The sequence below is a fragment of the Pseudophryne corroboree genome, chromosome 10, assembly GCF_028390025.1.
Source record: "Pseudophryne corroboree isolate aPseCor3 chromosome 10, aPseCor3.hap2, whole genome shotgun sequence".
Lineage (NCBI taxonomy): Eukaryota > Metazoa > Chordata > Amphibia > Anura > Myobatrachidae > Pseudophryne > Pseudophryne corroboree.
The window spans coordinates 313,436,041-313,557,936 of record NC_086453.1 but is presented as its reverse complement, the minus strand read 5'-3'; the positions used below and the strand labels follow the sequence as shown (position 1 = coordinate 313,557,936).

At 48.5% G+C, this 121,896-nt stretch overlaps 2 protein-coding genes across 7 annotated transcripts; one reads left to right on the top strand and one right to left on the bottom strand.

Moving 5' to 3' along the window:
- The first annotated feature begins 3,224 nt into the window (after positions 1-3,224).
- Positions 3,225-65,114, top strand: BCL9L (BCL9 like). 6 transcript variants are annotated; one of them, XM_063943489.1, is made up of 9 exons: positions 3,225-3,807; positions 35,729-35,845; positions 46,309-46,615; positions 47,779-47,901; positions 48,465-48,669; positions 54,858-54,942; positions 57,371-59,522; positions 60,455-60,619; positions 62,723-65,114. In XM_063943489.1, the coding sequence occupies exons 3-9, from the start codon at positions 46,357-46,359 to the stop codon at positions 63,628-63,630; spliced, it is 3,897 nt and encodes a 1,298-aa protein (XP_063799559.1). In that variant the 5' UTR covers positions 3,225-3,807; positions 35,729-35,845; positions 46,309-46,356; the 3' UTR covers positions 63,631-65,114. The 6 variants fall into 6 exon arrangements, with proteins under 6 accessions (XP_063799559.1, XP_063799562.1, XP_063799561.1 ...); XM_063943492.1 differs by lacking the exon at positions 35,729-35,845 and having other exon boundaries at positions 48,510-48,669; XM_063943491.1 differs by lacking the exon at positions 35,729-35,845 and having other exon boundaries at positions 60,455-60,607.
- Positions 65,115-68,040: 2,926 nt separating this feature from the next.
- On the bottom strand, positions 68,041-96,505 carry CXCR5 (C-X-C motif chemokine receptor 5). The gene is made up of 2 exons (XM_063943487.1): positions 96,367-96,505; positions 68,041-70,915 (listed from the first exon to the last, which is right to left on the bottom strand). Exons 1-2 carry the CDS (start codon positions 96,409-96,411, stop codon positions 69,866-69,868), a joined length of 1,095 nt encoding a protein of 364 aa, XP_063799557.1. The 5' UTR covers positions 96,412-96,505; the 3' UTR covers positions 68,041-69,865.
- Between the last annotated feature and the right edge of the window lie 25,391 nt (positions 96,506-121,896).

Genomic DNA, 121,896 nt, shown 5'->3' with positions numbered 1-121,896 from the left:
ACTGGTACAGCATAGAATGGTTCTTAATTACCTCACAGCAGTGACAGGCGGATATTGTGTCACACTGGCAACACAATACGGCGTGAAATGTTGCACATATATTACGAATAGCACCGAGGATCCGGTCGAGGTCATAGACCAAAAGATGGACGATATTCTCCAACTGAAGTGGGAATTTCGCAGGAGACACAATCTCACTCTTGCTGCTGTAGGTAATGAGCTGACTGGTTGGGTGTCATGGTTGAACCCGCGAAATTGGTTCTCTGGTTTAGGAGACTGGGCTCAAGGAGTCATAATGGATGTTGGGAAGTTTCTCCTATGTATCTTAGGTGTTATCATAACGATCGGTTTGATATTTAGATGCGGTCAGGCTTTAATGAGGTGCAATCATCGTACTAGGGTAATGAGTTTAAGGAGTGAGGAAACTGTAATTCCAATGGACTTGATTTATGACCCAAATGTAGAAACAATGATGTGATGAAAATGCGATTTCTACGGTCCGTTTCTTTCACCTGTTTTTCCGTTTCCTCCAAGGTAAAAAGACCCACTTGGACGAGGAATTTGATGAGCCGATATACAGACAACAGAGGGATTAAAGAAGAAGTTTTGACAACCTGATACACAGATTTTTGATGAACTATGCCATGGATCCCCAGTTTCCCTAGAAATTTTAAAATTACGCTAGCCCAACACTTTTGTAAATCTATGGACATTGACAGCTTTTGCTCGCACCTTATGGGCAAAAGCACAAAGAAGACTGCATTCAACAGACACCAAACAAGACCTCAATCGACGAATGTACATTTACCTGACATAGAATACCACCGCATTTACCGTAATTATGTCTTTTCTTCATTTCTACAACCCTCAGGTAATGACACACATAGTCGATAGGGAATACAGGCACAGATATCAGCAATCACATATCTCCCCCATTCATGTATCATCAACTAAAATGTGCTCCCCCATTTTGTTACAACCAAAGCCGAAAAGAGCTCGGTAAAGTTTGACAGCCCATCCACAGACCCGTACCACGGGATAAGAAGGAATTCAAATGTATACTTCGCAATACCTCGAAGCTTGATTTAAAACACGTACGGCACAATGATACATGACCCCCAAGCACGGATTCATACACACATGCTTCTGCTATCTCACTAGGTCATACCCTTTTCCTACCATCTCCTCTCCTCCCCTACCCAACCATGTAAATGTATTAACCCCTGACATATATTTTTCTCTTTTTGAAATGTTTTAGAAGGTGGCAGTTATTGTTGACTGCCAAAGGGTGGACTGTCAAAGTCAGAAAAATATCTCTATGCACACTACCATATTTGCACCTCACACAGGTCCGTGCTGCGCATGCGTACGCTCTCCCGTACGTGCGCATACTCACAGTCGCGGGCACCCGCAGGCGCACGGTATGCGTATTTACGGTAGAGTTTATGTGATCGTAGCGTGCGACTCAATCATTACATATTTTCACTATATAATGTATTTTGTAGATCATGGTCCCTTTGATAGATTCTGAAAGTTTAGTTAACATAGCATGTTCCTGAACAGAGAGATCCCTCTTTGTATTGTATGAAGGGTCTAACAGGGGTCATACAGTGGTGTTTGGTACCCATCGGAAGAGTATTTAAATAACAATATTCCGGTGTTGGTTTGGAGCGGATTAATCGCTCGTGCGAATAGTTATGGACATAAGAAGTTTATGTCCATTTACTATTATTTGTTCTTATTTAGTCATGCGGCGGGAAACCCAGTATCCCACCCACCTGAACAGTTGGAAGCAGTCACAGCCCACCTGTATGAATCAACCTATGACCTTTTGTTATAATGCGAAGCCGAATTCCTGTGTCCAATGAACAATGAGATTGTAGGGACCATTGAATTGTATTGTGTGTGGGGCATAAATAGGCAGGCCGACCATATCCAGTTCACTCTCTTCAACGGTTCTCATTGCTGATAATCGGGAGCTGGATATCGAGGCGCATGCGATCGTTTCCCCTTGTGCGTAAGTGTTTCTCCGCAACTATATTGATCTTCTTGTTATTGTGGGCCAATTTCTCTCTCTCTCTCTCTCTTCTCCTCTTTCTCTCTTATTTTCCCTTAAATAGTAATTGTATTGTATTTCCTGTGTAGTTATCTGGTTAGGTAGTCTATGTTATATTGTAGTGTATGATTTGTATTTGTATTAATTCTTTTGCAAGTATATCATTCATAATATATATATTAGGCGTTGGACCCTGAGCACGGTATCTGTGTATTTCTTATAGTGTTAAGTATTCTCAGAGCGTCGGTGACGCTAGAACAGCTTTTAAGGTAATAAGGTTATACTGTGTTGCATTTACACTCTATCATTACACTAAGGTTTTACTGCACAATACACTGTTTATGGTTTAGATACAAAGGTTTAACATTGTGAGCGTCAGCGCCGCTGGTGATCTCCTCGTGGTCCCGAGCGTCCGCTACGCTATAGCGAATCATTACGTTAGTCAGCAGCCAATAGCGTGCCTGCCTGTGATCTCTTGGCCGTGAGCGAACGTGACGCTTGAGCGTCTCGACTACGGCTAAGCGATTGTTACGCAACGTGCGTACCCTTACGGTACTTCATACGTAGATAGCGTACAGTGTTCTTAGACCTCATAAAGGGTATTATATAAGATAAATATTTAGCTTTATCACCTGACACCAATACCCAGTTGAAATAAAGTCTGCTAACACTGTCTTCCCCACCAGGCCCATTGTCTCAATACAAGTCTCAGCTGACTGCGGGTATGCGGCGCAGCGTGCAAAGTGCCTCTAACCATTGGTGCCCAAGGGTGCAGGTAACAGCACATTGCAAAAAAAAAAAAAAAAAAAAAAAGATGGGCCCCCTAGTTCCGGTGGGCCCCTAGGCTTCAGCCTAGTCAGCCTTTTGGATAATACGGCCCTAACAAAATGAGAATGTACAGAACTGCACCACACTGACTGCCATCACCTCTGTACACCATGATGGGGTTAAACCCCCCCAAAACCCTTAAATAACCTGAGACCGTCCTGCCCAATAGTGATAGGGTAACTATGGCTGTTTCCTCCTAGCTGCCAGGGGATGCCAGTCACATGGTGTGCCCACACTAGCTGTAATGCAGACCTATAGACGTGTGCCATAACCAGGCACCTCATATAACATGGTGGCAGTCCCCAAGTGAACTCTGTTCCTGCCCGCCCCTGTAACGTGCAATGCTGCAATGCCAGCAGTCCATGCCGGCTGCTGCCACCCACTCTGCCCGCCGCCTCCCACCAGCCTGCTCTTGCCCCCTCTCTCCCAGGTGTGTGCGGGGAGGCTGGGCAGGACTGTGCACAGGAGAGACGGACGGAGGGAGAGGGAGGGGGAGCAGGAAGCAGTTACAGCCTGGGAGAGGCTCTTATTTTGGCAGCGGGCAGCAGCAGCCGGAGCGGCTGGAGGATCCTGTGTCTTTCTCCCAGACCCCGGAGAACAAGCCCCGGGACCCTGTACATCGGAGCGGCGTCACACGGCGGGAGACAGTGCATCCACCCCGCCGCCACCTCGGTTGCTGAGCCGGTGCATGCACGGAGCGCTGTGAGCGGAGGAGACCGGTTACATGCCCGCTGTGCCCGGAGGAGGGGGCAGGATGAGAGGGGGCACCCTGCTCGCCTCGGCTGCGGCTCTCTCTCCCCCTCAGCCCCCGAGCTGCGGCGGCGGCTGCTGCTGCTGAGAGGGGGGGGGAAGCCCAGGAGCCGACACAGGAGGCCGGAGAGAGAAACATGGGAGGCCGCAGGGGAGACTCCTGAGCGTGAGAGGTAAGGGAACCCCCAATGTCACCCAGTAATGTCACCCACGAATGCCACCCCATCAGCCATGTCACCCCCTGCCCAGGTGTACTGCCCTGGGTGCCCATCTGGCTCTGCATGCCATCTGTCTCCCTGCCAGCTGGGACTGTTGTCAGATGCATGGCAGCAGAGAGGGCAATGCCTGGAGTCTTGCAGGAGGGCATACTGTCAGGCTGGCACCTACATGTGTTCCAGGCTGCCACCAACACCGTCCCACCATGTGAATTGCTGGCAGAGCCCAGGTGCCCCAGTGGCACAGTGTCAACGGTGGGGGTCTTGTGCCAGCCTCCTGTAACTATTGTTGTGTCTGAGACCATTGCAGTGATTGCTCAGGCTGGCAGGCCTGGTGAGGTGTGCATTGGCCTGTTCTGGGCATTATTAAGCTGGCTACTCATTTTATTACAATATAATTGAACAGAAGTCCTTATAATCTGTCATCATGATGATACTGGAAGTGCGGGCATCTGCTGTTCTGTAGCTGTACAGTGTAACAGCTGTGTGTTACTACTACCAGGCTTGTGGAGCTGACATTATGCACTTTACCATAACACTGCCTCCTTAATTGTACGATGATTAATCAATGTGTGGTTCCTAAATAGTGATAAAGGAGGAGATGTACTAAGCATTGCAGACTGCTTTAGGCTGGGCACACATCAGAGCGATTTGTTCCCGGCTGATATGTTGGCTGAAATACCGTGCCACCCGTGCATACCGCACAAAGCATGATCTAACATGCCAGCATGACATCGTTAACAGTATCTTCTGGTTGGCCATGCAGCATGGCCAACCAAAAGATAACCTTAACTACCTGCGGAAGCGCGCAATCGTGGATACACACTAGACGATTTGTCGTTCCGATACAGCGAATCATCCCGACATCGTCCCAGTGTGTACCCGGCCTCTCTGTTGTCTGTCCATAATAAGTGCCATTTATGACCCTAAAAATGTTTCCTTTTTTATTGTTAGGCTAGCACCACACTATGGGGGAATTCAACTGTGTGCAATGGGGGAGAATTGCCTTGGCCATGGTGTATGAACGGCAGCCCGATTCACACTCTTCGAATACATTTTGCTTTAAAGTGCTTACTACCCTATGGGGTAGCTGACACTTTTGAGTGAGATCCCGCCATCATTAAGTGCGACGGGGGTCCTGGGAATTCGGCTGGGCGAACAAGTCGCTGGCAATTGAATTCCCCTCGGCATCCAAATGTATGCATTTTATTAGTGTGTTTTTTATTTTTAATTTGTGACATATATGCTTATTTGGTTTGCATTTTTTTTTTGACAAAAACACTTTCTTGGTACCCCTTTTTGAGTTGTTGTATAGCTTTCAAAGATGTAAAAAAAACAAAACCGGTTTTCATATAATTTACTCCCAGAAAGTTTTGCTATTATGGAATTCTAAAACTGTAGCAGGACATGCTTGGATGTGTAGTTCCTCAGTAGCTGGAGTGGCACAGGTTATATATCGTAGTTATAGCAGTGGCGGATCTAGCAGGGGGCGATCAGGGCGATCGCCCCCCATAACACACAGCCACAGGGTCAAACTTGTCTGAGGGCTGAGGTTGCAGCTACAAGCAGTTGGGAGAGCAGCGCAGCACTGCGGCCACATACAGATTGAACTACAGGAGCTGTAACAGGGTCTGGTTGGCGACACCGCCCATCACAGCTCCTCTTCGCCTGCGCGTTCCTCCAGAAAGCTCCCCCAGCACAGGGCCGCTCCCTCAGAAGCCGCGCTGCTTGCCCTGCGATAGCGCCTGTGAGACAGCTCCTATCTGCCACAGCGAGGAGCCGGCACAGTCACCAGAGTGGAGCCAAGACCACTACCTGACAAATCTGCTGATCCGTGCTGTGCATCCCGCTGCTTGGGTGCAGTACGCGCTGGCTATGTTGACCTCCTCTCACCCAGCAGCGGCACAGTGAAGTCCGCAAGCATCAGAATGGAGTAAAGTGCAGTATGCTTCGGCTCAGCTCCTCTGCTGTACCGCTGCTATAGTGCTGCTGTGTGTGCAGCCAAGCCCCAGGTAGACCTAGCTCAGCGGTCACTTCCATCTGCTGTGGTTTCAGGTCCGGTGATTCCTGCTGCAGTCACCTTCAAGATTCTGCTAGTGCAGAAGGGTCCCCAAGTGCTATTGCCGAATGAGTGACCAGTTACTAGGAGAAATCTACATGGGAGGTACAGAATGACAATCAGCATACTTTACTTATCAATATATAAAGAACTTGTGTATTGTCTGTGTACCTTGTCTAATGTAACTGGGCGGGATGTACTAAGCGGAAAATGCGGTAAACTCCCTGTTTACCGCATTTTCCTGATGTACTAACCCCCGGCCGGCAGGACAGCGCGTCCATAGAAGCCTATGGGCTTCTCTCCGCGGCGCTGTGTGAGGGATCCGATCGGATCCCTCCCAGCATGCCCTGCGGCCGCCCCCGTCATCCTGCGCATGCGCAGACTGACTCCAAAGCCGAATCCCGGAAGTCAGGCTGCCGCTGCGCATCGCGGAGGACAGCTCTTATCGGAAGAGCTGTCCTCCGCAATGCTGATCGCATATGTTAGTACATATGCGATCAGCATCGTGGCGATGGGCGGCGATGTACATTAGTACATCCCGCCCACTGTGTTTTTATGGACTTGTTATCAAAGCCGTAACTAGGGTTGTGCTGGAGGATTGCAGTTATGTGTCCGGCGGTCAGGAGACCTCCCCCTACATCCCGCCCCCTCACTATCCTGACGGTTGGTATTCCGACCAACAGGGACTTGCTGCACTCGACGATGCATTCTGCGTCGGGATACTGACTGCCGGGATCGTGTCATAATTACTTCTTACCCCAGCAAAAAAGTTTAGATCCGCCCCTGAGTTATAGGTACTAGAAACGGGATGTGTATTTAAATAATGGTTCTTGGCCAACTCTCCTGTTGCTGACAGTACAGGCCGCAGATGCAGCCACTATCAGCTGTGTGTATTTTACCAAGGGCATAGCTACCATAGGTGCGGGGAGTGAAGCTACTATGGGGCCCAGAGCTGAAAGGGGCCACCTTCCCTGTCACAGTTACATGTTTTATATACAAGGGTGTAGCTATCATAGGTGCGGGGAGTGAAGCTGCTATGGGGCCCAGAGCTGAGAGGGGCCACCTTCCCTGTCATAGTTACATGTGTTATATACAAGGGTGTAGCTACCATAGGTGCAGGGAGTGAAGCTGCTATGGGGCCCAGAGCTGAAAGGGGCCACCTGCCCTGTCACAGTTATGGATGGGTCCACATTTATCTTGACCTTTAATAGGATTAACTGTGACTGGCCAGTCGGACTTAATCCCCTGCTGTAATGACTTAATCCCCTGCTGTATTGTTCTCTGTGTTGTATAGCAGTTGAGAACAATAGATGAAGGGTTTATGCTAATAAATTATGTTGTGCCTAAGCGTAGAAAACTAGTCAAGATAACCGTGGACCCATCTGTACATGTTTTATATACAAGGGTGTAGCTACCATAGGTGCAGGGAGTACAGCTGCTATGGGGCCCAGAGCTGAGAGGAGCCACCTTCCCTGTCACAGTTACATGTGTTATATACAAGGGTGTAGCTACCATAGGTGCAGGCAGTGCCGCTGCTATGGGGCCCAGAGCTGAGAGGGGCCACCTTCCCTGTCACAGTTACATGTGTTATATACAAGGGTGTAGCTACCATGGGTGCAGGGAGTACAGCTGCTATGGGGCCCAGAGCTGAGAGGAGCCACCTTCCCTGTCACAGTTACATGTGTTATATACAAGGGCGTAGCTACCATGGGTGCAGCTGCTATGCGGCCTAGAGCTGAGAGGGGCCCACCTTCCCTGTCACAGTTACATGTGTTATATACAAGGGTGTAGCTACCATAGGTGCAGGCAGTACAGCTGCTATGGGGCCCAGAGCTGAGAGGAGCCACCTTCCCTGTCACAGTTACATGTGTTATATACAGGGGTGTAGCTACCATAGGTGCAGGCAGTGCCGCTGCTATGGGGCCCAGAGCTGAGAGGGGCCACCTTCCCTGTCACAGTTACATGTGTTATATACAAGGGTGTAGCTCCCATAGGTGCAGGGAGTGCAGCTGCTATGGGGCCCAGACCTGAGAGGGGCCACCTTCCCTGTCACAGTTACATGTGTTATATACAAGGGTGTAGCTACCATGGGTGCAGGGAGTGCAGCTGCTATGCGGCCTAGAGCTGAGAGGGGCCACCTTCCCTGTCACAGTTACATGTGTTATATACAAGGGTGTAGCTACCATGGGTGCAGGGAGTGCAGCTGCTATGCGGCCTAGAGCTGAGAGGGGCCACTTTCCCTGTCAAAGATACATGTGTTATAAAAGTTTTTCCTCATGATGAGCCGGATGTACTAAGCGGAAAATGCGGTAAACCCCCTGTTTACCGCATTTTCCTGATGTACTAAGCCCTGTCCGGCAGGTCAGCGCCGCGGCGGGGTTTTCCAGCTTTAGCCTATGGGCTTCTCTCCGCGGCGCTGTGTGAGGGATCCCAGCATGCCCTGCGGCCGCCCCCCGTCACCTCGCGCATGCGCAGACTGACTCCTGGGGCCGAATCCCGGAAGTCAGGCTGCCGCTGTGCATCGCGGAGGACAGCTCTTATCAGAAGAGCTGTCTTCCGCAATGCTGATCGCATATGTAAGTACATATGCGATCAGCATCGTGGCGATGGGCGGCGATGTGCATTAGTACATCCCGCCCTGGGTGATGTATAGAGGCACTAAAAAACTTTTTTTTACCTTGGGGCCTACAATATATCTAGTTATGCCTCTTGACCTGCTAATTGTAATGTGGTATAAAATGAACAGGAGGGCATTATAATGTCACATAATATGAACTACTAATGTGGCACAACATACACTGGAGACACTGTGGGGCAGATGTATTAACCTGGAGAAGGCATAAGGAAGTGATAAACCAGTGATATGTGCAAGGTGATAAAGCCACCAGCCAATCGGCTCCAATATGTAAATTAACAGTTAGGATCTGATTGGCTGGGGCGTTTATCACATTGCACATATCACTGGTTTATCACTTCCTTATGCTTTCTCCAGGTTAATACATCTGCCCCTGCATGTCTTAATCTGAATTGCGGATGCTGTGTTGCATAATGTGTACTGGCAGCCCTATAATAATGTGAACTAGGGCATTACTATTACATACCTCCCAACTGTCCCGATTTTCGCGGGACAGTCCCGTTTTTTTGGGACTGTCCCGCTGTCCCACCCGCGGGCCGCAGTGTCCCGCGGTGTGGAAGGGGAAGTTGGGAGGCTCCTTCCTTCCTCCTCCTGCTTAGCAGAGCAGCGGTGAATAGACGATGTGCGCATGCGCACAGCGTCTAATCAGTGAAGAGATCGGGAGAGGGGGCATGCCAGCGGCTCACAGAGCGCTGGTCATGCCCCCTTTAGTGATGAAAAACGGGGGCGTGACTCGCGATCGCGGCAGTGCCGCGAGGTCACGCCCCTTTTGGTTAGGCCACGCCCCCTTTTTGGGCACGCACGCTACGCGCGCGCAGGAGTCCCTCTTTGAGCCCACAGAATGTTGGGAGGTATGCTATTACCCCTTTCACATCTCCAATGCCGTAACCCACCCGGGAATTGGAAACGGGTCCTTCCCGGGTGGGATCCGGCATTGGAGCCTAAACGCTGGCATCCCGACCCGGCAATATGCCGGGCCAGTTCCCATAGCGCTGGGGGGTGGGGGTGGAGGCGACGCTGGGAGATGAGCTCATCTCTGCGCCGCCTCTCCCTATGTAGTTAACGGGTCCCGGGTCGTATTGACCCGGGAACCCGTTTCCGCTGCCACTGACCCGGTATTCAACCTGGGAATTCTCTAAGGCCCCTTTCACATCGCACACTGACCCGTGTCGACCCGGCAATATGCTAGGACACTGTTACGGAACATAAAATTAACAACTGCTGCAGAGAGGGGTCTCTTTACAAGCATTGGGACAGGGGCCCTTCAGAATGTTGCTATGGGGCCCACAAAGTTGTGGCTATGCCCTTGCATTTGACATTACCTTAAGAACTGGTATGGGAATAAAGACCAGCCTCAGCCAACGTAGAAGCGCAGTGGGCAGGGGTTGGCTCGGCCTGCATCAGTGGGTCATTCTGCTACAGCAGCTGCTGCAATTTAGTTTTTAATAGGTTTTTAAAAGGCTGCGCTACGAGCAACTTGTAAACTGTATGATAGGAGAAAGAGGTTCCGTTTTATTTTACTTCTAAGATTAAAAGTCTTCATTAGAAGAATGTCCTTAGGCCATCTTAGAATGCTGTGGCATTCTGAAATGATCAAACTCATCCGCAGGGTGATCTGAAAACGGATTGAGAACGCAGGTGCCCTGTCACGTCGGAACAGTTTTGCTGGCACTCTGCTGCAGTTTTAACAGCTGAAGCACTCCGGTGTGATATGATAACAGAAATCCTAATTTATGGGGGAGAGCAGTTACCTGCGGTAATTTACAGCGGGCTAATTGTTCCCCCGGGGCTATCCAATTAGCTCCGAAGTCAGGCTACTTATCGGCTGCACTTATCAGTTTGGGTACTTATCCCGGATTCTATGTGTCAACATCCAAAAACAAATATTTTAACGGATGCAAAAAACGGACTGTAATTGAATAGCCTGAAGCTAAAATTCGTGAAACGCTCGAGGCTCTCCCCGTTTTTCGCCCCTGTTAAATTGGAACATCGAACCTTTGACTCCGACTTCTGTTTTATGACTGCCTGCCTCTGACTCCTTCATGAATTGCAAGCAGTTTGCGCCTGGAAAAACCGTTCTGTGTTGCTGGGGGGGGAATGATAAATGCAAAGTTGACATGTTGGCGCAGCCTAATTTTAAATACAACAGAGCTGACCAGTATGTGCATACAGCATGTAACATAAATAATGCAGTATGAAGAAAGAAAGAAGAAATAAAAAGCATGTGCACACCACTTGCTCTGCTACATGTTTTTTTTTTCCTGAAAAGTGCAATTTCCACCAACTCTAAATCGGGGCCATAATTAGTACTCAAATGAATAAGGAGATACCTGCTCACTAAGGTGTGTTATATAGTATATCTACGTGAGCTGCTCGTACAGGGTTGCAAAGACCCCAAAAAAATTCATATGCAAAAGGAAACCAGCGCTCCGACCATGGGAGTATTGTGGTGAATGAAGATGAGAAAACTTTATTGATAATAATACAAATGTAACAAGCGCAATATAACATCAATAGGCAGTATATCCTACGATCCTAAGACTGAGGCACAGTGATAAATAGCATGGTGAGAAAGTAGCAACCAATCAGCTCCTAACTGTCATTTTTCAAACACAACCGGTAACATGGCATTTAGGAGCTGACTGGCAATTTATCACTCTCCAAGGCTTGATAAATATGGACCTAAGACTTTTTTTTTTCTTTCTTTTATTTACTTTTTGCACAGTGACTTTGCCACCCTTCAGTTTCTTATTTGACCTATTTAGGTAACTCAGGGGGACATTTACTAAGTAGTGATAAGAGCGGAGAAGTGAGCCAGTGGAGAAGTTGCCCATGGCAACCAATCAGCACTGAAGTAACATCTATAATTTGCATACTATAAAATTATAAAGAACTCCTGATTGGTCGATGGAGCAACTTCTCCACTGGCTCACTTCTCCGCTCTTATCACTGCTTAGTAAATGTATCCCAAAGACCTAATTAGACATTAAGGGCAAGATTCAAATGTTACCGCCCGCTATGACGCCTGCCAGCAGCTATTCAAATGTTGTTGCAGACGGGCGCGACATCAGAATTTCAGCTCGCTACTCCCAGTGGTGGCGAGCTGAAATGCGCAAAAAGTGGCCAGTTTTTGGCACCCAAACGGGACCTTTTCGTGATCTTTAGTTGGGTTTAGCCGCTTTACAGGGCTAAACCCAACTGCTATGGGCGCGATCAGTGCCAAAACGGGGGGACATTTGTATATCGCCCCCTGCGATCTCCCGTCACTTTAGATGGGAGATCGGGGGGCGGTAACATTTGAATCTCGCCCTAAATATGTGTATGGTTTATTACATTGTGTTAGGAACGTATGATAGAACCTATTGATGTTCTGTTGTGCTTGTTGATTTGTGAATAGTGCAAAATATTTCTTAGATAAAAGGTTTAGCTTTTACAGTAAAGCAAAATGCCAATAACATTATGGGCTGTAAGCACCATGAACGTCCTAGCAATCACTTTGCAGAAAGTACGCATACAGCTGGTGCGATTATGGGGCCGAACAACGGATTTGAGGCCCTGTGAGAGCAATCACAAACCTGCCGTTTTCATCTAAAAAATATTTCCAGGATCAGACCCTTTCTGACCCAGGATGCTACTAAGACTCTTATCCACTCACTGGTCATCTCCAGACTGGACTACTGTAATCTCCTCCTGACTGGCATTCCTGACAAATACCTCTCTCCACTCCAATCTATCCTCAATGCTGCTGCCCGGCTCATTTTCCTCACCAAACGCACTACGTCCACCTCTCCTCTCTTACTAGACCTTCACTGGCTCCCCTTCCCTTTCAGAATCCATTTCAAGCTTCTCACACTTGCTTACAAAGCCCTCACCCACTCCTCTCCCATCTACATCTCTAACCTTATCTCGCTTTACACTCCCACCCGTCCTCTTCGCTCTGCCAATGCTCGCCAACTCTCCTGCCTACGGATTACTTCCTCCCACTCCTACCTCCCAAGATTTTTCACGTGCTGCACCATTTCTCTGGAATTCCCTACCTCTCCCTCTCAGACTCTCCACCTCTCTACAAAACTTCAAACGGGCTCTCAAGACCCACTTCTTCACCAAACCCAGCCAAATCTCATCCTAGCCCTCTGTTCTACACTCTCTATGTACCCCAATTGTGTCACCCCTGTCTGTCTACCCCTCCCCTTTAGAATGTAAGCTCTCACGAGCAGGGCCCTCTTCCCTCATGTGCTTACCCTTTTCTTACTTTAATAATCTTCAGCTGCACCAAATCCAGCAGTCTTCTGCCACCTGATACTTATTCCAGTGTCATCTGCTGATGTAGCTATGTTTATTTACCCTGTACTTGTCCTATATTGTAGCCAACTGTAAGTTGCTGTTTTCCTAGTTGATTATTTGTTTATGTACTCTGTAATTGGGCGCTGCGGAACCCGTGTGGCGCCATATAAATAAAGGATAATAATAATAATAATAATAATAATGCTATGGATGCAATTTGCCATTCTGGAACAGCAATTTGCACCCATCTGCCTTGCACCCCATAGTGGTATGCAGGAAACTTCAGATCCTACAGTCACTGGCTAATACGTGTGCAGCCGAGAATCACAGCAACGTCTGGCAGCGCATCGCGCTGAATGTTCGCAGTATGTCTATAAGTCCAATCAGGATGGATGGAGGCTTTTGGTGAACAGCAATTTTCTTACAGATTTTCTATGGATACGGGTCTATTTGCTAAGCCTTGGAGAGAGATCAGGTGGACGGAGATAAAGTACCAACCAACCAGCTCTTAACTGTAATTTTTCAAACACAGGGGTATATTCAATTAGCAGCGATAACGGACTTTTCCCGTGAAACGCAATTACAGCCTATTCAATTTTCCTGGAAAATTTATCGGTGATCATTTTTTCACTAATTTCACTTCACCTACTCTGAAGCAGGTGAAAAGTTGGGAAAAGTCACTATTTTAAGGTAAAAATGTTTGGATATGGTACAGAACTCCTGGGACACCCCCCTTAATGACTAATTAGGCACGTCGAGGTTTTTAATTATTTTTAATTGGCCAATAATGACATGTCATTTTTGGGGTGAAAAAGTACAAAGTGATGGAAATTGGGGTTCAAGGTATGGGACAGGTATATTGGGGTGCTTTATGAGTGGGACAGGTGTTTTTAGGCTTGCAGATGGGAGTAATCGGTCTGTTTCCACTTTTTTTTTTAAAGTACCCTAAAATGACCCAAATATATACTTATACCCATTTTCAAGTACCCCAAATTTAATGAGAGCATTTATTTTGCTCAAAAAAACTTGTTTTCTATCATTTTTTTGCATTTTATTTAAAAATGCATATAACAGCCATTTCACACAATTTAAGTCCCCAAAAACTCTCTAATGTGATCTCTAATACACTTCTCTTCTGTTTTCCTATGTTAGTTTAGCATTTTTTGGGGTACAGGCTGATTTCCCCATTTTCACCTGCACTTTTCACTGCAAGAATTTTCAGGTGAAACCCGTTTGGAATTAAATAGGTTGAAAAACGGAGCGTTTTCGCTGCAATTTTCGCCCGATTGCAGCGAAAATTTTTCGGTGAAAAATTGCCGCGAATTTGCGGATAATTGAATACCCTAGACAGTCTGTAACATGGCAGCTAGGAGCTGATTGGTTGGTACTTTCTCTCCAAGGCTTAGTAAATAGACCCCTAAGGACCTAAGGGGCAGATGTATTAATCCTGGGGAAGTGATAAAGCTCAGTGTTAAGTGCAAGGTGATAATGCACCAGCCAATCAGCTCCTAACTGCAAATTTACATATTGGAGCTGATTGGCTGGTGCGTTATCACCTGCAGTTATCACTGCTTTATCACTTCTCCAGGCTTAATACATCTGCCCCTGTACAACTTAAAGTGGCAGACACAATTTCCTCTAATAAAGGACTCTAATAAACTATATCTAAAGCTGATTACTTTAGTTGCCATTAGCTACCATCAAGAACCATGGGGCAGATGTATTAAGCCTGGGGAAGGCATAATGAAGTGATAAACCAGTGTTAAGTGCAAGGTGATAAACGCACCAGCCAATCAGCTCCAATATGTAAATTAACAGTTAGAAGCTGATTGGCTGGTGCATTTATCACCTTGTACTTATCACTGGTTTATCACTCTGCCTCTTCAGTACTTTTTGTATTTTTTTTGTTTGTATTTAATAACTTCATCCAGTTTACTCTATACGTTTTCCCGTCCCTTAAGCAGAGAAGTGGGTGTGTGGAGACGTTCTGTGCTGGCGTTTGATGGGACGTATTGAGGGTATAAGTGCCCCCACTCAGAGAAGATGCAGGCTCTAAGTACAGCGCTTGTTTCATAGTTACTATGGGTGACCTGGTCACTGAGCTGTGCTGCGTTCTTAGCGTACCAATAAAGTGCACTGTACCACTTACAATCATCTGACAAGGACAATGAACTCTAGATGATGGCAAGAAATGCTCATTTCTAGAGCGCTGTATTGGGACTTGTCCTATTCACCCCTGTCCTAACAACTCCTGTTTCCAGATCACATGTACCAGTGTAATAGAGCTCCGCTACATATTCATCCGTGTGTGCGTCTCTGCGGATATCCAGAGAAGATGTGCGTTAGACCGAGTTATGTAGCACTTGGGTGACTTTTAGTGCCATTTATTAGTGTTGTGAAAAGAGCAAGCTGCGTGTTCTTGCCCACTCTCCGGAGAGTCCTGATTGCCTCCAAAAATTACATTTTGGGAGGATTTTTTTCAATGCGGAACACTACGCAAAGTCCTGAGTTCCGTCTGATATGTCAGGTCGCCCCCCCGTGCTACAGCACTGTGTTACTATGTCTATATGATAAGAGCCAACCTAGGAGAGCCTCTCTGGACCTATGCAAAATCTCCTCACCACTGCATGGTGTCCATGAGTGATGCTGTGCTGTCATCAGACTACATCATAGGTCATAGGACCCGTCAGAAAAGGTGGAAAATCAACCCACAGATTGGCAGTAGTCTGTATTAATGTATCATTTGTTCCTTTTTTTAAAAATCCGTTTTGGGTGAAGTTATCCTTTTTGGTTCTGTTAATAGACTTGCAGATCTATGGGCAATGGTGCAATGGTTTGGTTTGCTGCCTTACAACCAGGCCCCTATTAGTGTGGAGTTTGTATGTTCTCCCATCTATGCTTCAGTTTTCTCCCACAATCCATAAACATGCGTGCTAAGGAGGGTACACACCTGTCTGCTTATAAATGAAATCTGGTAATATATGGTGGCAAATGAGCGTACCACAATTCTGCATCACCTGACGCCTTATTACCTGGTAGTCACCGCTGCACCGGAACCACAGTTTTGACTACATTGTTAGCATGTCAACATTACATCAGTGTCGACATGGTCAATGTGGAAATGCTGCATGTCAGCATTCTCAATTCCACATGATGAATGTTGACAAAATGGTTCACGCTAGGCTGTCGCTCCGCCGGTCCGATTTAAAAAAAGGCAAAATGTGCCCTGCCCTTTTAGCAGCACCATGCTAAAACAGCCTGCCCTGTGCCTTACCCACTCATGGGCCACAGTGGGTGAATAGATGCCGTGCCTTCGGCACGCGGAGAGACCCCATGCCCGCACCTCTGCACCTAGCGGGAGCACCAATGGCCCTTGGATGGTGAGTCCCTCTAAGACCAAAGAGGACCATACTAGCTTAGAACGTCTCCTGTTTGTGTAATCAGCAGCATCTTAGTGGCAGATTGTTTAAAGCATCCTCAGATTGGATGAGTATAACACGGCGACGGCAGTATGAGGTGATATACTTTGGTTACATATCACTCCGTGGGGTAAATTTACTAAGGTGGGAGATTTTTAGAACTGGTGATGTTGCCCATAGCAACCAATCAGATTGTATCTATTATCTTCTAGAACAGGGATGGGGAACTTTCGGCCCTCCAGCTGATGTTGAACTACACATCCCAGCATGCGCTGCAACAGTTTTAGCATGGCCGCATAGCAAAACTGTAGCAAGGCATGCTGGTATGTGTAGTTCAACAACAGCTGGAGGACCGAAGGTTCCCCATCCCTGTTCTAGAAGCAGCTAGACAAATGTTAAGTAGAATCTGATTGGTTGCTATGGGCAACATCACCAGTTCTAAAAAACTCCCACCTTAGTAAATTCACCCTCGTGTCTTTCTCCACTCTTGCAAATTGTGCAGACAATAAGGCACTAGTATATTGGCGGTTTCTATTGCACACGCTAACTGGTGCATGATGTTATATTGTTGTATTGTTTGCTGTAGTGTTGCCCAGGCATCAACTGAAAACATTTGCTTGTAGACTGACAAAACCACAGTTCTTACCATGTCCTGGGACAATCCTTGTCTCTATATATTGTGTGAGGTATCGTGTCACTTCTTGCATGCTGTCTGTAATATACTTTACACTGCACATTTTTATACTGCATTGAGGTAGAAGTTTGTGTTGACTGGTGTCATTTAGGTGTCTGCCAGGAATTGCAAGGCTTTACGTTATCTCATGTGAGAACAGATATGCTATCTCTTACTTTCTTAGCTCAACACGCCTCCTCATTCTGACATGTAGAACTGTCACTCCACTTAAACAGCTGCTTAAAAGGACACAAGGAAAGGGCTGGCAATTTGAGACCGTAGGGGCATGCTGAATTAAGTGGGACCTGTGACCTTAGTTCCAGCCACGTCTTTACACTATCCAAAAACTACCCTGAGAAAACTAGCCACAGCGATTTAGTATGTTCATCCTATGGCAAGGGAAAGTGTGGTTATAACTTTCTTATCCTCAGCATACCAACAGTCTGGATCCAGGTGGTCACAATACAGACGCCGGGATCCCGACAGGGTCACCATACCGCCGCCGGTATACCGGCAAGGTAGGCGATTCCCCCTCTATGGGTGTCCACGACACCCATAGAGGGAGAATAGAACCTGTGGCGAGCGAAGCACACCACCGAGCCGGCAACACAAGGTGCTTGTTGCTCTCGCCCCCCTCGCCCCCTGCCAGCATTCCACCAGTCAGTATGCCGGCATAATGACAGTCGGCATCCCGAGCTGACAACTGCAGGGGAGGCAGATATAACATGTGCAGGGAGAGTTAGATTTGGGTGGGTTATTTTGTTTCTGTGCAGGGTAAATACTGGCTGCTTTATTTTTACACTGCAAATTAGATTGCAGATTGAATACACCACACCCAACTCTAACTCTCTCTGCACATGTTATATCTGCCCCCCCTGCAGTGCACATGGTTTTGCCCAATTGCTTACAGAATTCCTGCTGCGATCAACTTGGAATTACCCCCATAGTCATATTAGACTTGAGGAGACTGCACAATGCACATGCCAAGTGTCTGGTTTTTCCATTATTGCTCCTCTCCCAGATGTCACATCGAGATCATACATACCTCAGATTCTTTCTAGGTCACTAAGCTACACAATAGTGGAAACACCATTCATCCAGCAGTTTTTGCATGATGCCAGAACGGACACCAAAAATTACAACTTTATATATAGATAGATAGATAGATAGATATAGATATATATATATAGATATACAGCCACAGTCGCTGACTACAAGACTCCTGTTCTGATTCATCAAAAAATTACTTGAACTGATATATAACTGGGTGGAATGCCAGTTTGGCCAGTAGCCCCTATTGCACTAGCTCATCCGTCTCCCCACAAGTGGTGCAGCACTGTGTGCATCCAGATTTCATGGTGGCTGAGTAATCAGATCTATGCAATTGTGCACAACAACCTGTACAATCAGATTGCATACAGTCTTCCAAATATTCTAATACAGTTGTAGTCAAGCTATCCATACAAAGTAATCTGCGTGATTGTAGTTGGCTGGATGAGTAGAGGAAAGGTCACATTTGTGTACGTACTGGTTTAGCTTTGTAGGGTTAGGGTTGTGCCTTGGGGACTGAGGTAGGGAATGCTTGATCTACGATGTTCAGTCACTTTGAATGATCAAGTTGTTTAATGTGTGGGTAGTATAGGTAGTGACAGCCCTGTCTCCTGCTACCCAGATTTTATTGGTTGCATTGCAGTTGGTTGGTGAAGGCCGTTAATTGACAAGATGTGTTTGGAACAAGGCAGAGTGTAGATAACTGGCACTGGGCACTAGCCAGAACTTAACAAAACCCTCCTATCTGCTTTAACTTCCTGCTTACATAACTAATCCGCTCATTGCGTCCATTTCCTGTGACACGTCTCCCTCTGTGCCTCCTGCGGTTGCTAACCATACCTCTAGTGAAAATACCTGGACTGTTCTGCAGGAACTGCTGGGCGAAACTGTGATAAGCTGCTGACCTGCCAAGAAAAGGAGGAATTAACAGGGAGGCAGGTCCTATGGTGAAAACTGTGTGAATTCCACAGAGGCATGAGCTGAGGATCAGCCAAAACTGTGTGGTAGTCGATGACGGCATGAGAGCAATAAATTGCGGCCCATGTTGGCATATAGAATTGGAAGATAGCTGCAGATCAAATATGTTGACCACATGACCAGGCTCCAGTCCTGCCAGAGAAGTTCATATTGTGCATTGTCACAGACGGATATTTTCAATTTGCCCACTAAACTGTTTCGGCCATGTTGGACTCTGTAGAGGAGCTTCACCTCAGGAGAGTGCGAGCAGAACTCCGCGATACGTGCAGCCTCGGGGATGGTGGCGTAAATCAATTGAATAACTCCCGGTCACTATAGACGGGAGCCAAATTCCCATAAACAATTAAAATGCCCTCTGCATCTACCAGTGATTAGTAATTACCTCACAAATGTTCATTCTGTGAACATAATGACCCACCAGGTGTTCACACTTACATGGTGGCCAGAACCACACCAAGAAACGTGGCTTATATTCTGGTAGGTATGGAGCTGGTTCAATGGTGGACCCTAATTTAATGGTAATGCAAGTTTTTTATTTTTTGGGGAGGAAGGGGGGTCTGCCTATGCACAGAAGATGCACTGTGCAGGTTGCAAGCCGCATCTTAATGAAAATGCTGCTGGCATTGTTTTTGTGTATGGGGGGGGGGGGGGGGGGAGGGCAGGGTGACGATGGGGAGTGTTCCAGAAGACAGGAAGGTGGGGGGGTGTCAGTCCGATTTTCTGGGCATGCCGAAGCCAGTAGTGCATACGCTCATAGAAATATGGAAGCATGTTCTGAATAACTCCTGAATGATTTTATGATTAACTGTAGCTAATTATATGCGAGGAAAGGTAATTCTATACAGTGCCGTTGCATATGAATCTTATGTTGCCCATAGTATGTTTCACTGAATCTAGAGGGCGATTCAATTGCTTAATGGGCGCCCATACTTGCATTGCCCTCCGTCACGTTAGACGGGGTGGTATGCAATTCTTTGGGCACCCATTGTTTGTTTTATTGCACTGATCGTGCCCATAACTGCCAAGTTTGGCTAAACCCAACTAAAGTTCTGCCCACGATGTGAAAAGTCCCATTTGAGCACCCCGTCGGGTAAACACTTCCTGCACATTTCTGCTCGCAGTTCAGGGAGCACTTTAGACGGGCAGTATGCACGTTTGAATTGCTGCCGGCGGGTACCCATTAATTGAAACGGTCCCTAGAAGTCGAAAAAGTTGACACAACCACTGTAAGAAAAAATACAAACGTGACACGTTTCTGCCCATTGTAAGGCACACATTCTCCTTTTTCTTTTATTAAATCCCACCCTGAATTTAACAAATTTTAAAATCATAACGTTAATCATATGTTTTTAATGCCTCAAAGACCTTTGAGTCATAAATTGAGCCAGGTAAAGACCATTTCCAAACTGGAACAAATGCCCTGACCCTCCTAACCTCTCCTCAGCCATGAACTTCACTAACCAGCTGACTGAGAACTGAAAATACACTGACTGTCACAAAGCAGGGGCAGGCTATAAAAAGATGTCTAAATGCTGCCAGCTTGGAATGTCCCCTGCCAGAAACATCGTTAGGAAATATGCTACGCAGAACCCACTTTGCAAAGAACCTGTACACCGGGAAGCGGTTCACACTACCAGGGCCGGATCTAGGGGGGGGCGAAGGGGGCGACCGCCCCCCCCCTAACAGTCATAGCCACGCCCACTTTTGAGCAGAAGAGAACTCTGCTGGGAGAGCCTGAGGCAGAATGATGTGCTGCAGCCTATACCACAGCAGCACAGAGGAGCCAGGAGAGCAAGGGTTACAGAGCATTTGCCTCTCACTTGCTGGTGTGTGGGTACTAGGGCTAATAAATACAATTACCCCATAGCACAGTCACATGTACATAGAACAATCGCAAAGCTCTATCTCAGTCTCACTCAAAAAGTTGAGTCAGAATTGAGAGAGGAGGAGTTAGGATTGCAGATGGGAGGAGTTGGGACTGTAGAGGGAGGAGTCAAGATTAAACTGTAAACCGCCCCCCCTAAAGAAAAATCTAGATCCGTCCCTGCACACTACGCAGTCGCTAACAAAATGCAATGCCGCAGTTAGTTACCATGATTACCACCTCTTCCCCAGAGTCCTTCTCTGACGTATGCAGCCGGGGATACAGGTAACATTGCGGGTAATTCAGACTTGATCGTAGATGTGCATTTAGCACAACTACGATCACTTTCACAGAGATGCGGGGGGACGCCCAGCACAGGGCTAGTCCACCCCGCATGTCTGGTTCTGCCCTCCCCCACAGGTACAAAAGCATCGCACGGCGGTGATGCTGAAGAGTAGCTCCCTACCAGCCGCAGCTCCTGCGCGCTGGCAGGGAGCTACCCGTCGCTCTCTGAGTCGCAGCTGCTGCGTGTGACGCCATGCTGCCGCCGTGGCCCGCCCCCCCCGCACGGCCACGCCACGCCTGTGTTGCCTGGACCGCGCCCTCAAAACGACGGGCCAACGCCGTCGGCCTGCCCCCTCCCACCCAGCGACCGCCTCTGCCTGTCAATCAGGCAGAGGCGATCGCTGGGCTGAGATGCCGATCGCTTCTCTGGCATGCACCTGCGCATTTCAGACTTGATTGCCACTGTGCGAAAACGCACAGCAGCGATCAGGCCTGAATTAGCCCCATTGTGCGGGCATGAGGATAAACAAAGCCCACTGAAGACCGAGATATCCAGATCCCACATGCAGTAAGGGATATGACGCATAAGAGATGTCTGTTTCAGCAAGACCGCAATAAAGAACATGCCTCAAAGTCCACCATGGAGTACTTACAGGTGGAGGTGTTGGGGTGGCTTTCACAGTCTGCAGACTAGAATATTTGTATGTAAAGTAAGAACAGATTCAATTAGCCGCAGGTTGATCTGAAGCTATTCAATTACACAACCACAGCCAGACATGGGCCGTCAGTTTCATTCTGCAAGCATCACCGTGCGCTACCAGAATGTAATGTGAATGTGCCCCTTAGCTGGCTATATGGAACACTTGTGATTGCACCAAAAGTAGGTGTTACCAAGCACTGACTCATTAAGGGGGGTATTGGGAGAGAGATATTCAGCCAGATGCATCATGGAGAGTGATAAAATGGAGAGAGAAAAAGTATCAGCCAATCAGCTCCTAACTGCCATGTCACAGGCCCTGTTTGAAAAATGACAGCTAGGAGCTGGTTGGCTGGTCATTTATCACTTTTCATTTTATCACTCTCCAAGCGATGATGCATCTAGCCCATAAATTACTAAGCAATCAGCTTCTAACTCTCATTGTACAGGCTGTGTTTGACAGGAGCTGATTGGTTAGTGTTTTTATCTATCGCCACTTTATTGCTTTGTTAAATACCCCGCTACGGAGTACAGCTTTGGTAACACCTACCTACCTACCTAAGTGTCCAAACCTCTGCACATTTCACAGTCATTGTTATTAATTTTAAAATAAATTAAAATCTGTAAAATGTATTACTGTGCCGAAATCTCTCGATTTGTTTAAACGGGCCATAGGGGAGGATTGGGGCCGATAGCTGGGTCTGGGGATCAGGGAAATCGAACACGTTGGAAATCGACGATTTGCTGATTCCAACCAGAAAATTACTATTTTTAACATGCAGTTTTTTGCCAATTTCCCGAAGAATTGGTGATCATCAATGTCTGCCAATCGGCATTTCTCTAACGTCCTAAGTGGATGCTGGGGACTCCGTAAGGACCATGGGGATTAGCGGCTCCGCAGGAGACTGGGCACAACTATAAAGAAAGCTTTTAGACTACTGGTGTGCACTGGCTCCTCCCACTAAGACCCTCCTCCAGACCTCAGTTAGATTCTTGTGCCCGGCTGAGCTGGATGCACACTAGGGGCTCTCCTGTGCACCTAGAAAGAAAGTATATTTAGTTTTTTTTTATTTTCAGTGAGATCTGCTGGCAACAGACTCACTGCAGCGAGGGACTAAGGGGAGAAGAAGCGAACCTACCTAACAGGTGGTAGTTTGGGCTTCTTAGGCTACTGGACAACATTAGCTCCAGAGGGATCGACCGCAGGACCCGACCTTGGTGTTCTTTCCCGGAGCCGCGCCGCCGTCCCCCTTACAGAGCCAGAAGCACGAAGAAGGTCCGGAAAATCGGCGGCAGAAGACTTCGGTCTTCACCAAGGTAGCGCACAGCACTGCAGCTGTGCGCCATTGCTCCTCATGTACACCTCACACTTCGGTCACTGATGGGTGCAGGGGGCTGGGGGGGGGGCGCCCTGAGGGCAATAAATAACACCTTGGCTGGCAAATATACATCATATATAGCCCTAGAGGCTATATAGATGTAAAATTACCCCTGCCAGTATTACAGAAAAAGCGGGAAAAAGTCCGCCCAAAAGGGGGCGGGGCTTCTCCCTCAGCACACTGGCGCCATTTTTCCCTCACAGTTCCGCTGGAAGGAAGCTCCCTGGCTCTCCCCTGCAGTCTGAATACGACAGAAGGGTAAAAAAGAGAGGGGGGGCACTAAATTTAGGCGCAGTATAGATAAGATATATATGTAATATATATATATATATATATATATATATATATATATATATATATATATATATATATATAAAAGCAGCTATAGGGAAAACACTCATTGATAGTGGGATCCCAGTGTTATATAGCGCTCTGGTGTGTGCTGGCATACTCTCTCTCTGTCTCTCCAAAGGGCTTTGTGGGGTCCTGTCCTCTGTCAGAGCATTCCCTGTGTGTTTGCGGTGTGTCGGTACGGCTGTGTCGACATGTTTGATGAGGAGACTTATGTGGAGGCGGAGCAGATGCCTGTAAATGTGATGTCACCCCCTGCGGGGTCGACACCTGAGTGGATGGTGCTGTGGAAGGAATTACGTGATAGTGTCGACTCCTTACATAAAAGGTTTGACGACATACCAAATGTGGGACAGCCGGCTTCTCAGCCTGTGTCTGCCCAGGCGTCTCAAAAACCATCAGGGGCTCTAAAACGCCCGCTACCTCAGATGGTTGACACAGATGTCGACACGGATACTGACTCCAGTGTCGACGACGATGAGACTAATGTAACTTCCAGTAGGGCCACACGTTACATGATTGAGGCAATGAAAAATGTGTTGCACATTTCTGATGTTACCCCCGGTACCACAAAAAAGGGTATAATGTTTGGAGAGAAATAACTACCAGTAGCTTTTCCTCCATCTGAAGAGTTAAATGAAGTGTGTGAAGCGTGGGCTTCCCCTGATAAAAAGCTGGTAATTTCTAAGAGGTTACTAAGGGCGTACCCTTTCCCGCCAGAGGATAGGTCACGCTGGGAAACATCCCCTAGGGTGGATAAAGCGCTCACATGCTTGTCAAAAAAGGTGGCACTACCGTCTCCGGATACGGCCGCCCTGAAGGAATCTGCTGATAGAAAGCAGGAGGCTATCCTGAAATCTATATATACACACACAGGTGTTATACTGAGACCGGCTATAGCTTCAGCCTGGATGTGCAGTGCTGCTGCTGCGTGGTCAGATTCCCTGTCAGATAATATAGATACCCTAGACAGGGACACTATATTGCTAAACGTAGAGCATATAAAAGACGCACTTTTATACATGAGGGATTCACAGAGGGATATTTGCCGGCTGGCATCCAAAATTAGTGCAATGTCCATTTCTGCCAGGAGAGGGTTATGGACTCGGCAGTGGACAGGTGATGCAGATTCCAAACGACATATGGAAGTTCTGCCTTATAAGGGTGAGGAATTGTTCGGGGATGGTCTCTCGGACCTCATTTCCACAGCAACAGCTGGGAAATCTACATTTTTACCCCATGTTCCCTCACAACCAAAGAAAGCACCGTATTATCAGGTACAGTCCTTTCGGCCCAATAGGGGCAAGCGGGTTAAAGGCGCGTCCTTTCTGCCCAGAGGCAGAGGTAGGGGAAAAAAGCTGCAGCATACAGCAAGTTCCCAGGAGCAAAAGTCCTCCCCCGCTTCCTCTAAGTCCACAGCATGACGCTGGGGCTCCACAGGCGGAGCCAGGTACGGTGGGGGCCCGTCTCAAAAATTTCAGCAATCAGTGGGCTCGCTCACGGGTGGATCCCTGGATTCTTCAAGTAGTATCTCAGGGGTACAAACTGGAATTCGAGACGTCTCCCCCCGCCGGTTCCTCAAATCTGCCTTGCCAACCACTCCCTCAGGCAGGGAGGCAGTGTTACAGGCAATTCAAAAGCTGTATTCACAACAAGTGATAGTAAAGGTGCCCCTACTTCAACAAGGAAGGGGTTACTATTCCACAATGTTTGTGGTACCGAAACCGGACGGTTCGGTGAGACCCATTTTAAATTTGAAATCCTTGAACACATATATAAAAAAATTCAAGTTCAAGATGGAATCGCTCAGGGCGGTTATTGCAAGCCTGGACGAGGGAGATTACATGGTATCGCTGGACATCAAGGATGCTTACCTACATGTCCCCATTTACCATCCTCACCAGGAGTACCTCAGGTTTGTGGTACAAGATTGTCATTACCAATTCCAGACGTTGCCGTTCGGTCTCTCCACGGCTCCGAGGGTCTTTACCAAGGTAATGGCGGAAATGATGATACTCCTTCGAAGGAAGGGAGTTTTAATTATCCCGTACTTGGACGATCTCCTGATAAAGGCGAGGTCCAGAGAGCAGTTGTTGGTAGGGGTAGCACTATCTCGGGAAGTGCTACAACAGCACGGCTGGATTCTAAACATTCCAAAGTCACAGCTGGTCCCTACGACATGCCTGCTGTTCCTAGGGATGGTTCTAGACACAGAACAGAGAAAAGTGTTTCTCCCGGAGGAGAAGGCCAAGGAGCTGTCATCTCTAGTCAGAGGCCTCCTAAAACCAAAACAGGTGTCGGTGCATCATTGCACGCGGATCCTGGGAAAAATGGTAGCTTCCTACGAAGCGATTCCATTCGGCAGGTTTCATGCAAGAACCTTTCAGTGGGACCTGTTGGACAAGTGGTCCGGATCGCATCTTCAGATGCATCATCTGATAACCCTGTCTCCAAGGACAAGGGTGTCTCTGCTGTGGTGGCTGCAGAGTGCTCATCTTCAAGAGGGCCGCAGATTCGGCATACAGGACTGGGTCCTGGTGACCACGGATGCCAGCCTTCGAGGCTGGGGAGCAGTCACACAGGGAAGAAACTTCCAAGGACTATGGTCAAGTCAGGAGACTTCCCTGCACATAAATATTCTGGAACTAAGGGCCATTTACAATGCCCTAAGTCAGGCAAAACCCCTGCTTCAAAACCAGCCGGTACTGATCCAGTCAGACAACATCACGGCGGTCGCCCATGTAAATCGTCAGGGCGGCACGAGAAGCAGGACGGCGATGGCAGAAGCCACAAGGATTCTCCGATGGGCGGAAAATCACGTGTTAGCACTGTCAGCAGTGTTCATTCCGGGAGTGGACAACTGGGAAGCAGACTTCCTCAGCAGGGACGACCTCCACCCGGGAGAGTGGGGACTTCATCCAGAAGTCTTTCAAATGATTGTAAACCAGTGGGAAAAACCACAGGTGGACATGATGGCGTCCCGCCTAAACATAAAGCTAGAAAAATATTGCGCCAGGTCGAGAGACCCGCAGGCGATAGCTGTGGACGCTCTGGTAACACCGTGGGTGTACCGATCGGTTTATGTGTTCCCTCCTCTTCCTCTCATACCAAAGGTACTGAGGATAATAAGGAGAAGAGGAGTAAGAACTATACTCATTGTTCCGGATTGGCCAAGAAGAGCGTGGTATCCGGAACTTCAAGAAATGATGTCAGAGGACCCATGGCCTCTACCGCTCAGACAAGACCTGCTGCAGCAGGGGCCCTGTCTGTTCCAAGACTTACCGCGGATGCGTTTGACGGCATGGCGGTTGAACACCGGATCCTGAAGGAAAAGGGCATTCCGGAGGAAGTCATTCCTACGCTGATTAAAGCTAGGAAAGAAGTAACCGCAAACCATTATCACCGCATATGGCGAAAATATGTTGCGTGGTGTGAGGCCAGGAAGGCCCCAACGGAAAAATTTCAGCTGGGCCGGTTCCTGCACTTCCTACAGTCAGGGGTGACTATGGGCCTAAAATTGGGTTCCATTAAGGTCCAGATTTCTGCTCTATCGATTTTCTTCCAGAGAGAATTGGCTTCACTACCTGAAGTTCAGACTTTTGTTAAGGGAGTGCTACATATTCAGCCCCCTTTTGTGCCTCCAGTGGCACCTTGGGATCTCAACGTGGTGTTGGATTTCCTAAAGTCACATTGGTTTGAGCCACTGAAAACCGTGGATTTGAAATATCTCACGTGGAAAGTGGCTTTGGCTTCGGCCAGGCGTGTTTCAGAATTGGCGGCTTTGTCATGTAAAAGCCCTTATCTGATATTCCATATGGATAGGGCAGAATTGAGGACTCGTCCCCAGTTTCTCCCCAAAGTGGTATCAGCTTTTCATCTGAACCAACCTATCGTGGTGCCTGCGGCTACAAATGACTTGGAGGCTTCCAAGTTGTTGGATGTAGTCAGGGCCCTGAAAATTTATGTATCCAGGACAGCTGGAGTCAGAAAGACTGACTCGCTCTTTATCCTGTATGCGCCCAACAAGTTGGGTGCACCTGCTTCAAAGCAGACTATTGCTCGCTGGATCTGTAGTACGATTCAGCTTGCACATTCTGCGGCTGGACCTCCGCATCCTAAATCAGTAAAAGCCCATTCCACGAGGAAAGTGGGCTCTTCATGGGCGGCTGCCCGAGGGGTCTCGGCTCTTCAACTTTGCCGAGCTGCAACTTGGTCAGGGGCAAACACGTTTGCAAAATTCTACAAATTTGATACCCTGGCTGAGGAGGACCTTGAGTTCTCTCATTCGGTGCTGCAGAGTCATCCGCACTCTCCCGCCCGTTTGGGAGCTTTGGTATAATCCCCATGGTCCTTACGGAGTCCCCAGCATCCACTTAGGACGTTAGAGAAAATAAGAATTTACTCACCGGTAATTCTATTTCTCATAGTCCGTAGTGGATGCTGGGCGCCCATCCCAAGTGCGGATTGTCTGCAATACTTGTATATAGTTATTGCTTAACTAAAGGGTTATTGTTGAGCTATCTGTTGAGAGGCTCAGTTGTTATCATGCTGTTAACTGGGTATTGTATCACGAGTTATACGGTGTGATTGGTGTGGCTGGTATGAGTCTTACCCGGGATTCAAAATCCTTCCTAATTGTGTCAGCTCTTCCGGGCACAGTATCCTAACTGAGGTCTGGAGGAGGGTCTTAGTGGGAGGAGCCAGTGCACACCAGTAGTCTAAAAGCTTTCTATATAGTTGTGCCCAGTCTCCTGCAGAGCCGCTAATCCCCATGGTCCTTACGGAGTCCCCAGCATCCACTACGGACTATGAGAAATAGAATTACCGGTGAGTAAATTCTTATTTTTTGATTGGTGTATCGGAACAGCTGCGTTTAGAACAGGGAATCGGCCCGTAGATGTATAGGTTTGTTCCAAGCAGAATTAGGGTTAACTCCTTTTCCACACAGGAAACAAGCCAATCCCGGTAATCCCGGCATTGACCATTTTTCAATTCCGATGCCCGGGATTGGTCACCCTATTAGAGATGCAGGTAACTATATAAATATATGCTTGGCTGGGCGAATCTCTGCAGATATATGCAAATTTGAGTTTCATTTGGCCTTTAAACTTTTTGAAAATATTTAAACACCTCCATATTTATTCATGAAAATGTTTTATTTAAAGAACATTTATTCTGATGATTTGTATCTGTTAGCTCAGCAGTGGGAAAGACAGCGAGGCTTACTAATGGCATAGTTATTGTTGGCAAAATTGGTATTAATACCAGCGGTAACTCTGTGATGTATAGTGCAAAACAAAAGAAGCCCCATTGTTTGCAGAAAGAGCTTTTCTTTTTTTAAAGTAATACAAATATTACTTTAGGGAAACCCGTAATGTGACCAGAGGTTGCCGAAACATTTTCTTACACTGTGCAATATAAAAATATTCAACGTTTTGCTAGGTTTATATGTTACACTACTAAGATGCAATTGTAAAGTAACCGTGAGAGAAGCCTGCTGAGGATTGCTGTGTCCGGATATCAGTATAGGGCCGCCCGTTTCCCCGATCTGCCAAACAGATCTGCCGACCGGTGATCCATCGGGAAATGAAACATGCTCCCTTTCCATTCGTCTTATATATGTCTCACGCTGTATACATTTATTTTTTAGTGTATCTTGGATATTTGTTCTGTCATTGGAGTGCACAAATGTATCCTGTTAATCCCACCTAATTTTGATTGTAAGTGATGTATACCCTATCTATCTATCTATCTATCTATCTATCTATCTATCTATCTATCTATCTATCTATCTATCTATCTATCTATCTATCTAAGCACTCACTCACTCACTCACTCACTCACTCACTCACTCACTCACTCACTCACTCATTCTCTTACTTCCCGATATGTTAGGAAGCTGAAATGTAACATAGGTATTATTCAGGTGGGAACTAGGAAAACTAAGTAATTTGAATTTTAATAAAACTCCCCTAAGGGGGTGAAAAGGGGGATGATATAATGACATCATTACCAATGCGTGGCTTGCGTTGTGTGAACGCCCAAACGGGCAATCAGATAAAAATTTGGATTGTGCCTCCATTGTGTAGAATTTAATAAACTACAAAAATACTCCTGTCACTTTTTACCATATCTGCTACGGGTGCTCCTCGGGTAACGCCAAGAACCATGGATTAATATTTACTTACATTAGCACGTCTCAAATTTACATCTCTATAGAGTTACCAGATTTTTAACACTCATTTATATTTACAACCATGAATATCAGAAACTCCCGTGCGAAGAACGGGTAGAACAGCTAGTACACTATAAATGCTCTGTCCCTGTCTATCTGCTACGGTAACCCCCGATCATGCATCTCCCTCCTGCGGCATATTTAAACATTTCCCAGCAGGTCCTCCTCCTCCCTGGCTAGGGTCTGTCTCACTGTTCGCTGCAGTGGGAGCTGTTGGTGAGGAACCAATATACGCACACAAAGTGCTCTTCTGATGGTACTCGGCCGTATGCAGGTGTGGGCTGGGCCTGGTTCCTCTGGAGCTTCTTGGGAGGCAGATAGAGAATTCTGCCCAGCCGCTCTGATTGTGAATTACACGCAGTCAGAACAGCCAGGAAGCATATTCTCTACTTGCCTCCAGCCTTGCAGCCAGACAGTGAATGATAGCATGGTGATTGGTGGGTGGCTGGAACTATCACCAACCAGAGGGCAGTATTCTCTACCTGCCTTCCAGCCTGCAGCCAGACAGAGAATGGCTGTCAGCATGCTTATTGGTGGAAGGCTGGAGCTATCCACCAATCAAAGTGCTAACAGCCATTCCCTGTATGAAATTATGTGAAGGGACAGCAGGAGGGGTAATTTTTAGATTTGTTTTTTGTTTGTTTGTTTTTTCATTTATTCTGTGAATGGGTGGACTGGGACCCCAGTACGTTGTTTTTCCCGGGGCCTACAATGCTGCGAAGACGGCCCTGGTTCAGGGACTCCTATGACCCAAGTGAGGCCCATCCACTGTACTGATCCAGAGGGCCAGCCTGTTTTCTCAGGAGCGTTCCCTGAAATTCCAGACTCTCCCAAGCATTCCGGGAGAGTAGGCACTTACAGTAATATGAGTTTTCATACCAGACTCCAAGTGAGCACGAGGTGGACAAATGGGCACTTTCCTGCAGGCAGTATCGGACTGGGGCATGAAGGTCCCACCGGGTAGATGCAGCCGCCGGTCACAATACCGGCCCCTAAATCCCGCCCGCTCACAATCCCGATGGTCGGCATGCTGACCAACAGGGACTATTCCCACGACACCCATAAAGTGGGAATAGAGCCACCGAGCCCACAGCGTGGTGAGCACTGCGTGCCCACAAGGGGCTTGTTGCGCTCGCCCCCCCACCACACGTTGGCATTCTGCTGCCAGAATACTTCTGACCAGTGGTCTCCTGATCGCTAGTCATGCATACCCAGCCCATTCTATCGAGGGTAAACAACCTGTGGCACGTCACCTGCCTCCGAACTGTACATCCCAGCATGCCCTGCTTCAGCATGCTTTAACAGCAAATGTATAGCAGGGCATGCTGAGGTTTGTAGTTCCACAGCAGCTGGCTTGCCACAAGTTACCTACCCCTATATTATATCATCCTTGTATCAAACTGTGCAGTGTTGCAACTGCTGTAGTCTGTTCTGTACCAGTATATTGGCGCCTTATTTATGGTTTTTTTATGGAAAGTGAGATTATGTATCAGAAAGGAACTTGTCAGTGTGTTGCTTTTGTATCCTGTTCCTCCGCCAGTCGCAGAAACTGGCATTTCAAAATATTTACACCAGTGGGTGTATAATTCTGTTTAGTCCTTTATTGTGTGCGCTGCAGAGCGCTCTGCAGCTGGCGCGCTCCTGTGTGTCAGATCCATGTGGGAAGCAATGTGTATCTGGCAGCTTGTGTACAGCAGGAACATTTTGTGTGTAGGACTTTCTGTTTTGTATCCTTGTTATTTGACTATTAAATGTGTTTGTCATCATTCCTTGGCTACAGGATCATGGAGGAGGGAAGCCGGCCACATAGCACTCCCAGTAGCTGTCCTTAACTCTTATGTGTTCTGCCACCTTTCACCTTCTGCACATAGCTTTCTAATGACTGTCAGGTTACAATGATACCTCCTCGTCGTCTTCCCTTTCAGCTGGTCTGCTGGGCTGAAGGGGGAAATGAAAGGAAATACTGAGCAGCTAATGAGGGAGGAGGAGGAGTGGCATGGGACATCCAAATGCAGAATAGCTCCTTGTCTGCTGTTCCGCCTTCTCGTTAGGAAAGACGATGGATTTCAGTATCTCGCTATGCTTCCTGGCAACTTATACTACTACTATTCATTATGCTTCTTTATGTATGGGGCTATTTGGTTCCTGTAACTCCCAATGACGCATAGATCTGTGCTTGTCAAATAGTCTCTTCAGCAGACCGTACTTCCATTACTCCTTACTCTGGCCTAATCCATGTTTATACACCCAGGATTTAGCACGTGCGATTGTCTAGGCTACAGAACTGCCCTGAAATGAGAAGAGACGCTCACCGGAGCCATCGCAACTGCGTACACATTCGAAGCCTGTACGCAAGAACGAGGAACGTCGGCCTTAAGGGTAGTTCTATGGCTACGCAGATTGGTCGCGGCAGTAGTGACGCTGGCACCATGTTCCCCTTCGTACATGCCCGTCCTTTCCAGTCAATCACTCTGCGATTAAGTCCTCACTGCGAGCGCAATCGCAAAGGTAACTTTGTGCATGCGCAGTGCGATCATGGCACATGCGCAGTTTGCCGATAATCATGACAATGTGTGAACATCTGCGACCGCATGCAAACAAGAGTTAGGCCCTCTGTTTGTAGTACAGTTAGGGGTCTATTTACTAAGCCTTGGATGGAGATAAAGTACCAGCCAATCGGCTCCTAGCTGTCATTTTTCAAACCCAACCTGTGACATGGCAGTTAGAAGCTGATTGGCTGGTACTTTATCTCCGTCCACTTTATCTCCATCCAAAGCTTAGTAAATAGACCCCTTAGAGTCACAATATTGACATAAGGGGTAATTAAGATCTGATCGCAGCAGCAAATTTGTTAGCTAATGGGCAAAACCATGTGCACTGCAGGGGGGGGGAGATGTAACATGTGCAGAGAGAGTTAGATTTGGGTGGGTTATTTTGTTTCTGTGCAAGGTAAATACTGCCTGCTTTATTTTTACACTGCAGTTTAGATTTCAGTTTGAATACACCCCACCCAAATCTAACTCTCTCTGCACATGTTATATCTGCCTCCACCTGCAGTGCACATGGTTTTGTCCAACTGCTAACAAATTTGCTGCTGCGATCCGGTCTGAATTAGGCCCCTGATGATATACAGGGGGGGAAAGCAATTGTTTTGTGCGTCTAATGCTCCCATCTAAACGGGACTATTTAGGCAATCAGTATTCAGTTGTGTTTGGGCGCCCATGCATATTGCGCATGTTACACCCAAACCCACAGGGTTTAGCCGCACAAAACAGCTACACCCGTCTAAAGTCCTGATCTGGCGTTTGGACGCCCAAAGTGCAGAGTTTGCGCACTTTTTTTTTTTTTTACTCTTCAGGAGGCTGCGAGAAAAAAATTTCTTACGTGGCTGATGGGCGGCCCAACGGCAGAACAATTGAATTGCTGCCATTGGGCGCCATCTAGTGGCAGACACAAAAATAATAATTGAATTCTTCCCATAGAGCTGTTATCAGAATACTACCTGGTAAACACTTCTCAAGGTGTCCTATATTTTATTGTGGGGGGGTTTCTAGGGCTATGCAAGAGAATTAGGGTAAAATAAAAGTGCAGGTATAAACAGCCAGATGCAGCATTGGAACATAGGCATTAGAATGGATAGGAAAAGCTGCAAATCTTGCTGAACTACAACTACCAGGGAGCACGCGTAAACCTGGTAAGTTCTTACAGCTGTTGCTTTGAAATATCTCCCTCACGCTACAGTATCTGCAGTGCATTGATATTCCATTCTGGTTTCTTTGTATCTATGCCCTATTTTATTTTTTTATTCAGGCGTTGGCATAGGGTAACCTCTACATTAAGATAGGCACATCAAAAAGCATTGCCTGAGTCTGGAACAAAGCATTGCAGGCCGTTAACCCTCATAGTAACTATACCTTGTAAATCTAGCTCCCATGGAATTACAGACTTATAGACGACTGTGAGCCCCCTGCACATAATTTTTCCCATGGCTCAGTGGCTTCGTAAGGGGGTATAATACTTATGTTGGTCAATGGAAGGAGAATGTCTGTGCTGATAGTTTGGGGATTGGAAAGTACACATATAAGTAAATATAATGCTATTGTTAAGTTGTTTAATGTCTTGCTGAAAAAAGAACTCAATGCTTAGTAATGAGTGATATTATTGTTATTACTTGTTACTAATGTTAAATGGTGCTCCAGCTGGTAATTGGTTGGAGCACCATTTTAGATTAATAATGAGTGATAAAAGTTTATTATTGGTTATAGTAAAAGTATTTCTGGCAAATTTACTGCGATTTGCTGTAATTTTACGCCTTTTTGCTGTAAAAACATGTTTTTGCCGGTAATTGAATTCCACCCATAGGGGGGTATGCAATTAGCGTTTATGAGGTAAAAAGATGCAAAATTACCGCAGGAATTTGCCCTATCTAATAGCAGGAGTGAAAAACATGTGGATCAGCAAATACTTTTTTTTTTTTTTTGATCGCCAGTGCCAGCAAAAAAGCGGGCCTTTTTTGCCAGTGCCTTTTCACTAAATTAAAAAAAAAAAAGTGAAAGGGCATTAGCGAAAATGCCTTAAAAATGGGCAAAAACATCCCACAATTGAATACACAGGGGGGTGAGTTCAATAGATCCGAAATTAATGGAGCTAATTCAGTACCCCCTTAGTCTGTAACAGCCCCTGGCCCCAAATAGCAACTGCAGTATTATATGGTAGCTGCTCATTTGGGGGCATTGGTCCTTGTATTGCCATATGGGGGATCTAAGTGTGACTCCAGTGGCTCACAATCGAGATATTTTCCTGTATGTGCTATTATCATGTAGCATAACAATAAACTATTATGTGACCCAGAGTGGGTGCTATTATCTTGTAGCATTAGGGACCGACAGAACAGAGACACCTTGACTTAATGAGATCTTTTGCAAATATTTGCATCTAGGATCTCTGAATCTATTAACATGTAGTGTTCAGTTCTTATTGCTGACACTTTCTGGTGTGCTGGGGGAAAATGGTTTTCTTTTTCTTTTTCCAAATGTCAACTGACCGATCACCACTGTTTTACTAGAGGACAGAAGGGGGTGTTGGATAAAAATTTTTGTTACTAGCTAAAGTGCCTTACGGTACCGGTTTGTTTATTTTCTCTCTTCCTCCTCTCTCTCTTCTGCAATTCTTGCTCGCCTTAAGGTGGCTCATTTTGCCCTTCCTGAACGTCGTCGTTTACTATATTGGCCAGTGTGTATGCCGTCGGTGATGCACGGCCCCACGGGTTGTTAATGACCCTCTCTGTCGGCCGTGCATGCAGCTCAATTTGGACTATCGTCCAAAAACGGCATGCCCGGCCGCGACATGACGTCATTTAGTGGTATGGTCATCATATCGCTCAGTGTGTAAGCACTGCCGCCGACCGTCCCGGCAGGGAAGGGAACACACTAGGCGACGTCGCTCATAGAGCATATTGCCTAGTGTGTACCCACCTTTATACTCTTTCTCCTCCTCCCTCTCCACTTTTATTCCATCTCTCTTCCTCATCTCTCTCCTCCCTCCTCTATCCATTGCTGCATCCTCTGGCACCCCCCCCCCCCCCTCCCCACCCCCTCTTTCCCTTTTTCAATTTTTCTATTCCTCCTGCCCATCAGTTTCTTCTTGCTCTTCCGTCTTTCGGTTTGTTAGACTTCCTTTTGAGTTTGTCTGGCAATCATACTTGTTTTTCCTCCAGAGAAATTTTGAAAAGGAGACAATGATTTCTAGACGTTTAAGAAAATATTTTATTATTTGAAAAATATTATTTTAAGAAAAATTTTATTACTGTGCTAATTAAAGACAAAAAAAACCTATGTGGCATTCCTGCTTTAAGGAGGAAAGCAGTCTGTTGCCATTTGTTAGCTGTGTCTGTGGAGGTACTTGTTGATGTAAAAACTCCACTCTGAGTGTATATTGTAATACCCCTTTTCCTTTGTCATGAAAATCCAGGGTCTTTGCACATGAACACGGGACCAGCTCTGGATTTTTGTCAGTGGAAACTGGTCAACCTGGGTCCAGTCACTCTGGAATCTTTCCCGGGTACCGAGCAAGGTTCTACACGGAAAGGTACTCGTTTACAGCGTGGTGATTGGCTCAAATCAGAACCGTGACTGTGACAGCTGTCACCGGGGAGAGAGAGATAACAACCTCCCCATATGATCTGGATCGTTTAGGTTTTTACCTCATCCCTGCTTCGGGGAGTCTGTAATCTCTCCACGCCCATCTCCACCGTATAAACTGTGACATCAGACACCCTCCTGGATGGACAATTCCCCCCCCCCCCCCCACACACACACACCCATAAACACCCCTGCTACAGTTCGCTGGTCTGCTCAGTTCCAGCAATCACGGCAGATTTTGAATTTCCAACACTTGGAGATTATGTCACAACCCGGGAATATCCCGGGAACGGGATAAGTCTCAGGTCTGACACAGATTGGAACCATGTACCAAATCCCGGGTCAGACCCGGGATTTTGGTGGAAAGCAGTATAAGACCACAGAGAATGTGACTGCATTAGATAGAGCAGCTCTGTATCATACCTAAAGGGCAACAGAAATAAATAAAACTGCCTGTTTTATATAAAAGCTTTGCTGAAAAACACAGACCCATGTTAGAGAAATATATTAGAGAAATTCTTTGGTTAATCCAGTTATTCAAATATCAAAATATAGACTTGGATAGTGGAAAGGAATTATGTAATGGATACAGTCGTTAGGTCGACACAGCTTAGGTCGACAGTCATTAGGTCGACCACTGAAGATCGACATGGCCAATAGGTCGACATGTCAAAAGGTCGACATAAGTTTTTTTAAAAAAATCCCCTCATTTTTTGGACTTTTTCATAGTTGACGATCCACGTGGACTACAATTGGGAACGGTAACCTGTGCCGAGCGTAGCGGTAGCGGAGCGAGGCACCTTGCCCGAAGCATGGCGAACGAATCGAGCCATGCGAGGGGACACGGTGCACTAATTGGGGTTCCCCATCACTTTACGAAGAAAACGTCACTCAAAAAACCATGTCGACCTAATGACCATGTTGACCTATTGTCCCTGGCGACCTAATGCATGTCGACCTTCCATGGTCGACCTAATGACTGTCGACCTAAGTTGAGTTGACCCAACGACCCCGTACCCTTATGTAAAGGGTAGTTACCTCTGCTGACAGTGGGACAGAACTAAACATTTTGGAGCCAAGGCAGAGTTGAATTCATCTTGCGTGTTTCCGCACTGTGCATGCTCCTGAGCTGAGCATATGTTACCAGGGGTGATACTGGTGCATCTCCCTGTGCGGGTAAAGGGGCACAACAGGGTGGTAATGGGGCTTTCACATGTTTAGTGAGGGAATGCCATGGAGATCCACCCTATGCGGAGTTGTGCGTATGTGTGTTACTCTTTGCAGATGGATCTTGTTCTTTAAACAAAAAGAGAAAATGAACCCGCACTGAGTGGATAGAATTCAGATGGTTGAAAGGTAGCCCTATCCAGAGGTTAGTATGTGAGTATTACTAACTTCTATTATTCTGATGTAGATGTGCTACAGCTATAGCTCCTACATCCGTGCAAGGAAAAGAAAAAGAAGAGATATTCTGTAATATTAAAACAGAACCGTTATCAATTTATACATCAGAGGAAATCTTCAGTGGTTTGTATACTACTGATAGCTAGTAGTTCCTCTGTTGTAAGAGTTCTACGGTAAACAGTTACAATGTATCCTCTAGTTTAAACTGGAAATCTCACATTGTAAAGGGGTGTACACACGGAGAGATCTGTGTTTAAAATCTAAGCAATCTGACTATACAAAAAAAAACCCACAATATACTTGGCGCCTGATCAAATTACCACTGACAAACGTATACCTAAAACTGGGCTGCAGCCTCCTGGAAAAAGGGGTATTGCCTAGACCCTAATTATTGAACACAAAAACGAAAAAAAAAAAAATTAAAACAAAAAGTTTACCCCTTTTCCACTAGCTCCTTAAAACACGGGTAAATGCACGGGGGCGCGCATTTACCCGTGTTTTTCCCTAATGGAAAAGGGTCCCCCTGCAAATTCCCGGATCAAGTGATCCGGGAATTCTACCCGGGTAGCTAGCCGTGCTGAGCGGGGGGAGAGATGTGTGCTGAGCGGTCTGTGGTAAGATCGCTCAGCACACATCTCTCCCGTCAGTACCCCCCTTTACAAATGGGGATTTCTTACCATATTGAGGTTCTCTTAAATCATTGTTTAACTGATAACTTCACCTAATATCTAGATTTCTTTTCATTTAAGTCTCTCACATTAAATTCATATAGATGCAGCCAACATAACTGTCCACTGTGCATGTGTGGGTCTATCATGAATCACTGGTTGTGTAGATGTTTCATTTCCTATATTGTATTATGGAGGATTTTGTTATTATATGTTTGTGTTATTACTGTTCTCTTTTTTTTTTTTATGTGTTTATTAAGGAGAGATCCGTGTCGGCAATCAGAAAATGATCTCCCTTTAGTATGTTGTTCTAGTAATTATGGAGCAGATACTGATTAATATAGTAATGTGATAGCTGTCAAAATCCCCCTAGGGCAAATGACGAGTTTAACGATCACACACAGAGATTCTGTCTCTCTGGCATTTGTTGTATTGCTCTAAACTGATTATCTCTGTTTACCTGAGCCCACTACTATATCAGCCTTATTAAGGATCGTTAACACTTTTATTACAATGTAATACAGGATGTGCGATAATCAGTAGTCACTCGCAAATAACATATCACATCTCCATCTGTATCCGTTAGGTTAATAGTTGTATTCTCACACATTGGGGGTAATTCCAAGTTGATCGCAGCAGGATTTTTGATAGCAACTGGGCAAAACCATGTGCACTGCAGGGGAGGCAGATATAACATGTGCAGAGAGAGTTAGATTTGGGTGGGGTGTGTTCAATCTGCAATCTAAATTGCAGTGTAAAAATAAAGCAGCCAGTATTTACCCTGCACAGAAACAATATAACCCACCCAAATCTAACTCTTTCTGCACATGTTATATCTGCCTCCCCTGCAGTGCACATGGTTTTGCCCAGTTGCTATCAAAAATCCTGCTGCGATCAACTTGGAATTACCCCCATTGAACAATATTGTCCTATGTTAACAACACTGCTGCAGGGAATGTATACTTTCAGACCAGTGACTATATTTATAAAAATGAAAGCTTCAACGTTTGAGAACTTCTCTCCTTGGAGAAGTCGCATATGTCTCCCTTGAACTGCCCAGCAGCTTCCCGAGCGGCAGGTTCACATACGACACATTGGGGGTAATTCTGAGTTGATCGCAGCAGGAACTTTGGGCCTAATTCTGAGTTGATCGCAGCAGCAAGTTTGATAGCAATTGGGCAAAATCATGTGCACTGCAGGGGGGGCAGATATAACATGTGCAGAGAGAGGTAGATTTGGGTGGGTCATATTGTTTCTGTGCAGGGTAAATACTGGCTGCTTTATTTTTACACTGCAATTTAGATTTCAGTTTGAACACACCCCACGCAAATCTAACTCTCTCTGCACGTTATATCTGTTCCCCCTGCAGAGCACATGGTTTTACCCAACTGCTAACATAATTGCTGCTGCGATCAACTCAGAATTATCCCCTTTGTTAGCAGTTGGGCAAAACCATGTGCACTGCAGGGGAGGCAGATTTAACATGTGTAGAGAGAGTTAGATTTGGGTGTGGTGAGTTCAATCTGCAATCTAAATTGCAGTGTAAAAATAAAGCAGCCAGTATTTACCCTGCACAGAAACAAAATAACCCACCCAAATCTAACTCTCTCTGCACATGTTATATCTGTCGTCCCCCCCCCCTGCAGTGCACATGGTTTTGCCCAACTGCTAAAAAAATTTCCTGCTGCGATCAACTTGGAAATACCCCCATTGTGTGCAGTCCTTTTGCAATACGATGTATCGTATGCGATCCCAGCCAAGACTGCCGGATCCGAGAAATCCATAGCGCAGCCCTTGCGATCTACAGGCTCCGATCTGATGAGCACGGGACCAAGCATCGGATCGGATTCACATGCGATTTGCCACTTTTCATCCGATTTCTTGGACTGATGCGTCGGAATCGGATGAAAAGTGCCCAAATCGCACAAGTGTATGATCACCTTTTAGAATTAATCCAGTATCGGAGGTTAGTTTATGTCTCAAAGTCTGACCCACTGGTTTACAGCTGGCTACATATATATATATATTATATATTATAGGATGATGGTGGAGAAATGATAGGAGCAGACAATAGGGGGAAAGTGGCTGATAATACTGCCCGCAGGAAGGAAAGAGAAGGGAAAACACAAATATAAGAAAAAGAGCGTTGTCAGAAGAGGTCTTCTACACGGTAGTGTGAGCGTGGGATACAGTGGCAGGGCTCAGACTGATGGCGATATGACGGAATGTACCAAGTTGCTTACGGTAGTTATACATATTAAAGGGGGTAGACCAGATGGGCCAAGTGGTTCTTATCTGCCGTCACATTATATGATTGTATGGGCATGCTAGCCCCGCTCAATACCGACATCTACGCTGGAGTGTGTCTTCAAGTGGCGCACCTGGGAGGGAACAAGTGGGTGGCTAGGCAGATGCGGGTGTATTGCCAACAGCGGCTGCATCTAATTGAGAAGTGGGTGTATTGAACATAATCCTCAAGGTACTTCGGTTCTTGTATTGTGATCTGCCCATTTTAGACAGGGGCCTGATTTACTTTGTCTGCACCTGTAAGTGTGGCGCGGGTGCAGGCGGGCAGTCCATTGTAAACATAGAGAAGCAGCCGCTTCACAGGAGAGAAGCCGCCAACTGCGCCACAATGACCATCATAGCATTGCTCATTACTTATATAGCGCACACATTCTGCAGCGCCTTACATCAGTCCCAGCCACGACGGAGCTTACTATCTCTCTTCCCTCCCAGCTAATCATTGCACCTTCCTGCTACCCCACTATAGCTGCAGCAGCAGTGCCTGACCCCGGGAGCAGCAGCAGTGCCTGACCCCGGGAGCAGCAGCAGTGCCTGACCCCGGGAGCAGCAGCAGTGCCTGACCCCGGGAGCAGCAGCAGTGCCTGACCCCGGGAGCAGCAGCAGTGCCTGACCCCGGGAGCAGCAGCAGTGCCTGACCCCATGGAGCAGCAGCAGTGCCTGACCCCGGGAGCAGCAGCAGTGCCTGACCCCGGGAGCAGCAGCAGTGCCTGACCCCATGGAGCAGCAGCAGTGCCTGACCCCGGGAGCAGCAGCAGTGCCTGACCCCGGGAGCAGCAGCAGTGCCTGACCCCGGGAGCAGCAGCAGCAGTGCCTGACCCCGGGAGCAGCAGCAGCAGTGCCTGACCCCGGGAGCAGCAGCAGCAGTGCCTGACCCCGGGAGCAGCAGCAGTGCCTGACCCCGGGAGCAGCAGCAGTGCCTGACCCCGGGAGCAGCAGCAGCAGTGCCTGACCCCGGGAGCAGCAGCAGCAGTGCCTGACCCCGGGAGCAGCAGCAGTGCCTGACCCCGGGAGCAGCAGCAGTGCCTGACCCCGGGAGCAGCAGCAGTGCCTGACCCCGGAAGCAGCAGCAGTGCCTGACCCCGGGAGCAGCAGCAGTGCAGCAGTGCCTGACCCCGGGAGCAGCAGCAGTGCCTGACCCCGGGAGCAGCAGCAGTGCCTGACCCCGGGAGCAGCAGCAGTGCCTGACCCCGGGAGCAGCAGCAGTGCCTGACCCCGGGAGCAGCAGCAGTGCCTGACCCCATGGAGCAGCAGCAGTGCCTGACCCCGGGAGCAGCAGCAGTGCCTGACCCCGGGAGCAGCAGCAGTGCCTGACCCCATGGAGCAGCAGCAGTGCCTGACCCCGGGAGCAGCAGCAGTGCCTGACCCCGGGAGCAGCAGCTGTGCCTGACCCCGGGAGCAGCAGCTGTGCCTGACCCCGGGAGCAGCAGCTGTGCCTGACCCCGGGAGCAGCAGCAGTGGCCTGACCCCGGGAGCAGCAGCAGTGGCCTGACCCCGGGAGCAGCAGCAGTGCCTGACCCCGGGAGCAGCAGCAGTGCCTGACCCCGGGAGCAGCAGCAGTGCCTGACCCGGGGAGCAGCAGCAGTGCCTGACCCCGGGAGCAGCAGCAGTGCCTGACCCCGGGAGCAGCAGCAGTGCCTGACCCCGGAAGCAGCAGCAGTGCCTGACCCCGGGAGCAGCAGCAGTGCCTGACCCCGGGAGCACTGAGTCAGGAAGTGTCCTGTAAGCTCAGGACACTTTATTTTACTTCTTGGAGGTCATGTGTCTTCGCTGATGATAAGTGCTGCAAGGTACAGAGCTGTTGTGTAACCCCTGCCACCCTTTTGGTTCAGGTGTACTGGGGTAGATGGCAAAGGGTTTCCAACTTTTATCATTCCTATTCATTAAACACCTTTTCTTGTTTTTATGCCTTAATATAGGAGGATTGTTATCTTGTAGTCATCCATACAGACTGTCGACATTCCCAATGTCAACATTAGGTCAATGACATTGTGGGTGTCAACATTTCACATGTTAACGTAACATCCATGTCAGTATTTGTAACGCACTCTCAGGATACTATACTCAAGTGTAAATGATACTATTAAACGACATATATTTTGAACCACAGCAATGGTTTGGGCTGAGCATTGTTGTTTACACCGTATAAATATTGGGGGTAATTCAGAGCTGATCGCTTGCTAGCGGTTTTTGCAGCGCTGCGATCAGGTCAAAACTTCGCATGCGTATGCACCACAATGCACAGGTGCGTCGCACGGGTACAAAGTGGATCGTTGCTGTGCGATGGGTTTTACGAAGAATCCATTCGCACAGCCGATCGCAAGGAGATTGACAGGAAGAAGGAGGTTGTGGGTGTCAACTGACCGTTTTCTGGGAGTGGTTGGAAAAACGCAGGCGTGTCCGAGCGTTTGCAGGGAGGGTTCCTGATGTCAATTCCGGTCCCGGACAGGCTGATGTGATCGCAGTGGCTGAGTAAGTCCTGGGCTACTCAGAGACTGCACAAAGTTTTTTTGTACCGCTCGGCTGCACATGCGATCGCACACTTGCACACCTAAAATACACTTCCCTGGTGGGCGGCAACTATACGAACGCTGGACTGCAAAAAAACACTAGCGAGCGATCAGGTCTGAATTAGGCCCCTTGTCATTAACACTTGGTTGTTGTTAGTAAATCTTGTTAAGGTGGGTACACACTAGGCGTCGTGCTCTATGAGCGACGTCATCTACTGTTTCCCCTCCTGGGGCGGCCGGGCATACACACTGAGCAATATGACATTCATTTCGCTCAGTGACATCACGCAGCGGCCGGGCCATGCAGGCAGCTCTTGGACGATAGTCCACATTGAGCTGCCTGCACGGCTGACAGCGAAGGTTGTTAACGACCCACGGGGCGGCACAGCGCTGGTCGGCAGCATACGCACTTGCCGATTTAAGTGAGCAGCGTCGCTCAGGAAGGGTGAAAATGAGCGACTTTGCTCATTTTCTCAGAAAGTGTGTATGCACCTTTAGAGTTGGCGATACAATCTATTTTTCAAGGTTTGGAAACACAACTCACTGCTCACAGTAGGTCCAAATGAATCTCTTATTCCAGATATTACTGTAAGCAAATGATTTGATATTTTCTTATTCTTTATACTGTAGTTTCTTAAACAATTGTAGTTGAATAAAAGTAATATACAGAACTGGTTCTTGCAACTTTAGTTGCATGCATGAAAACATAAAATAGTCTTTAGGGCAGGCTTTTTCAACCAGTGTGCCGCGACCAGATGCAAGGTGTGCCGCGGAGCCAGAGCAGCTTCCTGCACCTTCAGAGTGAACTGGTGGCCCGGGCACTTCTTAGAGGATCAGTCATGCTCCGGCCGTGACCTATGCCTTGATGATGCGGCGGTGTGATATCATAGGTCACGGCCACCGCTTCTCACCACCCAGCCAGCCCACCCGCCTGTATACACATCTTCCAGTTCCCGCCTGCATATACAGCTTTCCTTGCCCACCCACATCCACATCTGCCCGACCGCCTGCTGCTCAGTATTCGCAGAACTCCACTATGAACCCCCGCCACTGAGAGACAGGGAGGAGGACATCTAATAATATTTGATATTTTATTTCTCCTGTGGGGAACAATAGGATTTCAATAGAATTTATGTGTGGAGAATAAAGATTTGTGGGGGGGAACAATGTGAATAATTCATGCGGGGAGCAATAGGATTTATGTGGGGAGAAATGTGATTGATTTATGTGTGGAGCAATAGGATTTATGTAGGGCAACATGATTTATGTGAGGAGCAATTTTCTGTGTAGGCCAATGTATGTGTGTATTTTTTTTTTAATCACTTTTTTATTGTATGGGCCAATGTGTGTGTTTAGTTTTTTTAGTTTTTTTTTTTTTTGGCAATTTTAAAATATTGTTTGGTGTGCTGCGAGTAAAAAAAGGTTGAAAATCACTGCTTTAGGGGAACAGATTAATGCTCTATGATCCTTTTTTTTTTTTTTTTACTCTGTTGCTGTGTTTTGGGGTACACATAGCTTTAAATTCATTATAAATGTGTGCCATTGTTTTGCTGTATTTATTACATTGTTAGGAAATCCTTTGTCTTCAGCTTGACGATCTTCACAGAGAAGGTCATGGTAGGAACAAAAAGATTCAGTCCTGGTCCTATATACAGTACGTGCCCCTCCCCTGTGGGGAAGATGTGGGAACAGGAGAGTTTCTATTTATAAAATCCATTATTATTAAATGTCTAGATGTGCTTTTTATTATTATTATTATTATTATTATTAATGTTTTAATGGAAAAGCTTCAGTCTGTAGTGTGGGAAGGTAATGGTCACCAGTCACACCAGTAGGTATACTAGTCAGGCTAGTGGTGGTATTTAGAGATTTAGGGCCTAATACAGACCGGATCATAGCAGCAGTTGGGCAAAACCATGTGCACTGCAGAGGGGGGGGGGGGGGGGGGGGGGGGGGGGGGGGGGGGGGCAGATGTAACATGTGCAGAGAGAGTTAGATTTGGGTACGGTGTGTTTAAACTGAAATCTAAATTGCAGTGTAAAAATAAAGCAGCCAGTATTTACCCTGCACAGAAACAATATAAACCACCCAAATCTAACACACTCTGCACATGTTACATCTGCCCCCCCCCCCCTGCAGTGCACATGGTTTTGCCAATCTGCTAACAAATTTGCTACTGCGATCAACTCTGAATTAGGCCCTTAGTAACCCATTTTTCTCACAAGTTCTCGAGTAATCACTTCTACCAAGTCTTGTACTCTTAGCTAAAGTCGACCATTTCTGGCTATTGCCAGCGACCAGTAGACAGAAGATAGAGGTCATGTACAGATGTATACATCTGTTTTGTGGGGAGGTGGAGAGTCTGATAGGGAGAGGTAGAGAATTCCAGAGAAAGGGAGCAGCACGTGAAAAATCTTGGTGGGAGGAAGTAATCAGTAGGTAGGAGAGGCGGCGTGCATTTCCGGAGCGAAGAGGACGGGCGGGAGAGTAAAGGGAGATAAGGTCAGAGATGGAGATGGGAGAGGAGTGGGTGAGGGCTTTGTAAGTGAGTGTGAGAAGCTTTAATTGGATTCTGAAGAGGAAGGGGAGCCAGTGTAGAGCTAGTAAGAGACGGAAGGTGGACATACTGTGTTTGGTAAGGAAGATGAGCCCGGCTGCAGCATTAGAGTGGAGAGAAGCGTATGTCATGGATGCCAGATAGGAGAAGATTACAGTAGTTCAGGCTGGAGATGACCAGTGAGTGGATGAGGGTCTTAGTAGCATCTTGGGTTAGAAAGGATCTGATCCTGGAAACATTTTTGAGATGGAAATGACAGGACTGTGTGGTTTGAAGGAGAGGGAGGAGTCGAGGATAACTCCAAAACAGCGCACTTTGGAGCTAGAGGACATAGTAGTACCATCAATAGATAATGAAATAGTGGGAGGGTGGGAATATGATCAGCTCAGTCTTAGACATGTTAAGTTTAAGAAAGCGCTGGGACATCCAAGAAGAGATAGCAGAGAGACAGTTGGAGATACGAGTGAGGAGAGTGGAGGAAAGGTAGATTTGAGTATCATCAGCATAGAGATGATATTTGAATCAAAGTAGCTAATTAATTCACCTAAGGAGGACATATAGAGAAAGAAAAGCCGAGGACCCAGTTTCATTGTCCATTTTTAAATTTTTCTTAAATATGAGAGAAACGTGTCATTGAGTCTATTTTTGAGTCCGTGTTTTTAAATCTGTATCCTTGTGGAAAACGATTGAGAACAACTTGAAGTTCATAATTGAAGGAGCATGTGGATGAAGGTGTTATGCAATCATTTTCTGAAAAATGTATTTTCTTAATGGATGAAGATGGGATGATAGTAACAGTGTTCTTTTAAGTGTTGATAGTCTGTTTACGGATATACAGTGTTTTTTGGAAAACAGTGCTATGTCCAATTCTGATCCTTCAACTGTAAACCCCTACGTTTCTTCTAAACGTAACATAACACTTGTGGATATATTACAGTGTTACTGAGTTCTCATTCCTTTTGTGCAGGTTCTCTGACGTCCTCAGTTGACATCAGTGTAAGCCTCGACCTATCAAATGCACTCGGAAAGCAAACTGGCCAATCATGGGAAGGCATCCAGCAATGGCGGACAATCACAGCCTCCAAATGTGAGCCAGGGGCCTAAAGGGACAGGGCTGCTTGGCCCCAAAGCTAATCACATGTCCCCAAGTGGTGTGGGTCTAAAGAGCACACCGAACCAGGGACCAAACCATGGCACAGGGCAAAGAGACTCCGCTGGAGAGGTTGGAGAGCAAAGAGAATCCGGAACCCCTTCACTGGAACCCGAATCAAAAGGTGAGTGCCAGATGGATCAGTTCTGCGGAGGGGATTGTATACGCTAAGTATGGAGAATAGACAAACATACTTTATACAATCATGTAGAGTATTAAGCTTTTATGGTATTTCAGGTCACAATGCCTCGTCTTCTACTGGAATCAAAGAAACAGTATTTTATGAAGAGGAGGGTGTTTGTGTCATATTTGGGGTGCAGTATGCAATCTGAGCTTTTGGCTGAGCTGCTGCAGTACACGGTTGTGAGCTCATGAGGGGAGATGTATCAAACCTTGGAGAGAGATACAAGTAGAGAAGTTGCCCAGATAACAATCCTCTTCTGTAATTCAAAGACTGTGCCAGATAAATGACAGAAGCTGACTGGGCATCTCTCTCTCTCTCTCTCTCTCTCTCTCTCTCTCTCTCTCTCTCTCTCTCTCTCTCTCTCTCTCTCTCTCTCTCTCTCTCTCTCTCTCTCTCTCTCTCTCTCTCTCTCTCTCTCTCCCTTCCCCCAAGACTTGATATGTGTCACCTATGGAATGACCAGAAAAGCTGAGACAGGGACATTCAAATCTCTTAGTGAGCTTTACCTTAAAATTGATCTTACAGTAATATACAGGGAAGCCTTGGCTGGTGACGACAGCTAGTCCTTGTGTTAGCCACGGAGGGGATGCAGTTGATATGCCGGCAGTCAGGATATCAACGCCGATATCCAACAGCTGACAATGCTGCCAGCCGGAATGCCGGCTAACAGGGAATAGAACCTGTGGCGAGCCACCGAGCCCACTGCGTAGCGAGCGCAGATAGCCCGCAAGGGGCTTCGTTGCGCTGCCCCTCCCCTACAAGCTCCTTCTCTTGTGCACATCCATGCGGCCCAACGTGCCAGGACTGAGGCACTGTACTACAGATCGGTGCCTCCTTATACGCCACCATCGGTCACACCGCTGAAACGTGCCTTATGGCAGGTGCAGTGTCTCCGTCGTAGGAACAGTTGCAAACAATCCCTCAACTCGTGACCATTGGCATAGCATCTGGATTGCATGAGACAAGCGCCAAGAGGGCATCACCTCTACTTAAGTTGTTGTTTTTTTTGCTTTTTCAAGGTAATGCTAATTCTAAAGACCTACTGTATATAATACTGATGCACTTGTCATTAATGCTGTGTACGGTTTCCTGCACTAATCCAGGAGAGCTAGCCCCACGCAGTAAGCGGCGTTGTGTCTTGGAACGGAAGCAGCCGTACAGCGGAGATGAATGGTGTTCAGGGCCGGACAGTGAGGAGGATGAGAAGAGCCTTGTGGTCCCCCACAGTAAGTTCATCCTTTTTGCCTCTGGTATACGGTCATTAGGTTGACACCACTTAGGTCGACAGCCATTAGGTCGACCACTATTGGTCGACGTGCATTAGGTCAACAGGGTCATTAGGACGACATGTACTAGGTCGACAATTCAAAAAGTCGACGTGAGTTTTTCACATTTATTTTTTATTTTTTGCAAGTATATTTTCAGAGTAAATCACCGCTGCCATCTGCTGGCTAATATAAGCATTTATTTGCTTGGCAGTGATACTTCAGTGTCAATTAAAAATGATTTTGTCATTTATCCATTGTCTTTTACCTCCTTCCCATATTGTTTACTCATTTTTAACCCCTTTTGTGTTTTCTTATAATATATCTTTTTTTGAACTTTTATATCTTTGCCCATTTTTAAACGACTTTTATGACAATCTCTGAATTTATCTTCTTCCACGTTCATGATCCAATGTCTGTTGTTTTTGTTTTTCACCTGTAATGGAACTTTTTCTCTTGTGTCTTTATGCTTTCTCTTTTGTCTGTCTGCCTTTTTGTATTGTTTCCTCTCTCCACCTTGTTAGATTGTAACGCCGGTGACTCTGTGATGTCCGCTTCCACAATTCCAGGATCAGGATCTGCTTCCCTTCCAGGACTCAATGACTCCAGCTCTACCAACACACCACATGGCGCCGGCCAGGGTCTGCATGCGGAGGGAGGAGGACCGGGAGGTCCATCCAAGACCCCATCACAATTTGTTTATGTCTTCACAACTTTTTTGGCAAACACGTGAGTGCTGTTTTCCCTACCAGATAGTAGTGAGAATTCTCCCGGCACACCCAGCAAGTAAAATAACAGTATACATATAATAATATATGGAAATAGATATGATAGGAACTAAAAATGTTCAATTTAAAGTCAGTGACTTGTCAGAATGAATGATGGTTTTTTTCATGCTATGTAAGTAAACAATTTTAAAGAATGAATAACAAAATTACACTTTTTTCGATTCTGACCATCATAATTTCATTATGGGCAGTGTATTAATTATACATGGCCATTATAGCTGAAATATATGGGCTAATTTATCAATGAGTGATATATTTCACTGTGAGTGATAAATTGCACCAGCCAGCTCCTAACTTCCATGTCACAGGCTTTGCTTGAAAAATGTCTGATTGGCTGTTGCAATTTATCACTCACAGTGAAATTTATCACTCACTGATAAATAAGCCCAATTGTATGATCCAGTGTGGGAACAGCATTCAAGCAAGCAAATGAGTATATAAAATATACAATGGTATATAAATATAATGAGATAAATGCAACCCCAAGTGTCAGCGTGCCATTACTTTGGGACCCCAAGTGTCAGCGTGCCATTACCCTGGGACCCCAAGTGTCAGCGTGCCATTACCCTGGGACCCCAAGTGTCAGCGTGCCATTACCCTGGGACCCCAAGTGTCAGCGTGCCATTGCCCTGGGATCCCAAGTGTCAGCGTGCCATTGTCCTGGGACCCCAAGTGTCAACGTGCCATTGCCCTGGGACCCCAAGTGTCAGCGTGCCATTGTCCTGGGACCCCAAGTGTCAGCGTGCCATTGCCCTGGGACCCCAAGTGTCAGCGTGCCATTGCCCTGGGACCCCAAGTGTCAGCGTGCCATTACCCTGGGACCCCAAGTGTCAGCGTGCCATTGCCCTGGGACCCCAAGTGTCAGCGTGCCATTACCCTGGGACCCCAAGTGTCAGCGTGCCATTACCCTGGGACCCCAAGTGTCAGCGTGCCATTACCCTGGGACCCCAAGTGTCAGCGTGCCATTACCCTGGGACCCCAAGTGTCAGCGTGCCATTACCCTGGGACCCCAAGTGTGAGTGTGCCATTACCCTGGGACCCCAAGTGTCAGCGTGCCATTACCCTGGGACCCCAAGAGTCAGCGTGCCATTGCTCTGGGACCCCAAGTGTCAGCGTGCCATTACCCCGGGACCCCAAGTGTCAGCGTGCCATTACCCCGGGACCCCAAGTGTCAGTGTGCCATTACCCTGGGACCCCAGGTGTCAGCGTGCCATTGCCCTGGGACCCCAAGTGTCAGCGTGCCATTGCCCTGGGACCCCAAGTGTCAGCGTGCCATTGCCCTGGGACCCCAAGTGTCAGCGTGCCATTACCCTGGGACCCCAAGTGTCAGCGTGCCATTACCCTGGGACCCCAAGTGTCAACGTGCCATTACCCTGGGACCCCAAGTGTCAGCGTGCCATTACCCTGGGACCCCAAGTGTCAGCGTGCCATTACCCTGGGACCCCAAGTGTCAGCGTGCCATTGCCCTGGGACCCCAAGTGTCAGCGTGCCATTACCCTGGGACCCCAAGTGTCAGCGTGCCATTGCCCTGGGACCCCAAGTGTCAGCGTGCCATTACCCTGGGACCCCAAGTGTCAGCGTGCCATTACCCTGGGACCCCAAGTGTCAGCGTGCCATTACCCTGGGACCCCAAGTGTCAGCGTGCCATTACCCTGGGACCCCAAGTGTCAGCGTGCCATTACCCTGGGACCCCAAGTGTCAGCGTGCCATTGCCCTGGGACACCAAGTGTCAGCGTGCCATTGCCCTGGGACCCCAAGTGTCAGCGTGCCATTGCCCTGGGACCCCAAGTGTCAGCGTGCCATTACCCTGGGACCCCAAGTGTCAGCGTGCCATTACCCTGGGACCCCAAGTGTCAGCGTGCCATTACCCTGGGACCCCAAGTGTCAGCGTGCCATTACCCTGGGACCCCAAGTGTCAGCGTGCCATTACCCTGGGACCCCAAGAGTCAGCGTGCCATTGCTCTGGGACCCCAAGTGTCAGCGTGCCATTACCCCGGGACCCCAAGTGTCAGCGTGCCATTACCCTGGGACCCCAAGTGTCAGCGTGCCATTACCCTGGGACCCCAGGTGTCAGCGTGCCATTGCCCTGGGACCCCAAGTGTCAGCGTGCCATTGCCCTGGGACCCCAAGTGTCAGCGTGCCATTGCCCTGGGACCCCAAGTGTCAGCGTGCCATTACCCTGGGACCCCAAGTGTCAGCGTGCCATTACCCTGGGACCCCAAGTGTCAACGTGCCATTACCCTGGGACCCCAAGTGTCAGCGTGCCATTACCCTGGGACCCCAAGTGTCAGCGTGCCATTACCCTGGGACCCCAAGTGTCAGCGTGCCATTGCCCTGGGACCCCAAGTGTCAGCGTGCCATTACCCTGGGACCCCAAGTGTCAGCGTGCCATTGCCCTGGGACCCCAAGTGTCAGCGTGCCATTACCCTGGGACCCCAAGTGTCAGCGTGCCATTTCCCTGGGACCCCAAGTGTCAGCGTGCCATTACCCTGGGACCCCAAGTGTCAGCGTGCCATTACCCTGGGACCCCAAGTGTCAGCGTGCCATTACCCTGGGACCCCAAGTGTCAGCGTGCCATTACCCTGGGACCCCAAGTGTCAGCGTGCCATTACCCTGGGACCCCAAGAGTCAGCGTGCCATTGCTCTGGGACCCCAAGTGTCAGCGTGCCATTACCCCGGGACCCCAAGTGTCAGCGTGCCATTACCCTGGGACCCCAAGTGTCAGCGTGCCATTACCCTGGGACCCCAGGTGTCAGCGTGCCATTGCCCTGGGACCCCAAGTGTCAGCGTGCCATTGCCCTGGGACCCCAAGTGTCAGCGTGCCATTGCCCTGGGACCCCAAGTGTCAGCGTGCCATTACCCTGGGACCCCAAGTGTCAGCGTGCCATTACCCTGGGACCCCAAGTGTCAACGTGCCATTACCCTGGGACCCCAAGTGTCAGCGTGCCATTACCCTGGGACCCCAAGTGTCAGCGTGCCATTACCCTGGGACCCCAAGTGTCAGCGTGCCATTGCCCTGGGACCCCAAGTGTCAGCGTGCCATTACCCTGGGACCCCAAGTGTCAGCGTGCCATTGCCCTGGGACCCCAAGTGTCAGCGTGCCATTACCCTGGGACCCCAAGTGTCAGCGTGCCATTACCCTGGGACCCCAAGTGTCAGCGTGCCATTACCCTGGGACCCCAAGTGTCAGCGTGCCATTACCCTGGGACCCCAAGTGTCAGCGTGCCATTACCCTGGGACCCCAAGTGTCAGCGTGCCATTACCCTGGGACCCCAAGTGTCAGCGTGCCATTACCCTGGGACCCCAAGTGTCAGCGTGCCATTACCCTGGGACCCCAAGAGTCAGCGTGCCATTGCTCTGGGACCCCAAGTGTCAGCGTGCCATTACCCCGGGACCCCAAGTGTCAGCGTGCCATTACCCTGGGACCCCAAGTGTCAGCGTGCCATTACCCTGGGACCCCAAGTGTCAGCGTGCCATTACCCTGGGACCCCAAGTGTCAGCGTGCCATTACCCTGGGACCCCAAGTGTCAGCGTGCCATTACCCTGGGACCCCAAGTGTCAGCGTGCCATTACCCTGGGACCCCAAGAGTCAGCGTGCCATTGCTCTGGGACCCCAAGTGTCAGCGTGCCATTACCCCGGGACCCCAAGTGTCAGCGTGCCATTACCCTGGGACCCCAAGTGTCAGCGTGCCATTACCCTGGGACCCCAAGTGTCAGCGTGCCATTACCCTGGGACCCCAGGTGTCAGCGTTCCATTGCCCTGGGACCCCAAGTGTCAGCGTGCCATTGCCCTGGGACCCCAAGTGTCAGCGTGCCATTACCCTGGGACCCCAAGTGTCAGCGTGCCATTACCCTGGGACCCCAAGTGTCAGCGTGCCATTACCCTGGGACCCCAAGTGTCAACGTGCCATTACCCTGGGACCCCAAGTGTCAGCGTGCCATTACCCTGGGACCCCAAGTGTCAGCGTGCCATTACCCTGGGACCCCAAGTGTCAGCGTGCCATTACCCTGGGACCCCAAGTGTCAGCGTGCCATTACCCTGGGACCCCAAGAGTCAGCGTGCCATTGCTCTGGGACCCCAAGTGTCAGCGTGCCATTACCCCGGGACCCCAAGTGTCAGCGTGCCATTACCCTGTGACCCCAAGTGTCAGCGTGCCATTACCCTGGGACCCCAAGTGTCAACGTGCCATTACCCTGGGACCCCAAGTGTCAGCGTGCCATTACCCTGGGACCCCAAGTGTCAGCGTGCCATTACCCTGGGACCCCAAGTGTCAGCGTGCCATTGCCCTGGGACCCCAAGTGTCAGCGTGCCATTGCCCTGGGACCCCAAGTGTCAGCGTGCCATTGCCCTGGGACCCCAAGTGTCAGCGTGCCATTGCCCTGGGACCCCAAGTGTCAGCGTGCCATTGCCCTGGGACCCCAAGTGTCAGCGTGCCATTGCCCTGGGACCCCAAGTGTCAGCGTGCCATTGCCCTGGGACCCCAAGTGTCAGCGTGCCATTGCCCTGGGACCCCAAGTGTCAGCGTGCCATTGCCCTGGGACCCCAAGTGTCAGCGTGCCATTGCCCTGGGACCCCAAGTGTCAGCGTGCCATTGCCCTGGGACCCCAAGTGTCAGCGTGCCATTGCCCTGGGACCCCAAGTGTCAGCGTGCCATTGCCCTGGGACCCCAAGTGTCAGCGTGCCATTGCTCTGGGACCCTGCAATAGGAATACCCAGTATAATATACTGCATACTGACAATTACATTCTTAGACTCTGTGGGCCGGATGTAACTGAGTACGAGACGGCCGGAGCTCCGAGATTCCGGCATAACTCGTATGTATATTTTTTTTTTAAGCGGCAATCATTTACGAGGCAAAACCAGGTTGCTTTTGCTTTGTAAATGATTGCCACTTTAAAAAAAACATACAAGTTCGTCCGGAATCTGGGATCTCTGGTCGTCTTGCACTGCGTTACATCCAGCCCTGTGTGTCAGTGTGCCATTGTCCTGGGACCCCGAATAGGAATACGTAATGTAATATATTGAACATTAGTCTATTGCACCAAGATACGTCCTGTGGAATGTATCCAGAACAACCTATCCTATGAAGTCGAGTTAATGTAGGCTACCCTGGGGAGAAATATACACACAGTCAGGAGGCTGGTGCTCTCACTGGCTTCCTCTCTATTGCATGGTCCAGCATTCCTGGAAGGTAAAGGAAAGGTGGCGCTTTTGCAATAAGTCTAATTGTTGCGCTGTTGCTTTAGGACTACGGATGCCCCTGACCTCAGGTGAGGTAAAAACACATGCTTGTATTATTAGCAGACCTTGCTTACCCATTCCTCTAAAATGAAATGCCGAAAGATCCATAAGTCACATGTCACGGTCCAGTTTTTGAGTGCTGTTGGCTTGGTATAGGACATCAGGATGAATGCTGCTGATTTCAGTGGCGGCATAGATGTACAGCACACGTGGTCAGCTTTGTATGTACTATGCCACCTCTAACCAGCAGGGTTACACCGATGAATCCGCCGCCACTTCCATGCGTTGTTTGCTGGACCTCAGCCGTGGTGGTGGCAGTCAGCGTGATGCTACGGTACTTGTGGCCACAGCAACATCGTTATAAAGGTCTTGCAGGAGAGACTGACCATTTTTTTTTGTGCACTACCTTATAAAATGATGCACGGTGTTCTCCATCACCTCTGGTTGAGGATGAAGTACCAGTATAGATACCATGGTGCATAAGCTCAGTAGTGATGACAGTATGGACGGTGTAATGGTTAGCATTACTGCCTCACAGCACTCAGGTCACGGGTTCGATTCCCACCATGGCACTAACTGTGGAGTTTGTATGTACTCCCCGTACTTGCGTGGGTTTCCTCCGGGTACTCCGGTTTCCTCCCACAATCCAAAAATATACTAGTAGGTTAATTGGATCCCAACAAAATTAACCCTAGCCAAATATTCTCTGTTAAGCGCTGCGGAATATGTGTGCGCTATATAAATAACTGGTAATAAATAAATAAATTACCTCAATAAAGGTATTGTTGGGGCTACAAATTTAAAAATTGAGCCCACAAGTTGGCATAGATTTAATTGCTCTTTCATTTTAAAATGATTTCCTCTTACCAAAATGTTTTCCCACTCAGGGCTGCCGAAGCTGTTCTACAGGGGCGTGCGGACTCCATCCTGCTCTATCACCAGCAGAAAGTACCCCGAGCCAAGCTTGATGAGGTATACCGACCTGCCCGCTCTGCGTGCCAATTCCTTAGGCTTGCTTGACCGTGCGAAGTGATGAAAATACAAGAGAATTTCCTGTATATTCAAAGCAACCTCCTGTATTATTGTTGGTCTGTGTAGAATATTATCCAGTGCTGTATAACAAAGGTAGCAGTCTTACAGGCAAATTGCACACAACATTCTATAACAACAATACTGAAGTATTGAAAAGGGGTTGGTGGGAATTTTGGGTTCTTGAAGCCTGACACATATCTAGCCAATGTCTGGGACGACGATCTTTATGCAATACTTAATATCGGCCAAACAAAGACCCTCCTAGAGTATCTACGTGGTATCCATATTCAGTAGCAGCACACAGCGCTTACAGTACTGAAGACATAACATCGAATTGTATATGTAAAATAGAATTTCTCATCTCCTCCCTGGTCCTATTTGACTAATTTAATTTACTGTTAAAGCAGTAATTTAGCAATGAGAGTATCTGTATTCAAGGAAAAATACACACAGTCTATCAGCAAAGGCCATTGTGAGTGAGTTACATTAAAAGTAAAGATATAGGGGGTCATTCTGACACGATCGCACGCTGCAGTTTCTCGCGGTGGGTAGACGCAGTCGCGGGGGGGGGGGGGCGGAACGGCGGCGTTTGGGCGCCGTTTCGTGGGCGCGGTCCGGCCAGCGCAGGTGTGGCCGGACCGAACGGGGGGGGGCGGGCCGCAGTGGCTGCGTGGCGTCACACGCAGCCGCTGCGGGCCGGGGAGCAATGAGTAGTTCCCGGCCAGCACGCTAAAGCTGCGCTGGTCGGGAGCTACTCTTGAAGTGCAAAGGCATCGCCGCTTTGCAATGCCTTTGCACTTCTGTGGGGGAGGCCGGCACTGAAATGCGGGTCCGGATAGCCCTGTGCTGGGCGTCCCCCCGCATGTCCGTGTGAATGATCGTAGATGTGCTAAATTTAGCACAGATACAATCATCTCGGAATGACCCCCATAGGCCTAAAACATAACCTATCCTGTTGCCATTGTCTTTGCAGCATAAGTATATGCTATGCACAAGACATTACAGAAACTCATCACACTAACAATTACTAGGCCCTGTATTACGGAGACGTTTGGCTTCATTTGCAAAGAAAAACCTGGACATAGGAGGTTGCATTGGTAATGCCAGGGGTTTACTGAAGCCATTCTTCTTGGATGATTTAAAAGATAACCGCTTGGAACATTAAGCTAATTTGACTAACCTTACAAATGCCTCACTTACTGCATATGGCGTGACTGTTTGTGATACCTTCTAAGATCAAGTAATCAAACTGTAATGACATGTAAGAGGTATCACGCATTGTAAGGTGCACACACTTGCTGTGATTCCGGAGTCCGGTTGCGTCATCTTACACCTAATTGGCTGAACAATAAGGAAACCAGCGCTGGCTGTAATAATTAAACAAATATGGGCGATTTGTTGTAAAAAAAATATATTATTCACCATTACACATTTAAGAAGAAGAATAAAAAAGAAAAAATACACACATTCATTAAAAACACTGATAAAAAATAACTAATGCCATCAGAATAGAATGGTCAATTCTCAGCCAATCCATTGAAATACTCCTATATGCAAATCCTCACTTTGGCTAGGACCTCCACAAATGAAAGACAGTCGGCATATAAGCAATGTGTTTTACCAGATGTAGGTATATGGTTATCACTTAGTATTGCCTCAGCCTTAGGAATTATCCAATTGTGGCATGAAGGGAATCCAAACAAAAGGTGCTTAGCTGTAAATCTAGATGGTGGAGCAAGTGTCCAATTAACACCAGGGATGGAAAGCAGGAGTTCAGGATATCTGCATGTGTCATCGGCTAAAGTTCTCAGGCTCTACGCGTTTCACTGGTCTCAGAACATCCAGCTTCATCAGAAACATGCGTGATAATTGGCTGAAATGGGTTGGGGATCCCGGAGGTCGGAATATCGATATCCTTATCCTGGCCGCCAGAATGCCGGCAGCGGGGCGAGTACTAGAAAGCCCCTTGCGGGTTCGGCTCACTGCACTCGCCACAGGTTCTATTCTATTCCAACTTTATGGGTGTCATGGACACCCACAAGTGGGAATAGCCCTGGCGCAGCTGTTGGCATTCTCGGCGGTCGGGATCCTGGTGTGGGGCTTCTGACCACTGGGATCCCGGCTACTGGGATATTAAATACATCCCGTCTAAATGTGTACGGGCCCTAAATGACCATCAACACTGATCAAATTATAACATGAAATTGAATATGAGACGATGATCAGGAGTGTTGGACATTGTGGCCGGACAGTGGCACTCCTCATCAGACCACACTAATCATGCTGTATAGGCCTAATCTTAAAATGCCTCATGTATTTCCCACATAGCTTCCATTTTAATGTTTTTCCCTTTTTTTTTTGTACCCAGGATGCTCTCCAGAAACCCCCCAGTACCCCAGATCCTGTAGGAGAAGTTACTGTGCCCAATCTACCCCTTTCTACTTCACCAACACCAGCCAACCATCCGACAACCACACCTAACCAGGTCCCCGCTACTGCTCTACAAACTGATGCAGTTGTTGAGGAGACAAACCAAGAGTTGACCCCCAACACACTGGGAAATGGCAGTAGCCGCCCTGTCAGTGTCCCCGCTAATCCTCCACCTGCAGCTTCTGCACCAATACCAGGAGATGATTCTGCCCTTGTTGAAAGTGCACAGGAGACTGGTGTGACACTGAACCAAGACGGTCTTTCCAGGGAGCAGCTTGAGCATCGGGAACGGTCCCTCCAGACCTTGAGGGACATAGAAAGGTTGTTGCTTCGTAGTGGTGCTAATAATGAGTCTTTTTCAAAGCACACACCAAGTCCAGTAGAGGGATCTGTACCTCCTCACCCACAGCCTCATGTCCCTTCAAACCTTCCCACTCCAATGAAAAAATATGAGGAGCCTTTACAGTCAATGATCACTCAGACCCAAAGTTTGGGGGGTCCAGCAATGGAGCAAGACATGGGAGGCCCCCAGTGTGGACCTGACATGGGCCATCAAATGAGTCTTATGATGCAAAGGTTGGGACAAGACAGTCTTACACCAGAGCAGGCTGCATGGAGAAAGCTTCAAGAGGAATATTACGCAGAAAAGCGGAGGAAGGAAGAGCACATGTCCATACATGGGAGATCAGCACCCGATATGGTGCTCAGGGGTCCTCCTCCACCTTACCATAGTAAGCCAGGTGAACAGTGGATTAGTAATCGGTTACCTGGGCCATTAGAGGGGCAGGAGCCAATGCAGCTAAGAGGTGGAGGGATAACTTTCCAAGGTCCACGATTTCCAGGCAGATATGGAGGCATGCAGAACTTACCAATGGACACAATGGGGGTTATGCAGAGACAAGGCAGATGGCCTGAAGATCTGTCACCAATGGGAGGAGGGCAAGGTGGCTTTCCACAAGGGGGAATGGGATATCCAGGTGGAGGTCAGGGAGAAGCGGAGAGATTTTTAAATCCTCATTCCCGAGAGGAGTTCTTGCGACAACAGTTGTTGGAGAAGCGCCCAGCAGGTATGCAGAGACAGTTGTCCGTTCCCGGCGGACAAGGCATTGATATGGAGCGAGTGATGATGCAGCAGCGTCCAGGTGAACCTTCTATGTTCCAAGCAGATAGCATGGGCAGCGGCCGAGCCATGGGCATGGATTTCGGAGGGTCCCGCGGTATGCTAAGTCCCACTCTTGGGCAGCAACTAAGAGAACTTGACCCAACCATGGGAGGAGGTAACCTTAACATGAACATGAGTGTCAATATGAATATGAACCTAAACCTCCAAATGGCACCCCACCAACAGATGTTACTGTCCCAGAAAATGAGGAGTGGAGGAGACCTGATGGGCTCTCAAGGAGGAGTGGGAACAGAGGAGCTGGTGCGGGCAGCACAAGCACAAAATGGTAGTGGAATGACCGGAGGTGGCCAGAAGATGGTAATTCAAGGTCAGTTCCCCCAGGGGCAGTCAGGGTTTCCCCCAGGGCAGGGTCCATATACCAGCATGCAGCAGGAAATGAGCATTGACATGTTTGGACCAGAGCACAGTTCTGTGGGGAGCACCACACGACTCAGCCACATGCCAATGCCCTCAACACCTGGCTCCAATCCAGCAGGTATTGGACCAGTGCACATGGCTGCCAACAGAAGTATGGTCCGCAGACCAGCAGAACTTACAATCAGCATAAATCAGATGGGATCACCTATCATGAGCCACCTTAAGTCTCCCACGCTTGGACAAGTGCATTCACCCCTTGTCTCGTCCCCTTCTGCCAACCTAAAGTCTCCGCAAACTCCAGGAGGCCAGATGGCTGTGCTCCCTCACTCCAATCCCCAGAGTTCTCTCAAGTCTCCTCAATTACTGGGCTCATCCTTAAGTGGACGCTCACCCAGCAGCTCCCCTGGCAGACTAAAGTCACCTCAGATGAATGTGCCCTCTCCAGCATGGGTACCATCTCCCAAAAATGCCATTCCTAGCCCAGGTATTCCTCCAGGAAAGCAGGGAATAGGCATGAATTCTGCAGCGTCACTTGGAGTCGTTGAACAGGGTATGAATTACAACTTTTCTGAATGCTTTGACTACATCTGTTTATAATGAGTTACCTGTGTGTGGGCCTTACTGTGTGTCTGTGTAGTGTGTGCAGGTGTATCTTACGCTCCTGTCCCTTCTTATCCCTTACTTACACCAGTGAAAATTGGGAATGGCGGAAGGAAACCTCTTTTGATTGCATTAGCTTGATTCAAAGTTAATCAGTGCGTTATACAGCTACTGATTCCTTAGTGGAATCCCCTATCTTCTATTCTCTATGTTTGTAAGATAGTTTCCATTCTCTTCCTTTGTACTAGTCCGCTTACTGGCCCTCATTCCGAGTTGTTCGCTCGCAAGCTGCTTTTAGCAGCATTGCACACGCTAAGCCGCCGCCTACTGGGAGTGTATCTTAGCTTAGCAAAATTGCGAAAGAAAGATTCTCTAAATTGCGATTAGAAATTTCTTTGCAGTTTCTGAGTAGCTCGAGACTTACTCTGCCACTGCGATCAGTTCAGTCAGTTTCGTTCCTGGTTTGACGTCACAAACACACCCAGCGTTCGCCCAGACACTCCCCCGTTTCTCCAGACACTACCGCGTTTTTCCCTGAAACGGCAGCGTTTTTTCACACACTCCCATAAAACGGCCAGTTTCCGCCCAGAAACACCCACTTCCTGTCAATCACATTACGATCACCAGAACGAAGAAAAAACCTCGTAATGCCGTGAGTAAAATACCAAACTTCTTAGCAAATTTACTTGGCGCAGTCGCAGTGCGAACATTGCGCATGCGCAATTAGCGGAAAATCGCTGCGATGCGAAGAAAATTACCGAGCGAACAACTCGGAATGAGGGCCACTGTTATTGGTGCACAGTCAGTTTTCTAAGCATTTCTGTTTGCTGTGCGGATGGTGTTTGTTGTACATTTATGCACATCGATGTATTTTCCTTTCAGATGGAACGCCGACCCAGAATCCTTTGTCCTTGATGATGTCGCAGATGTCAAAGTACGCCATGCCCAGTTCCACTCCATTGTATCATAATGCAATCAAAACAATTGCCACCTCCGACGACGAGCTACTACCAGACCGGATTCTTCTTCCACCAGGTAGTCAGCAAGGTGAGGACCTTAAGTGTCCCCTGTATCACACATTGTGGGAGAGGAGACGTGTCCGCAGGGTATATTTACTAAAGTGCAGGTTTGCAGAACTTACTTATCATTCATCTAGCATCTCGAAGATAATAGCTAGAAGCCGGTTGCTATAGGCAACATCTCCACTTCTGTAAACCCACACTTAAGTAAATATACCTCCTAGCCTCAAATGCCTGGCACAAGTGAGCAGATATTTGACACTTGTATAGCTGTGTGTGAGTCAATCTGTGTATACAAAGCACATTAGAAGTTGGTGTGAAAAACTGCTGCATGGTAGCACAGTGGCGTCACTAGGGGGGTGCAGGTCTTGTTCACAGGGGCGACACCAAAATACTGACTCCTCCTTAGTGACAGGAGTCGGGTGCTGCACTGTAACATTACGCGCAGTACTGTTACGCTCTTGTAACAGTTCAGGGCGGCCGAGCATCTCCCGTACCCCCAGAGTCATGAAAACAGGGGTTGGCCCGCAAGGCCACGCTCCTTCCTGTGAGGCCACACCCCCTTTTTGCAGTAAGATCTTAATGCACACCAGGTGGCACAGGGACGCCCCTGCTTTTATATACAGACTTGTACACAGCATACACATGTATAAGCATTCGAGTAAAAAAAACCTCTTACACGAGCAGACGCGCAGAGAAGAGATGTTTGGTGTGACTGCAGCAACAGCGAATGATGACACATCTGTATTAGAATATTAGGACGGGCCAGATGTACTAAGGGGTCTATTCATAAAGAAAACAAAAAACGAATTGTCACTTATCACTATACATCGCATCGGTTCGAGGGGGCACCTCTGCGCATGCGCGGCCTGTTGACCTCACGGCATGCCGCAGAGCCAGCGCTGGGTGCGGACAGAGAGCTGTGAAGCATTAAGCATCCCTGCAGTTACCGCTCCACAGTTCAGGTTACGCCATCCTGAACTCCACGGAGAAGTGGAAAGCTGGGCTTTCCGTGCCCTCATGAATCGCACTCACCATACAAAAGTACGTTGATGCGATTCAGGCACAGAGCGGGGGGTGCCACTGGAGAAGTCTGGGACTTCTCCACGGTAACATGCTCCGTGAATAGCAGGAAGCAGAGAAAAGCCCTATTTAACGCAAAACAGGGCTTTTCTCTGCTTTATGAAGCCTTAAACAGTGATAAAGTGGAGAGTGATAAAGTGCCAGCCAATCAGCTCCTGCCATGTTTAAAAAATGGCAGTTAGGAGCCGGTTGGTTTCTAGTTTATCACTTTCCACTTTATCACTTTTTGAGGCTTAGTACATCTGGCCCTCTGTGTTCAGCCTATGGTTATTAAACCTGGCAGACATGCTGATAAAATGAATGTAAGGCAGATGTGCTGCACACACTCCAATTTTGATGACCTTTTCAATGACGACTGTTGCGCTTAGAGTGTTAAAGCTTGACACACTGTCCTGGCGTTCTATAGTTATTCAGAACTTAGGGCCGGATTCTGAGTTGGGAATAACGTAAGATAGAGCAAGTAACTGTGCACCTGGATATAACCGTGTGGGGCAGATGTAACACGTGCAGAGAGCGTAACGCTAGGTACACACTATCCGACGATCGATAAGTGCATACACACTTACCAATTGTCGCCCCAATGTGTCGTGCCAGACGTCACCCCTGGGTGAGCATTTTCATGTGCCCGGCCAGTGGTGATGTCAGTCACTGGCGGCCTCGGCTGTGCTGCAGGGCCGATGCGGTATGTCTGTGAGCGACGTTTACAGACATGTCACTGGTACACACTCGCCGACACGGCCGATATATATCGGCTAATGTGTACCCAGCTTTAGATGTGAGAGGAGTATGTCCGAAATTAAATCTACATTGCTGTGTAACAATGAAGCTGCCCGGCATTTGTGTGCTGCATGCAAAAGCAGCCGGTATTTACTCTGCATGCAAAAGCAGTCATAAAGAAAATGTCTTTAGTTGAATTATTGTACCACATTTTCACCAAAAGCATTTTTTTTTTTTAATAAAGTGGAAATAAAGTGAATGTTTAAATACAAATTAGGCAAATCTGACCTAGTGCAGAATACATGCTTATCTGGTATGTGATCTATTTCAGGTCCTGGGATGAATACTCCTGTATCTCTGCACTTGAATATGAGTTCTTCACAAAGCCCAATGGGAAACATCAGACTTCAAGGACAACCACCTCTCTCCCATGAACCTACTCCAATGCTTAATTCCCCCGGACCTCCCATGCACCCATCAATTGGTTCTATACAAAACCCCATGATGATTTCCTCTGTTAACCAGGACACTTGTTGTCCATGTCCTGGATCGCAAATGATGTCCTCCAACCAGCTGGTCTTCCCACCACGTCTGCAGCCTGGACCTCCCCACAACCCGCCTTTGTCACATGGGGGCGGAGGAAGCTCCATGCAGCAGCACTATCCAGATGAAGTACCTAATCAACCCCGGTTGCATCCTAGGTTATCGGATCCCTATGGCCCAGGTCTTCCTTCTTTGCTCACTGACCCAGACCTGGGAGAGGTGATGCGAACATCAGCCAGCGGTATCCCAGAATTTGACTTGTCCCGGATCATGCCCTCAGAGAAGCCCAGTAGTACATTGCAGTATTTTCCCAAAGGCAGTACGCAACCTCCAAAACCACATCCCACTAATATGCACCTCCTTGGCCTGCAGAATATGATGGTAGAGCAGCATTCAGGTCGTTCAGGCCCAAGTCTTCCAGGCCAACAGAGAACCCTGGGAGTGCCGCATATGCACCCTATGGTTAGGACAGGAATGGCACCTCCACCTCAGATGACGCAGCAGAACTTCATGCTTATGAAGCAGCGGAGTGTGTCAGGGGAGATGTACCCACAGAGTGCCAATATGCTGTCACCACAGGGTGCTCTCGGAGGGCATCTGCATGGACAACAAAGCATGATGGTTGGACACCAAATGAGACAGCGTAGTGTATCCTTGGATACATACATCCCAGGACCAGGACACCTTCCATTTTAATGTCGGAGACTCACTAGCACCAACCTCATTCTCCCTGCTAGAATTCACTTGCAAATGTCAACCTTTAATAACTTCTCCTATGATCTGTACGTTTCCCCTCAGTCCTCTCTTCCCTGTCCCCCTTCCTTCAGTAAGTCTCTTATCGCTTTACAAACTCTCCTAGTTCAAGCGGTTGTCTTCTACTGCCTCCTCCGTTCCCCTGGAAACCACCTTCCTTCTTACCTGTACTATCTCCGTATTGTATAAGTAGTTCTGTTAGCCCATCCACTATGTCATCCTTCACCATCATCATCGCTTAGTTGTATGGAAGCATCAGGCATAGTTTGTAGCAGATCAGACCTGACAATTCCAGCAACTGTGAGTATGATGAAGGTGGCCATTCCATTACTCTCACCTCCTCTGGGTGTGGTGCTTCTCAAGTGTCCTTGGTGCATTATGCTGAAGTGCGTTTAAATGGTCCGGTAAATGCATCTAGGATAAGAGGTGATTCACGGGTTTGGTGAAGGCTCGGTTAGCACCACTTGGCATTTCCAGTGCACGTGTGGCTAGATTGTGGGGGTAATTCAGACCTGATCACTGGGCAGCGATTTTTGCAGCCCTGTGATCAGATAGTCGCCACCTACAGGGAGAGAGTATGTAAGCTGTGCAAGTGAGCGATCGCCCTTGTAGCAAAGCTGCACAAACTGATTTTGTGCAGTCTCTGCTCAGCCCAGAACTTACTCAGCCGCTGTGATCACATCAGCCTGTCCGGGACCAGATTTGACATCAGACACCGCCCTGCAAACACTTGAACACGCCTGCGTTTTTCCAAGCACTCCCTGAAAATGGTCAGTTGCCACCCACAAACGCCCTCTTCCTGTCAATCTCCTTGCGATCGCCCGTGCAAATGGATCCTTCGCACAAACCTGTCGCTGACCGGCGATCCCCTTTGCAGCCGTGCGACGCGCCAGCGCATTGCGGTACATGTGCAGTTCGGATCTGATCGCCCGATGTGAGAAAACGCACAGCAGTGGTCAGATCTGAATTACCCCCTGTGGGCGCAGTACAATGTGCAGCTTTGCAGTGTGTGTACGTGGTGTGAGGTCTCCTAAGCCTAGCCTTGACTTGGAAGGTTTGGCCACATTCATTTCTCCAGTAACAGGATTATCTCACTTACCATCTTTACTTTCTGACTTGCTTTCACGATTCTGTCTTCTTTCCATTTCTCTTCCACCTGACTTGTCCATCTTAAATATAGAGAGAACAACCTCTCTCTGTCCACCCCTCCTATTAATGGGTGGTCTTCAGTTTGCCGAATGCCGGGATCCCGGCGCACAGTATACCGGCGCCGGAATCCCGACACCCGGCACATATTCTCCCTCGTGGGGGTCCACGACCCCCCTGGAGGGAGAATAAAATCGTGCCCGTAGCGTGGCGAACGCAGCGAGCCCGCAAGGGGCTCCTTTGCGCTCGCCACGGTGTCGGTATGCCGGCGGTCGGGCTCCCGGCGCCGGTATGCTGGTCGCCGGGAGCCCGACCGCCGGCATACCATACTACACCCCTATTAATGACCATTGTTCCTTCCCATAACAATCATTTATTTGTAAACCAAAACTGGTCATTGCCAGTAGGGGGGATGTGTAAGGTGAGCGGAGCTGTGGGTTGGTGCAGTGAGAAGAAGCTCTGGGTTGGTGCAGTGTAATGTCTCTGTACAGTGCTGTCTCTTCCTCTGTATATCTACTGTATTTGTGAGTGTGGCTTTTCCTCTTTTTATTTTTTATTTTTATTAAAGCAGTGAAAATGTGCAAAGGGTTTTGAAAAAAAAATGTAAATACAAGAAATGAAATGTGAAACTGTGTACTTGTATCTGTCATTTGTGTTAAGTGTGTATAAAAATTCCATAGACCAGTGCTGGCCACGCAATCCAGCGACAAGGGTGAGGGGCTGTGCGGCTGTACTTCCAGACACTGCACAATATATGGGCGCAATCTTCCCTTTGCTGCATGGATCCGTCTGAACTATGGTCAGGACGTTTGCTAATCAACTCATGCAATCACGACCATTTTTCCATTTATTAAACGATAATCTGCCATTTTTTGGTTGGATCTGAAGGATTGTCGTTCATTGTAGGGCCAGTATGAGAGACCATACATCAGAATGTACGTAAGCAAGAATTTTATTGAGGTACAATTTCCACATTGAGTTTTAAATTACCAATGTTCTTGGGTTATAAACGCAGAAAGATAGGATTTTGAGTCTCCGATAAAATGCATAACTGAAGTATTACAGATATATATAATTTATGTTGGCTAAAACTGTGGTCCAGTAGTATTTTTGAAGTGGGTATGGAAAATGTGAAGGGAGTACTTTTGCGCGCACTGGAAAAGGTGTAGCAACTCAAAAGTGGGCATGTCCTTAAGAGGATGGGGGCGGTGAGACGGACTGGGGTGGTGAGGCGCACAGGGAGGTACTGGGTGACAGGAAGGCTGAGGGTGTCAGATTGAGACAGCAGGAGGCAGATAGCGGCAGGGGGGAGCAGAGGGTGACAGTTGGAGGCAGGAGTTGGCAGCAGTAGGCTGAGTGTGACACTGGAGGCTGAGGGGGTGTCAGTGGGTGACAGCAGGAGCCAGAGGGTGGCAGGGGGGAGCAATGGGTGACTTGGAGTGACAGTAGGTGACTGCGGGTGGCAGAGGGTTGCTGGGAGACGCAGTGGGTGACAGGGAAAGGCAGAAGGGCCATAATTGCTTGGGGAACTTGGTATAGACTTTTATGAGCATATGGCAGTATCTGGTAAGCAATTCTTAAAGGCTGTAACAGCTCTTCTCGCAATCACGACTGAGCAGTACTGTACAACGCATACTCTGTAGCAACAAATAATACTGTTATGCCTAGTTTAAAATAAATAAAATAAATTCGCATTTTATTTTATTTTATACTGAGCTGTGTGCTTTGCTGAATATGTGAATAAAACATCAGGCAATGGCAGCAGACGTTCCCTCTGTTCTTTATATATAACAAGAATTGTGTAACAAATAACATAATACAACGAGGGAACAAAAAGATAAAGAAAACAAAGGGAAATAGAGTGGGGTACAGTGGGAAAAAGAGTGGGGTGCCTCGGGAAAGAGTGGGGTACAGTGGGAGATACGGTGGGGGTGCAGTGAGAGATACCATGGCGGTCAGAGGGAGATAGTGTGTGTGACACAGGAATATTGACTGGGGTACAGAGGGAGGGACATAGGAATACAGACCGGGGTACCGGCACAGGAGGTGCTGCCGGGCACAGGCAAGCAGCCACGAGTGAAGCAGGTGCAGTGTTGCACAGGTGGGCAGGCGGGTGGCACTGCACAGCTGGGCTCCGGAGTTTGTTGCCTATATCACATGCTGCACGCAGCAAGCCACTCCCCCCGCTGTGCAGCCGCTTGCTTCAACTTGTGGATCAGTGCAATCGCAGGGCAGATATGCCATACCGCTGCATACCGGCTCACTTCCAGCACTGGGCTGAAACACCTTTCCAAAGGCTGTGACTGGAGAAGCCAAGAGCTGCAAGAAGCAGCACTGACCAATCCTGAAATCACTCTCTTTCCTCACTTGCTTTCCTGGGGTTAGCCAATCAGAGGAACCCTGTACCAGCATCACCATGCACATAAAATTGCTGGAGGTAGCTTATAAGCGATGTAGTGTGCACCGGATTAAAACAATACCTTAAAAGAAAACCTGCTATGGCCATATGACAAAAATGATACAGCAATTTAATAAAGCAAATAATGGTACTTTGAGACTCATTCAGTTGAGTGCAAGCCTGTTTTGCGAACAGACCTTGCAAAAACATTTGTTGCATTGCACGTGTCAGAGGAGAGTATACGTTACCTCAGAGGTTTCCAAACACGCACCTCAAGGCACCCTAACAGTCCAGGTTTTGAGGATATCCATGTCTGAGCACATATGGGTATATCATAATTACAGGTATTAATTCACCTGTGCTCAAGCATGGATATCCTTAAAATCTGGACCATTCGGGTGCCCCGAGGACCGAGTTTAGGAACCGTGCGTTACCTTGTGGATCTGTGAATGGCATCTTCCTTGGGGGTGGCAGCTAAGGCTAATCAGTGGGGGTTGGGGGTGGCGGCTAGGGCTAACCCTCGTGGGGTGGAGGCTACGGGTAAGCATCCCCCTGGTGCCTAACCCCCCTTCATAGGGCCCAATGCCAATACTCACCCCCAGCATTCCGGCAGTCTGTTTTCTGCTGCCGGTCTTCTGAGTGGTGTCAGGATTCCAGCGTCGGTCACATGACTGCCAGCATCCTGACGGCCGGGATACTATACGCATCCCCAACAAACGTACAATGTAGAGGTACACTGATTACTAATACTGGCATTTCATGTTCTGTGTGTGACCCAGCTGCTAATTTCAGTAAAAAGACAGAGCACGCACCGTCAGTGGTCAATTTATTGTATTAAAAAAAAAGTCTCAACACTTGCCAAGAAAAAAGCCTTATTACGTAAACGGAATACAGTTGTATTAGGCTGTATAGAGACATCTATAGATCTCCATTTTGTTGCGTTAAAAAACAATATGCAAAATATACACGTTTCAGCTGAGATTAATCTGTATAGTAAGCATGTTCGTAATATTTCTCTACCATATGTAACAACACAACAATAGCACTGAATTATAATGAAAACAAAATACTAAAAGCACAATGAAAAATCAAGGACTATATGATAAAACTTTCAATGAAATATTTCTTGGTCGATATTAAATAGTGTATATATAATAAGTGACTTCAACATAATTTTCAGTGGCCATTTTATTTCTTCATCTTTTATTGCCATTTTATCGTTTTTACATTTAACAGGTCTTTTTTTTCCAGCAAATGTTGCCCATTTCCACATGACATCAGTAACTGACCTATTCAAGAAGAGCCTAACGCAGGAGATATCACAGAGGTCTCCTGTGTTGGGCAAACGTAACTCTACAGAGAGCAGTCCCCATTATCCTCAATAGGGTCTAAGCCAGGGTTTCCCAAACTGTTTTGAATCGCGGCGCCCTAGAGTATCAGAATGGTTTTCACGGCATCCCCTAGGCCTAAAGTTTCTTATTCAGAAATTCAGAAAAAAATATTAAGTACATTTTGTTTATATGTCATCTTTTAGGGCCCCATACACTTATACGACATGACGGTCCGTCATGTCGTATAACATTTCCCTTCAGCCTCCCGGGCGGCAGGATAGTATAAGATACATCGTATGTGGTCCTTTTGCATACGATGTATCTTATACGATCCCAGCCATTCCTGCGGGATCCGACATATCACGAGTGCAGCACTCGTGATATGTCGGATCTAGGGTGATCCGGTGCCCACGGGAACACGCATCGGATCTGATCGGGTGTAAAGCACAACGAAAATGCCCGATTTCACCCACTATATTGGCCCGAATTGGGCTGAAATCGGGGCATTATCGTTCTAGTGTATGGGGCCCTTTAGGGTCAGTTATGTGATGAGGGACACGATTCACTTCTATTTGTCCACATATTTTATGATTGGCAGCTACCAGCACTGGTTTTGCCCACTATATAAATAATTTGAATTGTCACTGTACCACCAGCCCAGTGCCCTCCTGCAAATGCTACGAGGCACCCATTTTGGGGACCACTGGACTAAAGGCCTGAGTCAGAGTTGTACGTAAAGCAGATGTTTACACAGTTCAGCGATTACCGTTGGTCTACGTATGCACATGAGCCGCAATAGTCTTATTTGCAAATGATTGACAGGCAGAGTTTTGTTCATTATGGAGGCCTATTACTGGAGAAGGATCTGATCCCCCCCCAGCTAATGGCTGATACGCATGCTCAGGTGTCACATCAGTAAGATGACGTTGATTGCCATCACTCCATCACTTTACTGCCGGCCTCTTCACTGGGATAGACATTTTGATAAATTGCTCCCAAATATCACTGCTTGTCGCCATGGTATATAAATGTATCTTTTTGGGGAGTTCCGATAACAACAGCGTGGGGAGTATTTATCAAAGCTTGGGGAGCGATAACGTACCAACCAATCAATCAGCTCCTGTCATTTTTCCAACACAGCCTGTAACATGACAGGAGCAGATTGGCTGCTACTTTATCTCTCTCCCATTTTATCTCTCGCCAAGCTTTGCTAAATGTCCCACTTAAAAATACAGTTATTTACACTTGTATACATGTTTTCAGACTTGTAATCTGTAAACTGTCCAGTATTGTCTAAACCCCCTTAGAAGCTAGACATGACCGTGCCACTTTCCGATTCTGTGGTCCTGGCTACTATGGAGATACTGCCCCGCTCCCGTGACTTCAGCCAACCAGCGTGTTTTAGAACTCTCAGCGCATCATTCCTGAACTTCACTCCCACAAACGCATAGAGCACGGGATTCAGGCAGCAGTGAACGTGTCCCAGTAATTCCGAGATAGCTATTGCCAGGGGCATTTGTGACTGAACGGCGCAGCTCTGCAATAAGCCCAGCTGATTCAGAGTGTCCAGGAACACGACCACGTTGTACGGGGTCCAGCAGATGAAGAAGACTGCTGTGATCACTACGGCCACTCGTACCGCCCTCTTTTTCTCCCGCCTGGGGGACTTGTACAGGGCGGCTATTACGTGGGCATAGCAGAAACTCATGAGGATCAATGGGCACAGAAATCCCACAACGTGATTGAGAATTCTCCCCGCTTGCCACCAATGATTGCTGGGAAAGTGGCTATTGTGGTAGGTACACCAGGTGTAATTATCTTGCTCGTTGGTCCCCAAGATGAATAAGTTCGGCAGGGAAAGCAGGAAGCAGAAGAGCCAGACACCAAAGCAGGGGATTTGTATTGCAGCAACGCTCTGTCTCCTGAAAACGTAGATGGCGTGGATTATAGACAGATACCTATCGACACTGATGCACCCCAGGAGAATGCTGCTGCAATAGAAATTTAAACGGCTGATGAGCAACACCGCCTTGCAGAGGAATTTTCCGAAGAGCCACCCAACCGCAGCCTCCGACACGGAAAAGGGGAATGTAATAAGCATCAGCAGATCCGCTACGGCCAGGTGCAGGAGGAAGTAGTCAGTGGTGGACCGCAGGCGGCGGTGCCTCATGAGGATGAAGACCACCAGTGTATTTCCTGCTATGCCGACCATAAACACCAGGCTGTACAGTACAGGGATGACGATACGATTGACTTTTAAAAGTTGATCTGAGTCGTCCATCTCGCAGGTAAACGTCCTGTCATTGAGGATGTCGGTATAGTAGCTTGTGTTCTCAAAGATATCAGACATTCCCTGCGGGAGAGAGACCAAATAGGAAGTATTATACGGAGTGCAGCTGTGACAACAAAGGTGGATCCCAAGAAATAAGCCTCCAAGTGGGAGATGTAATGTGCTCAATGGTGTATCTATAATGGCTGCGTGTGTGTGATGCACACAGGCCCCTGGGTCTTGAAGGGCCCCCACCGCACACCCTGCACCCATTTTTTCAATACTTATCTCTCTGGAGTCCCGCAACAGTAACTCTGAGCGCTAGGTTGTGCGCAAGTCTCCGGGAAAATGGCAATGTGGCTATATTACCCGCATTTTGCACATGTGAAGGAGGGAAAATGGCCGCCATGCTGTTTTCCTTGAGACCAGAGCACCACCTAATGCCCAGAGTAACTGCCACTGCTGCTGCCTGCTAGAGAGGAAGGGGCCCGGAGGGAGATTGCACATGGCCCCCTCCTCTCCTAATACGCCCCTGACTGTGCTATAGCCTATATCATAATCAAATGATCAAGTAAATCATCTTTTACTGATGAAAAATAAGAATTTACTTACCGATAATTCTATTTCTCATAGTCCGTAGTGGATGCTGGGGACTCCGAAAGGACCATGGGGAATAGCGGCTCCGCAGGAGACTGGGCACAAAGTAAAAGCTTTAGGACTAGCTGGTGTGCACTGGCTCCTCCCCCTATGACCCTCCTCCAAGCCTCAGTTAGGATACTGTGCCTGGACGAGCGTACACAATAAGGAAGGATTTTGAATCCCGGGTAAGACTCATTACCAGCCACACCAATCACACCGTACAACTTGTGATCTGAACCCAGTTAACAGCATGATAACAGAAGGAGCCTCTGAAAAGATGGCTCACAACAACAATAACCTGATTTTTGTAACAATAACTATGTACAAGTAATGCAGACAATCCGCACTTGGGATGGGCGCCCAGCATCCACTACGGACTATGAGAAATAGAATTATCGGTAAGTAAATTCTTATTTTCTCTAACGTCCTAGTGGATGCTGGGGACTCCGAAAGGACCATGGGGATTATACCAAAGCTCCCAAACGGGCGGGAGAGTGCGGATGACTCTGCAGCACCGAATGAGAGAACTCCAGGTCCTCCTCAGCCAGGGTATCAAATTTGTAGAATTTAGCAAACGTGTTTGCCCCTGACCAAGTAGCTGCTCGGCAAAGTTGTAAAGCCGAGACCCCTCGGGCAGCCGCCCAAGATGAGCCCACTTTCCGTGTGGAATGGGCTTTTACAGATTTTGGCTGTGGCAGGCCTGCCACAGAATGTGCAAGCTGAATTGTACTACAAATCCAACGAGCAATCGTCTGCTTAGAAGCAGGAGCACCCAGCTTGTTGGGTGCATACAGGATAAACAGTGAGTCAGATTTTCTGACTCCAGCCGTCCTGGAAACATATATTTTCAGGGCCCTGACTACGTCCAGCAACTTGGAATCCTCCAAGTCCCTAGTAGCCGCAGGCTCCTGGCCTCGCACCACGCAACATATTTACGCCAAATACGGTGATAATGTTGTACGGTTACATCCTTCCTGGCTTTGATCAGGGTAGGGATGACTTCATCCGGAATGCCTTTTTCCTTCAGGATCCGGCGTTCAACCGCCATGCCGTCAAACGCAGCCGCGGTAAGTCTTGGAACAGACATGGTCCCTGCTGGAGCAGGTCCTGTCTTAGAGGTAGAGGCCACGGGTCTTCCGTGAGCATCTCTTGAATTTCCGGGTACCAAGTCCTTCTTGGCCAATCCGGAGCCACGAGTATAGTCTTTACTCCTCTCCTTCTTATGATTCTCAGTACTTTTGGTATGACAGGAAGAGGAGGGAACACATACACTGACCGGTACACCCACGGTGTTACCAGAGCGTCCACAGCTATTGCCTGAGGGTCCCTTGACCTGGAACAATATCTGTCCAGTTTTTTGTTGAGGCGAGACGCCATCATGTCCACCTTTGGTTTTTCCCAACGGTTTACAATCATGTGGAAGACTTCTGGGTGAAGTCCCCACTCCCCCGGGTGAAGATCGTGTCTGCTGAGGAAGTCTGCTTCCCAGTTGTCCACTCCCGGAATGAACACTGCTGACAGTGCTATCACATGATTTTCCGCCCAGCGAAGAATCCTTGCCACTTCCGTCATTGCCCTCCTGCTTCTTGTGCCGCCCTGTCTGTTTACGTGGGCGACTGCCGTGATGTTGTCCGACTGGATCAATACTGGCTGACCCTGAAGCAGAGGCCTTGCCTGACTTAGGGCATTGTAAATGGCCCTTAGTTCCAGGATATTTATGTGAAGTGACGTTTCCATGCTTGACCACAAGCCCTGGAAATTTTTTCCCTGTGTGACTGCTCCCCAGCCTCTCAGGCTGGCATCCGTGGTCACCAGGACCCAATCCTGAATGCCGAATCTGCGGCCCTCTAGGAGATGAGCACTCTGTAACCACCACAGGAGAGACACCCTTGTCCTTGGAGACAGGGTTATCCGCTGATGCATTTGAAGATGCGATCCGGACCATTTGTCTAGCAGATCCAACTGAAAAGTTCTTGCGTGGAATCTGCCGAATGGAATCGCTTCGTAAGAAGCCACCATCTTTCCCAGGACCCTGCACTAACACCTGGCCTGGTCTTAGGAGTTTCCTGACTAGGTCGGGTAACTCCCTGGCTTTCTCTCCAAGTGAGATATTTCAAGTCCACAGTGGTGAGTGGTTCAAACCAATGTGATTTTAGGAATCCCAACACTACATTGAGATCCCAAGGTGCCACTGGAGGCACAAAAGGAGGCTGTATATGCAGTACTCCCTTGACAAACGTCTGAACTTCAGGTACAGAAGCTAGTTCTTTTTGGAAGAATATCGACAGGGCCGAAATTTGAACCTTAATGGACCCTAATTTGAGGCCCATAGACAGTCCTGTTTGCAGGAAATGCAGGAATCGACCCAGTTGAAATTCCTCCGTAGGGGCCTTCCAGAATCATCCCTAGGAACAGCAGACGTGTCGTCGGAATCAGCTGCGATTTTGGAATATTTAGAATCCATCCGTGCTGTCGTAGTACTATTTGCGATAGTGCTACTCCGACCTCTAACTGTTCTCTGGACCGTGCCCTTATCAGGAGATCGTCCAAGTAAGGGATAATTAAGACGCCTTTTCTTCGAAGAAGAATCATCATTTCGGCCATTACCTTGGTAAAGACCCGGGGTGCCGTGGACAATCCAAACGGCAGCGTCTGAAACTGATAGTGACAGTTCTGTACCACAAACCTGAGGTACCCTTGGTGAGAAGGGCAAATTGGGACATGGAGGTAAGCATCCTTGATGTCCAGAGACACCATGTAGTACCCTTCTTCCAGGTTCGCTATCACTGCTCTGAGTGACTCCATCTTGAACTTGAACCTTTTTATGTAAGTGTTCAAGGCTTTCAGATTTAAAATGGGTCTCACCGAGCCGTCCGGCTTCGGTACCACAAACAGCGTGGAGTAATACCCCTTTCCCTGTTGTAGGAGGGGTACCTTGATTATCACTTGCTGGGAATACAGCTTGTGAATGGCTTCCAATACCGCCTCCCTGTCGGGGGTAGACGTTGGTAAAGCAGACTTCAAGAACCGGCGAGGGGGAGACGTCTCGAATTCCAATTTGTACCCCTGAGATACTACCTGCAGGATCCAGGGGTCCACTTGCGAGTGAGCCCACTGCGCGCTGAAATTTTTGAGATGGGCCCCCACCTTGCCTGAGTCCGCTTGTAAGGCCCCAGCGTCATGCTGAGGACTTGGCAGAAGCGGGGGAGGGCTTCTGGTCGTGGCAAGAAGCTGTCTGTTGCAGTCTTTTTCCCCTTCCTCTGCCCCGGGGCAGATATGAGTGGCCTTTTGCCCGCTTGCCCTTATGGGGACGAAAGGACTGAGCCTGAAAAGGCGGTATCTTTTTCTGCTGCGAGGTGACTTGGGGTAAAAAGGTGGATTTCCCAGCCGTTGCCGTGGCCACCAGGTCCGATAGACCGCCCCCAAATAACTCCTCCCCTTTATACGGCAATACTTCCATATGCCGTTTGGAATCCGCATCCCCTGAACACTGTCGCGTCCATAATCCTCTTCTGGCAGAAATGGACATCGCACTTACTCTTGATGCCAGAGTGCAAATGTCTCTCTGTGCATCTCGCATATATAGGAATGCATCCTTTAAATGCTCTATAGTCAATAATATATTGTCCCTGTCCAGGGTATCAATATTTTCAGTCAGGGAATCCGACCAAGCCACCCCAGCACTGCACATCCAGGCTGAGGCGATTGCTGGTCGCAGTATAACACCAGTATGTGTGTATATACTTTTAAGGATATTTTCCAGCCTCCTATCTGCTGGCTCCTTAAGGGCGGCCGTTTCTGGAGACGGTAACGCCACTTGTTTTGATAAGCGTGTGAGCGCCTTATCCACCCTAGGGGGTGTTTCCCAACGAGCCCTAACCTCTGGTGGGAAGGGATATAGTGCCAATAATTTTTTAGAAATTAGCAGTTTTCTGTCGGGGGTAACCCACGCTTCATCACACACTTCATTCAATTCATCTGATTCAGGAAAAACTACGGGTAGTTTTTTCACACCCCACATAATACCCCTTTTTGTGGTACTTGCAGTATCAGAGATGTGCAAAACCTCCTTCATTGCCGTGATCATGTAACGTGTGGCCCTACTGGAAAATACGTTTGTTTCTTCACCGTCGACACTGGAGTCAGTGTCTGTGTCTGGGTCCGTGTCGACCCACTGAGGTAACGGGCGTTTAATAGCCCCTGACGGTGTTTGAGACGCCTGGACAGGCACTAACTGAGCTGCCGGCTGTCTCATGTCGTCAACAGTTTTCTGTAACGTGCCGACACTGTCACGTAATTCCTTAATTACGGCCATCCATTCAGGTGTCGACTCCCTAGGGGGTGACATCACCATTATAGGCAATTGCTCCGCCTCCACATCATTTTCCTCCTCATACATGTCGACACACACGTACCGACACCCAGCACACACACAGGGAATGCTCTGATAGAGGACAGGACCCACTTAGCCCTTTGGGGAGACAGAGGGAGAGTTTGCCAGCACACACCAGAGCGCTATATATGTATAGGGACAACCTTACAATAAGTGTCTATCCCTTATAGCTGCTTATATCTGTTATTTTGCCAAATAAGTGCCCCCCTCTCTTTTTTACCCTGTTTCTGTAGTTGCAGGATGCAGGGGAGATTCTGGGAGCCTTCCTACCAGCGGAGCTGTGTGGGAAAAATGGCGCTGTGTGCTGAGGAGATAGGCCCCGCCCCCTTCACGGCGGGCTCTTCTCCCGCTTTTTGTCTGGAAAACTGGCAGGGGTTAAATACATACATATAGCCCAGGAGCTATATGTGATGTATTTTTCGCCAACTAAGGTAAATTCATTGCTTCCCAGGACGCCCCCCCCCAGCGTCCTGCACCCTCAGTGACCGGAGTGTGAAGTGTGCTGAGAGCAACGGCGCACAGCTGCAGTGCTGTGCGCTACCTTATGAAGACAGGAAAGTCTTCTGCCGCCGATTTATGGACCTCTTCTTGCTTCAGCATCTGTAAGTGGGCCGGCGGCGCGGCTCCGGGACCCATCCATGGCTGGGCCTGTGATCGTCCCTCTGGAGCGAATGTCCAGTAGCCTAAGAAACCCAATCCACTCTGCACGCAGGTGAGTTCGTTTCTCTCCCCTAAGTCCCTCGATGCAGTGAGCCCGTTGCTAGCAGGTCTCACTGAAAATAAAAAACCTATTTAAACTTTTACTCTAAGCAGCTCAGGAGAGCCACCTAGATTGCACCCTTCTCGTTCGGGCACAAAATCTTAACTGAGGCTTGGAGGAGGGTCATAGGGGGAGGAGCCAGTGCACACCAGCTAGTCCTAAAGCTTTTACTTTGTGCCCAGTCTCCTGCGGAGCCGCTATTCCCCATGGTCCTTTCGGAGTCCCCAGCATCCACTAGGACGTTAGAGAAATATATTTTCAAACTTATTGCTTTCAGAACAACGCCACCATCAGTAGGAGCTGTGTTAGTGCAGGGCAACACTAAAAGCTTTAACCAAGTATTCACATTCACAAGCTCATAGGCTAACCCTGAGAAACAGACATAAGACCATGAGGCCTATGTACAAAGAATCGCATAAGTGGCGTAATTTATTTCAATGTACATCGCAGCGGGGATAATCATATTTTTACATGACTATACCCGATATGTATTAAATGGAATTCCCAGGGGCAGCGTTACCAATAATTGCTGTCCATACAACATAAATCTCTAGCACATCGGAGGAGTCTTTTACTTTTTTGGCCACAGCGCATGCACTGATGTGCAGAGGGGAGGGATCATGCGGATCTACACAAGGAGCTAGCTGCCTGGCCACAGCGCATACTCCAGTGTGTAGAGGGGAGGGATCATGCGGATCTACACATGGAGCTAGCTGCCTGGCCACAGCGCATACTCCAGTGTGTAGAGGGGAGGGATCATGCGGATCTACACATGGCGCTAGCTGCCTGGCCACAGCGCATACTCCAGTGTGCAGTGGGGAGGGATCCTGTGGATCTACACATGGAGCTAGCTGCCTGGCCACAGCGCATACTCCAGTGTGCAGAGGGGAGGGATCCTGCGGATCTACACATCGCGCTAGCTGCCTGGCCACAGCGCATACTCCAGTGTGCAGAGGGGAGGGATTCTGCGGATCTACAGATGGAACTAGCTGCCTGGCCACAGCACATACTCCAGTGTGCAGTGGGGAGGGATCCTGTGGATCTACACATGGAGCTAGCTGCCTGGCCACAGCGCATACTCCAGTGTGCAGAGGGGAGGGATCCTGCGGATCTACACATGGAGCTAGCTGCCTGGCCACAGCGCATACTCCAGTGTGCAGAGGGGAGGGATCCTGCGGATCTACAGATGGAGCTAGCTGCCTGGCCACAGCGCATACTCCAGTGTGCAGAGGGGAGGGATCCTGCGGATCTACAGATGGAGCTAGCTGCCTGGCCACAGCGCATACTCCAGTGTGCAGAGGGGAGAGATCCTGTGGATCTACAGATGGAGCTAGCTGCCTGGCCACAGCACATACTCCAGTGTGCAGAGGGGTGGGATCCTGCGGATCTACACATGGCGCTAGCTGCCTGGCCACAGCGCATACTCCAGTGTGCAGTGGGGAGGGATCCTGTGGATCTACACATGGAGCTAGCTGCCTGGCCACAGCGCATACTCCAGTGTGCAGAGGGGAGGGATCCTGCGGATCTACACATGGCGCTAGTTGCCTGGCCACAGCGCATACTCCAGTGTGCAGAGGGGAGGGATCCTGCGGATCTACACATGGAGCTAGCTGCCTGGCCACAGCGCATACTCCAGTGTGCAGAGGGGAGGGATCCTGCGGATCTACAGATGGAGCTAGCTGCCTGGCCACAGCGCATACTCCAGTGTGCAGTGGGGAGGGATCCTGCGGATCTACACATGGCGCTAGCTGCCTGGCCACAGCGCATACTCCAGTGTGCAGTGGGGAGGGATCCTGTGGATCTACACATGGCGCTAGCTGCCTGGCCACAGCGCATACTCCAGTGTGCAGTGGGGAGGGATCCTGTGGATCTACACATGGAGCTAGCTGCCTGGCCACAGCGCATACTCCAGTGTGCAGAGGAGAGGGATCCTGCGGATCTACACATGGCGCTAGCTGCCTGGCCACAGCGCATACTCCAGTGTGCAGTGGGGAGGGATCCTGCGGATCTACAGATGGAGCTAGCTGCCTGGCCACAGCGCATACTCCAGTGTGCAGTGGGGAGGGATCCTGTGGATCTACACATGGAGCTAGCTGCCTGGCCACAGCGCATACTCCAGTGTGCAGTGGGGAGGGATCCTGCGGATCTACAGATGGAGCTAGCTGCCTGGCCACAGCGCATACTCCAGTGTGCAGAGGGGAGGGATCCTGTGGATCTACACATGGCGCTAGCTGCCTGGCCACAGCGCATACTCCAGTGTGCAGTGGGAAGGGATCCTGCGGATCTACACATGGCGCTAGCTGCCTGGCCACAGCGCATACTCCAGTGTGCAGTGGGGAGGGATCCTGTGGATCTACACATGGCGCTAGCTGCCTGGCCACAGCGCATACTCCAGTGTGCAGTGGGGAGGGATCCTGCGGATCTACACATGGAACTAGCTGCCTGGCCACAGCGCATACTCCAGTGTGCAGTGGGGAGGGATCCTGCGGATCTACACATGGCGCTAGCTGCCTGGCCACAGCGCATACTCCAGTGTGCAGTGGGGAGGGATCCTGCGGATCTACACATGGCGCTAGCTGCCTGGCCACAGCGCATACTCCAGTGTGCAGTGGGGAGGGATCCTGTGGATCTACACATGGCGCTAGCTGCCTGGCCACAGCGCATACTCCAGTGTGCAGTGGGGAGGGATCCAGCGGATCTACACATGGAGCTAGCTGCCTGGCCACAGCGCATACTCCAGTGTGCAGTGGGGAGGGATCCTGTGGATCTACACATGGCGCTAGCTGCCTGGCCACAGCGCATACTCCAGTGTGCAGAGGGGAGGGATCCTGTGGATCTACACATGGCGCTAGCTGCCTGGCCACAGCGCATACTCCAGTGTGCAGTGGGGAGGGATCCTGCGGATCTACACATGGCGCTAGCTGCCTGGCCACAGCGCATACTCCAGTGTGCAGTGGGGAGGGATCCTGCGGATCTACAGATGGAGCTAGCTGCCTGGCCACAGCGCATACTCCAGTGTGTAGAGGGGAGGGATCCTGCGGATCTACAGATGGAACTAGCTGCCTGGCCACAGCGCATACTCCAGTGTGCAGTGGGGAGGGATCCTGTGGATCTACACATGGCGCTAGCTGCCTGGCCACAGCGCATACTCCAGTGTGCAGTGGGGAGGGATCCTGCGGATCTACACATGGAGCTAGCTGCCTGGCCACAGCGCATACTCCAGTGTGCAGTGGGGAGGGATCCTGTGGATCTACACATGGCGCTAGCTGCCTGGCCACAGCGCATACTCCAGTGTGCAGAGGGGAGGGATCCTGTGGATCTACACATGGCGCTAGCTGCCTGGCCACAGCGCATACTTCAGTGTGCAGTGGGGAGGGATCCTGCGGATCTACACATGGCGCTAGCTGCCTGGCCACAGCGCATACTCCAGTGTGCAGTGGGGAGGGATCCTGCGGATCTACACATGGCGCTAGCTGCCTGGCCACAGCGCATACTCCAGTGTGCAGTGGGGAGGGATCCTGTGGATCTACACATGGAGCTAGCTGCCTGGCCACAGCGCATACTCCAGTGTGCAGTGGGGAGGGATCCTGTGGATCTACACATGGAGCTAGCTGCCTGGCCACAGCGCATACTCCAGTGTGCAGAGGGGAGGGATCCTGCAAATCTACACATGGAGCTAGCTGCCTGGCTACAGCGCATACTCCAGTGTGCAGAGGGGAGGGATCCTGCGGATCTACACATGGAGCTAGCTGCCTGGCCACAGCGCATACTCCAGTGTGCAGAGGGGAGGGATCCTGCGGATCTACACATGGCGCTAGCTGCCTGGCCACAGCACATACTCCAGTATGCAGTGGGGAGGGATCCTGCGGATCTACAGATGGAGCGAGCTGCCTGGCCACAGCGCATACTCCAGTGTGCAGTGGGGAGGGATCCTGTGGATCTACACATGGAGCTAGCTGCCTGGCCACAGCGCATACTCCAGTGTGCAGTGGGGAGGGATCCTGCGTATCTACACATGGCGCTAGCTGCCTGGCCACAGCGCATACTCCAGTGTGCAGAGGGGAGGGATCCTGTGGATCTACACATGGCGCTAGCTGCCTGGCCACAGCGCATACTCCAGTGTGCAGAGGGGAGAGATCCTGTGGATCTACAGATGGAGCTAGCTGCCTGGCCACAGCGCATACTCCAGTGTGTAGAGGGGAGGGATTCTGCGGATCTACAGATGGAACTAGCTGCCTGGCCACAGCGCATACTCCAGTGTGCAGTGGGGAGGGATCCTGCGGATCTACACATGGCGCTAGCTGCCTGGCCACAGCGCATACTCCAGTGTGCAGTGGGGAGGGATCCTGCGGATCTACAGATGGAGCTAGCTGCCTGGCCACAGCGCATACTCCAGTGTGTAGAGGGGAGGGATCCTGCGGATCTACAGATGGAACTAGCTGCCTGGCCACAGCGCATACTCCAGTGTGCAGTGGGGAGGGATCCTGTGGATCTACACATGGCGCTAGCTGCCTGGCCACAGCGCATACTCCAGTGTGCAGTGGGGAGGGATCCTGCGGATCTACACATGGAACTAGCTGCCTGGCCACAGCGCATACTCCAGTGTGCAGTGGGGAGGGATCCTGTGGATCTACACATGGCGCTAGCTGCCTGGCCACAGCGCATACTCCAGTGTGCAGAGGGGAGGGATCCTGCGGATCTACACATGGCGCTAGTTGCCTGGCCACAGCGCATACTCCAGTGTGCAGAGGGGAGGGATCCTGCGGATCTACACATGGAGCTAGCTGCCTGGCCACAGCGCATACTCCAGTGTGCAGAGGGGAGGGATCCTGCGGATCTACAGATGGAGCTAGCTGCCTGGCCACAGCGCATACTCCAGTGTGCAGTGGGGAGGGATCCTGCGGATCTACACATGGCGCTAGCTGCCTGGCCACAGCGCATACTCCAGTGTGCAGTGGGGAGGGATCCTGTGGATCTACACATGGCGCTAGCTGCCTGGCCACAGCGCATACTCCAGTGTGCAGTGGGGAGGGATCCTGTGGATCTACACATGGAGCTAGCTGCCTGGCCACAGCGCATACTCCAGTGTGCAGAGGAGAGGGATCCTGCGGATCTACACATGGCGCTAGCTGCCTGGCCACAGCGCATACTCCAGTGTGCAGTGGGGAGGGATCCTGCGGATCTACACATGGCGCTAGCTGCCTGGCCACAGCGCATACTCCAGTGTGCAGTGGGGAGGGATCCTGCGGATCTACAGATGGAGCTAGCTGCCTGGCCACAGCGCATACTCCAGTGTGTAGAGGGGAGGGATCCTGCGGATCTACAGATGGAACTAGCTGCCTGGCCACAGCGCATACTCCAGTGTGCAGTGGGGAGGGATCCTGCGGATCTACACATAGAGCTAGCTGCCTGGCCACAGCGCATACTCCAGTGTGCAGTGGGGAGGGATCCTGTGGATCTACACATGGCGCTAGCTGCCTGGCCACAGCGCATACTCCAGTGTGCAGAGGGGAGGGATCCTGTGGATCTACACATGGCGCTAGCTGCCTGGCCACAGCGCATACTTCAGTGTGCAGTGGGGAGGGATCCTGCGGATCTACACATGGCGCTAGCTGCCTGGCCACAGCGCATACTCCAGTGTGCAGTGGGGAGGGATCCTGCGGATCTACACATGGCGCTAGCTGCCTGGCCACAGCGCATACTCCAGTGTGCAGTGGGGAGGGATCCTGTGGATCTACACATGGAGCTAGCTGCCTGGCCACAGCGCATACTCCAGTGTGCAGTGGGGAGGGATCCTGTGGATCTACACATGGAGCTAGCTGCCTGGCCACAGCGCATACTCCAGTGTGCAGAGGGGAGGGATCCTGCAAATCTACACATGGAGCTAGCTGCCTGGCTACAGCGCATACTCCAGTGTGCAGAGGGGAGGGATCCTGCGGATCTACACATGGAGCTAGCTGCCTGGCCACAGCGCATACTCCAGTGTGCAGAGGGAAGGGATCCTGCGGATCTACACATGGCGCTAGCTGCCTGGCCACAGCACATACTCCAGTATGCAGTGGGGAGGGATCCTGCGGATCTACAGATGGAGCGAGCTGCCTGGCCACAGCGCATACTCCAGTGTGCAGTGGGGAGGGATCCTGTGGATCTACACATGGAGCTAGCTGCCTGGCCACAGCGCATACTCCAGTGTGCAGTGGGGAGGGATCCTGCGTATCTACACATGGCGCTAGCTGCCTGGCCACAGCGCATACTCCAGTGTGCAGAGGGGAGGGATCCTGTGGATCTACACATGGCGCTAGCTGCCTGGCCACAGCGCATACTCCAGTGTGCAGAGGGGAGAGATCCTGTGGATCTACAGATGGAGCTAGCTGCCTGGCCACAGCGCATACTCCAGTGTGTAGAGGGGAGGGATTCTGCGGATCTACAGATGGAACTAGCTGCCTGGCCACAGCGCATACTCCAGTGTGCAGTGGGGAGGGATCCTGCGGATCTACACATGGCGCTAGCTGCCTGGCCACAGCGCATACTCCAGTGTGCAGTGGGGAGGGATCCTGCGGATCTACAGATGGAGCTAGCTGCCTGGCCACAGCGCATACTCCAGTGTGTAGAGGGGAGGGATCCTGCGGATCTACAGATGGAACTAGCTGCCTGGCCACAGCGCATACTCCAGTGTGCAGTGGGGAGGGATCCTGTGGATCTACACATGGCGCTAGCTGCCTGGCCACAGCGCATACTCCAGTGTGCAGTGGGGAGGGATCCTGCGGATCTACACATGGAACTAGCTGCCTGGCCACAGCGCATACTCCAGTGTGCAGTGGGGAGGGATCCTGTGGATCTACACATGGCGCTAGCTGCCTGGCCACAGCGCATACTCCAGTGTGCAGTGGGGAGGGATCCTGCGGATCTACACATGGAGCTAGCTGCCTGGCCACAGCGCATACTCCAGTGTGCAGTGGGGAGGGATCCTGTGGATCTACACATGGAGCTAGCTGCCTGGCCACAGCGCATACTCCAGTGTGCAGTGGGGAGGGATCCTGCAGATCTACACATGGCGCTAGCTGCCTGGCCACAGCACATACTCCAGTGTGGGGAGGGATCCTGTGGATCTACACATGGAGCTAGCTGCCTGGCCACAGCGCATACTCCAGTGTGCAGTGGGGAGGGATCCTGTGGATCTGCAGATGGAGCTAGCTGCCTGGCCACAGCGCATACTCCAGTGTGCAGAGGGGAGGGATCCTGCGGATCTACACATGGCGCTAGCTGCCTGGCCACAGCGCATACGCCAGTGTGCAGAGGGGAGAGATCCTGTGGATCTACACATGAAGCTAGCTGCCTGGCCACAGCGCATACTCCAGTGTGCAGTGGGGAGGGATCCTGCGGATCTACACATGGAGCTAGCTGCCTGGCCACAGCGCATACTCCAGTGTGCAGAGGGGAGGGATCCTGCGGATCTACACATGGCGCTAGCTGCCTGGCCACAGCGCATACTCCAGTGTGCAGAGGGGAGGTATCCTGCGGATCTACACATGGCGCTAGCTGCCTGGCCACAGCGCATACTCCAGTGTGCAGTGGGGAGGGATCCTGCGGATCTACAGATGGAGCTAGCTGCCTGGCCACAGCGCATACTCCAGTGTGTAGAGGGGAGGGATCCTGCGGATCTACAGATGGAACTAGCTGCCTGGCCACAGCGCATACTCCAGTGTGCAGTGGGGAGGGATCCTGTGGATCTACACATGGCGCTAGCTGCCTGGCCACAGCGCATACTCCAGTGTGCAGTGGGGAGGGATCCTGTGGATCTACACATGGAACTAGCTGCCTGGCCACAGCGCATACTCCAGTGTGCAGTGGGGAGGGATCCTGTGGATCTACACATGGCGCTAGCTGCCTGGCCACAGCACATACTCCAGTGTGCAGTGGGGAGGGATCCTGTGGATCTACACATGGAGCTAGCTGCCTGGCCACAGCGCATACTCCAGTGTGCAGTGGGGAGGGATCCTGTGGATCTACAGATGGAGCTAGCTGCCTGGCCACAGCGCATACTCCAGTGTGCAGAGGGGAGGGATCCTGCGGATCTACACATGGCGCTAGCTGCCTGGCCACAGCGCATACGCCAGTGTGCAGAGGGGAGAGATCCTGTGGATCTACACATGACGCTAGCTGCCTGGCCACAGCGCATACTCCAGTGTGCAGTGGGGAGGGATCCTGCGGATCTACACATGGAGCTAGCTGCCTGGCCACAGCGCATACTCCAGTGTGCAGAGGGGAGGGATCCTGCGGATCTACACATGGCGCTAGCTGCCTGGCCACAGCGCATACTCCAGTGTGCAGTGGGGAGGGATCCTGCGGATCTACAGATGGAGCTAGCTGCCTGGCCACAGCGCATACTCCAGTGTGTAGAGGGGAGGGATCCTGCGGATCTACAGATGGAACTAGTTGCCTGGCCACAGCGCATACTCCAGTGTGCAGTGGGGAGGGATCCTGTGGATCTACACATGGCGCTAGCTGCCTGGCCACAGCGCATACTCCAGTGTGCAGTGGGGAGGGATCCTGCGGATCTACACATGGAACTAGCTGCCTGGCCACAGCGCATACTCCAGTGTGCAGTGGGGAGGGATCCTGTGGATCTACACATGGCGCTAGCTGCCTGGCCACAGCGCATACTCCAGTGTGCAGTGGGGAGGGATCCTGCGGATCTACACATGGAGCTAGCTGCCTGGCCACAGCGCATACTCCAGTGTGCAGAGGGGAGAGATCCTGTGGATCTACAGATGGAGCTAGCTGCCTGGCCACAGCGCATACTCCACTGTGTAGAGGGGAGAGATCCTGTGGATCTACAGATGGAGCTAGCTGCCTGGCCACAGCGCATACTCCAGTGTGCAGAGGGGAGGGATCCTGTGGATCTACAGAAGGAGCTAGCTGCCTGGCCACAGCGCATACTCCAGTGTGCAGTGGGGAGGGATCCTGCGGATCTACACATGGCGCTAGCTGCCTGGCCACAGCGCATACTCCAGTTTTGCAGTGGGGAGGGATCCTGCGGATCTACACATGGAGCTAGGTGCCTGGCCACAGTGCATACTCCAGTGTGCAGTGTGCAGTGGGGAGGGATCCTGCGGATCTACAGATGGAGCTAGCTGTCTGGCCACAGCGCATACTCCAGTGTGCAGTGGGGAGGAATCCTGTGGATCTACACATGGAGCTAGCTGCCTGGCCACAGTGCATACTCCAGTGTGCAGTGGGGAGGGATCCTGCGGATCTACAGATGGAGCTAGCTGTCTGGCCACAGCGCATACTCCAGTGTGCAGTGGGGAAAGATCCTGTGGATCTACAGATGGAGCTAGCTGCCTGGCAACAGCGCATACTCCACTGTGTAGAGGGGAGAGATCCTGTGGATCTACACATGGAGCTAGCTGCCTGGCCACAGCGCATACTCCAGTGTGCAGAGGGGAGAGATCCTGTGGATCTACAGATGGAGCTAGCTGCCTGGCCACAGCGCATACTCCAGTGTGCAGAGGGGAGAGATCCTGTGGATCTACAGATGGAGCTAGCTGCCTGGCCGCAGCGCATACTCCAGTGTGCAGTGGGGAGGAATCCTGCGGATCTACACATGGCGCTAGCTGCCTGGCCACAGCGCATACTCCAGTGTGCAGTGGGGAGGGATCCTGCGGATCTACAGATGGAGCTAGCTGCCTGGCCGCAGCGCATACTCCAGTGTGCAGTGGGGAGGAATCCTGCGGATCTACACATGGCGCTAGCTGCCTGGCCACAGCGCATACTCCAGTGTGCAGTGGGGAGGGATCCTGCGGATCTACACATAGAGCTAGCTGCCTGGCCACAGCGCATACTCCAGTGTGCAGTGGGGATGGATCCTGCGGATCTACAGATGGAGCTAGCTGCCTGGCCACAGCGCATACTCCAGTGTGCAGTGGGGAGGGATCCTGTGGATCTACACATGGAGCTAGCTGCCTGGCCACAGCGCATACTCCAGTGTGCAGTGGGGAGGGATCCTGCGGATCTACAGATGGAGCTAGCTGCCTGGCCACAGCGCTTACTCCAGTGTGCAGTGGGGAGGGATCCTGCGGATCTACACATGGCGCTAGCTGCCTGGCCACAGCGCACACTCCAGTGTGCAGAGGGGAGGGATCCTGCGGATTTACACATGGCGCTAGCTGCCTGGCCACAGCGCATACTCCAGTGTGCAGTGGGAAGGGATCCTGCGGATCTACACATGGAGCTAGCTGCCTGGCCACAGCGCATACTCCAGTGTGCAGAGGGGAGGGATCCTGCGGATCTACACATGGTGCTAGCTGCCTGGCCACAGCGCATACTCCAGTGTGCAGTGGGGAGGGATCCTGTGGATCTACACATGGAGCTAGCTGCCTGGCCACAGCGCATACTCCAGTGTGCAGTGGGGAGGGATCCTGTGGATCTACACATGGAGCTAGCTGCCTGGCCACAGCGCATACTCCAGTGTGCAGAGGGGAGGGATCCTGCAAATCTACACATGGAGCTAGCTGCCTGGCTACAGCGCATACTCCAGTGTGCAGTGGGGAGGGATCCTGCGGATCTACACATGGCGCTAGCTGCCTGGCCACAGCGCATACTCCAGTGTGCAGTGGGGAGGGATCCTGCGGATCTACACATGGCGCTAGCTGCCTGGCCACAGCGCATACTCCAGTGTGCAGTGGGGAGGGATCCTGCGGATCTACACATGGCGCTAGCTGCCTGGCCACAGCGCATACTCCAGTGTGCAGTGGGGAGGGATCCTGCGGATCTACACATGGCGCTAGCTGCCTGGCCACAGCGCATACTCCAGTGTGTAGAGGGGAGGGATCCTGTGGATCTACAGATGGAGCTAGCTGCCTGGCCACAGCGCATACTCCAGTGTGTAGAGGGGAGAGATCCTGTGGATCTACAGATGGAGCTAGGTGCCTGGCCACAGCGCATACGCCAGTGTGCAGAGCGAAGGGATCCTTTGCATTCGTGCACATGGTAAATCTGATAGCTTTGTAGCCACTACAGTAACCTATAGGGGCAGCAGCTGCTGTTGGAAATGGGGGGACCACGACAGATATTGGAGAGGTGATAAATATTTGCAGGTGCCTCACGAAAATTGCCATTTTCAGGGGATATCCCACAAATATTATATGATAAATAGGCCCCAGAATATGGTACCACAACATCACCAATGTTCCAGCACACGGGTGTGGTATGACTTGCCGGCGCTTGGGAAACCGGCGCCCAGCATACCAGCGCTGGGATCCCGACCACCGGAATGCCAGCAGCAGGGCGAGCGCAAAAGAGCCCCTTGCGGGCATGGTGGCGCGCTATGCACGCTGCACTATTTATTCTCCATCCAGGGGTGTAGTGGACACCCAAAGAAGGAGAATATTTATCGGTATACCGGCGGTTGGGATTCCGGCATCAGTATGCTGAGCGTCGGGATCCTGACAGCCGGTATATCAAGTGCCACCACCAGCACACCCCTGTGGAGTGCACATAAAATTGGTGATACTGATAGTCACAACATGCGCTTATTCCGACTGTTGCGATGGCCGTTGCCTGCAAAAGAAACAGTTCCCCAATAAATGAAAAAAATGAATAATAAAAAATATCCCGTAACAGTCAAAATAGACTGGGTAAAGCCGCGTATTAGGTGTCCTCCGCCTGTACATGCGCCAAACGGAGCAACAATTGAATTGTTCCATCGGACGCCATCTAGTGGCAACTGTGGGGTAAAATTATTGAATTCCCCCATATGCATTTCTTCCTCTCATTATGGGGCTAATTCAGACCTGATCGCTGCTGTGCGTTTTCGCACAGCAGGTGAGCAGGTCTGAACTGCGCATGCGCCACAATGCGCAGGTGTGACGGGGATCGCCGGCCAGCGACGGGATGGTGCAAGAAGGTTGACAGGAAGAGGGCGTTTGTGGGTACCAACTGACTGTGTCTAGGGAGTGTCCGGAAAAAACGCAGGAGGGACCCAGCGTTTTGTGGGAGGATTTGTCATATCAGCTCTGGCTCCGATCATTGCAGCGGCTAAGTTCTGGGCTTAGCAGAGACTCTCTGCACATGCAATCGCACCCCTGTACAGCGAATCCCCCCCCACCACCTGTAGGCGGCGATTACCTGATCGCAGGGATGCAAAGAACGCACCCTAGCGACATAGCCGGCCTTAGGCATAGGCAAACTAGGCAAATGCCTAGGGCATTTGGTATGCTTAGGGGCACCAGCAGCTTCTGCTGATTAAAATGATATGCAGCATGCCTATATTATGTGTGTGTGACTGCGGCTGTATCTGCATATGAAATGCTACGTTGCAGTGTATTCCTGGAAATCACTGTAATGTAGCATTTCATATGCAGATACAGCCGCAGTCACACACAGAATATAGGCATACTGCATATCATTTTAATCAGCAGAAGCTGCTTGTGCGTCCTAACCACTAAGTAATGCAAATAAGATGCATTTTCATAAACAAAAGGCGCCCAACGTTAGCAGAGCTGCCAACTGACTCATGCCAGGCATCTCCTGCAGAACTAGTGGCGGTGCTAGGGGGCATCAGCCAAAATCTTGCCTAGGGCATCATATTGGTTAGGGCCGGCTCTGCCTAGCGATCAGGTCTGAATTACCCCCTATGTTTCTTCAGCTATAATTTGACTACATCTTACAAGGCTGAATCACAGCATGTAATACATCTGCTTGCCTGCAGGGGGATCCAATGGATTTTTATAAAGCACATATTCAAAGAAACCAATGACACTAATTTCACAGACTGCTTCCTCCTTTCTAGATCCACATCATTCTTTACAACTGAAATTGGCTGTTATCCCTTAAAACTCTGAGTAAAGACGTCCTGACTACAGTTACTTCTGGAATGCAGCTACATACCCTCCAACTGGACCTTTTTGGCCGATACAGTACCGTTTTTTTATGGTCTGTACCGGCTAAAAAGGGCTTTGTACTGATTTTTGACTCACTAATACCCCTTTACATCGCACTAAAAACCCGGTATCGACACGGCATATTGCCGTGTCGAAACGGGTCCGTGTGCGATGTGAAAGGTCCTTTGGTGAATTAGCAGGTCGTCTGACCCGGTAATTCAACCCGGTAAAAAAGAAGGGTTATTACAGGGTTGATTACCGGGTCAGGCGCAGTGTGAATGGGAGCCGTTCCGATGCGACACGGCTCCCATTCACAGCATAGGCAGAGGCGGCGCAGGAGATGAGCTCATCTCCCGGCGCCGCCTCCACCCCCGCCCCTACTGCTGCTGCGCCCTCCGCTGCTATGGCAACCGACCCGGTATATTGCCGGGTCGGAAAGCCAGCAACGGAGCGCAAATGCCGGATCCCACCCAGTAAGTACACGTTTTTCTTACCGGGTAGGATCCGGCATTTGCGATGTGAAAGCAGCATAAATCTCCACTGAGAGTATAGGAAAGGGGCGTGGCCTTTACCCGTGGTCACGCCCATTTTCTTAATTTGTACCTTTTTTTAGTGTAAAGTGTTGGAGGGTATGCAGTTAGCACTAGTCTATAAATATATTACTAAATGGGAAACATACATTTAATACAATAACAATAAGCAGATTTATTTTACATCTTTCTAAATGTAGGTGAAAGTGTGACTAACACTAAACTATGTACTGTGAATGCAGATGATTTGCAAAACTAAATGACAATACAACATGATAGTTTAAAAAAAAACATTCATAGACTGCTAACAGCTGATACGTGATTGGTTGGCACGTGATATACAATATTCATATACAGTATAATGTAATATAACATAATATGATTGTATTTGCCAATGTAATGAACAGGGGGGTTCATGTTTAACCTGTACACATTACAAAGTTGGGCTATTGGGTATAAAGTTCTGTTAAAATTATATTTACATTGTGACTAATGTTTTCGTTGTCATAATTTGCTACATGACTTTGTCTATGGTCGAGTATGCAGTTAGGTCTTCAGGGGGTACACACGGAGAGATGTGTGCTGAGCGAGGGGGGTGGACGGCGGGGGAAGGGCAGCTCACTTCACCCAGCGGTGAAGTGTGTGATCTGACTAGATTCTGGCCAATCTAGAGTCAGCGATCGCTGGCAACCTATACACAGAGCAGTCTAGTCAGATTGCTTAGAAATGAAGCCGACATGTCTTCATGTGTACCCCCCTTTAGATGTTTCTATGGATTGTGTCTGTGTACACTGCCTATTGTTCTATTAGACTTTTTTCACTTGCACGTTAGCTTGTATATGATTGCACACCAGGGGGCCGATCTAGGGGTCCGGGCGCCCCCTAGGCACAACAGTAATGGCCGCCCCTCTGCCTGATTTTATTACTTTTATTTGATTTGTTTTAATCCCATTTGATAATTGCCAATTTAATAGAATAATAAAAAGAGCCATAAACTATGACATTTCATTTTATTTTTAATTATTCATACATATTTAGTAAGTAGGACAGCTTACAGAGGCAGTCTGTGCGTGTCCTACCCATTTACACTCCACTCATGATGGCGTATGGTACAGTACAGTGGAAATCATTTGCCGTTACTGGTACATTTTGGGCTGACCGTAACAACACAAGCATCCAAGTGCCGCCGCCAAACATGTGTCGCCCCTAGGCGTGAGGCGCCTAATGGGAAATTCCTGGCAGCCTGTCAGTGTATCTGTTACGGTGTCTACAGTGTGGATGGTTTTACCCCTGAATAAATAAAGTAACTGAGGGGAAAAATGTGTAGACAGTCTATAAATAATGTTATGGGATTGTGTCATAAAGTGCTGGTACTATTACCCCTTTCTGGACTGCCACAATACTGCGGGTCATTGCTGGGTCGTCTTAAAGTGACTGCGCTGAGTGCTGCATATCACCGGATTGGCTGCCTACAGTAACGATTGGAGATGACATCATCTCCAAGCTTCCACTGTAAAGCCGGATAGACCGGGGTCTTGTGAACGGCTGGAACCGGGAATAACCCTGGTCCATCCGCCGGTGTGAAAGGGGTTTGGGCCGGGTTGCATCCAGGTTGGACCTGTGTTCAAAATCCCAGGTTGGACCCAGATTTTGATCTGAAAGGGGTTCATCGTTTACGTATGTAAGGCACTGCACTTCTGTGTTGTAAGCGTAGATCAGATCCACTCATTTGTGTATTACAGCTGCAGATTACGGTACTCAGGACGCCTACAGGTTCCCATCCCCTTCACACTTATGTATACGGTTACTGAAAACGAAAGTATCATGCATCAATAACTAGTCATAGGGGGGGAGATCTCCACTTAATTAATTCTGGGTTTTTAATAAACCTTTAAGCTTTGTCCAGAATGCAGGTCTTTTCCTTAAATGTGCAGTATTCACATTTTGGATATTTGCAAATTACATAGGTAATACTTTTTGTTGATCTACACAACTAGAATTGTATTTATTATTATTTTTATGGCAGATGCATCTTACTGTTTATAGTTTAGTGACCTATATAGATTTTATCTTCATGTGAGACATCACGTCATTGGGAAATCTCTAGAGTTAACCAAAGACACCAAAGAGGAAGATGCAGCGCCACCAAGGTACTACTGACTTTATTTAATACTGGGGACCTTACTATCACTAATGGGCACCTTACTAATCACTATCACTAATGTGCACCTTACTGATCACTATCACTAATGGGCACCGTACTGATCACTATCACTAATGTGCACCTTACTGATCACTATCACTAGTGGGCACCATACTGGCCAATATCACTAATGTGCACCTTACTGATTACTATCACTATTGGACACCATACTGGCCAATATTACTAATGGGCACCATACTGGCCAATATCACTAATGGGCACCTTACTGATCACTATCCCTAACGGGCACAGTACTGATCACTATCACTAATGTGCACCTTCCTGATCACTATCACTAATGGGCACATTCCTGATCACTATCACTAATGGGCACAGTACTGATCACTATCACTAATGGGCACCATACTGATCACTATCACCAACGGGCACTGCACTGATCACTATCACTAATGTGCACCTTCCTGATCACTATCACTAATGTGCACCTTTCTGATCACTATCACTAATGGGCACCATACTGGCCAATATCACTAATGGGCACCATACTGATCACTATCACTAATGGGCACCTTACTGATCACTATCACTAATCTGCACCTTACTGATCACTATCAATAATGTGCACCTTCCTGATCACTATCACTAATGTGCACCTTCCTGATCATTATCACTAATGTGCACCTTACTGATCACTATCACTAATGGACACCATACTGGCCAATATCACTAATGTGCACCTTACTGATTACTATCACTATTGGAGACCATACTGGCCAATATCACTAATGGGCACCATACTGGCCAATATCACTAATGGGCACCATACTGGCCAATATCACTAATGGGCACCATACTGGCCAATATCACTAATGGGCACCTTACTGATCACTATTACTAACGGGCACAGTACTGATCACTATCACTAATGTGCAACTTTCTTATCACTAATGTGCACCTTCCTGATCACTAATGGGCACCATACTGGCCAATATCACTAATGGGCACCATACTGATCACTATCACAAATGGGCACCATACTAGCCAATATCACTAATGGGCACCATACTGATCACTATCACTAATGTGCACCTTACTGATCAGTATCACTAATGGGCACCATACTGGCCAATATCACTAATGGGCACCTTACTGATCACTATCACTAACGGGCACAGTACTGATCACTATCACTAATGTGCACCTTCCTGATCACTATCACTAATGGGCACCATACTGATCACTATCACTAATGGGCACCATATTGGCCAATATCACTAATGGGCACCATACTGATCACTATCACTAATGGGCACCATACTGGCCAATATCACTAATGGGCACCATACTGATCACTATCACTAATGGGCACCATTCTGGCCAATATCACTAATGTGCACCTTACATATGTTAGCTATGTGCCATAATAAAGGAAACAGATGTGTAAGGGCATTTAGCCAAGTGGAAAGCCACACTGTGAATCTCCCAAGAGACAGTACTTACACCCCCTCACTGCTGTTTCCAGTTCACTGATCACTTACCCAATGGCTTTGCCAGGTTGTATGTCAATCAAATATACACACATCACATTCACAGCATAAACAATTATTATCAGTATCAGGCGGGACCCATATTATGTGTGCCAATTCATTTGTGGCATATGGTTCAGTGTTCTATTAGTACTGGATAAGCATTTATTGTATAGTATACTATAGTGTTAATTGTCTACAAGTATTGAGAAAAAACTATTAAAGGAGGGAATTAGAGGACTTTGGGGGTCATTCTGAGTTGATCGCTCGCTAGATACTTTTTGCAGCACTGCAATGAGATAGTCGCCGTGTATGGGGGAGTGTATGTTTGCTTTGCAAGTGTGCAAACGCTTGTGCAGCCGAGCGGTACAAAAAAAATTTGTGCAGTTTCTGAGTAGGTCTGAACTTACTCAGCCGCTGTGATCACTTCAGCCTGTCCGGTCCCGGAATTGATGTCAGACACCCGCCCTGCAAACGCTTGGACACGCCTGCGTTTTTCCAAACACTCCCAGAAAACGGTCAGTTGACACCCACAAACGCCTTCTTCCTGTCAATCTTCTTGCGATCGGCTGTGCGAATGGATTCTTCGTTAAATCCATCGCCCAACACCGATCGGCTTTGTACCCGTACGACGCACCTGCGCATTGCGATGCATACGCATGCTCAGTTTTGCCGAGTTTTGACCTGATTGCAGCGCTGTAAAAAATAGCTAGAATGCGATAAGGTCAGAATGACCCCCTTTGTACAATAGTTTTAAAATAGGACTAGTAGAATTTGGTAGTATACAGCAGGTTTCCAAACAAGAATGATCTTTTACCCCTTCCATACTTACCCCAATACCCCATAAAGTGGGAGACACCCAGCACAACCGAGCGTGACTCTATAGATGTTCAGGTTCCCGGCTGGCCATATGCTACATCAACTTTCCTCCACCCATCCAACTAGTTGGTTGGTTGGAATGAAAATCTGACGCTGTATGGGAGCAAGTGACAATCAGCAATTTGCTCGCAGACACCGGAAAACCGATGAAAATGGACGTTCAGTCAAGTTGGTTAAATCTGTTTTGTTTAAACAACTTGCCTCAATCGTTATATACAGTAGGTCTGCGGGTCGACCAGGTGTGTACCCAGCTTCAGGCAAATGCAGGACTGCGCCCCACAAATGAGATTATCCCTACACGTCACTATAAATGTAATTACATTGCTCCTGCATTAGTGGTAGAATGGGTATACATATCCTGCAATCCTGATAATGTCCATCTGTCAATGATATATATCTAATCAATAACTATCTATTTATTACATTTGTAGCATCTATCTATCTATCTATCTATCTATCTATCTATCTATCTATCTATGTTGTAATGCATATCTATCTACTACATTTGTAGCATCTACCTACTGTATCTATCTATCTATCTATCTATCTATCTATCTATCTATCTATCTATCTATCTATCTAAGTTGTAGCATCTATATATCTGTCTAAGTTGTAATGCATAGCTATCTATTTATATACAGGTTGAGTATCCCTTATCCAGAATTCAAAATCACACATTTTATGTTCCCCTACTGAGATAATGACGCATATATAAGTATATTATATTATATATCTATATAATATATCTATATATACAAATAATATATATTATATATGTCATTATCTCAGTAGGGGACCAAAAAATGTGGGATTTTGAATTTTGGATAAGGCATACTCAACCTGTATTACATTTGTAGCATCTATCTATATATCTATTTACCGTCTCTCTCTCTCGTTTTATATAAATAAATAAATTAAACATCTGTAGCATGTCTCTATCTAAGTTGTAGCATCTAGATAGCTGTCTAATTTGTAATGCATAGCTATCTATATATTACATTTGTAGCCTCTATCTATTTACTCTCTCTCTCTCTCTCTCTCTCTCTCTCTCTCTCTCTATATATATATATATATATATATATATATATAAAAACATCTATCTATCTATCTATCTATCTAATTTTTAATGCATATCTATCTACTACATTTGTAGCATCTACCTACTGTATCTATCTATCTATCTACTACATTTGTAGCATCTATCTATCTATCTATCTATTTAATTTGTAGCATCCATTTATCTATCTATCTATCTATCTATCTATCTATCTATCTATCTATCTATCACATTTGTAGCATCCATCTGTCTATCTATCCAAGTTGTAGCATCTATTTATCTGTCTAATTTGTAATGCATATCTATCTATCTATCTATCTATCTATCTATCTACTTACTGTATCTGTCTACTTACTCTATCTATCTATCTATCTATCTATCTATCTATCTATCTATCTATCTATCTATCTACTGTATCTGTCTACTTACTGTATCTATCTATCTATCTATCTATCTATCTATCTATCTGTCTATCTATCTATCTGTCTATCTATCACATTTGTAGCATCCATCTGTCTATCTATCCAAGTTGTAGCATCTATTTATCTGTCTAATTTGTAATATCTATCTATCTATCTATCTATCTATCTATCTATCTATCTATCTATCTATCTATCTATCTATCTATCTATCTATCACAGATCTATAATCTATCACCTATCTTTCATCTCTGTTACTTATAATGTAAAATGCTGACACTTACCTCCTTAAATTCCATGCTGATGGATGAGAGTGGGTGTGGGAACATTGTGCCCAGCAGTGAGAGGCAGAGGACAAGCAGTGAGTGTAAGTAGAGTGGACACAGGGCTCGGTGGTGAAAGCCTATACAGAACCTGAACTGTTTCTGTGACAGAGGAAGAATACAGAGTATACACTCACACCTGACTGAGAACCACTTATATCCTTAGGCAAATTAGGTAGTTACCATTGATGAGATAGTATCTCTGCTGAGCACTGCTTACATGCGAGCTCCTAAAAACTGACTGTACAGGACTGTTTTGTGGGTTTGCTCTGCTGGAGGCTTTTTAATAAATAAAAACAGGTTGGGTGTGGGTTGTTAGACTTTTTTGTTTTTAAATTGAATACATTTTTATTGGATTTTAGATAGTTTTACAATTAAACAATGCAAAAAGCAACATAAAACAAAAGAAAACAAATAAAAATAAAAACAGCAGATACAACAACAGGCTTCCGGTAGTACATAAATGAAGAGCACAGTGGAACATGCGGATATGGATCCCAGTCAGAGTCAGACATTAGTAGAGCACTGGTGACATAGCAGTACGACATACTTAACACTTCGCACCACGTTATTACAGTGTTAATATTCACATTAACCCGGCCAGCTGCGGGCCACACACCCCACAAACCTCCCACAGAAGGCCTGCACAGCAGTTAACTAGAGAACTCTAAAGGCCCCTACACACTGGTCGATGTATCGGCCGTTCTCTTGAACGGCCGATACATCGCGGGACCGTCGGCCAGTGTGTACGGGCGATACGTCTGTGAACTCCGTCGTTCACAGACGTATCGCGTCGGCCGCGCAGCACAGCCGACAGCCAATATATCTAACGATATATTGGCGCGTCGCTGTGTGTGTACGGGGCGGTCGGCCGACTGCCCGTACACATGCTGCGGCGGCCGGCGGTGATTGACAGGTGAACTGGGCGGGCGCGAGCGCCCGCCTGCCCAGTTCATGACGTCAGTCCCCCGACGGATCGGGCTGTGTGTATGCACAGCACACTGCCCGATCCGTACATAGATATATCTGCAGATCAATTGATCTGCAGATCTATCTAATAGTGTGTACCCACCTTAAGGCTCAACAGTATTTATCTGTGAAGTAGCGAGAACTCATCCACTTTCCCCATACTGCAATAAACTTTTTTTCTGCATTCATGGCCAGAAATACAAATTTTTCATGTGTAACAGAAGCGTTAACCAGAGAAATCCAGGATTTTAGGGTCGGGGCTTCATTAGCCAACCACAGTCTGGCTATGCAAACCTTGGCCGGGGCACAGAGGTTTACAACATAGCATCGACCGGGTGGATCCAGAACCTCCTCATCTATAGCCGCTAATACACAAGCGATAGGTGTAAGTATGGAAGAAGGAACACCCGTACCAACTATAGCACGCATAACCTCCTCCCAAAAAACCGACACCACGGGACATAGCCAGAGCATATGCCAAAAGTCTGCTCCTAGACTTCCACACTTGGGGCATTTTGAGCTATGGGATCCCCCTATATGTGACAGCCTCACCGGGGTCATATATACCCTATGTAATATGAACAATTGAATTTGCTGATATCGGACAGAGGAAGTTGAAAACCAATAAGATCCCAGAGCACCCTCCCATATGTCATCCGACAATGGACCTAAATCAGATTCCCACTTAGTCTTAAGGGAAACAAGGGGGTCTATATGATGCATTTGAAGTATACGCCCATATATTTTAGAGACTAAATGTCCAGATCCCACCGTTTGCAATAATAATTTGACCGGGGAATCAGCAAGAGCCGGAGGGCCATCAGGGAATTGGGCAGACATAGCATGTCGCAATTGGAGGAACCGAAAAAAATATACCGAGGGGACATTAAACTCCTGTTGAAGCTGCTGAAAGGATCTAAAACCCCCATCAGTGTATAAATGTCCCAAAGAGAATACTCCCCATGCCTCCCATACCCTCCTGATTTGAAGCTGACACAACTCGGGCAATCCATATTTATTGTCCAATGGAGTGTCAGGGTCAATACCATGTCCTTGTAATATAAAGTGCACTATCCTCCAAATAATAATATATTGTTTTATGAGTGGTAATGATGACATTTTGACGTTTCCACAGAGAAGCAGTCGCAGTGGGGAACTACCTGGATACTCCTGTAGCACCAGCTGCAAGTGCAAACTCGAGTTGTCAAGGTCATTAACCCATTCCCAGAGATGTGCTAATTGTGCTGCAAAGTAATAAAAACGGAAGTTGGGAACAGCTAAACCCCCTAAAGCTTTTGTCCGGGTCAAAGTATCAAGTTTCAACCGTGCCCGCTTATTAGCCCAAATTAATGAAGAAAGCAGACCATCTATACTTTTAAAAATCTTCTGAGGGATGTATACAGGAGATTGTTGTAGAATATACAGGAGTTTGGGCTGAAAAACCATTTTCACCATGTTAACCCTCCCTGTAACAGTTAGGGGCAATTTCCCCCAGACCTTCACTTTACTGCAAAGATAAGTTATGTGCGGTGTGACATTGAGGGGGGAGAATTTATGAGGGTCATTAGATACCCCAATACCCAGATATTTAAAGGAGTTCACCCATCGTAATGGAAGAGTAACCAGTGGGGAGGCAGGGATCTCACCTCGAAACGGGATGATGGAGGATTTCTCCCAATTAATCAGGAGCCCAGAATAGCACCCGAACTTATTAATAATTTCTAATATCTTAGGCATAGACTCAGCATAGCGATCCACGAACAGCAAAATATTGTCAGCATATAACGCTATTTTATCCTCCTTGGTACCTACTTTAAAACCAAAAATCGCCCGCAAAAGACATGCAAGGGGTTCAATGGCCATAGCAAACAGGGTAGGGGACAATGGGCACCCCTGACGTGTACCTCTAGACAGAGGGAAGGATTGTGATACAAAGCCATTCACCGCCACTGGCCAAGGGAGAGGAGTACATCAATTGAACAAATTTAATAAAGTTGGGGCCTATACCAAACTTACGCATTATGTTCCACAAGTAATCCCACTCCATGGAATCAAAGGCCTTAGCGGCATCCAATGATACAACAATGGAGGAGGGTTCTTCACGAGGGATCTGTAAATGGGTAAATAAACGTCTGAGATTAATGGACGTTGATTTATTAGGCATAAACCATGTCTGATCGGGGTGTATAAGCTGCGTAATAACTTGATTCAGTCTACATGCCAGGACCTTGGCCAAAATTTTGATGTCGGTGGGCGATTAGAATCAACCTTCCTATGATCCTTGTCAGGTTTAGGAAGGACAACAATCAGTGCCTCCGCCATGGACAAGGGAAGGGATTCCTGTGTAAATATCTGATTATATAACTCAAGTAATTGAGGAGCAAAAATATCTAAATGACACTTATAGAGCTCAGACGGTATACTGTTCAGTCCCGAAGCCTTCCCACTGGGAGCGGCCTTGATAGCATCCACAATTTCCTCCTGCGAAATAGGTGCCTCAAGGAAATCATGTGCTTCGCAAGTCAGAAGGGGGACTTGTATAGTCTGTAAATAATCATCTAATTGCATCGAGGTACAATTTAATTTAGAACTATACAAACACCTATAATAGGACCCAAATTCTGACGCAATTTGTGGAGTCTGTAACAAAGTGGTACCATCCGAGGCCTCAATTTCAACCACAATATTAGAAGACCTCTCATCCCGTGCCAGGGAAGCTAAATATGATCCCGGCCTATCCCCGGAAGCATAAAGGGTATGGGAGGAAAAAAGGAGTCTATGCTGAGTCTTTTCCATGAGATAATCTTTCCACTCCCCCTGGGCTGACAACCATGCCGATTTGGAACTGTCCAAACAATCCTGCAAATATTGTGTTTCTGCCGCAACACCCAGGGTTTCCAATTCGAACTCCCGTTGTCTAAAAAAGGACTTTAAATTAGCCACACTTTTAATTAAGGTTCCCCTCAAAAAAGCCTTAAACGCATCCCATAAAATAGAAATAGACTGCCCAGCCTTATTCATCTCAAAAAATTTCCGCCATGCAGCCACGAAATCGGAGCCATCACCCATATGTACGAGCCAGAACGGATTGAACTTCCATACAGCCTGGCCTCTGGAGCAGTTAAAATCCAAAACCAAGGTCAATGGGGAGTGATCCGATATACCTCTAGTCTCATATCTACTATCACGAGCCCGAGGGACCATGTCACTCGAGAGGAGGGCCAGGTCAATCCTAGAGAATGAGGAGTGAGAATGCGAGCAACAGGAATATTGTTTAAGAGATAGGTGTCTCAGTCTCCAGGGATCGACCAGGCCCAACCCCGACACAACATCAGCAAAACCAGATCTTCCAGAATGTGGACCAGAGGGGGTAGTAGAGAATCTATCCATCGCTAAATCTAACACATTATTGAAATCCCCCAGGCAAACTACAGGTGTTCCCGGTGACAAGGCCAGAAACCCTGCGGCTTTTTTCAGGACATCGGAAGAGTAAGGAGGAGTCACATACAGTATATGGACAATAAAAGCAGAGGGACACAATGAATTCTACACTTTAAAAACACATATCTTCCCCAGGGATCCGATTGTACAGAGTCCAACACAAAGGGAACGGTCTTTTTTATAAGGACAGAAACCCCCGAGAGGCAGATGTGTGCATAGAATGGAATGCCCATCCCACCCAAGGTCTCTTAAGGGAAAGGATCCTACTGCCCACCAAGTGAGTTTCCATAAGACATACTACGTCAGCGGCATACTGTTTAATTTGTCTAAGCACCAGAGATCGCTTAATCTTATCGTTGAGTCCCCCGCACATTCCATGATAGCATCCTAAGTCCAGCCATAAGAAGTCATAATGATAATAGGGGCTACAGCCCGCAGCCAGCCAGATCCACCCTCGTGGCACGCAATCGCAAGGCACCATCGCTCAATGAGTAAATTGGTAATTCACACATAAACAAACCCAAAACATCCATACAAAAAACAACTGCAGCCTAAAACATCCCCTCCCCCCCACCCTTTACACCACTCCCAACTTGCAGCATACTTGGATCCCGAAACAGAACACTAAATCAAACCCAAACACACAGCAAGCTATATTCTGGGTGGAGCCAAGAATATAATAGCACTGATAAAAGAGAAGAATAAAAAAAACACTCTCAGCCACTAAACCAGATCACCCCTAAAAAAAAAAGGGAAAGGGGTGAAACATATAAAATCTCCCCCCAGGGCTTAAGAACATAATGCAATCGGATATAGTAGGACCACAGAAATCCCCCACCCCACCCCCGCACAACAGCATAAACAGCAGAAATATAATTGGCCTAACAGGGAAAAGAAAAGAATAGCCAAAAATTATCCTTCCTCCCACCCCCACAGCCATGAAGCAAATACGCATATATTCTCAGCATACATAGCAAAAGTCTCATATCCATAGCTTCGGGAAATAATCAAGGATCTGCGATGGCCCGCCTCGCCGGGAAGCGGTGATCTAGCCAGAGAGCAAAGCAACAGATATATGCAGATCCGCTCCAATCACAGCATAAGTCATAATTCCTGCTTCCAGAACCTCAGGATATAATCAGGGATCAGCAAGAGCCCGCCTCGCCGGAAAACGTCTATCCAGCCACGTCGAAGCCTCACGGGGAGTTGCAAAGAATTTAGTGTCGCCATCAGCCACTACCCGCAGACTTGAAGGAAAGAGCATAGCGTAAGGCAAATCCAGCTCACGGAGCTTCCTTTTGACAGGTAGGAATTGAGCCCTATCCTTTTGTATATCCACCGCAAAGTCCGGAAAGACCGATATTGGTGACCCATTCCATTTCAGAGGGCCTTTTGTACGAGCAAGTTTCAGAACAGCGTCCCGGGCACGGAAGTGAAGAAACTTGGCAATAAAGGAACGGGGCGGGGCCCCCGGAGGCAGTGGGCGCATTGGCACCCTATGGGCTCGTTCCACTGTAAAGTAGGGCGAAAACTCCTCAGAACCAAATGCATCTCTAAGCCATTTTTCAAGAAATTCTTCCGGAGATGAGCCTTCCTCTTTTTCAGGTAGGCCAACGAAGCGAATATTATTGCGCCGTAAGCGCCCCTCCATATCCGTCAGTTTTTTGCGCACATCAGTCATCTGAGATTCCAAGGCATCTGTGCGTCTCCCCAGTGGAGTAACAGAATCTTCGACAGTGGAGATATGGGTCTCAACCTCACCCACCCTCTCCCTTACCCGCTGAAGGTCTTGATGAATAATAGAAAGGTCAGCCTGCACCTGCCCAATCTTATCAGCCAAGCGAGCCTCGCTAGCAGTTACGGCATCCAATACTCTTTGTAGGGTGCATCAGGCAGCTCAGAAGAAGCAGAACTATTTGCGGGAGATGTGGGTGAGGCCTCAGATTGCCCATCCTCCCCCCTCTGCCGTTGAGGAGCAGGATTTCGGACAAACTTCTCCATAGTACCCGCCGGAAAACACCAGACCAGTAACAAGTATCAAAGCAAATGCAGGCAAAACAGAAGGGCGTAAGCACCAGCACAATAATAAAGTTCCAATAGGTGCAATGGATATATATATATATATATAGACAGACAAAAAAAACATCCATTCCCCTCTCTCCAGTCCTTTCATGTGGCCAGATTCAGGGGCAGAGCCAGAAGTGCTTCTAAAGCTGCCTGAAGTAATTGAGGTAAGCCACGCAGACCAGCGGCCGCTGGTTCCCTGGAACAGGGTTCAGGCTCTGCCAAGCTCTCCGCGTGACGGTTGGCCCCGGCTTCAAGGGGAATTTCAGGTGGGTGCTTGCCTCAAGTATTTCAGCCATGTTTGGGCGGAATCCTGCCAGGATCCTTGGGTGAGAAACCTAATCTCTCAGGGATACCGGTTGGAGTTTCAAGAGCTCCCTCCTCACAGATTGCTAAAATCACTTGCCAGCTTCACCTGCATCACGAGTTGCCTTGCTGGAGGCCATCCAATGGCTGCAACAAACACGGGTTATTGTTCCAGTCCCCCCTCTACTCAGAAACAAGAGCTTCTATTCCAGCCTGTTTGTGTTACGATTCCTGTACTCCAGACTGGAGAAGATCTTATGGCAGAGATCTGAGTACAGGAATGAAATACAGGTTGTGGGAGCTGGAGAGCCTAGTAACCCCTGGCGCCCTAACTCCGTTGTCTCGCCCGTGTTATCAGAAATCCCCTGCGAGACTATGGTTGCTTGAGCCCATGGCAGCCGCGTTCGAAGGGCGGATTATGTCTGCCCAACCCCGATGCCCCCGCAGGTCTTAATGGGAGACAAGGGGAAGTCCGAGACAGGGAGATAACAAGGGGCCCTCTGACTAAGCAACCAAGCCAGGGGTTACAAGCTAACTTAACTAAATCAAAAGGTATGTGCGGACTAGCCGCCAGGGAAAAGGACAACCAAGGATCCACGGATCCGACACTCCTATCCGGCACCGCTGGACACCAGAGTGGATCTTGTGGAAGCGGAATCCTCCGCAAAGCACCAGAACTCAAAATAAACACAATAATAAATAGTAGCGGACAAGCCGCAACACACGGCTGCGCCGCGACTCACGAACACCACCAGATGTAAAAGGTGCTCGGTCAGACTCCAGGAACAGATGGTAACTTCCGAGTACTGGATCACTGAGAACAGGAACAAACGAACAGACCGGGACTGGGAACTCTCTCTGCAGCAGAATCAGGCAAACAGGAAGCTATCACCGGCGTCTGTGAGGAGTCCTGGGAGTGCTTTTAACAGAGAGTCTTCCAATCAGCTGTTTGGAGGCTGATTGGATTTAAATGCCATGCAGCTGACAAGCTGCATGGCCAGGGAAACAGATGAGTGATAATTACAACATGCCGTGCAGCTGCATGCTACACAGCCAGGAAACCAGTGATGATATAAACTTAGACCCAGCAACGGGGAACACGATCCGACAGTGGCGTCCCCGTTGCTAGGCGCCGGCCGCACTGACGAGCGGACCCTCGGCGCCTAACAGTACCCCCCCCTTGAGGAGGGGTCAAGGAACCCCTAAATCCGGGTTTCTGAGGAAATTCTTGAAAAAATGCCCTTTTGAGCCTTGGGGCATGAAGGTCCTCATCTAGGACCCACGACCTTTCCTCAGGACCATAACCTCTCCAATGCACCAAAAAATAAAGCCGACCCCGGGACAGCTTGGAATCGAGAACCTTCTCAACCACGAACTCCTGCTGACCCTGTACAATAACTGGTGATCTCCCCTGAGGTTTTTTACGAGGAAATCTGCTAGATGAAACATATGGTTTGAGCAAAGAGCAATGGAAGGTATTTCCGATTCGTAACGTTTTTGGTAGCTGTAACCGGAAAGCAACTGGATTGACTTTTTTGATAATGAGAAATGGTCCAATAAATCTAGGACCCAATCTGGCTGAGGTTTGTCGAAGTTTGATATTGCGAGTCGACAGCCACACCCTGTCTCCTACTCTAAAAGTGCACGGCCGCCGGAACCTGTCCGAAAAATCTTTTTCCTTGAAAGCTGCTTTTCTGAGAGCTATGTGCACTTTTTTCCAAATAAGTTTAAGATGAGAGGTCAGGGCCAGAGAGGAGACAGAGGAATGTTGGAAAAATGAATTAGCTCTGGGGTGGAAACCAAAAACTGCAAAAAATGGAGACACATTGGTAGAGGAATGACAGGCATTATTATAAGCAAACTCTGCCAATGGAAGAAACTCAGACCAGTCATTTTGGAGTTTGGCCGAGTACAAACGCAAATATTGTTTTAAGGATTGGTTCACTCGCTCAGTCTGTCCATTTGATTGTGGATGATAACCGGAGGTTAATGATAATTTCATTTTTAACGAAGCACAAAAAGACTTCCAAAACTGTGCAATGAATTGTGGACCCCTGTCAGAAACAATATCAGTGGGTAACCCATGGAGTCTGAAAACATGACGGAGGAACAAGACTGCCAATCCCTGGGCAGATGGCAATCGGGGAAGACCAATAAAATGAGCCATCTTACTAAAACGGTCCACTACCACCCATATGACTGTGCATCCAGCTGACAGAGGGAGATCCACCACAAAATCCATGGAGATATGCGACCATGGTCTAAGAGGAACATTCAATGGCATAAGTTGACCAATAGGCAAAGAACGGGGAACTTTATGCTGTGCACAGACCTGACACGAAAAAACAAACTCTTTAATGTCTTTAGAAAGACCAGGCCACCACACTGCGCGGGATACCAATTCAAAAGTTTTAGCGACTCCCAGATGCCCTGCAACTTTGCTATCATGAAATTCCTCCAAAACAGTTGCTCTCAAAAACTCAGGAACAAAAAGACGACCAGCAGGAGTATTTCCCGGAGCTTGATGTTGAAGCAGCTTCAATTGAGAAAAAACATCCTGTGTGAGACCTGCCTGAATGACTGAAGGCGGAAGTATGAGAGTAACAGGACTGTTGTCTTGAGCGGGAAGAAAACTGCGTGAGAGGGCATCTGCCTTGGTATTCTTGGAACCAGGTCTGAAGGTGATAATGAATTTGAAACGAGTGAAAAATAAAGCCCAACGAGCCTGTCGGGCATTCAGTCGCTTAGCTGATTCAATGTATTGAAGATTTTTGTGATCTGTCAAAACAGAAATGGTATGGGTCGCTCCTTCAAGCCAATGTCTCCACTCCTCAAAAGCCCATTTAATAGCCAGCAACTCCCGATTACCAACATCGTAGTTGGATTCAGCAGATGAGAATTTCCTGGACATAAAGGCACAAGGATGTAACTCAAGGGAATCTGGATCCTTCTGAGAAAGGATAGCCCCTACACCAACCTCCGAGGCATCTACCTCAACGATGAAAGGCAATTCTGGGTTGGGATGTCTAAGGACAGGGGCTGAGACAAAGGCTTGTTTCAAGGCCTGAAAAGATACTTTAGCTTCACATGACCAATTGGTAGGATCTGCTCCCTTCTTAGTGAGTGCCACAATGGGAGCAACTATGTCAGAGAAAGAGTGAATAAACCTTCTGTAGTAGTTCGCAAACCCTAAAAAGCGCTGAATTGCTTTTAAGTTGGTGGGTTGCGCCCAACTCAGGATGGCTTGGAGCTTCTTAGGTTCCATTCGGAATCCCCGAGGGGAAATAATGTACCCTAAAAAGGATACCTCCGTGACGTGAAATTCACACTTCTCCGGTTTGGCATACAAGTGATTTTCACGTAATTTCTTAAGTACCTGACGCACCTGGGTAACATGTTGTTCTATAGAGTCAGAATAAATCAAAATGTCGTCTAAATAGACCACAACGAATCTTCCCAGAAACTCACGGAGCACATCATTAATGAGATCCTGAAAGACTGCCGGAGCGTTAGATAGGCCGAAAGGCATGACCAGATACTCATAGTGACCTGATTGAGTACTGAATGCCGTTTTCCACTCATCCCCCGATCTGATTCTAATGAGATTATATGCTCCTCTCAGGTCAATCTTGGAAAAAATAACAGCCGAACGTAGCTGATCAAAGAGGACAGAGATCAGAGGCAGAGGGTAAGTATTCTTTACTGAGATTTTATTCAGGGCTCGAAAGTCAATGCAGGGTCTGAGGGAACCATCCTTCTTCTCTACGAAGAAAAAACCTGCACTTAAAGGGGATTTAGATGGCCTGATAAACCCTTTCTCAAGACTTTCTTTCACATACTCATTCATGGCCACAGTTTCAGGACCAGACAATGCATATAACCTTCCTTTAGGCAACGTGGCACCAGGAATTAACTCAATGGTACAATCATAAGGCCTATGGGGAGGCAAAATATCCGCATTGCCCTTGGAAAACACATCCAAAAAATCTTGGTACTCTCCAGGAATATGTGCGGGCCTGGCAGCAGCTACTCGGATAGGAAGTGTAATACATTCTTTATCACAGATGGTACTCCATTGTAGAATCTCCCCAGACTGCCAATCTATGATGGGATTATGAAAGGCCAGCCAAGGGTGACCCAGAACCACAGGAACTGCTGGACAATGGGTAAGAAAAAACTCAATCTTTTCAGAATGTAGAGCTCCCACCGAGAGCAAAACAGGAGGTGTACATAGAGAAATAACCCCATTGGATAAGGGACTCCCATCTAAACCATGCATGGTGATACACCTACTTAAGGTTAACTTAGGAATACCTAAGGCCTTGGCCCATGTTAAGTCCATAAAGTTTCCTGCAGCTCCACTGTCCACAAAAGCAGAGACCGAGGAACAGAGGCTGTCATAAGAAACTTTAGCAGGAACCAATAGTGAATTATTTGAGGAGATGAGCTGTAGACCAAAGTGAACCCCCTCACTATTCACTTGGTCAGGAAGTTTCCCGACTTGTTTGGGCAACTACGGGCAAAATGTCCCTTACCTCCGCAGTACAAACACAGACCAGAATTTTGCCTCCTGGTTCTTTCTTCCGGAGACAATTTGGAGAGACCAATCTGCATAGGCTCCTCCATGTCTATCGGAACGGAAGAAACACAGGGAAAAGAAACTACAGATGCCCCTTTCTCAGTCCTCCGCTCTCTGAGCCGACGATCTATTTTAATAGAGAGCTCCATGAGTTTATCAAGGTTCTCAGGAGCGGGATACTGAAGGAGGCTGTCTTTTATAGATTCAGATAAGCCGAGGCGAAACTGACTGCGCAGGGCAGGATCATTCCAGCCACAGTCGTTCGACCAACGGCGAAACTCCGTACAATAATTCTCTGCAGGATTCCTACCCTGTCTTAGAGCACGCAACTGACTTTCTGCGGATGCCTCTCTATCAGGGTCGTCATACAATAGCCCAAAAGATTTCAAAAAAGCGTCTACAGACGATAAGGCCGGATCGTCTGTCTTTAAACCAAAAGCCCAGGTCTGAGGATCCCCCTGAAGCAGAGAAATTATAATTCCAACCCGCTGAGCCTCCGTACCTGAGGAAACTGGTCTTAAACGAAAATACAGTTTACAAGACTCTTTAAAATTAAAAAACTGTTTTCTATCCCCAGAAAAACGGTCAGGCAGATGCATTTTTGGTTCAGGGATGACCCTCGGGGAAGTCCGTAACAGATCTTCCTGTGAGCTCACCCGGAGGGACAGATCCTGAACCATCTGGGTAAGTTCCTGAATCTGACTAACCAAAAACTGGCCAGGATTTGGCCCAACACCGGTGGGATTCATGAGGCCGACAAAATTCTCCCTACTGGATAAGTGAAAAAATTAACTCCTTTTGAAATTTTTTCTTTTGTCTGGCCGGTGATAATGTTACGATTCCTGTACTCCAGACTGGAGAAGATCTTATGGCAGAGATCTGAGTACAGGAATGAAATACAGGTTGTGGGAGCTGGAGAGCCTAGTAACCCCTGGCGCCCTAACTCCGTTGTCTCGCCCGTGTTATCAGAAATCCCCTGCGAGACTATGGTTGCTTGAGCCCATGGCAGCCGCGTTCGAAGGGCGGATTATGTCTGCCCAACCCCGATGCCCCCGCAGGTCTTAATGGGAGACAAGGGGAAGTCCGAGACAGGGAGATAACAAGGGGCCCTCTGACTAAGCAACCAAGCCAGGGGTTACAAGCTAACTTAACTAAATCAAAAGGTATGTGCGGACTAGCCGCCAGGGAAAAGGACAACCAAGGATCCACGGATCCGACACTCCTATCCGGCACCGCTGGACACCAGAGTGGATCTTGTGGAAGCGGAATCCTCCGCAAAGCACCAGAACTCAAAATAAACACAATAATAAATAGTAGCGGACAAGCCGCAACACACGGCTGCGCCGCGACTCACGAACACCACCAGATGTAAAAGGTGCTCGGTCAGACTCCAGGAACAGATGGTAACTTCCGAGTACTGGATCACTGAGAACAGGAACAAACGAACAGACCGGGACTGGGAACTCTCTCTGCAGCAGAATCAGGCAAACAGGAAGCTATCACCGGCGTCTGTGAGGAGTCCTGGGAGTGCTTTTAACAGAGAGTCTTCCAATCAGCTGTTTGGAGGCTGATTGGATTTAAATGCCATGCAGCTGACAAGCTGCATGGCCAGGGAAACAGATGAGTGATAATTACAACATGCCGTGCAGCTGCATGCTACACAGCCAGGAAACCAGTGATGATATAAACTTAGACCCAGCAACGGGGAACACGATCCGACAGTGGCGTCCCCGTTGCTAGGCGCCGGCCGCACTGACGAGCGGACCCTCGGCGCCTAACAGTTTGTGGTACCAAAACCGGGCGGTTCGGTTTCACCTATTCTGAACCTCAAGTTTCTGAACCCTTACATACAGGTATTCAAGTTAAAGATGGTATCCCTGAGAGCGGTGATCTCAGGCCTGGAAGAAGGGGAATTCCTGGTATACCTGGATATCAAGGATGCGTACCATCACATCCCGATATGGCCACCTCATCAGGCTTACCTCAGGTTTGCACTGCAGGATACTCACTTCCAGTTTCGGGCCTTGCCCGTTGACCTCTACACGGCACCATGGGTGTTCACAAAGGTGATGTCGGAGATGATGCTACAACTCCACGTGATGGGTGTGAACATTGGGGGTAATTCAGAGTTGATTGCAGTAGCAAATTTGTTAGCAGTTGGGCAAAGTCATGTGCAGTGCAGGTGTGGCAGATATAACATTTGCAGAGAGTGTTAGATTTGGGCGGGTTATTTTGTTTCTGTGCAGGGTAAATACTGGCAGCTTTATTTTTACACTGCAATTTAGATTTCTGTTTCAACACACCCCACCCAAATCTAACTCTCTCTGCACATGTTATACCTGCCCCACCTGCAGTGCACATGGTTTTGCCCAACTGCTGGCATATTTGCTGCTGCGATCAACTCTGAATAAGGCCCATTGTTCCATACTTGGACGGTCTTCTCATAAGGTGGTATCCAAGGTTCGGTTGTTGGAAAGCATCGCCATGACTACACGGCTACTGACGGGTGGATTCTCAATCTACAGAAATCGCACCTGGAACCATTGCAGAGGCTCAAGTTCTTGGGGATGATCCTGAACACGGTGTCTCAGAAGGTGTTCCTTCCTATGGAGAAGGTCTTGACTATTCAGTGAGCTCCATTCTGAAACCTACGAAAATCTCGGTGCATCTCTGCATCAGCCTGCCGGACAAGATGGTAGCCTCTTACGAGGCAATTCAGTACGGGGCGTTCCATGCCCATCCGTTCCAGCAGGATTTGCTGGAAAAATGGTCAGGTTCACACCTGCACATGCACCAGGGGATATCCCTTTCACCAAAAGCATGGATTTCCCTTTTATGGTGGTTGCAGACCTCTCACCTAGTGGAGGGTCGACATTTTGGAATTCAGGCCTGGATTCTCTTAACAACGGATGCGATCCTCCATGATTGGGGTGCTGTAACCCAGGGGGCAGGATTTCAAGGACGGTGGTCACCTCAGGAGGCCTCTCTTCCAATAAACATTCTGGAACTCAGAGCAATTTACAATGGCTTTCTACAAGCCGCTATTCTCCTCCAACATCAGGCCATACAGGTCCAGTCGGACAATGCCATGGCGGTGGCATAAATAAACAAACAAGGCGGAACAAGAAGCAGGGCCGCAATGTGAGAGATGTCCAGAAGACTCCTCTGGGTGGAACACAATGCCAGGGCCTTGTCGGCCATCTTCATTCCAGGAGTGGACAACTGGGAAGTAGACTTCCTCAGTAGACACAATCTACACCCGGGAGAGTGGGGCCTTCACCCACAGGTATTCCAACAGTTGGTTCAACGGTAAGGCTGCCCCCTGATCGACATGATGGCTTCTCATCTCATCAAGAAGCTGTGGCGCTACTGCTCCAGGACGAGGGATCCACAGGCTGCAGTGGTGGGCGCTCTTACGGCACCGTGGATTTACCAGTTCGTTTATCTGTTCTCTCCGATACCTCTAATTCCCAGGGTCCTAAAGAAACTAAAAAGGGAAAGCGTTCAGGCAATTCTGATTGCCCCAGATTGGCCTCGCTGGGCCTGGTATGCGGACTTCCTGGCCATGTCTCTCGGAGAGCCCTGGCATCTGCCGCTTCAAAAGGATCTTCTTCTGCAGGGACCATTCGTCTATCCAGACTTACCACAGCTATGTTGGATGGCATGGCGGTTGAAAGGGAGATATTAGCCCAAAAAGGGCTTCCCTCCAAAGTTATCTCTACTATGGTCCAGCTCGGAAGGTGGTCACATCTAAGCATTACCACCACATCTGGAAGAAATATGTCTCTTGGTGTGAAGGTCAACAGTACTCCACTGTAGATTTTCGTTTGGGTACGTACTTGCTCTTCCTGCAAGCAGGTGTGTATATGGGCCTTCATTTAGGCTCCATTAAGGTTCAGATCTCGGCCTTGTCTATTTTCTTCCAAAAGCAGTTGGCTGTTATCCCGGAAGTCCAGACATTCCTAAAAGGTGTCCTTCGTATTCAACCGTCCTTTGTACCTCCCACGGTACCGTGGGATCTCAATTTGGTCCTGACCTTTCTGCAATCAGAGTGGTTTGAACCTTTGCACCGAGTGGACTTGAGATATTTGACTTGGAAGACTGTCATGTTATTGGCCTTGGCCTCAGCGAGGCGTGTCTCAGAATTGGGGGCCTTATCCTGTAAGTGCCCTTACCTGGTGTTTCACGAGGAAAGAGCGGAGCTCAGGACTTGCCCACAGTTTCTGCCTAAGGTGGTGTCGGCATTTACACATCAACCAGCCCATAGTGGTTCCTGTCTTGTCTGACACGTCAGTTTCTTCAAAATCCTTGGATGTTGTTCGAGCTTTGAAGATTTATGTCAAGAGAACAGCTCATCATCGGAAATCTGATTCCCTTTTTGATCTCTATGATGCTACGAATATTGGATGTCCTGCTTCAAAGCAGTCCATTGCTCGTTGGATCCGGATGACAATCCAACAGGCTTACTCTTCAGCAGTCTTTCTGCTGCCAAGTTCTATTCAGGCCCACTCCACAAGGTTGGTGGGTTCTTCCTGGGTGGCTGCCCGTGCGGTCTTGGCTTTGCAGTTATGCCGAGCAGAGGCGTAGCTAGGGTTTTCGGAGCCCAGGGGCAAGATGGAAAATGGTGCCCCCCCCCCAAAAAAAAAACCACAGGAAAAAAGCATGTGCGCCCTCGCCGGAAAAATGGGCGTGGCCACACACCAGAAGGGGTGTGACCACGCACCAGAAGGGGTGTGGTCACTGAAAATGGCCCACAGTGCCAGTTACATTGCCCCACAGTGCCAGATACAATGCCCCACAGTGCCGGATACATGCCCCACAGTGCCGGATACATTGCCCCACAATGCCAGATACAATGCCCCACAATGCCAGATACATGCTCCACAGTGCCAGATACATGCCCCACAGTGCCAGATACATGCCCCACAGTGCCAGTTACATTGCCCCACAGTGCTAGATACATTGCCCCACAGTGCCAGTTACATTGCCCCACAGTGCCAGTCACATTGCCCCACAGTGCCAGATACAATGCCCCACAGTGCCGGATACATGCCCCACAGTGCCAGATACATTGCCCCACAGTGCCCCACAGTGCCAGATACATTGCCCCACAGTGCCAGATACAATGCCCCACAGTGCCAGATACAATGCCCCACAGTGCCAGACGGGGTGTGGCCACTGAAAATGGCCCACAGTGCCAGTTACATTGCCCCATAGTGCCAGATACAATGCCCCACAGTGCCGGATACATGCCCCACAGTGCCGGATACATTGCCCCACAGTGCCAGATACAATGCCCCACAGTGCCAGATACATGCCCCAGAGTGCCAGATACATGCCCCACAGTGCCAGATACATGCCCCACAGTGCCAGTTACATGCCCCACAGTGCCGGATACATGCCCCACTGTGCCAGTTACATGCCCCACTGTGCCAGATACATGCCCCACCCTGTGCCTGATACATGCCCCACTGTGCCAGTTACATGCCCCACTGTGCCAGTTACATTGCCACACAGTGCCAGATACAATGCCCCACAGTGCCAGTTACATGCCCCACAGTGCCAGTTACATGCCCCACTGTGTTCTCCCCCCCTTGTCCCCCCCGGTCACTCACCGGCGCCGCTTGCTCTATGTGAGGGGAGGAGAGCGCAGCGCAGCGCAGCGCCTCTCCTTCCCCTCATCGCTCCAGGTCTCCGGCCGTCCGGCAGCTGTGTGGCGCCGGTTCGCTAGCCAATCAGAGCTCGTGGACCGGCAGCCAATCAGGAGCCGGTCCGCAAGCTCTGATTGGCTAACGCCGCCGGAGGCCGGACACAGCAGCGCTGCTGGCAGCGCTGCTAGGGCTTTCAGCGGCGGTGAGGGGAGGGATAGACGGTGCGCTCTCCTCCCCTCACATCTTGACGGGAGCGAGTGGGGCATGATGCCCTGGCGGCCGACGGCGCCCCCCTCTTCCGCGCCTGCCAATGCGCCCAGGGCACGTGCCCCACTCGCCCTACCCTAGATACGCCTCTGATGCCGAGTAGCTTCTTGGTCTGGTTCGAACACATTTGTAAAGTTTTACCAGTTTGATACCTTAGCAGCAGAGGACCTTCAGTTTGGTCGCTTTGTTTTGCAGGGGTCTCAGCACTCTCCCACCTGGTCTGGGAGCTTTGAGACATCCCCATGGTACTAAGATCATCCCAGTATCCCCTAGGATGTTAGAGAAAATAGGAATTTGATATCTACCGGTAATTCCCTTTCTCCTAGTCCATAGGGGATACTGGGCGCCCGCCTCTCTGCTTCGTTTAATTTCCTGCAAGCATTGTTGTTGTGTTTCTTGGTTGGGTCTGCTGTTGTTGTCCCTAGTTTCAAGTTGTGGCTAGCGTGGCTATCCTCTTGTTATGATTGTGTGTTGGTTCGTTAACTCACCACTTTTTTCTTATCTCTATCCTCCTCTCAAAGTATGTCCGTCTCCTCGGGCACAGTTTTCCTAGACTGAGTCTGCAGGGAGGGGGGGCATAGAGGGGAGGAGTCAGCACACTGAAGAATTTTTACAGTGCCATGGCTCCAATGGACCCCATCTATACCCCATGGTACTAAGACCATCCCAGTATCCCCAACGGACTAGGAGAAAAGGAATTACCGGTAGGTATCAAATTCCTATTTTTAAAATAGTGGAATTGTGTCTTTATTATGAAGTCTGCGTCTGGCAACCATCTGCACAGAGGAATTTCTACTTTAAATTACAGTACAACCTATTCTGTGATTCAAAAGATATAAAAACACATGACATAAAACACATACTGTACATATGACATAAAATATACTGTTTATATCACCTAAAACACATATTGTACATATGACATAAAACACATACAAAACACATGCTGTACATACGACATAAAACATACTGTACATATTACATAAAACACATACTGTACATATGACATAACACACATACAACTGACAGAAACACATACTGTACATATGACATAACACTCATATAACTGACAGAAACACATACTTTACATATGACATAAAACACATGCAAATGACAGAAACACATACTTTACATATGACATAAAACACATACTGTACATATGACATAACACACATACAACTGACAGAAACACATACTGTACATATGACATAACACTCATATAACTGACAGAAACACATACTTTACATATGACATAAAACACATGCAAATGACAGAAACACATACTTTACATATGACATAAAACACGTGCAAATGACAGAAACAACTGTTGTGTGCTGCTCTGCCGTGCAGCTGATACACAATACTTTAAGGTGCATAAGTCATGCATACACACCAACACACCTGAATACAGCACACAGTGCAGCAATATATGAGGGAGATACAGATACCTGTATTTTCCAGGATACTGACTGTATGGCAAGTATGAATTATGGGCATACAAAGATTACAGTTGTTGTCTGTGTGTATTATTTCTGTCCAACCAGCATATAAAGGGTTATTCAGGTCTGGTTTAAAAAAAACCCATCCTTCTTGTCACATTGTAGCAAGTAGTGAGATGACTGTACAGTATTTTATTATGTAAAGCATAGCTATGAATGTGGGATTCCCAAAGAACGAGTACTCTTGCTGCTGGGTTGTGATCAAAATCAGGGCTGCCATCAGAAATTGTGGGGCCTGCTGGGACTGACAAAATAGACAGGGCCCCTCCCTCCCCCCCCAAAAAAAAGATTCTGTCACTCTTCTCCGCCCCTATATAATGTCATACATTGTGATGTTACATATATGTGGAGTGTTGCGGGCCTACAGGAATGGTTTACAGGGAGCTGATGCGCAGATCACGCTTGTTTTAAGAAGTCCTCCATGAGCATCATCCTGCTACTGATTCACAGACTTGTGTAGATCTACATGTATTGGGGGTAGGAGCAAGGGGTGGGCCCTCCTTTCTGTAAGGGCCCGGGACACCAGTCCCCCCCCCCCCCCCCCCCCCCCCCGATGGCTGCCCAGATCATAATACAAAAAAATATAGCATTCCTTGCAAAAGTATTCAGCCCCTTAAAAAAGCCATCCGATTTGTCTGTATTCCAAATGGCACTTACACAGATTGTTGCAGACAGTACTTTTATTACTAACCAGTGGACAAAAGTCATAATTCATTGTCTGCAGATTCTTAAAAAAAACAAAACAACAAACGGCTAAACACTGCTTGCATAAGTATTCACACCCTGCAGACTAGTACATATTACAAACATCTTTTGGGCCTGATTCCGAGTCGTATGTAGCAGCAACTTTATGTAAATACTAGAGATGTGCACTTGAAATTTTTCGGGTTTTGTGTTTTGGTTTTGGGTTCGGTTCCGCGGCCGTGTTTTGGGTTCGACCGCGTTTTGGCAAAACCTCACCGAATTTTTTTTGTCGGATTCGGGTGTGTTTTGGATTCGGGTGTTTTTTTCAAAAAACACTAAAAAACAGCTTAAATCATAGAATTTGGGGGTCATTTTGATCCCAAAGTATTATTAACCTCAAAATCCATAATTTCCACTCATTTTCAGTCTATTCTGAATACCTCACACCTCACAATATTATTTTTAGTCCTAAAATTTGCACCGAGGTCGCTGGATGACTAAGCTAAGCGACCCTAGTGGCCGACACAAACACCGGGCCCATCTAGGAGTGGCACTGCAGTGTCACGCAGGATGGCCCTTCCAAAAAACACTCCCCAAACAGCACATGACGCAAAGAAAAAAAGAGGCGCAATGAGGTAGCTGTGTGAGTAAGATAAGCGACCCTAGTGGCCGACACAAACACCGGGCCCATCTAGGAGTGGCACTGCAGTGTCACGCAGGATGGCCCTTCCAAAAAACACTCCCCAAACAGCACATGACGCAAATAAAAATGAAAGAAAAAAGAGGTGCAAGATGGAATTGTCCTTGGGCCCTCCCACCCACCCTTATGTTGTATAAACAGGACATGCACACTTTAACCAACCCATCATTTCAGTGACAGGGTCTGCCACACGACTGTGACTGAAATGACGGGTTGGTTTGGACCCCCACCGAAAAAGAAGCAATTAATCTCTCCTTGCACAAACTGGCTCTACAGAGGCAAGATGTCCACCTCATCATCATCCTCCGATATATCACCGTGTACATCCCGCTCCTCACAGATTATCAATTCGTCCCCACTGGAATTCACCATCTCAGCTCCCTGTGTACTTTGTGGAGGCAATTGCTAATGGTCAATGTCTCCACGGAGGAATTGATTATAATTCATTTTAATGAACATCATCTTCTCCACATTTTCTGGAAGTAACCTCGTACGCCGATTGCTGACAAGGTGAGCGGCGGCACTAAACACTCTTTCGGAGTACACACTTGTGGGAGGGCAACTTAGGTAGAATAAAGCCAGTTTGTGCAAGGGCCTCCAAATTGCCTCTTTTTCCTGCCAGTATAAGTACGGACTGTCTGACGTGCCTACTTGGATGCGGTCACTCATATAATCCTCCACCATTCTTTCAATGGTGACAGAATCATATGCAGTGACAGTAGACGACATGTCCGTAATCGTTGTCAGGTCCTTCAGTCCGGACCAGATGTCAGCATCAGCAGTCGCTCCAGACTGCCCTGCATCACCGCCAGCGGGTGGGCTCGGAATTCTGAGCCTTTTCCTCGCACCCCCAGTTGCGGGAGAATGTGAAGGAGGAGCTGTTGACAGGTCGCGTTCCGCTTGACTTGACAATTTTGTCACCAGCAGGTCTTTGAACCCCAGCAGACTTGTGTCTGCCGGAAAGAGAGATCCAAGGTAGGTTTTAAATCTAGGATCGAGCACGGTGGCCAAAATGTAGTGCTCTGATTTCAACAGATTGACCACCCGTGAATCCTTGTTAAGCGAATTAAGGGCTGCATCCACAAGTCCCACATGCCTAGCGGAATCGCTCCCTTTTAGCTCCTCCTTCAATGTCTCCAGCTTCTTCTGCAAAAGCCTGATGAGGGGAATGACCTGACTCAGGCTGGCAGTGTCTGAACTGACTTCACGTGTGGCAAGTTCAAAAGGTTGCAGAACCTTGCACAACGTTGAAATCATTCTCCACTGCGCTTGAGACAGGTACATTCCACCTCCTATATCGTGCTCAATTGTATAGGCTTGAATGGCCTTTTGCTGCTCCTCCAACCTCTGAAGCATATAGAGGGTTGAATTCCACCTCGTTACCACTTCTTGCTTCAGATGATGGCAGGGCAGGTTCAGGCGTTTTTGGTGGTGCTCCAGTTTTCTGTACGTGGTGCCTGTACGCCGAAAGTGTCCCGCAATTCTTCTGGCCACCGACAGCATCTCTTGCACGCCCCTCTCGTTTTTAAAAAAATTCTGCACCACCAAATTCAAGGTATGTGCAAAACATGGGACGTGCTGGAATTTGCCCATATTTAATGCACACACAATATTGCTGGCGTTGTCCGATGCCACAAATCCACAGGAGAGTCCAATTGGGGTAAGCCATTCCGCGATGATCTTCCTCAGTTGCCGTAAGAGGTTTTCAGCTGTGTGCGTATTCTGGAAACCGGTGATACAAAGCGTAGCCTGCCTAGGAAAGAGTTGGCGGTTGCGAGATGCTGCTACTGGTGCCGCCGCTGCTGTTCTTGCGGCGGGAGTCCATACATCTACCCAGTGGGCTGTCACAGTCATATAGTCCTGACCCTGCCCTGCTCCACTTGTCCACATGTCCGTGGTTAAGTGGACATTGGGTATAGCTGCATTTTTTAGGACACTGGTGACTCTTTTTCTGAGGTCTGTGTACATTTTCGGTATCGCCTGCCCAGAGAAATGGAACCTAGATGGTATTTGGTACCGGGGACACAGTACCTCCAACAAGTCTCTAGTTGGCTCTGCAGTAATGATGGATACCGGAACCACGTTTCTCACCACCCAGGATGCCAAGGCCTCAGTTATCCGCTTTGCAGCAGGATGACTGCTGTGATATTTCATCTTCCTCGCAAAGGACTGTTGGACAGTCAATTGCTTGGTGGAAGTAGTAAAAGTGGTCTTACGAGTACGACTTCCCCTCTGGGATGACCATCGACTCCCAGCAGCAACAACAGCAGCGCCAGCAGCAGTAGGCGTTACACGCAAGGATGCATCGGAGGAATCCCAGGCAGGAGAGGACTCGTCAGAATTGCCAGTGACATGGCCTGCAGGACTATTGGCATTCCTGGGGAAGGAGGAAATTGACACTGAGGGAGTTGGTGGGGTGGTTTGCGTGAGCTTGGTTACAAGAGGAAGGGATTTACTGGTCAGTGGACTGCTTCCGCTGTCGCCCAAAGTTTTTGAACTTTTCACTGACTTATTATGAATGCGCTGCAGGTGACGTATAAGGGAGGATGTTCCGAGGTGGTTAACGTCCTTACCCCTACTTATTACAGCTTGACAAAGGCAACACACGGCTTGACAAATGTTGTCCGCATTTCTGGTGAAATACTTCCACACCGAAGAGCTGATTTTTTTGGTATTTTCACCAGGCATGTCAACGGCCCTATTCCTCCCACGGACAACAGGTGTCTCCCCGGGTGCCTGACTTAAACAAACCACCTCACCATCAGAATCCTCCTTGTCAATTTCCTCCCCAGCGCCAGCAACACCCATATCCTCCTCATCCTGGTGTACTTCAACACTGACATCTTCAATCTGACTATCAGGAACTGGACTGCGGGTGCTCCTTCCAGCACTTGCAGGGGGCGTGCAAATGGTGGAAGGCGCATGCTCTTCACGTCCAGTGTTGGGAAGGTCAGGCATCGCAACCGACACAATTGGACTCTCCTTGTGGATTTGGGATTTGGAAGAACGCACAGTTCTTTGCGGTGCTTTTGCCAGCTTGAGTCTTTTCAGTTTTCTAGCGAGAGGCTGAGTGCTTCCATCCTCATGTGAAGCTGAACCACTAGCCATGAACATAGGCCAGGGCCTCAGCCGTTCCTTGCCACTCCGTGTGGTAAATGGCATATTGGCAAGTTTACGCTTCTCCTCCGACAATTTTATTTTAGATTTTGGAGTCCTTTTTTTACTGATATTTGGTGTTTTGGATTTTACATGCTCTGTACTATGACATTGGGCATCGGCCTTGGCAGACGACGTTGCTGGCATTTCATCGTCTCGGCCATGACTAGTGGCAGCAGCTTCAGCACGAGGTGGAAGTGGATCTTGATCTTTCCCTAATTTTGGAACCTCAACATTTTTGTTCTCCATATTTTAATAGGCACAACTAAAAGACACAGAGGTAGCTACAGCCGTGGACTACCGTACTGTGTCTGCTGCTAATATAGACTGGATGATAATGAGATGAAATCAATATATATATATATATATATATATATATATAATATCACTAGTACTGCAGCCGGACAGGTATATAATATATATTTATTATGTAATGACTGATGACGGACCTGCTGGACACTGTCAGCTCAGCAGCACCGCAGACTGCTACAGTAAGCTACTATAGTAGTATGTATCAAGAAGAAAGAAAAAAAAAAAACCACGGGTAGGTGGTATACAATTATGGATGGACCAGCGACTGCCGACACAGAGGTAGCTACAGCCGTGGACTACCGTACTGTGTCTGCTGCTAATATAGACTGGATGATAATGAGATGAAATCAATATATATATAAATAATATCACACTAGTACTGCAGCCGGACAGGTATATAATATATATTTATTATGTACTAATGACTGATGACGGACCTGCTGGACACTGTCAGCTCAGCAGCACCGCAGACTGCTACAGTAAGCTACTATAGTAGTATGTATCAAGAAGAAAGAAAAAAAAAAAACACGGGTAGGTGGTATACAATTATGGATGGACCAGCGACTGCCGACACAGAGGTAGCTACAGCCGTGGACTACCGTACTGTGTCTGCTGCTAATATAGACTGGATGATAATGAGATGAAATCAATATATATATATATATATATAATATCACTAGTACTGCAGCCGGACAGGTATATAATATATATTTATTATGTAATGACTGATGACGGACCTGCTGGACACTGTCAGCTCAGCAGCACCGCAGACTGCTACAGTAAGCTACTATAGTAGTATGTATCAAGAAGAAAGAAAAAAAAAAAACCACGGGTAGGTGGTATACAATATTATATATATATTATATACAATTATATATATATATATATTATATATTAAACTGGTGGTGATTATTATAAACTGGTGGTCAGGTCACTGGTCACACTATCAGCAACTTGCAAGTAGTACTCCTAAGCAGACAATCACAATATATATTATACTGGTGGTCAGTGTGGTCACAATGGCAGTGTGGCACTCTGGCAGCAAAAGTGTGCACTGTACGTTATATGTACTCCTGAGTCCTGCTCTCAGACTCTAACTGCTCCCCACTGTCAGTGTCTCCCCCACAAGTCAGATATACATTATACAGTCACACTATCTATCTATCTATCACTTCAGCAAGTAGTAGTACTCCTCCTAAAGTACTCCTCCTAATGCTCCCCAAAATTACTACTGTGTCTCTCTCTACTCTAGTCTCACTCTCTATAAACGGAGAGGACGCCAGCCACGTCCTCTCCCTATCAATCTCAATGCACGTGTGAAAATGGCGGCGACGCGCGGCTCCTTATATAGAATCCGAGTCTCGCGATAGAATCCGAGCCTCGCGAGAATCCGACAGCGGGATGATGACGTTCGGGCGCGCTCGGGTTAACCGAGCAAGGCGGGAAGATCCGAGTCGCTCGGACCCGTGTAAAAAAACATGAAGTTCGGGCGGGTTCGGATTCCGAGGAACCGAACCCGCTCATCTCTAGTAAATACCACTACAAACTCCTTCCCTCGTGTACACCTGTGCGGCTGCAAGTCCAAGGTCTGAGGTCCCCACTGTTAGCGCCCATACACACAGTAATAGGCAAAAGCTTTCAGCAGAGCCAATATATTCCAAACACATAGGTAAGAAACATGGGGCAAATAGACCTGCCTTCCGACACTATTCCAGTAATCTTATCACAGTATGTTGAGGTAAGTGTCTAAGAGTTTTGTACACCGTTTGGGAGTGATTTGTGCCCAATCTTCCTTGCAGATTTGCTGCAGGTTTTTCGGGATGAATGGATGACACTTGTGGATGACCAATGTTATTTAAATGA

Coding starts and splice junctions, on each gene's coding strand:
- CXCR5 (XM_063943487.1), bottom strand. CDS start 96,411: ATGTTCCCACACCCACTCTCATCCATCAGCATGGAATTTAAGGAG. Junction 70,916..96,366: donor TCAGCATGGAATTTAAGGAG/GTAAGTGTCAGC, acceptor TCTCTCCCGCAG/GGAATGTCTGATATCTTTGA.
- BCL9L (XM_063943489.1), top strand. CDS start 46,357: ATGCACTCGGAAAGCAAACTGGCCAATCATGGGAAGGCATCCAGCAAT. Junction 47,902..48,464: donor GAGCCTTGTGGTCCCCCACA/GTAAGTTCATCC, acceptor CCACCTTGTTAG/ATTGTAACGCCGGTGACTCT. Junction 48,670..54,857: donor ACAACTTTTTTGGCAAACAC/GTGAGTGCTGTT, acceptor TTTCCCACTCAG/GGCTGCCGAAGCTGTTCTAC.